The following is a 127,193-nucleotide window of genomic DNA, read 5'->3' as shown; positions in this document are numbered from 1 at the left end:
CCGCCGGCCCACACTGGGCCGCCGTGCTTCTGTGGCACGGTTTTGGACCCCGATGGTCACTCGAGGGTGTAGCAGGCATGCCCGTGCTGACTCACCTGACTGCTGGAATCGTACAAGGAGTTTCAGTGCTCTAGTGGGGTAGTAACCACGTGGGCTTGTGATCCTTGGTGGGTCCCTAGTGGCATTGCTGACATCTGTGCTGCCGTATGGCATCTGCTATTGTTCTGCAGCAACCTAGACTAAAGTTAGCAGCATTTATTTACCTGTGCTGCACCCTGAAGTCCTGAGGATAAAGTATCATGGGGTGGCAGGGGGCAGGGAGGAAGGTGCTTCTTTGCTTGTAGATACCAACAAACCTCCACTCTGTCTTAATTCCCAGCCATGGCCTGGTGAGCACAGAGGATCGTCAGGAAGGGGCAAATTCCAGAAGAGTACCCCAGCTTCTAACATAGAGACATGAAGGACTGGAAGCATCTTTCTGGGTTATTCCTGTCTCCTGCTACTGCAAGTACATAAACAAGAGTCCACCCACCCAATCTGTAAATGTCACTGTACCAAATCTGGAGAAACACTAGAGGAAGAAGCATGCATTACCTTCTGAGTCTACCTACACCTCTGACCAGCAAAGTACATGGCAAGGAAAAATGATAGAAAATGGCAGCTTCCTTGAGCTACAGTACAAGCAGAGTGTGTCCATTAGGATTGAATGGGAAATATGGCAAAAAATAATGGCTTACAATTTCAACAGATAATTTTCTAATAACAAAGAGTGGAATTTTGAGCTTCTGCTCTTAAGGTAGCTTCCTTTGCTTTGAAGTATGAGCTTGACAACACACAATGCAAAGCAACCATGATTCCTTTCAGTGTAAAATATGCACATGCACAAATGCACATTAGCCATGTCATTGCACTGGAAAACATATTAACTTCCTTTTAAAAGAAGTACTTTCTGTAAATGGTGTAACATCTATGAGTTCAAAAAGTAAGGGCTATTTTCCATTCAACCCAGTCTTTTCTAGTAATTCTGTATACATGCAGTGTAATATAAGCTCTTACATCTTCCCAGACAACATAGTTTCTTTCTTAATCCTCTCTGTAGGGGTTTCTAGACACCAATTACTACAGCCCTCTTTCCTCTTACCCCTGTCACAGCCTGATTCTGAAAAAAAATGAGGAGGTATTTCAGGTACTGAGCTCCTCTCAGCATCTGGCCCTTACACAGTTCAGTAGTAAATTTTTGCAAGTATGTTTTCCTTTTTTTTCTTCTTTTTACTACCAAGAAGAACATCTGGCCCATAGAAAGAAGTGAGGCTTTACCACAGAACTGGGGGCAGGAAAAAGGATCACTAGCTACTTTACTCGATAGCTGCAGAAACAGTGCCTCCCCTTCATAGTAATGGAATGTTCCCCCCAAACCTCCTCCTCCTTGTGGAATGAGAGCCAAGAATAAAGAGCTATAGCTCTGAATGGGGAAGTTTGGGCAAAATTCCTGGGCTACAAGCGCACACACACACACACACACACACACACACGCACCAGCCAAACCCACGGCTTCAAATCTCATTGGCTGGAAGGAGAGATAATGGTGAATCCTGCACGGGGATTAACTTTAAGGCAGTGTTTAAATGTTCTCTCTTTGCTGCTGCTGCAGGTTTTTGCAGTGAGTACATTTATATGCTTTAAAATGTTTCCACATTTTGAAATCTTCATCTGCTAGGCACGTTGTCACATCTTGCCACACAAACCAGTAAACAATCAAACATAAAGCCCCAAACCTTCTCCAAAATGTAAACATTCACAGTCCAGATATGACAGAAAGAAGAAACAAAAACTTTCAATCCCAAACTAGCATATATTGATAGATCAGATGCTACTTCCCTCCGGAAGTCAATAACAAAAATCTTATGTATGACAAAACCAGTACAGCTTATGCAACTCAGTGTTGTTTGAGATAGACAAGTACGTGCCCCAACGTACATAGGCAGGCATTCATTTTATAGATACAAAATTCCACATAATAAAGTGAGACACAAATATGCAGACACATGTACAGATATCTCGTAGTATCTAGAACAAAAGAAGGTGTACTTCTTAAAACAATGCATGGAACAGCAAAGCATAATCCATCTCATAAACCTCTCTGTGCAGAACATGTTGGGTCTTGAAGAGAAAAGACATGGAATTTGCAGGGTAGACCACACAAACCAAAGAGAAAAAACCGAGAATAGCTGAGGAGGATAAAAGAGGAGGGGTGGGACTGAGACAAGGGGAATAGAATTTCAAAGGAAAAAAAAAAAAAGGGTGAGAGAGTGAGAGAGAGAGAGAAAGAGAGAGAGAGAGAGTGAAGTGGGAGACAAGGGCACAGAAAACAAGATATGCACAGTGGAACCATGAAAAACACACAGGGAAAAGAAAGAGAAGCAAGGAAGAGAGGGAGGAGCTGAGAATAGCAAACAGCAGTCAGAGGAAAGAGTAAGAAGGGAACTAACTATTCATATATGAGAGGACATATTTGACAATCCGTTCTGAAGCAGAATTGTTTTCAATGAGTAAGTTCTGCTTCAGGAAGATTTTTTCATGGGCAAATTTATTCCCCCAGAAATCTAGCACATATTCCTTCCCAGATTTCTTAAAAAACAAACAAACAAACAAACAAACAAACAAAAACAACGAAAAGCCCACAGATGAGGTATAATAGGTGTAAATCAGAATCCTATTATTATACCCTTCTGGATATCATATCATATATGATGGCCTTCTTTTTTTCTGCTGGTTTATTTGATGAAGTATGAGTGTATTTTCTTCCTAACATATGAAAAAAGCCCAACGTAGAAAGAAGAGAAACTTAGGGAGAATTAATAAGAGATAATTGAATAGAATTTGGGGAAGCTCAAAAGTGTACAAGGACTAAAGAGCAGCACAGGACAAGGTAAAAGACCGGATCCTACAGCTTCACAGTCCCTCTACACTGGCTCTTGGTAGTCATTAGCATCCAGTCCTGTATTTGTTTGTTTATTTTTTAATCTTTATCACAGCTAATGAGATTTTCTGCAAGCTCAAAGAGGCTTCTTGTGGGTTTCAGCTCTTCCTTGAAAGAAGCAGCATGTTTCTGCTTACAGAACAGACTGTTCTCCACTTTGTTCCTCCTCTGCCATCTTTTACTCAGAGCAGTAAGTTTCCTGAGCTTTAATCGAAACAAATCTAAACCAGAGAGGGAAAAAACAATCTATTAGCTGAATATGCACCCACCTGTATTTTTGATGACCACTGTTGTTAAGTATGTGTATCATTCTCCAGGTTGATTAAACAACTAGAGCAGTATCTGTCCATGGGAGCCTACACTCTAAATGTTATTGTGTCTAACTATTTTCTATCGATCTATCAGTTTGCTGGTCTGTCTATATAATCCAGCTATTTTGTCATATGCATCACACAGACTGATCACTGCAGAAGCCCAGGCATTTAAGCTCTAGCTCAGGAATTTGAGGAAACTGTGGGAGGAAAGCAGCTGCCTGGGAATCTACACCTAGTTTTACAAAATACCCAGTTCCATGCTGGGACTGGGCACTTCGGGTATATTTAGTCAATTCTGTGCAGACCTGCAGTCCAACTGGGTGTGTTCAATACCAACTGCTGGCTGAATGCCCCGAGCTAGTGAATTAATTCAAAGCTTACTGGGACATCTGATACTGCAGGGATTCTTCAGTTGAAAAGGGGCAAAGAATAAAACCCGTGAGCCCCACAGTTATGGGTAAGTGACAGAAAGATGTATATTTGTATTGCGCATGCCTTTACTGAAGCCTTAAAATTCAAAGGAAGCATGAATGTAAAGGTCCCTCTCTTACAAACACCATTTATTCCTGCTTAAACTGCTCAGTCTCCTCCTTAAAGGCTCTTCAGGCACTCACTCTTTAACAAGAATTATAACTTTGATTTTATCTGCCAAAGCTTCTCTCTACTCCATCAAGCACTTGAGACTAGACTTTTCTACCTATACATGCATTTTGATCCATATTCCAAATTCCACGCACGTCCCACATTTTTTTCTTTGGGAAGTGTGTTGTGTTCCTGATACTTGAACAATGCTTGAGATTTCTGATTTCTGATGGATTTCTGAATAACAGAAGTTACAAAAGCTTGCTAGAATAACAGACAAAGCATACTGCGCTTTTGTCAGTATTGTCTGTTTGACTCAGAAGGAAGGGGATGTGAACTCAGAAGGAAGGGGATGTGAGATAAATTGCAATTTTGCCAATGTTTGCCACTTCAGTAAGAACAAATTGGAAGTATTTTGTACTTAGAGTAGATCTGTGCTTAGATTTAGATGATTGTTGCTAATCTGAAGGATGACTTCAGAAATTTGCCTAAGGGTTCAAAAAGCTCCTTTTCTTTATTGCATATTTATGCTCAAGCAGAGCAAATAGACCAACAGCTATGTAGATGTGAGGGACAATTACTTTTCCTGAATGTTTTGGGATTTATACTGCCACTTGTAAACGACCCTTTTAGAAAGGTTTCATAACACACGACATTTTCTTGGAAGCCCAGTAGAAAACATAGATAGTAGTTTACTGCATGGAGGAGGGTAGAGAGGAAAAGGTGCATCCAAAGTGAAACACTTTTGAGAAGATGACTGTAGAATTGAGCTGGGACTTTGTGTTGATGGCTTTGAAGAGGCTCTGTAAGATAACATAAGGCTACTGACTTTATGTTTCTTTTTGGTTCCAGTGCTGGATAGAGCTGTTTGGACCACTCTGTATCACAGTACATGGCATCTGAGTCTGCTCAAGGTTACAGTAAGGAATCAGATAAATGACTGTAGTTCCAGTTTAGCTCCTAGCTGAAAAATGTCTATGAAGGGAGAATTAAAAATTCAGCTTGGATTGGATTAATAATTTTTCTTTTGTTTCTGGGAGAAAAAGGAAAGGGGAAGTATTAAACTTAACAATTCATTTTGTTTAGCATGAAACACTCCGTTTAGTTTATTTATTTCAGGAACTCCTGAGAGGAGGAAATGAATGGCTAGTTACATAAAGCTGCTGGACGAAAAGCTATGTGCCATGGGCAGAACTAGTCTGTAGCGTGGTAGCTTGGCTACTTGCTTGTATCTGGTCCTTGTTTTTTTCCATAGGGAACATTTAATTACTTGTAAGAGGTGGAAATATCTCAAAAGGAAATATTAAGAACATCTCCCTTCACTCATCTCACCTCCCAAACACAGACTGTCATGCTCAGGAGCCTGGTGGTGACAACATATTCATGTAGAGTTTAAAATCACTTTAGGGCAAAGTGGGAACGACTTCTAAGGATGTGATTCTATAAACATTTCAACCACACAAGAGTACAAACTTCTGTGAAAATGGACTTTTCTTTCCCCTTTCTCTGCCCCAAGCCATATGTCCTCATCATCTTAACTATGCTGGCAGCCAAGGTTTGTGCTGAGATATGCATCAGGGAACTGATCTGGCCAAAAACTAATTCAGCAAAAACATTTGGTAAAATTTGGAGCAGGTGTAGGAGACTTTAAGGAACTGCAAAGCTGCTAGAGCTGAAATACAGGTGGGAAGGGGGAGGATATGAACATTGAGTAGGGACGGGTAAGACTGCCCCTTTAAGCATTAGCTAAACTGATGCATGTTTAAAGTGGCTAGGGGTCAGTCTTCCGAGCATGAATTCTTTAATACTAAGTATCCCATAATGGGAATGAGTTTTCACTATCTTTTGCCCTTGCAGTCGGTGACTCTGAAACTATTCCCTTCCCAGCAAAAATAAAATTGGAAAAAGAAAGATAATAGATCTGAAACTATTTAAAAAATTAGAACTAAACTTAAAAATATATCCAGAAATTACTGAAATGAATTGTTCAGCAAAACTAAACACAGGGGGAAAAAAAATCATCCAAGTTTAACCACAGCATGAGAAGACTAAAAGCTCTTATGGATTATGCAGCACCTTTGTGGGAGGTGAGTAAGCATCTTGGAAGTAATGGTAGCAACAAAATATCTCCATTTGCTGTGGCTGGGGAAGGTGTTATTGTATAATCTCAGTTTTCTTTCAGTTTATCTTTCTGAGTTTTTAGTAAAGGAGTGCAGGATGTAAGCAGGGAGGACTACAATTTGTGAAAAAAATAAGAAAAAAAATTAAAGATCTTGGAGAAGTGAGAGTACTTTTGAATTGTATCTGAAGGGAATGGAGAGCCAGGAGAGGTGTTTAAGAACGGGTGGTGTTTGAGACTGGGCAATAACTTCCTGCTTACGATGAGATCTAAATACAGGGGTTCAGAGACCCTAAAGAAAACAGAATATTATTGATCAGATTGAGAATAATGTGGAGGGTCTAGCATTTCTCTAGCTCTTTCAAGAGAGCACGGATTTATAATTCACTGTGGATATAAACATCACATAAAACACAGAACCTATGAGTGCCTCTTTCATTTCAAAAACCACGTTTGTTGGGGTCAGAAAACTCCACTTTGAACTTCTGTAATACAGTAGTGTCCCTCAGTGGACAGAAGTGGTATCGTTAGGCAACAGAACATTTTGCTTAACATACAAGCATCTCAAAGCAATCAAAACATACAGGTATGAGTATCAACCTGCACTCACTTTCTGTTAATGCTTCACATGACTGCTGCTTACTAGAAGGAGAGGCCTAAAAGTACTAGGTGAAAAAAATGGTTTTAGAAATTCCATGAAAAAATAAAACTGGGAAAAACACTAACCTTCTTTACTTAACAGTACAGGTAGGTTTTTCTTCTCCTTCAGCCAACTGAACTTGGTGGAGGAAGGATTTCAAAACAGCCTACTGTGTCTCTAATGTTTCATGGTTATCCAGAAATTCCAGCTGACTATCATTAGTCGTTAATTAATGCTAGGCTTCTGTGTATATTGGAGCAATGGGTGCTCTCTGTTTAACATCAAGGTCCCAGGGACACACTCTGATGCTATAATATGGAAAATTAGGTGAGTTCGTTTTTAAGGAAGACTTTTTTTCTATGACTCAATCCTCTCTATTCAGTCATTGGGAGAAACTTCAAGCTGCCTGTCTGGGAGGTGCTTTATGTTGTCATGATGAGTGAGATGTATGTTTGCTGTGCAGATTCTACTTTGCCTCTGTCCTTAGAAAAAAAATAGTAGTGATATCTAAAGTGTGACATTGAAAAATTGATAAATTCTCTTTTTTCATATTGACAGTCTCATGCTTATGTTCCTCTCCTACTTTATGGCCACTGGATGGGTGCAAAAAGGCTCTTGAGAGTATTTAAAAGCAGAAAGCCAGGCAGGAAAACCCAACTCAAGTCTTTGCTGTGACATAAGGCTATGATTATTTGCCAGAATACAGGCATAGATTGGGGCCATTGTCAGGTTGCATTGACGTTACTGAGATGATAATCTAGTCCTTGTGCAACCAAGAGCAGGGGGAGGTCATCCCAGAAATACAGTAACTTTCAGAGGAAATCTTACGGACCTTCTTCTGCCAGGTCTATCCATGAGGTTTTGAGAAAAGACAATAGTTAGATCACATCTGCAGCTATTTAGTAGGTTCCAAGGTGCCAGACAGAAAGAACAGCTAACAAGGATGTAATCCTGCCTTTAATTTATACTTCAGCTTCCTTGTTTCCTTTATGTCTCAAAATGTTGTTGATCTGCTAATAAAAATAGAGTATAGACAAGCCCTTCCTTAGGCTTACTCATTCCCTCCTGCAAAGAAGTCAATCTGGAAGACATGGGTGAGGAGGAGCTAGCAAGGTGGTCAGAATGGTCAGAGAAAGCACAGTGTATGAAAACTGAATTTGTGCTATCAAGAAGAGAACAACTGAGCCTTGCATAATACCTAATGTGTCGTGTAAACACCCTATGGGCTGTACTTTCAACCAGTCATATGCTTAAATGAATCCTCAGTACTATAAATAGCCCACATGTCTTAACACCTTGGAGAACTCTCTCATGGACACCCACTTTGTGTGCCCAGCTCCCCCTCTGCAACCCTCTGCATGTTTGCTGGATTCTCCCATGCTGAATGGAAATCAGTAAGTAATGAGTGAATAAACTCTGTTTCATCAGTAAGAAATGAGTAAATAATTTCTGTTTCATCCCAAAGCTGCATGTGTCAACTCTCCACATATCCAAGCCATATTGATGGTCCTTGCCCTCTTAATATTTTGGTGCAAATATAGTCTTCCCTGTTGCTATAGAGGAGGAGACCCCAGATCAATTTGCTTTTACCTGGAAGGAAAGATAGTATATATTCCAGGTGCTATCCCCAGGCTATAAGCATAGCCCAAATGTTTGCCATCATGCCGTCATGGCACATTTGGCATCTGTATCCTTACCAGCAGGGATGATTGTGGCCCACTACATAGATGATATTCTCCTCATCAGCTCGTAACAAACCCTTGCAACAGAAGCATTACAACAACTTCTACAGCAACTAGAACAAAGAGAATGGGCTGTCAACCAGCAGAAGGTATAGGGACCAGCCAAAGAAATAATTTTTATAGGGGTACTTTGATCAGGAGCTGAACATAGAATTCCTTAAAAAAGTGCTATATATCATCATGTAGTTCCCTTCACCAAGTGCTAAAGAAAGCTTTCAGACTGATGGGATATTGGTGATCCTTCTTTCTGCATATCACTGCCATTCTAAAGCTCCTCTATGCCCTAGTGAAAAAGAAAGCCTCCTGGCAGTGGATAAACATTCATCAGTGAACTTTTCAATAGACAAAGGACACAATTAAAGAACATAGTTGGCTGATCCTTGTCTAGCAAGGCCTTCCATTCAAATTGGAAGTTACTGCAGTGGACAGAGTTATGTTGTGGGGCCTATGGCAGAAGCATAACTATTGCTGAGAAACGGTAGGCTTCTCATCCAAATCTTTTGGGGGAGTGGAATTCTCAATACACCCCTTTGGAATAGCAGCTTCTGGCTGTGGTATGGGCACTCCAGAACACCAAGTGGATCACTGGATCAGTCACTGTAGCAGTGCACACTCCATTACCAATTGCAGGCTGAATTCAAGAAGATGACCCCTGTAACTGTACAGGTAGCACACAAAACCATACTCTGGAAATGGAAGCATTACTTGCAACAGTGTCATAAAGCAGGTATGGCAGATCTGAGTGCCTCTCACACTATTAGGGGATGTAGATTTTTTTTTTCACTTTACCAAGCATATGTGAGAAACCTCACAGCCCAAATCCAATGGGTTACCATGCACAGAGGCACTACCATAGTTGGAACTCAAGGCTTTCAACAGAAAGCCTGGTTTACAGAATGAGTCAGCTTCATATGAATATGGAAAATGAGCATGGCATTTACAGTGTACTATCCAGCCTTGGAAGAATTAATGTATGAAAGTGGCAAGGGGCAGTCAAGTCAATGGGCAGAGCTGCGAGCAGTTGCGTTAGCCCTCACAGGCATTAAAGGAACAATCCATATTTATACTGATAGCTGGGCTATGGATAAGGGAATGTTAGTGTGGATGGCTGTATGACATCAGGACCAGTAGAATATCAATGGAAAAACATTCAGAGAAAAGATCTTTTGGAATAAATTTGGCAGCATTGCTCACAGCAAACAGTGGCAGTGTGACATGTGGATGCACATACCACAACTACCACTCTTGAAGCTCTAGCCAAACAAGAAGTAAATGCTCTTGTGACTTGTCAGACAGTAACTGTCAGAACACTTTTGGAGTGGATCTATCAGTAGTCCAACCATCCTGACACAGAACAAGCAGTATCCTGGGTTCGAGAATGGCATTCAGTTGCAACAGAAGATGACCAGAGAACAGCTAAAGCCAATTGGCCTTCAGGCATGGCGTTGCTCCAGTGTGAGGCCCCCATGCATGAGGACTAATCAAACATGAACAATATCCTGGAGAAATTTGGTAAATTGATTACATAGGCCAATTGCCCAAGATCTGAAGGTGGGCCTATGTGCTAACAGCTGTTGAAACCTGTTCCAAACTCTGGTTCACTTATCCAACAAAAGTCGTTAATCAGTATACCACCATTAAGGGACTGGAATGTTTGATGTTTCACTATGGAGATATGTAACAGATTCAAAGCGACCAATGCACTCATTTCACTGGAGACATAATAAATGCTCGGGCATGAGAGAAGGGGATTGAGCGGATTTATCATATTATCTGTCACCCACAGGCCACTGGTTTGATCAAAGAGATGAATGATCTTTTAAAGGATCATTTGAGGAAATTATCTCCCAGCTGAGCCTGCAAAGATGGGGAGGTAGTTTAGATACAGAAGTACAAATGTGGAACCACTGGCAGCTGTGTGAGTCCCACTCTGCACAGTTTAAGGGAGAGACCACCATAAAACCTTCAGTAATCAGAGTGTACTTGTGCCACCTGAATGCACAGCCCTCTGTGAGAAACTGTGTTGAGTGTAGGGCTAAAACTTTATTATCCTTTTGATAACACCACTCTACAACTCAGTTCCCAACATTTAGTGGATACTGCAATAGCTGTTGTGCTGCCAAATGGGAGCTATGGTCAACTGGAATCCCAGGACCAGCTTTCTGAACAGGGAGTGGCAGTACACTGTGTGGTGGTGAATGCAGGCTGTTAAAGTAATATACAGGTCATTCTCTAATCATGGGCTCACGTCTGTGGCTTCATACAAGGGGGCCAAATTGCTCAGCTTATTTGTGAGTGAATTCTAATTCCCACTGCAACAACTGGACTGGAATCTGACATAACCACCTCCAAGAAAGGGTATGGGAGTACAGGAAGGCCTGTATAGGTACATAAACCTAAGAAAATGCCAACAGGTGGGGATTTTATCACTGAAGGTCAGGGTGCTACTGTGTTAGTACCAACTGAAGGGAGTGATGTTCCTGTTTATATTCCTTTCCACAGGATAATCCCAAGACTATTGTGAGTGCTGCACTGGCATTAGCAGCAAGATTAGACCATGCATTGTGACCTTTGCAACCATTTTTAATGTCTCCAACTGTTGGGTGTGTGTTCCTGATCCAAAAAATATGCCCCTCCTCGCTCAGCCTTTGGGGTCTGAGGATCAGTGCAGCAAATGGAGTTCTATGGGTATCAATACCACATGATGTATGAAGCAGTATAATATTACCCGTAACTTTGGACATGACAGTTATGTAAGAGGGGTCAACCACACCTCAGTGTTGTGATTAACCGCTTCATATTGCAGCTGGCTGTTTTATGTCAACAACAGTACTACCCCTGTTGAGCATAACTTTTGTAATTATGTTATCTCCTGTCATAACTCTACCTTACCCCTGTCAGTCCTGTGGGGAAACCAGTTATTTTTAAATGTATCTGGATATAGGAATGGAACTTCTAAAATTCTATTATGGCCCAATGGGTATTGAGAAGGATATGGCCTGAACAATGATGGCTGTTCAAAGAGAGGCTTACCTACCTGGAATGGAACTTACTTTATCTGTGGACACACTACCTACCCTTGGTTGCCACCTAGCTGGGGAGGGAGTAGTTATTTAGGATGTATCCATCCTGCAATATATCACATTACTGAGCTTCATCCTCATAATTCTCCCCTCTTCCATCCCCAACATTGATATGACATTACTGAAACAGAACAATATTTTACTGTCTTTTTCCCAATATATGGTACAGCCTGAACTTTTAAGGAAATTAGACTATTATCCAGTATGCTGAAACAACTAGCCAAAGAAATAAATACTGAGCTGGTAGCAGTTAGGACAATAGTATTATAAAACCAGCTAGCTCTTGACTGTGTCTTGGCCAAGCAATGCTCTGCCCTTACAGGAGCTGAGTGCTGTGCTTACATACCTGATACCTCTGCGAATGTCTCCAATTTAATACTTTGTATCTGAGAAACCTCCAAGCTTTTACACTGACCTGATCAATGGTCATAGCTCAGCAATCTCTTCAGAGGCTGGGAAGCTAAAAGTCCTCATAATTTTTTGGCTGTTATTTTTGTTCTCATGTTGATGTAAATAAGTTATATGTGTAGTGTTAGCCTTGTGATGCTCAGAAAACCGATTTACTCTTTGTGGACATGTTATCCACACCTTAATGTGTATCTAAGCAGCACTTAGCATGCTGCGACCAATGACAGAGGGATGGAGTACAAAGGGGTCAGTCCTGAAGATATGGGTGAAGAGGAGTAGCAAAGCAGTCAGAACGATTAAGGCAAATTCAGTGTGCAGTGACATTCTATAATGCAACTTATGCCATCAAGAAGAGAACAACTGAGCCTTGCAAAAAAAACTAATGTGTCATGTAAACACCCTATGGGTTTGTTGCTAGGCCTGGCTCCGTATGACTGGTTTGTACTTACAGCTAGTCACATGCTTGCATGAATCCCCAGCACTAAAATAGCCATATGTCTTAGTGCTTTGGAGAACTCCCTCATGGACACCCGCTTTGTGTACCTGGCTCCCCTTCTGCAATGTTCTGTGTGTCCACTGGATTCTTCTGTGTTGATTGGAGTTTAAGTAAATAAATTGTTTAATCCTAAAGCTGCGTGTATCAACTCTCCATGTATCCAAGCCTTATTGATGAGTGTTGCACTCTTAACACTCATTGCACAGAAACTCCAGTACTTCTATGAACCATACACTGCAGCTCCCTACCTGCATAAAAAAAAATAATGACTTTGACATGATGTAATTAAGTAAACCACCAGTAGCTGTGGAAAAGAAACATGAAAACTGAATTCATGTTTGTGCTTGACAATGAGATTGGCACAGGCGCTTAGTTGAGGTGTTTTTTGCCTGTCTGTTCAGAGATGCTAAGGATATTTCCCGGTCATGGAGGCTAACCTGGTGCAGCTCCTGTGAAAATTTAGCTGGAAAATCAAGGGGACTGTAGGGACTGTAGCCCTATAACCACTGACTGTCAGAGTGGGTATGTTCTGCTTCAAAGTTATGGCTATTCAATTGTGCAGTCTCTTCATCCAGAACAGCTTTGTTCTCTAATTTTTGCCTGTATAGTATTTCTGAGACTCTGCAGTTATCGGTGCATTTTGAAAGTAAACTTTGAACCAATAGCTGCAGATAACTCTGCAGTTATTGATGCATTTTGTCTTCATTGTTTCCTGTAGCCTCTTATAAGAATGGGAGACTAACAAAAGCAGAAGAAGCCTCTTGCACCAGAAATGTGCCTTGTGGAGCCTATCACTCTATTTTGTAACTCATTTGCTGGCTTCTACCCAGTTACAGTCCTGCGAACAGCTCCTGAAAGGCATGTTAATATGTTGATTTTGTCAGTCAGTTCTAAATATCCTTTAAAGATCAGGGGATTTGTGCATGTAAAAAATGTATGGTACAGTTGTTTCCTCCTTATAAGTGATTTTGTGACTTCATGGAAAGGAATGGAGTAGAGATCCTGTCTGTGCCTAAAACAGACAGGGAAGAGGATAGCTCTCTTCCAGTAGAAGATGAGTAGTTAATATGGACTACTCAGAGTGAGATGCTGCCTTCTGGTTTCACAGTCAACAAGATCAGCATTTATATAGTTGAAAGACTTGCTGTCTGTAACTGCAATAGTTTACATCCTTGATTAAGCATTCTCTGGCTCACAGCTAGAGGAAAAAAATAGCTGCAGGAAAAGTCTGCAGCTTCATACAAATGCAAGACTGTTCTTGAGATGAATATGGAAACTTAGAAACCTAGTGGGAGGACAAAGACCAAGCTGACATGGCATCTTAGACCTATTTAACTCTGTACTGTAACTACTTAGCAGTGGCCCCCAGAGTCCAAGCAGGAGTTCCATAACAGGATAAATCCTCTTTAATTTAAGAAATAGTCAGAGGCTCCTTAGGCAGGCATTATGTGGGTTCTGGGCTAGCAAGTAGGGCATACTTTTTTTTTTTCTTTTTTGTCTTTTCTTTTTTTTTTCTTTTTTTTTTTTTTTTTTTTTTCAGGCCTCACCCAAAGATAAGCAGGGGAACAGTCATGCTGACAACTAGATATGAGACTTGCTTTGGCAGCGTTAGAGGTAACAGTGGAATGATCAAAGAAAATTTTAATGGCCTCTCTGCATGGTGAAGCATTCTATATTAGAGGAAAAATTCTATCCTGTAGAGGGATTTTCCAGCTCAAGAGCAAGATAGAAAGCTGACAAGGTCAAAACCGTGTTTCCACAATCAGTGCAAGCTGATGGGCTAATAGATAGACAGTCCCTAACCTGATGGGCTAATAAACACTCACTTTGTTCAATCTGCACTGACAGAAACTCCGTGTTGCACACAGTCCTGGCCTCTTCCTCTCAGCTCTGGCACATTTTGCCTCAGACATACTGCATCTGCATTATCATGTTACCTGGTGGTATTCTGTAAGTCTGCTCTAAGTGACTACTCATTCAGCACTGATGTTGGAGCACACTTTGGGATGTGAACCCCTGCCAGGAGTGCTTGAGAAAAAAATCAGCACGGCCTCGCTCTTTATCACCATCTGGTGCTCTCTAGTAACTATTCTGGATGACCGTGCCCACAGTTACAAGGAGAGTCAACATGATGGACCAGCAATTTTCTCTTGCTTGAACCATATCCAAAGCTAGCTCCTCCAGAAGATAATTCTTGAGTTAAGCTGGAAACCAGAGTGCTGGAAAGGGCTCCTGGCCTACTAACCAGTGGCAAGCCTATCAGGCCTATGGAGTATTTGAGTGCTCTCCCTTGGAAGTTTGCCCTATATTGTTTTCCACCTGGTCAGTTCTTTGTATACCTTAGCAGCCAGCCCTCAGCCTCAGCATTAGCTGGCAGACTACAGAAGCTGTGATCTTTGATGGGGTCATTGTCTGCAAGGTCATATACTATTGGCTTAGGGCCACAATTAGTACGGTAGCTTCACTGAAGAATTCTGACCAGAGAGACTTCTCTTAACATTTCTAGACCTCTGGGGAGTCATTTCCTTGTGGGACTCTGTTAGCCTATCTCTTACTTCACATTAGATATCTAGTTTCAGAGTGTTCACAGGTGTACCTGCTGCCTTGTGTGGCTTCTGGATGACTGCAGGGCACCGAGAGGCTCTGAGAGCATTGGTTTTTGTGGCCTTACCATGAGGCCTTGCCATTTGACCATGAGTTGTGTAAGTAAGGAAAGAAAAGCTATTTTGTTCTCAGGATAGTAAACTGGTTTTGCCTTTTTCTGTAAATAAACCAGACTTATATCTTGCCTCCTACCTAAGTTTCCAGGGGAAAGGCCTTAATCCTAAACAATCTTTCTTTGGATTCTACAAGTCAATTTCTTCTCTCTCCCTGCTCCTTTATCTCAAAAGGTGGTCTGTGTCAATCTCCTTACCTTATATTGATATTAACTCTGGGATAGTCTATTCAGTCTATTCACTGACCTTCTGTTATTCCCTTGATCTAAAGTGCTTTTCTGTAAACTGCTGAAACTCAGATTTTCCTGGGCTTTGAGATATGACTGTGCAAACCAAAACAGTAATTACATTGAATAAATCATGTAAAAGGAGAGGCAGTTACTATCTGGAGAGAGACTGATGAATGACTGCTAAAGAAATTACAACTCTGCCCTGTCAGTTCAACGATTTGGTATCCTAGATGAAAGTTCTTATGCTAAAAAAGTAATGAAACATGAAGAATTTACTTTCAGAGTACATCTATCTATTCCCTGAGAAGATGCAACATAACTTACAAAAGGAACATGCCAGGAGATCTGGACCAATTTGATACCCAGTTTCTCAGCAGTTCTCTGATAAAATGATTCCGTGGGAGATTAAGGCTGAAAAGAACAATACAGGAAAATAAAAAGAATTTTTGATTTATCGGAAAGTGGGAAGCAGAATGGAGGGAGGTGTAGGAAAAAGCAGGAATAGAGAGAGAGTCTAGTACAAGAAGGGAAAGTAAGAGACACAACATGATTAAATAACAAATACATAGGAATGAGTTAGTGGAGACTGGAAAAAGGAAGAAATAAAAGCAAGGCAACTGACAGAACATCTGGCTTCAAAGTACCTAATACCTCTTGTCTGAGACCAGCACTGCTGCAGGAGAGGAAAATGCTGACGTAGTTGTTGCTGTTCTTCCTTAAAGCTGCTGAGTATAAGAACAGAAATGACCTGTCAGGACCAAGAGATTCTCTTCTTTATTTTTCTCTTTCCTTCTTTCTTAATGATATGGGCATTTTCAGAACTTCTGCCTGCCTCCACCCTTCATTGTTTAGCCCCAGGGATCATCAGTTCAATACTGCTTCTTCAAAAGGTATAGTAGCAAGGCTTAATATACCTTAATATACCTGATACCAGCAGCTGGCCATGAAGAAGCTTTCTAAGCTCTAGTGGTTTGCATTGCACCAGGTAGCGTAACTGCCTCGGACAAACATTTCATAGCCAGCTGTCAGAAAAATAAGTTCACACTGAGCACAAAGAGCCTCATCACTAATGGCACAGAGGGTGTGTTATTGTGCTTGGAGCTTCATACTGAGCCAAAGGGAGGCAGCTCTTGCACAAAAGCTACCCCTAACCCAGCTGAGCAGAGATCAAGTTTCAGCCAGAACTTCCCCTGCTCACTGAGGATAAAGGGCCCCAGAATACTTCCTGATAAATGCAGGAACCTCTTGCTAATCCCAGATGCTGAATGGAAAAGGAATCCTTCATTACACAAGTCTTCTCAAAAGTTTTATTTCAGATCATAAAGACAACTACTGTAACGTTCCAAAGAAATTCTGAATTATTCAAAACACTTTCTACTGATTTTGCCGGTATCTTTCTTGACTGTGATCATTTTTATCACAATTTTACGTTGAAAAATGGAGTTCTATAGAAAATATCAAACTTTCCCCTCCCTGAGAAAGTACTATAAGGTCTGCAGTGTCAGGAATGTATGGACTGCAGTTCATCTACTGAACTCTAAAGAATGCTGGTCAGGGAGAGAACTCTGCAGAAACGTAAGCCCCCAAGTGTGCTCGTACCCTAGGGAAATATAGAGTGTCATTTGGTCAACCACAGTTCAGGATCAGTTTAATTATGTGTGGAAGAGACAAATCCTTTTCATTATCTTGCTCATATTTACACAATGAGATTTTAATAATAAATAGGAGACAGGTTGTTCCTACATTCTTATTTGGATCACTCATTTGATATTTCCTTGAAACACTGAGTATATACTCAGCCCTGATGGGGCCGCATCTGGAGTACTGTGTCCAGTTCTGCCAAGAGAGACATGCAGCTACTGAAGAGAGGCCAGCATGGGGCTACAAAGAAGGTTAGGGGTCTAGAGTTTCTCTCTTATGAGGAAAGGCTGCAAGAGCTGGGCCTGTTGAGCCTAGAGAAGATTGAAAGGGGATCTTATTAATGTATACAAATATCTAAAGGGAGGGTGTCAAGAGGATGGGGCCGGACTCTCTTCAGTGGTGCCAGGCAACTGGACAAGAGACAACAGGCATAAACTGAAACACAGAAAGTTCCACCTGAATATGAGGAAGAACTACTTTACTGTGAGAGTGAGAGAGCACTGGACCAGGTTGCCCAGAGAGCTTGTGGGATCTCCTTCTCTGGAGATATTAAAGACCCATTTGGACATGATCCTGTCTAACATGCTCTAGGTGACCCTGCTTGAGCAGGGGAGTTGGACTGGATGATGTCCAGAGGCCCCTTCCAACCTCAATCATTCTGTTATTCTGTGAAAATGAGCTGGCAGTCATCTGGGGGGTTTTGCACATGGGTGTCAGAAAGCAATCTCTATTGTTAAATATATGTATCACCATGTGATAAAATGATCATTTCAGACTGATAGTTTTAGGTCTTTCTGACTTGCATGGCTTTCTTAGTTTTGCAGTAAGCTGTTGAATAGTAAATGAACATGGCAGCCATGCACTGATGGGAGTTCGCAACTGTGCTGTTTAAAACATGCTTCTTGACTTAAATGAGAATTAGGAAATATGTAGCTTTTACTTTACTAACTTCAGCAGCATCAAACATACTTTTAATCATTTTTTTGAATGTCAGGTATTGCTTGTTAGGTGAAGGACATATATCATTGGACATAAAGGACATAGTCATTGATTATGCCTATCTTGATGAGCATCAGTCCCGCAGGACAAGAAGTTCATGGCTCCTAGGTATTGTGGTATGAATGACTCAAAATGAAGGAATAGGAGAACATGATTTGTTGTTATTTTGTTTTTCCAAATTGAAGGAGGCCTGTAGTATAATTTCTCTCATATAGTATATATGTTTGAAAGAACAGAAAGTAGAATTTTTAGGAAGCGGTCATGTAGTTCACCAGATCAGCTTAGAGAGTGAGGAAGAGCGAAGACTTTCTCTTGTTCTTAGGCACTTACAAGAGAAGAAAAAGTAGTCATTTAAAGATCTAATAATGGGTAAAATTTTTAAAGGCTGCTTTATTTGGAGACATAACTACATTCTGGTCACAACTGTGAAGTTTGCATGTCTTAGTGCGATAAAATTGTGTAACTGATGTAACTGTATTTTCTGTGTCACAGAAAATACATTTGTAAATGATGAGTTTTACTTGAGAGGAAAAGTAAGGAGGAGAAGAAAAGAGGTATAAGGGAGAGAGGAAGTCAGCTAGAAAGGAATGTTATATGGGAAGCATATATTGGAGTATATGAAGGACTAGCAGAAGGACATTACCACTGGCGTGGAGAGAGAGAAAGTCTGAAATAGAATTTTATTTCTGATTTGACTATTATATAGCATTATCTCAGCCCAAGAAAGGCAATCTGTATGAGATCAGTGATGCCGCAGTGAATGAAGATGCCTAGATAACCATTGCTGCTCCTGTTCCTAGTGACATTCTCACTAAATTCATAGGCAGAAACAAGCTACCAAACTTTTCTCTTTTTCTGATTTTTCCCCTCCTTACACCTCCATTTATCTCTTTCTTTCTTTTACGGAAGTACCCCTTCATCAGAAGAGGTATGGAGGCAATCGTGCATGTGCTGGAGCAAGCAAGGAGTTTAGGGAGTTCAGATATATGTTTCAGTACCAGGTAGCAAAAGCAATATAACCTTACACTGAGCATAAAACCACCTCATCAGAAAAAATATGGGGGCACATTATTATGCCTGAAGTCTCAGTATGACCAAGCACATGCAGTCCCAGCACAAAAAAATCTCCTTTGCTCCTGACTCTGAGGAGCTGAACAGAGACTGTTTCAGCTGATAGTCCATTTTTTTGCCCCCTCACCCTTCCAGAATTATGTTCCCTAGGATACAGAACCTCAATACGTAATCCTATTATATGGATAATTTAAAGGCTCAGCTGTTAAGAAACATTTTATTTACTTCAGAAATCCATCTCTCTTCATGAAGGGCTTTCTTGGAAGCTGAGATGATTTCAGTACACAGCTAAAGAAAGACTCTTTTTTGCAGAATCAGCAGCACAGACCAGTCTTCTCTCTCTCTCTTTCTTCTCTCTCTTATCCAAGACTTTCTTCCCCTTTAAGAGATGATTCTGATATCTTATAATTCCTCTAACTGTTAAAAACCAAATTTAATTACAGAGAAACAGTTAAAACTGAAGTGAAACACTATGGTTCTGTTTCTGAAACACATGTTCTTGGAAGCTAATATACACAGCAGAATTTTACAGTTGTTACTGCCAGAGAAATATGACCTTATTCCATATACAGGCTGAAGTGATCTTGTAGTAAAAAGGCCTACACACGCCACTGTGAACTTGCAATCTTGTAATTATAACTGTGTCATTTTATTATCTGTGATGTAGTTGGTGAACCGGGGGAGGGGGATAGATTGTTCCTCTGCTCTTCTAGAGGGCATGCTATTTGTAACTTCTGTGAAGTGTCAGAGGTATCACTTGGTGAGGCTGATTATTATTGTTCAGCCTTTTAGACTAACCTGGCAGGAAAAAGACCAGGAAATTGGCAATTACGTAGGCACATGGACTAAGAACAAGAAAGAATATCTGATGTTTCTTAAATGGAGAATATGGAAATGTATAGATAGTGTCTGAGCAGTGCCAATCTTATCATGCAAGTAATTGAAAATGCAGTTTCATGTTAGAACTCACTGGGCTTTAGAGCAGATATCACTAGAGGGAGAAGTTTTCATTTCCTTCCAACTCTAGTTGCAGATTCTCACCTTTTCTTGCCTCACATCTAGGGGGCCAGTGGCTGACCTAAATTAGCTTAATGCTCACACAGAAAATGAAAAATTTTGGTGTGTGGTTATGCATGTTAGTTTTCCATGGTCAAAATGCTATTCTGACTCATTATAAAGCCACATAACATTCAAACATGTTCCAGTGCAGTAGTATATTGCTAGAGGAAGAGCAAGACTATCCTGTCCAGCTGCTGTACTAGGTTTGACTAGAAGTAGCTATAACATTAAACTGCAACTTTAGATTCATCTGTGAACAGATAACAAGGCATTTAAAACTCATCCTCAGTATGACATCATTATGTCAATTCCAGGGTAGCAGAATACACAGAATTTCCAAATTTGAAAAAGTAATTTTTATTTTTAAATGTTATTGCATAACCTAACAGTATCTATATAAAGATTTATCTGCACAAACATAAAGTAGCGCAGAGGAATAATGACAGGCAGCAGAATCTCAATAATCTAATCAGAAAAATGGAGCACTCTGATCTGGCTCCTCTGGGGCTATCATACAAGGGAGATCAGCTCCAAAGTCCAGGTGTAAAACCTGTTCAGATGAGTAAATGGGAGAGGCTGTTGGAATCACCTTACTGACCGAAAGGTGCCTGATCAGCACGGACTACCCTGTCTTCCCATTAATCTCCATTTCTAGCTGTGGGTGAGGGTTCTCTGTTCTGTGCACAAGTGTATGTATGGAGGTCCAAATGCCAACAACTGGAGTGGGATCAGAAGTTATAGGGCCCATTTGTCTGGGGTCCAGAAACCAAAGAGACCAGAGTGTGTGCATATTGTGTGGGTGAATATGTCAGTGTGTGATCACCAGTGAATATCAAACCAGACTATCTGTGAGTAGAAAAATTACTTTGTGAGCCAACTGTCAAAGCGGCCGTAAGTCTGGGCCAGATACGGGAGAGACTAAAGTTGGTTAGACAGAAAGGGGCACAGGGTCAAGGTCTGTTAGTGCTCTCTGTTTGTACAAGAGTTCCCATCTATGCTAAATTTATGTGGCTGGCTGCATATATTTGTATGTATGTATTGTATAGGTGCATTTGCCTGTATTTATTGGAAATATACACTCAGACTCACTATTAGCTGGACGTGGGGACATAGACCTGTGGTAGCTTTGCCTCTCTTGAACTACCTGACTCAGCAAATCCTAACAGGTACCTATGTAAATACCTGCAGGGATCTATTAATTTATTTTGCACTGAGATCTCAGCTACGTAAAAATAATTTCATGTCATGGCCTTGTAATATATGAAACTACAGTTAATATACTGTGTAATTCTGATGGATGAAAATTATTATAATGAAGTGTGATTATATAATCTCCTGAACTCCAAAGAACTTTTAAATTTTTACTTGCAATACTGTGGCAAGAAGATGCAATTGTAGTCAGAACAACATAAAAAGATATAACAAGCCAAGCTTATCCCTTTTCCCAGCTCAGTTTTTATAACAAAACTTTACCTCTCCTTGCATAACCGTATTTCTGATTTCAGAAAAAGGCATTGAAAACACCCTTTGATTTGAAAGAAAATCACTAAAGCCCATGGTACATAAAGTAAAAATCTGTAATGGCTAAAGCAGGAAGACTGTCTCATCTTACCTTTTTGGCAGTGCCTGTCAGGTGTAGATCTCACGCCATATAGCCGCAGGTCACAATTCTGCCCGCTTTTTGTGTAATGACTTTATTTACAGAAAGAACATTAGTGAAATCAATAGATTTGCATGCAAGACTGATGATGAATAGGTCACTAATGCAGATAAACAATGCAACTATGTTCTAAAATACATGAAAATTACATGATAGTCTCTGTTATGTAGGAACAGAAAAAAAAAAAAAAAACACTTCGAGACTACGCAGCAACAGAGAGTGAAAGACAGAGAGACCAAACCTATTATTTGAGCTGTGAAGGTGCCTTAAAGTGAATGAGAGTCAGGCAGTGATAGTAGTGATTTGGACTTTGACTATCTGGCATTATTCCTGGAATACAATTTTACTTCGTAAGATATAAAGTGATAAAAAAATGTATAATTTTGATATATGTAAGTATATCTTTTACTTTTATATTAAAATAATATGTATCTTATTTGTGTTTATACATGTGTGTTTGTATGTATATATGCATCACATCCACACAGAATTAAGGAAAGTATAAAATTATAGTCATTTTAAAAAATATAATCACCATTAGTTAGCAAACTCTCTATATACTACTCTGACTCGCTCGTGAGAACTACTCCAGGCTTAGAAAGCTGCACTTCTCCTCTCCTGTCAGTATGTGCCACTCTTGTGCCATTAACTCCTCTGCTTAAAACTTTTTTTCCAGTTTGATAGCCTGACTGAAGCATCTTTGTGAGGGGAGCCTGAGGTAAAATGTAGAACTCAAGACACTGCTGCCAACAGCAAGTTTCCACGAAAATTCTCCTATGTTCATTTTTCAGACCAGGTTATTGCTAAGATCCCTAGAGATATCTGAAACACTTTAACTGCCTATTCAAAATGGCTCATAGGAATGCACCATATGTCTTTGTCGAAGAACAGCATCTTTTGCTTGAGGAAAGTGTGAGAACAGTAGGTAGGATATTATTTCCCTATCTAGCTTCATGGTTTGGGTTTCTCTGTGCTTCAATCTTTAGAGCAGATATATCTTCTAAGGGCTATTGGGATATTTGCAACTCGCTGTCAGTGCCTCTGTTTTCAAGGATTAATGGGAGTAAAAACATGCTTGTAACAAAACAGTCTACAAGAGGTGGTTATTTTAAATAGGTGATTTTCTAATTCTTGTGCCAAGATGTAATGCTATAGGCAGAGGCCAAGTCTGAAAACACTTTTATTACTCCAGTACTCTTTTATTATCCAAAACATAGATTCATCCTGCTTTAAGGTTTCCATGCGTTTATATTGCCACCACAGGCAGAAAGCTGCTTTCTTCTTTTTGCAGCAAGGCTTATTTAAGAACACTCTGCTTAAGAGAAACTTCCCTGTGTAAAAATCTTCCTAAGGGATTTGTTCTGTCAGGTGGGAATCACAGCTTTTCAGCTTGGAGGACAGAGAGTACTCAGAGCCCAAAGTCAGGCAGTGATCATGCTTTGTGGCAGATGTTTAATGCCCTCACCAGCCTAATGTCCTCCTGTGCCAGGAGTCAGATAATAAATATATTTGGTGGCTCTTGTATACAGAAGATAATAATTTGATCTTCCTTTTAGCCTTGTATTGCCAAACTACTTGGGTGTAAAGTGCTCCACTCTCAAAAGGCAAATAAACTGCTTTCCCACGTCACTTGCTTTTCTCAGGATCACAGAGTAGCTGAGGTTGGAAGGGACCTGTGGCTCAAAAGGCCCAGCTCTCACAGCCTTTCCTCATAGGGATGATGCTGCAGTCCTCTAATCATCTTTGAGGCCCTATGCTGGCGTCTCTCCAGTAGCTCCATGCTTCTCTTGTGCTGGGGAGCCCAGAACTGAACACAATATTCCAGATGTGGCCTCGCCAGGGCTGAGTAGAGGGCAGGATCACCTCCCTCGACCTCCTGGCAACACTCTGCCTAATGCACCCTAGGACACTATTGGCCTTCTTGCTACAAGGGCACATTGCTGGCTCATGGTCAACTTGTTGTCCACCAGCACTCCCGCGTCCTTCTCCACAGACCTGCTCTCCAGCAGGTCAGCCCCCAGCCTGTACTGGTGCATAGAGTTAGTTCTCCCTAGGTGCAGGAACCTGCACTTGTCCCTGTTGAACTTCGTGCAGTTCCTCTCTGCCCAACTCTCCAGCCTGTCCAGATCTCTCTGAAGGGCAAAACAGCCTTCTGATGCATCAGCCACTCCTCCCGGCTTGGTATCATCAGCAAACTTGCTGAGGAGGCACTCTGTCCCTTCATCCAGGTCATTGATGAATAAGTTGAACAGGACGGGACCTGGTACTGACCCCTGGGGGACACAGTAGGCTGGAGGCCTTCAACTAGATTGCGTCACTGATCACAACCCCCTGAGCTCTGTCTTTCAGCCAGTTCTCAATCCATCTCACTGTTCATTCATCTAGCTTGCACTTCCTGAGCTTACCTAGGAGAATGTTACATGAGATATTGTCAAAAGCCTTGCTGAAGTCAAGGGAGACAGCATCCACTGCTGTCCCCTCCTCCACCCACCCAGTCATTCTATCACAGAAGGCCATCAGATTGCTTAGGCCTGGTTTCCCTTGGTGAATCCATGCTGGCTATTCCTGATCCCCTTCTTTTCCTCCATATGCTTGGAGATGACATCCAGGATGAGCTGCTCCATTGTCTTTCCAAGGATGGAGGTGAGGCTGACTGGCCTGTATTTTCCTGGGTCCTCCTTCTTGCCCTTTTGGAAGACTGGAGTGTCTTCCACTTTCCAGCATTCCTGTGTTCCTCCCAAGTGTCCTGTCTCCTCTTCCACCTTCTATGTACTTTCTTCTTCTGTTGGAGTTTTACCAGGAGCTTCTTGCTCATCCAGTGCAGGTCTGCTTTCCCCTTTGCTGGACTTCTTTCTCCTTGGGATGCACTGGTCTTGAGCTTGGAAAAAGTGATGCTTGAACACTAACCAGCTCTCTCGGACTTCTAGGGCGCTAAACCATGGGATTTCTCCAAGTAGCTCCCTGAAGAGGCCAAAGTCATGCAAGCTATCCCACCATATCCCACCATATCCCTCCATTGCTCTTTAACTGCAATGAGCTCATGGCCCTGTGACTGCACACAGATCTCCAGTTCTTCCTGTTTATTTCCCATGCTATGTGCATTGGTGTACAAGTATTTCAGAGAGGTAGCTGTGCATATAGTTTTCTCAGGAGGAATACAAGAGGATACCCCATAGCCTAATGTCTTATATGCACTTCCCTGGCTATATGGACCTGCTGGAGGCCTCCTGGCTTGAGCCTTGTCTTGTTGACTACCCTGTTTTAGTAACTCTCCTCTTCCCCCATCCTTCCTAGTTTACAGCCCTCTTTACGAGGCTGGCCAACCTGTTGGCAAAGACACTCATGCACTGCTTAGCAAGGTGGATCCCATCTCTCCCCATCAGTTGCTGATCTTCAAATAGGGTTGCATGATCATAGAAACCAAAACCCTGTTGCCGATATCAGCAGCACAGCCAGCTGTTAGTCTGAAAAATCTACTCCATCTCCCATCCTTCCCCCTCATTAGCAAGATAGAGGAGAAGGCTCCTAGACCCTTGTTCACCATCCTCAAATTCCGAAATTCTGTTTGATGATTTTCAGTTTGCCCTTGGTATTATTAGCACTCATGTGAAAGAGTTGTAGAAGGTAGTAGTCTGACATGTAGACAAGCCTTGGAAGTCTTTCGATGACATCTTGCATATAAGCCCCTGGCAGGCAGCAAACCTTCCTAGAAAAGAGCTCAGGTCGGCAGATAGGTGCCTCCATCCCCTGCAGCACCGAGTTACTGACAACAATCACTGGTCACTTCTTCTGACTGTTCCTGCAAGGCACAGGATGTGTTGGCTTGTTGCTTCCCTTGAAGCCATGCACAGCTTCTCCTCATCCTGCAGGGCACTAAACTGGTTCTGCAAGTGCTAGTCTTCAGGAGGAGTAGGAGCCTTTCTCCTCCTACAAGTGATCAGTTTCTTCTTTGCCTTCTTCTACAGTGTTGTGATGTACTGTTTCATTTGGCACAGAGCGCTCCAGCAACTTCTCTGCTGCAGAGGACTGGGACTCCTTGAGCAGTACAGCATTAGATTTAATATTAGTATCAGATGTTAATACAGTATTAGATTGATTCCTTCTCTCTGTGGAGGAGCTCTTGCATTGTTTATCCTAGATATCTTGTGGTGTTCCTCTTTCAAAGTCCTCAAGTTCTTTTTGACCTTCAGCTCAGCCCTAATACAAACATTGCCCCAGAAAACATCCAGATTTTGAAGACAGAAACTAGAGGGATAAACAAGAAGAATGTTAATGTAGTTGTATTTACTATATGATATCTATCAGATGAAATAGACTCATCATGAAGAGTCTTATATCTCTCACATACTAAGACCCACCATTGTCTTTTCAGGAGCCTAGGCCTTCAGGAGCCTAAAGCACCATCATTATCCCAAGTGGTATCATTGATGAAGTGAGATTAGTTATAGCATGAGGTACTCTTCAATGTAAGAATTCCATGGCATCTATAACAAATTGTTCTGAATTCTATCAAAGCAAGAAGCATCAAACAAAATTTTGGCAACAAAATACAAAGATCACTAGTGTGATAATCTGTTTTTTTATGAAATAAATAATAAGAATCATCTGTTTCCAACAAGTCGGAGGCTTTTGGGAAGATTTAAAGAAAGGATGTAAAGCATGACTGTTAGATAATTGCAGATAGAGCCTCTACATTTTGAGATTATTCTTATCTCACTCTGAACTATGTCAAATTATAATGTAGGTGCTGTAGGGCAAAGAAGTATCTATTAAATAAATTAAATAAAATATTAAGCACAACTTTCACTCTGTTTTACTAAACAAGCATGATAATCTTTCTGGACTTCCAGGAAAAATTTCAAACTTATTATCAGGCAGCATTTCTTCATTGAGAAAAGACCTATTGGATTATAAGAACATCCTCTGGGTAAAAGGTGAAAGAACATTTATCTGAGCCATTTATATGCCAACAGATTGGTCAGGGAGCAGCTTTACAGAAAATGACCTGGAGGACCTGGTGCTCAGCATCTGAACAGGGGTAAGCAGTAAGTCCTTTCAGCAATGAAAGTTAACGACGTTTTGGGATGCATTAGCAAGAATGTAGTTAGCAAGATGAACCACTTGTGAGACTGTATATGGAATACTATCTTCAATTTCCATACTTCTCTGCCTAAGCCAAGACAAGAGTCTTAGAGGAGCACAGTGAATGAACAACAAGAAAAAGCTTCAGCAAAGGAAATTCTGACTAGGTATGAGGAAAAAATACCTTCCCTAAGGCCAGTTCAACACTGGAACAGGTGTTCGGGGAGGCTGTCAAGTCTCTGCTCTTAAAGATATGAAGCAGCCTGGGAAAGGCCCTGTGCAGCTTGATCTGGTGTTGGAGTTAGCTCTATTTAGAGCAGGAATTTGGATCTAGAGACCTGCAGAAGTTCCTTCCCATCTAAATTTTCTGTGAGTCTTTGATTCTTTTTCACCTTCCTTTGTTGTTTTGAGAGATATAGAAATTTTCTTTTTTCAAAGCAGGTCAGCAATCTACAAAAACCCACAAGTCTTTAGTTTCTTGTGTGTGGCACAACAGAAGCAGCAGCTGCACATGCAAAAACCATCTGCAGACTTCAAAAACAAGAAGATTGTGTGATAACATGAGACAAAAAAACCCACTAGCTTTTGTAAGGCACATATGTGTCACTGCTTCTGTCCAACTATGATACAGAAGGCAGATAGCTGCTCCCCATACCTCATCCTGGGCAGCTATGGTAAGAGAAGCTGGTAAGTTCTCAGAATGTTTTTTTGAGTAAATGTCAAACCACATCCTGTTTTGGCTAAACTCAACTGTTGTTCTTGTAAAGAGATATTTGCAAGCATATTTAGGCATGTCATCTACCCTGCTCTTGAGGTACCATTTTCTGCTGAGACCTTCAGAGATATTTCACATTTTTGTTGCAGACTTTGGCCAGAGATACACCTCACTCTGTGCCTTTTATTCCTTCTTCCTTGCTATTCCATTCCTTAAGTGTCATGCTTGCAGTGCTCCACCAGTGCTCCTGTATCTTGGCCTGCACTATTTCAACCTATGTTTAGTATATATCTCTAAATAAAAGGTATGCTTCTGCTGTCTTCATTTATTACTGAGCAAGCTATCTCTGAATCATCAATTGTTTAATTTGGACCGCAAAGTATTAGTTTAGTGGAATACAAAAATGATGAATGATCTCCAGAAACACTCTCCAGGATTATTAATACCCTGGCTTAACTGTCTGTATTTTGCAGGAATCCCCTTGATATGTATTTCCCTTTTAAGGTTGGCAGCTACAACTCTTCTCAGTTGTTACCTTAATATCTCCTATTACTCTCCCCTGCCTTCCATTAAAAAATTATGGATTTGAATGACCTCTTTCTAAGTAAAAACAATCTCATATCCTTGAGCAGTATCTCCTTTTATTTTTCTACTCTCCCTATTCTTTCCTATGGGTCCATAGCATAACAGTGGGTAGTACAATACCCACTATTTGGTTTGCATAGTACTACCTAGCCGGGGCCATACTACTTTATATGTTCGCAAGTCCAAATACTCTTCAGAAAGGGGAGTGGACAATCATGCCTATCTTTTGAATATAGTGCTTGCTTATTTTCATAATTTGTTGCATTGTCTGCCAAATTCAAGAGTATAAGGAGCTCTTGGATAATCCTTTTATTTTTTTATATTCGCAGAATATTGTGTGTTGCAATGGTGCAGGAAGGGCAAATTTTAGTTTGACTTTCTCCTTGGCCAGAAATAGATAACTAAATGAGCTAGAGCATTACATTTCCTATATCAAAAGAGGAAGATAGAAGCAGAAATTGATGCACAAGGCTCACATGATATACTATGGAGACTTCCTTTTATAATGTCTAAGTAATGTAAACACATCAAGAAAACCTGGGTTTGAGTGCCAGGTTTTCAGCTCTAGAAGCACAGACGTACTTAATTTTCATATTAGCAGGAAGTAGCACTAGGTGTTTTAACCCAGTGCTGTCCAACAAGTGGAGACCACCTTTGTTCACTTATATATTCTCCCAAAAGCTAATTCAGATCATTTAGTTCTTGGAGAACTGAAGGAGACAGGGTAATATTTGTGTCAGGCTATCATGACTAATAAAGGAAAACACAGAGAACCCTATAAAGGAAGGAATTTTATTAAGAAGTAATTTTAAAAACAAGCAAATGTGGTTTCCCACATTGGTCAGAAAAAAAGGCTGGTTTCTGAAGCAAGTCAGGACTTGTGTTCAAAGATTTGAAGCTTTCCACTTGCAGCATATCTCTGTCCTCTTCTTCAGGCCTGATCTTTCAGGGCAAAGCGTGTCTAGTACATTTTCTAAAGACAGAAAGACAGAAGGAAAAAAAAAAAAAAAAAAAAAAACAGCAGCTGAGAATGAGCCACAGAGAAATACTGAGGTCCATGTAATGATCATTATGTATGTGAATCTGAGTGAGAGATGAAAGGGAATGGTCTAGTTTTCCACAGATCAGTCTGCCAAGATTTCAATCCTTATTAGAGATGAAGGACTTAGATTCATTTGCAACAAAAACATTAAAACAATTTAGAACACATATAGCTGGAGAAAAGAAGATTACTTCTTTTGTGTTTCAATTAAAACGTTGAGGAAGGAAGGTAGGAAGAGATGGAGGGAGGGAAACTAGAAGGGAAGAGAGAGAAGGAAGAAGGAAGGAAGGAAAGAAAAGGAAGCAATAGAAAGATTTTACTTTTTTTCCCCTTACATTACTATAAATCAAGAGTAACTTAATTTTAATCAATGGGAGTCACCAGGGCAGAAAATGAGTGACAGTGCATCTGTAAGGCTAATGATGTTTATTCCTTGAATGGCTATTGATGAAGAGACGGATGTAATAAAAGTATGTCTTTTCCATTTTGAATGTCTCAGATTCCTATACCTACAATATACTAGCTTCAACAGTGGGATTCAGTACTGCTTACTCAGCTGACATGTCTGTAGAATGAATTTTTTTTTAATTCAGTCAGTCACACCTCAAAAGAAATGAACTCAACCCCACATTGAGGCCTCATAGTTTAAAGAAACCCAAACAACTCCAAAATTAGATCAGAAGATAATAAATGTTTTTGATAAATGAATAAATTGTTCCCTTTTTTTGAGTTACAGCCTTTTTTACTGTTCTCCTTCGCTTCTCTTTGTCTTTCTTAATTTTCTCTGTATTCTCCCTTCTCTTTTCCCCACCTTTCTTTAAAGAAACTATACTTTTCTGTGATATTTCATTCCTTGTCTTGTGTACTTTCTCCCTGGTATTTTTTCTCTCCTTCTTTTTGTCTAAAGCCCTTGTCTTCATCCTCACCATCTTACTCTCTTTGAAATGATGAAACACCCAACGTAATTATTAGAGGAGTTGGTTTGTATAAACATTAACGGAAGACTTCATCTTCTCCACAGTGGTCTCCAGTACAGAATGAGTTAGCAAAGCTATACAGAACAGAAGAAGAACTCTGTTCCTCACCTTGGACCTGAGTATCAGCCCAATCACAAACATTCCATACAAAATGCTCTTGAAAATGAGCATGATGTACACAATCTTCCCAGCTATAACACTTCTCTGATAGTTTTCTGAAAAGTAAGGAAGAAAACAATAAAGAAAAACTTACAAAGAAAAAAGCCGTTTCTTTAGCAAACTTATCCTAAACAAGGAGATTTTTTTCATCCTGCTGATTAGAACAACTAGTGCAATGGTAATATATGAAATGCATCAGTCTCATGGAATGTTTTTTGAGAGTAGGCAGAAGCTGGATGTTCACACCATTTGTGTATCCAACTAGCACATGCATAGGTCCACATTATACAGACCTATACCTGTGCACACAGCCATGGATAGTTGTGCCTGCTAGCAAAATCCCGTATAGGACACCAACACAATTGCACAAAAAACACATCTCTCTTCACATACATGTACACATGGATTAAAAAACTCATTGATTTTAAGGGAGGAAAAGTTCAGTGGTCTAACTTACCTTTGTGTATAATACAACCTGAAAACAGAAAGAAAGAAATAGGAGTTATTATCTAAGCCCACATATTTATCTGCTCCTCTTTTAAACAGCTCTGTTTGTGCAATCAATGTGGGAATGAGAATTTCATGGCTCTTAGCCCATTTGGAGAAGAACATGACTGGATTCCTACACTTGCTTTCATTTTCCAGGGACTGACAGATCTAAGTTAAGTCTAGCAGGTTGGCAAGAAATGTGCCTTCAGTTCTGACTGCTTGCTCTACAGATATCAACCTTCAGATAATGACTTTCCCCTCCTACACCCAAATATATTCATTTTGTTTACTCACCCACATCGCCAGAGATGAATTTGTGTATGGATTCCAGTGTCTCATTGTTAAAGAATGTTGCAACACACTCAAAACGATTCAAAGGGTTGAACCATTCCTGGGCTGAGATCCTCAGTCGGCTGGTCAATGAGTATGTACTCCCATTCCACGTGGAAGACTCATCTGTCCCCACCCCTTCTGTTCTCTGAGCACCATTCACCTTCCAGACTAGATTGAGGTAGTCAGGATAGAAACCAGAGGCAAGGCATACTAGTGTGGCCTTGCTCTTCTGTTGGATCTCTTGCTTTGATGGGGAAAAAATGGCCACAGCTGGTGGTATGATTTCATCATTCTCCCCTGGAATAGAAACCAATGTGACCCAGAGCCTCCATTATTTCCTTTACCTTCTTAAATCCAAATATCAGATCATATTTTTATTTGTACAAATAGATATAGGGGAAACTGGATGTTAAATATTGAGATTCAATGTTTAATGTTTAAATATTGAGACTTTTAGCACTGAGTGTGCAGGATCATGATTTTTAGTGTAAAAGACAATTACGTCTATATTATATTCTAAATATAGTACTGTAAATAGCATGTTCTAAATATGTTATTCTATAATTGTCATTTGCATTGAAACCAATAGGTTATGTATACAGAATCTGGCTCCAGGTTTAACATAAAAAGATGCAATTACAAAAATGTTTTGTTCCTGGATACTTACCAGTTAGACAAGCTAATTAAAGCTAAAGTGCTGATTTAAAAAATAATAATTAAATTATCTATTTTTTTGTCCTAAGCTAGACAATGAGCAGTGGATAAACTGATTCCATATATTGTCCCCTATTATATCTCTGTCCCTCTCTGCATGTCTGTCTCCTCAGGACCAGAACATTTCAGAATTTTCTGAAATATCTTGGCTCATTTCACCTTAGAAACAAATCCTTCACTAGCTGAATCCTACTTTCTAGCCCTCAAGCAATCCTGCTTATTATTCTGCAGTTTTGAAAAGAAAAAGAAACATGTAAAGAAGCAAACTGCCCCCCCCCAAACCAAAATCTTTAACCTACAACATTTTTGAAAAGAAATAAGAATGAATATGTTTTGTTGTCTAGCAAAGAAATATTGTAGGTCATGTTTTCTCACCTAGGTCAGTCAGTTTATTTCCTGGGCTAAAAATCCTGCTTACACCAAATACAGAAAACATAATGCAGTATTAAAATTCCTCCTTCTATCTGTTGAGCAAAATTTGGACTTCAAATGGGAGGCATTCATTGATTAATGCCACTTCCATTCTGATTTAAGATATTAGGAATTTTTTGGAGAGAAATAGTTGGACTAGATCCTTGATGTCTTTTCCTGGTACCAAAAACCCAACGAAATACCAGTTCATTTGACTATTAAAAAAAGCACCTGGGAATTCAAAATTCTGTTTCTTGTGCCAGCATCATGAGAGTTGTCAACACCATCATTTCCACTAAAACTATCTATTTTTTCTGTGCATAAAACCATGACAAAGTGGAAAAGATTGGTCAGCAGAAAAAAAATAAGATTAAATGCTAGATAATAATTATTGTAGATCTACTTGCCTATGCCCCAAAACGAATGCTTGAGTGGTTCTTGTGTACAAAGATTTTCCCTGCTACAGAATCTTTCCATGATATGGAGTCTTTAATTCACATTCTTCACCTTTTTATTTTCTTATGCCCTTCTTAAATATGAATAGACAGACATTATGGTAGACAGCTTAGAGACGTCATGGTAAAAATGACTTTTTATGACTCCAACCAGTGCAGTCAGAAACCAAATAGAAATTAAAAAAAATGGGCAGTGTAATCTTGATTTACTTGAAGTTAGTGGAAGATTTGTCACTCATTTTAATGAAACTAGCATTTTACCTTTTATAAAAAAATATTATTTTCATTTCCTGTTGTGTAGTTGAGAGTCAATACAAGTAAATGAGGCTGCCTGCATCTAATTTGATAAAAATCACATTTTGCCAGTTTTTCTGTGATTAGACAGGTTAAGTTACTTCTCTTTTCCTTAAACTAATACCCAGATCCTCCTTTGTGAAATGCTTAATGCTGCCAATAAGGGAATACATAGATCATATCATACGATCTACAGTTTTGAATTGTTTTTCTTCAGCAGTATATTGCTTTTGATCAGAGCCAGAGCATAATGGGTTCATTCTTTCATGCAGAAATGCACTTTTTTTGGCACTACTATTCCCTTTTGCGGTTCCCTTTACCAGTTCTTAAATGTGCCATATTGCCTGGCTTTTTTCTCTCTATCTTCTCTCAGTGAATCCCAGTGACGATCACGGAATTTTACTGATTTATGTCCCACCAAAAATTACCTTTCTTTTTATTTTAGAATCTTAAAGAAAATCTCTGATGTTTACTGTATTTCCTTCTTTCTTACCCAGCACTGTTAGTCGTGTCCCTCCTCCAAAATGTAGCTTGTCTGTTCCAGAACACACTATTTTAATGCCTCTCCAAAACTGCCATCTCCAAATTTCTCCCCCATTCACTTTATTTGCACTCCACCATAACCACTGTGTAGGTCTATGCGGGAGCACAAGACTGCTCAGGATTGTTTTGGTAGGCTTGATGAATGCAGCCATTTTCACCAAGTGTCCTTATAGGTTATATTTAACTTAATGTGTTCCAGACAGAACTGGAATTATTTTTATATTCGATTCTGCTGTGCAGTGCTGTGCTGTGTCTACTCTAGCTGTATAGAGTATGAACAATGAAGCATCTTATGTTTTACTGGGCAGATGATTCTTCATCCTTCATCTACATCCACAGACTTCCCTCTATATTTACCAGTCCTGCACTCCCAGAATCTTGCCTTTTGCACAACTTAACACATTCCTGTCATGATTACCACTTACCCAGAACTTCTACTTCTGTTCCTTCTCCAAAATACAGGATATTGGCAGAGCAAAACCTCACAATGCAACAACAAAACTACTCCTGTTCTGTGCTTCTCTACAATGATAACCATGCTAATCCTTCAAAAACCTTTATTTTTTTCTTTTTTAGAATAGTGGTTCAAGGTATGCTGAAAAGAAAGTGTATCAGTCTATTGAGATGATATTTGGACGTTATATAGTATACCTTGTTTTCTAATAATGGTTTGGATTACAGCGTACTAATTACCCCCATGTCTTTGTCTTCTGTAAAGCACTTCATTATCTGTTGCTGTACTTCAGCTTCACTATGCTCACACAGTCCTAATTCATCTGTCTTCTTTTTTCATGGACACACTTTCCATTTGGATATAACAGCAGTGGGTGTTTGTAGGAATAAAGGGGAAAAGAGTTTGTCAGGCATAGGGCTCATTTGTAGTGGAGCACAGTCAGTAGACTTAGTGAACACTAGGTAGAGCCTCTAGGACTTTTTCATTGCAGAGGTATTACACATTCTCTTACCTGACTTTAGGTCTCTTCTTTGCTTTTCTCTCACCCTTTTACCTCCCTCTATTTTCCTCCATTAATTTTACTTGCTTGCCAGCTTTCTCCATAGTTTTATTAATTTAGCAAATTAACACCAATTTGACCATTTCTTTGAAACTCTCAAAAGCAAAAATGGCCTAATACTGTGGTCTTTCACTATTATCAGTGCAAATGTGGCAAAAATTAGTTATAAACAGTGTGACTGCAATTGTGAGATTGATTACTGCCCTCATTGGTGCATAGATTAATTTAAATGTGGCTGGGCTAAAACAGATAATAGTGATTTAAAAAGAAATAGCTATAAAATTCTCCTAAGTAGGATTTCTGAGTTTCCTTTGTTTTGTTTCAAACACACTTCGTAAACAAAATTTTCTTGTAACAGTCAGCCTGATTCTTCTTCCAAATGTCAGCAACTCTCTGTAAGCATAACTAATTTCTCTGTGCTAAAACCTAGGGGTAACAGTCCAGATGGCTGTGGTTGTTAATCTGCATAGTCTAAGTCTGTGTAAAGGAGAAATCAACTCAAATTTCCTTCCTTAAAGGGAAGCAAATGCTAAGACTCGTTGTGAATTACAGAGGGACATTATATTGTTTAGCAGAAGACATATAAAATGTTCACATCTTGGAAATCTGAAACACATAAAAGCATTTTAATAAAAAGCAGTTTCTCAGAAAACAGTTCTTCTTCCATGATTGGAACAGCCATGAGATTACCTAAGTAACAGCTAAATTAGAACACCAGTCTGATTGCTCACTGCGTTATTTTCTTCTGTTTGAAGTGTTTTTAAGAGATGGAGGAAATGACAAGCACAGAGCAGCAAAAAATATTCCCTTTTATGGGCTCTATACCCATCTATCCCTCAGAATTGATATATTTTTAACATAACGATAATTATGATAATGATATTATCATTAAAAATTATAATAATAATTATGATAATGACATTAAGAAAGATATGACAGATTCTCCTTAAATTTATTGACATATTTTTTTTTCAAATAAGCAAATGCATTAACTGAGAAGTGACTTCAAATCTATTCACTGAATCAATTAATTTTTCTTACCTACTGCAGAGAGCTTCGTGCCCTGAGCAGACTTAACTCCAGAGTACAAACACACTGATAAAAACAGCAGCTACAACCACCACCCCACCCTTGAATACTGCATCTTGTTTTGGTGAAAATCAGCCCATTTTTCGCTTGCAGATATATGAGGATTTGACTGGATGATAGATACAAGAAATGGAAGAAAGCTTCTCCTTCCTACCAGTCACATAGGCTAATCCAATGGATTATATTCTAAGGCTTTACTCCTTACTGTTTTTGCTAAACTGTTTTAAAGTGGGAATGGAAAAATGTCAGAGCAGCTGTGTTAGTTACACTGAAAAGTTCTGCTAGACCTACATTATTTCTCTAATATTCGTGAAGAGTGAATGTGGAAGGAAAATTGTAAGATTAATGAAAGCATGTAGTGCTTACTTTCCTAAAATACTCTCTTATCTCCATCAGTTTTAAGTTCAGGGATCACAGATTGAATAGTCCTTTACAGTCTTGTCCTACATTAACTTGTCTGATCTCACTCTGACTCTAGAGATTTGTAGTTTCCAAATATACTTAGTAATAGAGACTTCTTTTCCTCCTTTGTGTCATTAGACATGGATTTAGTGATTGCTTTTACCTGCCGTTAGTTAAGATAATAAATCATTTAACCTGTTTCCCAAGTCAACCCCTTAGCACTTTCTTACGGTTGTGTCAGCATTTTATTCTCTAATTAATATTATCTTTGGTAAGAAACAAAATACCCAGGAAAACTTACCTAGTACTGTCAGCCGGGTGCCCTGTCCAAAGCTCAGTGGTGAATTTACACAGTGCTTTGAAGAAGTACCAGAATCATCTATCACTAGAAGCTATCAAGTGCACATAAAATGTGGATGTTATCAGGATATATCATTCCTTACATTAGATCATATACAGAGAGGACCTCTATACTCTTATCTACATTAGAAAATACTGTGCTTATGTAGAAGTATATGCTGAAAGAGCTGAAATATTGCTTCAGGAGAAATGACTAGTAAATCTTCCTGCCTATCTAGCAAGTAACTTTTTCCATCTCTATCTCAGTTCCACTTCTTAGTCTTATTCTCCAAGTTCAGTCTGAACTTACTCTTATTCTCTTAGCTTAATCTTATTCTTGAAGTTCAGTGAGATACCTTTTTTAAATAAATGCAGAAGCAGTAAATATATCCTCATTCTGTCATCATTGAATTGTACTAATGAACAGCTGAGTTGTTTAAACTCACTCAACCACCTAACTTACACCTTTTTCCTCTGACTTCCCTCCTGCTCATTTTTATGTAACTCTAATTTTCTCTTACAAAAATTCTATTGCTGTTTATTTGTTAGAAGTGTAGGATTTTTTTTCCACTTACCTATTACTGTTACTTGGGTTCCAGGACCAAACTCCTGCTTATACATCACAATGCTACAAAGACTATCTCAAAATATGCACCTCCCCATAACAGAAAGGGGAGGGAGGAATATGAAAATTCTATGTGAAAAAGCCAAGGAGAAGATGTATCTTCCAGGAAGACAGTCCCAGGGATTTTAACTGATGCTGGCAGGAGACAGTGGAGGAGATGTTGACAGTGCTATCAAATAGGCCATGGATTTGGGTGCCCCAAAAGAAGTGCTATAATTTTTTTTTTTTTTTTTTGTGAGAAACTGGAAATTGACCCAGACGTAGTATTAAGAAGCAGTCTGTTGGGCATAATATTAAAAAGATAATGTGGGAGTGGGAGGGTAGACAGTAGATCCATTGGTAGCTTCCTTCCAGAATTTTCTTACTTGATGTAAACTTTCTTTGATAAAGAAGAGTGTTTTTCATAAACTTGTAAAAATTACTCTTTTTTTTCATGATGATATTGTATTCATTTATCCTGAACCCTCAGCCAGACAGAATCTTCCAGGGCCTCATGTAGGAGCAGAAAGGCATTACATGGACCAATGTGGTTCCCATGTGGCCACTCATTAATGACCACAAATATACTGATTTCTCTACAGAGGATACCTTTCTGCTTGACTAAAAATGCTCCCATGTGAAAATGGGCAAGAACGATGATTTTGATAGATGACAAAATGATTTTTCACATGGGTGGCTATCAGTTAGAGTCTGAGTATCAGGAGGGAAGGAGTCTTTATGCCTTGTTCATCTGTTCTTGCTGGGTATACTCCTCAGGGGCTTCAGAATTTGTTCATTACCTCAAGGAGGTTTTTGTAAAGGCTTCCCAAAGGAATGCATTACTGTGCTGCCCCCCTGTTCCCACAATGGTTGAGCTTGATACAAAAACAATACTTTCCTCAGCTCCACACACAGTGGCCCAAAAAGAACTTGAGAAAATGCAGGAGTCTGTGCTTATATTGACTGAACTACAGAAAATGGATAGCCTTAGCTGGAGTGATCATACCACAGAGACACCTGGGGAGACAGAGATGCTTTTGTATGTCTGTGTGCAGAGTTGTACTGTTACGTCTCTTCTTCCATCCACTACACTCAGTAACCCAATCTTGTATTTATATCTGGTGACAAACAGGAAGGGTACATGGCTATGACAGGCTGGAAATTAGAGAGACAGACATAAGTATGAATGCATCATATAGATATTAAATATTAATAGGAAGCTAAATAGCATGAGTGGATAACAAAGGTCAGTGCAGACTTGCTGTCATGGGGGAATTTAGAGGTGAGGTAGCCACGAGAACAAAATGCCATCATGCAGTGACATATAATCTAAAATACATTTACTAAGTGAGATAGATATAGAGGATGGATAACAATTCCTATTCTGAGACTTCTATTCTGTTATGTGCATACCCTCACATACATATACATTCTCACAGCCATCCACATTCTTGACAGAAAACACACCAATCAAGGTCTCTTGTTCATCTGTGGCCAGCACCATGGTCTTGAGGAAACACTCACTCCAATTGGTCCTGGTACCTGAGTCCAGGTTAATGGCCTGGCTTTTATGCATAGTGGTTCTACTTTTGGCTCAGTCTTCTGCAGAGTGTTGGATATCCATGAATGTATTTGCCTTGAGGAGCGCTTGTCTTAACTATTCACTGTTTTGTAAATTAAATTGGTGACATAATTCACCAGCAACCTTCCTAGTCATTTCAGAACAGCTGATCTCTTTCACTTTGTCCATATGTGAAGCCAATTCACATTTGTTGCCTGAATTCTGATCACTTTTTAGCTTCCCACTCTTCAAGTGTTACAAGGATGTAAATTTTTTAACAGTTCATAGAAGTAGTCTCGAGCTCTTTGTTAAGCATCTCCCATAACAGTTATCTGTGCTTTGTTTTCCAGTACATACTGGAAATATTTAATGAGTAAAAATCTGATAGATGTGTGAGAGCACCCATAGGCCTTAATGGCCCTGAACACCCTTTACCTGAGATCCACACCCACACACTCTGCCATAGGACCAGCATCTCCATTTCAGCTTTAGTTCAGGGCCTCCAATTCTTGCCTGAGCTATGTTTTAGGCATACCTATCTCTGCTCTTGTCTCTGGTCCTGTCTCCTGAATAGACCTTTGACATATGTTGTAGGTAGCTTGTCTTCTGAATGGACCCGTCATACATATATTCTACCTTGTCTTCAGATGTGTCTTTGGCCCTGTCTCTTGCGTAGACTCTGGACCCATCTTGCAGCCTCGTTTCAAATCCAGTTTCTGGCCTCATCTTCTTTTGTTCCTGACTCAACTTTATGGACAGACCTTAGACCTAGTTCATCGTTTGTCTTGCTTGGCACTGTTGAGGGACTCTGTTGCCAGCACCCTACCTTGCTTGCTGTGTTCAGATCCTGTGGGAGTGTGGTCACCCTTGGTTCCTGGCTCATCTTCGCTGCTGGCCCTTGCTGCTCCATGACAGTTTCTCAGCAGAATATGTACAGCAAATAAGGCCCAGACGTATTAATACAGTAGCTCCCCACAGTGTCTCCAGGCAGAAGAAAAAATAGAAGCCAGACCTACAGAACGATGACGACCTCCAGCAAGGAATAGTGGTTTGCAATACTTGGATACAAGAACAAGCAATAGAGTGTGGGACAAGTGAGGTTGTACAGTACAAGAGAACAGTAATTTAGCTGAGACAAGCATAGTATGAATTAAGGTCTGGAAACTGAAGTCAAATATGTCTAGACTGAATTAAGGAAGAACTATTCGAAAGTGGAGGTGATCTACTGAAAATTAAAATTAAATAGATGAAATGTTTTGGTGTGTGATAGACAGGATATCAAAATGATAATTTTGTGGTCCTTTTTGGCCTTAGCATTGACTGGTATATGAGCTCATGAAAATGGTAGCTTGGAAATTAGTTTCCAAATTGGTTTTGTTACAGGTCTTGAGTTGTTCATGCCGCCTGCTGGCAGCCTGAGCTCTGGACATGGTTTATGTAAAGCAAGAAAAGAGAACATTTGCCCAGTTTATTTTTTTTATTATACTACAATGGCTGGAGAGAACAAAGGAGATGTATATAAGAGTATGTCATACATCCTCTGGATCTTCTATGTTCTATGCTGGTTGGATCTTCTTCAACATTGCAAAAACCGATCTAACCGATCTGGAACCGATATAGTTTCAGATACATGAGTCTGGACACATTTCTTATCAGCATGAAGGTATCACAAGATTGCAATGGACAAATCTCTGGACTTTTGGAAGCATGAATAGACCTTCTTTCCTTTGTTTTCAAACTCCCCTCCGCAATAGCTCTGATCTTTTGCTTCCAGTCTTCTTCCCAGGGTTTCATTTTGATGGTATTTATTCCTCCTAGTTGAGCTTTTGTTTTCACAGCCTTCCTGCCTCTCTTGCATGATAACATCATCACACTTCCTCATCTAGTGCTGAATGCAGTAGAACACGGCATTTATCCTCTAGCAATATAAAACCACTACTATGCTCCTAATCATATATCAAAGTGGTCTGGGCAAAGGCACAGTAAAACATCCCCTAGAGTCTGCTGATCAGGCACAGGGCATGGCTAGATAAGCACACTAATCAGGCACCTGTTTACACACAACTAGCCCCTTTTATCCCTTTATTTTCCCTTCCCAAAATAAGACTCTTGGGAAGTCTTATTCCTTCCCAAACCACTTAGATCCCTCCCTTTCCTTGTCTTTGGTTCTTCCCCTAACCATTCCATAATAAGTTTTGTACAATTCCAAAATACTTTTCTCCTGTATCCTATAATGTGTTCCATACCTCTGTAATCATTAACTTCCCTCATTTGGTAAGGTGATCTGGACAGTGGAGCTGATCTTCCTTTGTGACAGCTCTGAGAGAAGATGGATCAAGGCTATCAATTCTAACACATTCTTTGATGGGGTCCTCCTGCCTAGCATTGTCCTTCTGCATTCGTTTGTGTGTGTGAAGAAGAGCATTAAGAAAATATAACATTTTCTCACATAGCCTAACAAATTTCTAAATTCATAAGAAAATTGGGGGAAATGCAGAGCTAATCAACATGTGCAGTTGTACTAGCCCTCATGTTCCTAGTACTCCATACCACATACTTCTACCAGATATTGTTAAAATCCATTCCATTCTCTGTAGTGCCTAGGGCAAAGCTGTATTTTTTCTTTAGTTAATGGTATTTTTTTTCCTTCTGTAATAGCTAATATGTCTCCTTGCCCCTCCTTCTGCTTCAGAGTTTTTGTGAGAGGCTAGTGAACTTGCTAATCCAAATGAACGGTTTTAGACAAACATCTTTATGAGTCAGCATCCGAACCTGCCCCAGTAGAACCAATAGGAAGATGTAGCCCATTTTCTGGAGTGCTAAAAGTGAACAACCAGATATAACCAGATAAAACATTAATTTTGAGTATTTGAGTATTTAGTATTTGATGCGAAATAGATGAGCACAAGGGAGGCAATGTCAGCATAAACATTTGCGTATCCATACTGCATGACCCTTCTATCATACTCACAGCAGATTCAATGGTCTTCTAATGACTGTCAGTGAATGTTTCTTGCATTCCTCACAGTAGTACAGTTTCCTGGAAATCATGGTGTGGGACACTATTGCTACAAAGATCTCAGAGAAAAACCTCACAAACTCATGCTTATTGAATGGAAAGAAGTTAAAACTTTATTCTTAATTCTAGAAGCGGATTCCTCAGTCTCTGAACAGTAAGAAGGTATTTCATTTTGAAGCTGTGAAAGAGACAATGTTGTTTAGGCAAAAGCCACTAGTGATTACAACAAAGGGTATAGAGCAGAAGTAAACAGAGAACCACCAAAAATAATATACAGAAGATTTTAACAGTTGTCTTCTGACAACTTAACAGATCTTGACATAAAACAGTTAGAACACTGATAAATCTTGTCTATTATTTCTTAGATTATTATGTTTATTTTGCTTGTCTGTTTATTCTGTTTTGTTTCATTTTCATTTAGGCTGGTGGCAAGTTATATAGAGAATAAATGAAGAATCTTCTCCATCACTTCAGCAGGAACACAGCAAATTCTATTTTTTAATTTTCAATAGATAAGAATCTATGCATCTGTCTAACTGTTTTATGTCATGAGACCATTAAGAGAAATGAGAATGTTATAGCTCAACACTTCTGCCCATATATTTGTCCTGAGAAAGTTTCTGAATCTGTGCATAATATTTACTGAGCTGATAATTTTGCACCTAGCTTTTCATAGATGTTTGTGGCCCAGGAAAGTATAACCTTCCTCCTTCCAGTATCCTTGAAAAAGGGTACAAAAACCCCTTGAATATATTTGACATTGTGTTCATATTGCCGCTCAACTTTGAGAAGTCACTTTTCAAATACAATTCCGAATCCTACGTTTAAAAGAAGCAAGTGCTGAGGCTTCTGTGGCTTTTTCTGGGAAGATCTTACAGCTATATGAGAAAGCTCCTGATAAAAATATTCCATGGTAATTAGTTAATCTTCTCCCCTGTGTTCAAATTTATCCCATCCATTATAAGTATCACCTCAGAAACCCTGCTCATTCCTTTCACTGATGATGTGTCCCCTTTTGAATGTTTTTAGAAAAGTATGATATTTCTGATATTTCCCTTCTTTACTTTCTGAAGAAATTGTTATTAATTCTTCTAATCTTTTCCCATGTGTTTAACAAGTATTTTCAAAAGGAATTGTGTTGCTGGGTAATAATAATTTTGTTCTAACTCTGGAAAAACAATAATAGAAAGCTCATCCTTTGTGACGTTTCAGATTAGCCTAAGTCCTGCAAAATATATGGAGAACAAATGCACAGCTGAGGGTAAATTTTGTCTGTCCCCACTGATCCATGAACTAGTGAATAAATTCAAAATGGAAGTGGCATAATAGCCTACCTTGGCTCTCCATGTCAGAGTGCTCACCAAAAGTGCATAGAGCAAAGCTTTGATGCAGTGTGTCATGTAAGTGAGCTTCAGAGAATTTCCATATTGCAGGTAGGACACTGCACATTAAACATCATTTTTGTCTTGAATAATAATATTGAAAGGAAATACGGTTCTAAGACAGATTCAATCAAATAAGAATTCTTCAGTAGACAATTTAACAATTTACCACACTTTACTGAAAAACTGTTAGTCATGTGAATACCCATCAGAAACTCAAATTAAGTTGAGTCAGAAGATATTAATTGTTTTTGTTCGTTATTTTCAATGGCTTTCTGAATGTTGCTGGTACCTCAGGGCAGTTTTATATAGGCCAGAATAATACGGTATCTAGCCTTTTAATCTTAGAGCTTTTTCACCATTAAAGAGTTGCAGTATAATTGAGAGACCACCCTGATCTTAATTCTACCTTTGAATACCTGCAGCATTAAAGAAGCTGGTAAAAGATGAAAAAATACACACTTACAAATATGTAGAGGATTTAAACATAGTTTTAAATATTGATATCTTCACAGTTTGAAGGAGAGATGTGAAGTGTAATAGAAAGTATTCTCAAGTTGGTAATATAAAATATAAGAATTCTAAATTTTGATTCTTGACATCCTAATCACTTGTCTAGGTATGAATTTTTTCTTTCATGGCTGAGTTTTTTGCGAGTAAAGAGGTAGACAAGCAGCTTCCCACTAGATGGCAGTGTTACGGACTGGAGGAGATACAGAACGCAAATAAGTCCCTATAGGAAGATTTCAAAGTTCCTTTGGTTGTTTCAAAAGATAAAGACAAAGAAGAGTTCAAACATACTTAGGCACATAATACAAATACAACCCCTGTCGCTTGGAAGTATTTTTTTGAATTTTGTTTTTTTTCTCATCTGATACAAATACCTTTTTGATCTGATAGTATATGCTATTCATTTAATAGAAAGAAATTTAACAAATACCTCATACATTCTATACTTACTGTTAGTAGAACTGGAGTTTAAATACACATAGATATTTGACTGGGAGTTAGACACACATACCTTCAGTGAGTGCACAACCTGAAAGACAAAAATGAGAATTACCTTTATCTTTAGAATTAATAGAACAGGAACTTCGCATGTTTTAATTTACAACATATTGCCTGATTTATTTTATTGTACTGGTAGTGACTTCAGAAAATTTCTTAGCTAAAATCTGAAGAAATCTTTGAAAAATTTTCTCATTCTATGGATGTATAATGTTGATAACATAGATATACAAGACTGGGGAAAAGATACAAGCATATATTTACACATTTACAAATGTATGTGTGCTGTGACCACAGTCATGTAAAGAAATAAATTGACGTGTTTCACATCATAACCTGCATCCTTTTGTATTCTATTGTCTTTTAAGTGATCTTTAGTTTGTATAGCATAGTGATACTCAGTTTTCACTCACCAGCATTGCTGGAGATGAATTTGTGTATGGATTCCAGTGTCTCATTGTTAAAGAATGTTGCAACACACTCAAAACGATTCAAAGGGTTGAACCATTCCCGGGCTGAGATCCTCAGTCGGCTGGTCAATGAGTATGTACTCCCATTCCACGTGGAAGACTCATCTGTCCCCACCCCTTCTGTTCTCTGAGCACCGTTCACCTTCCAGACTAGATTGAGGTAGTCAGGATAGAAACCAGAGGCAAGGCATACTAGTGTGGCCTTGCTCTTCTGTTGGATCTCTTGCTTTGATGGGGAAAAAATGGCCACAGCTGGTGGTATGATTTCATCATTCTCCCCTGGAATAGAAACCAACGTGGCCCAGAGCCTCCATTACCTTCCTCAACTAGGAACCCCCTATTATATTCATACCTGTTTGTTCTGTGTGATCCCTGATATAGCTGGCCTTTTAACAAATGGCCATTTTCTATATTAATATCTATTAGTTAGATATACACAAGGAATCTGCAAACTTTTGTTTTCACTCACTACACAGAAATATAAAAGACCTGGCTACAGAAATGCATTATTGTTCAAAATATTGGTGGTGTCTCTCTCAAAAGAATAAGGAAGCTAAGAAGAAGCTGAACAAACTAATAAGCAGTGAAGCATCCACTGGTGCTCTTATTTGTGATTTTGCACTAATAAAAAAAAATCCTTTTTATAAGGCACAAGCATCTTCAACTGACTGTGACACATTTGTGGAGATTTAATAAAAGAAAATACAGTGTTCAAAATCATATTGCCATGTGACACCTTAGTTGTAGCATCATCTAAGAAATGACTTGAGAGCAAGGAGCTAATTTTTCTCACTCTTTGAAGTGAAACTTTAGGTAGGTGCTCTGAACATGCCTTGGGCAATTTCTACTTTAAATTTTAACTTGTCATCCTTTTCCAGACTATGATACCTCTCCCTATGTTATTTATTATTTGGATTATTTTACACATTAGAAACCCTTGTCTTAGACTACCAATTTGTTCAAAATAATGCAAGATTCTATACACTCACAAAGCAAAAAAGTTCATTTTCTCAAAGTATCTTACTTACATGTAAGATAAAAGGCAACAGATGTATACAGTTAAAAAGGCTATATAAGGAAACAATGAGATACTAATGGAAAGTAGGTAGTGACCTTCAAAAGGCAGGATATTCTTTCCATTTTTTTGTCCAATTTATTACTAAATTACAGAGTTCCTCTGGTTTACTAGTCCGTCATGATAAACACACCAGGACTACAGAGTGCACATGGAAACAGAAATTCAGAGAGATGAACTGTAGAATCAGATAGACAAAGAGAAAATTATTTTACTATTTTTTGTGAAGGCAGTATGGATTATGGGTGCTATTCTTGCTCACTCCCTCTTTTCTAGACTGGGAATATATGAATTAGCAGAAATTTGTAACTCACATTGATCTTGATCCTTAACCCCTGGTGTTAGCTTTCAGCTGTTAACATTAATCATGTTTGTCAGTGTTTATTCTATAAAGAACTTTGAGGCCCTGCTGTGAAAACATGTGAGCTCATACAGCCCTCAGAAAGAGGTAACTAGATAGCACTGGAGGAAACTAGTTAGAAAGTTTTGCACTGCTCTGTTTTTTCCCAGGTGAACATGAACAGAGTTTGATCACATCTACTGTTCCCTTCTTGTACTTGGTTTTGTGATTGTTTTAATCTTACAAGTCTGTCTGGTGTAAGTTCATTGGCTCATAGCTACAATGGTTGATGAGTGAACATGGAAATAGTTAAGGGCAAAATAGAATACTGAGAGATTTAACTGACTAAAAGAAAAAAGAAGATAAAGAGGAAGGCAGGAGAAAAAGGCAGACAGAACAACAAAAATACTGAAAAGATGAACAAAGCCAGAAAAAGAGCATGCTTGAAATGGAACAGGGAAACTGTTACAAGTAAGAACCAAGGCAACCGTAAAAAATATATCAGCATAATAGTCCATTCTGTTCTGAGCTCACACTAGTCCTGGCAGACATAGGCACAATGCTTAATCATTCTTATGCATAAGTTCATGCATGCCCTTTTGCACATTCTTCCAACATCCAAGAGAAAAAGTGTAACAGTTACTCCATTACCATCATGGCAAGTTAGATTTCATAGTTTCTTCTTATTTTTCACTTCTATTCTCACTTGAAAATCATCTATGTAAAAGCTACGTATCACTAATGAAAAGGAAATTTTCAAATATCCTTCAGGTTGAGCACTTTGATAAATCGCAACTGCTTACCTTTAACTCTGAGCACAGTGCCAACTCCAAAGATAAGGGGTCAAGTGAAAACACACAGCTGTACACCTCCAGACTAAAACCCACAGTATCCTTATGCTGTTTTGTCAGCAATCAAGTTCCCCAAAGTGGGAATGTGTGTGTAGGGGCGGGGTGGGAGCAGGCCCTAGTGTGTATTTCTGCAGTTTGCTGTCAAATTTGGAAGTGGCAGAAAGGAAAGATTGTTTTCTGCTGTAATTCCAAAACACTTAATATAGCAACCTTTTGATATAGGGGAAGATAACTCCCTTCCAGGGAGGGGAGAAGAGAGAAAAAAAGGAAAAAGAATAAAGGAGAAAAGTACACTGAGAGAAAGAGAATACAGATGTTTTGAGAATCAGAAACAGTGAGAAAGAATGCTGGATGGACCTTGGGTCCCACAGCAACTTTGGGCAGCCTGCCTATCACCTAAAGAGAGGGGAGCAAAATACGAGCGAGACTGCTCTTTCCCAGCATGGTCCAGCATCCACAAGAATCCTTTCTTGGAACTGTGAATCTAGTCCTGCCTCTGAAATACCGCTCCTGGTTGTTAAACAGTGAGGCAGGAGGCCCAGACTTGCAGACTTGCAGAGAAGGATATTTCCTTCCCAACCTCTGTAATGTTTTCCTGGACACCAAAGAGACGGAGTTGTTTCTTCCTTTCTCCCATCATGAGGTTCCCAGTCAAGGAAGACAGAGTATAAGCCAAAAGACACAAGGATCTTAAAAAAAAAAGTGCCTGCAAACCCTGCACTTCCATAGCAACCCATCTGTAACATTCTTTCTAATAAAAAATCAAAAGCATCAGTTCTGTCTTTATGACTGGGTAAAAAATGCTAATTAATCTGTTACTAACTGAAAATGCTATTTTCCCCTAAAACAATATCACATAAACCTCAGAGATCTGACTTCTCTCTCACTTAGACTGTGAGTTTTGTCCCACTGCTGAAGTACAGCCTTTCACTATTCACACTATTTTGGGGCTTCAGGAAAATCTCCACTTTTAGTCCTCTGAGCCAACCCTGTGGACCAATCCTCTGCTCTTGTAGTACCAGCAAAAGGAGAAATACAAAGGGCATTAATTTAGAGTCCCCTAAAAAAAAGGGAAAGGTATATAAGGGACCACTATCATACCTGTGTGTCTGACCAGAAATACCCAGAAATACCATTTCCAGAGCCCAGAAATACTGCTTCCAGAGCCCTTTTGCTTAGGTGAGCTTTTTTTGGAGCTTTTACCATTTCTTTAGAGGAGATTTATGTAGATAAATTATTAGAAAATATTTCTCATATGCAGACAGAGTAATTTTCTTTGCTGATTTTCAGCTGAACAGCCTCATTTCCTTAGACTATTTCAACTTCATGAATATACTCTTGTAAAATAGGTGTCTTTTTTAGTCCCTAAGTATCCTTCCCATTGTCCTTCTCTGAATGGAAATCTTTGCTTTTATTCTTTTTGTTCTCTTAGCTATTCTCTTTGCTATGATTATTCTACTTAGCTGCACAACTGACTATGATCAATGAGTAGTCAGTGTCTTAATATTCATCAGGTCAGGCACCTTGAAGTCATATGCCATCTCAAAAACATGCTGATCACTGCTGAATATTACAAGGGTCTCAATTTTTGCTGTAGGGACTGACTTCTATCATCTGTAAGCATTTTACTTTCCAGTGGGAAGGTCAGATACAACAGTCTGAGACACCAATTCTTCTGACCCCAGGGACAATATAATGAGAAGTTTAGATCACTATCATTTATCAGGGTCTTAGAAACAGACAAAACAGCCTGTTTTGTGGAAACTTTTTGTGGTGTGGATGAGACAGAGAACAACTAGGAATTAAAGAGCTGCATACAACTGTATTACTTATGATAAAGCTGAGTATTTATTGTTTTTGCTTTTGTTTTGACAATTAAAGAGAAAATTTGGTATGAATATTTGTCTTCCTCAGTTATCCGATAAAATGTGCTTTAGTTTTCCCTTAGAAGATCCAAAATAATTTTAGTTATAGATTCCTGATTTTGTCTTCTAGACCTCACCAAAGTATGATCGTAATTCAATCCTTTCCAGGCAGAGAGCTCTTCAGTGACTTTTCCTTTATTACCTGCAGGCCCAGAAGAACTAGAATTATGGGGAATGGTTATACTTTTGGAGAACATTTTTTTTCACATGTTGATTTATTAAGAAGCTATATTTATGATTTGCACATGTTTTTCAATCCACTCCTCATTCTCATGATTTTTATGGACAGCTCTTTATTCACAGAAAATGCATTCATTCAGTTCTCCGAAGAGCAGTAGTCTTACTGAGAGTAGCCAACTTACTCTATTCTCCGAAGTAGACTAGATTATTGGCATATCAGAAAAACACCAGTTTAATAGTGAAAGAGGGGATAAGGTTAAAAATAAGCTCGCTAAAGAGAAGATATCGGTTTCAAGTTGTTTAAAAGAGAAAACAGAAATTTCTTACCCATTACTGTAAGTTTTGTGCCATTGACAAAAGTCACCTTGTTGTTCACAGTGACAGTGTTGTAAAATAAGCAAAGAAAAGGGATGCAGTGCAGGTGACCTTAGTGAGCAGAAGCTTAATCAATGTTTACCATATCTGGAATCCCAAAGATGTCCTCAATCTCTGTCTGGAGGGCTTTTGCAGCAAACCAGCTTGAATTCCCACTGTATAATCTTTAGAATTTGTAAGAGCAGTTTTCAGAATTTATTGATAATTATTTTTATTGTCTATGTTTCACCTCAAGTTGTTTCACAAACATTCTCTAATCTCCAGGTTTTCCCATTGATACCACCTGCTATTCCAGTTTTGCAAAAGTTGCAACCATATAGAGGTACTGAAATTGGTAGAGGCTGTCAGTATCTAGAAATATAATTCCTTTATAACTCGAATTTCCTGACTCTCAGTCTTGTACTCTAAACATTAGGAAACCTTCCTTTCTTTAACTTTATGGTTAAATAATCAAATATTACTTGCTTTCTAGCTGTCATGGTCACCTGCTTTGTTCATATGGCTGATTCACCTTTGTGGTACTGAATTAAAATACTCATCTGTTTTTCCTTCACTGCCAGCTCAGCCCTTTTGAATACTAATGTAGAACCTAATTTGATTCAGTGATAGAAAAATAATTCACATAAGGAGATCCAGATGAGTTGGTCAGATGGTCTCAAACAAATCCTTGATATCTATTAGGAAGAAATACAGTAAGACAGTGTGGACAAAGATCAGAGAGAAATCATAGAACCATAGAATCATAGAATCAGTAAGGTTGGAAGGGACCTCTGGAGATCGTCTAGTCCAACCTCCCCACTCAGCAGGGTCACCTAGGGCATGTTAGACAGGGTTGCACCCAGGCGGGCTTTGAATATCTCCAGAGAAGGAGACCCCACAAGCTCTCTGGGCAACCTGGTCCAGTGCTCTCTCACTCTCACAGTGAAGAAATTCCCCCTCACGTGCAGGCGGAACTTGCTGTTGTTCAGTTTTTGCCCATTGCCTCTTGTCCTGATGCACGGGACGACTGGAAAGAGTTTGTCCCCATCCCCTTGACACCCTCCCTTCAGGTACTTACACACATTGATAAGATCCCCCCTCAGTCTTCTCTTCCCCAGGCTCAACAGGCTCAGCTCTCGCAGCCGTTCCTCATAGGGCACGTGCTCCAGCCCTCTGATCATCTTTGTAGCCCTATGCTGGACTCTCTGCACTAGCTACATGGCTCTCTTGGGAGCCCAGAACTGGACGTAGCACTCGAGATGAGGCCTCCCCAGGGCTGAGTAGAGAGCCAGAATCACCTCCCTGATTGCTATCAGATTGGTTAAGCCGGACTTCCCCTTGCTGAATCCATGCTGACTACTCCTGATCACCTTCTTTTCCTCCATATATCTGGAGATGACATCCAGAAGGAGCTGTTCCATCACCTTTCCGGGGATGGAGGTGAGGCTGACTGGCCTATAGTTGCCTGGGTCCTCCTTCTTGCCCTTTTGGAAGACTGAAGTGACATTGGCTTTCTTCCAGTCCTCAGGCACCTCTCCAGTTCTCCATGACCTTTCAAAGATGATGGAGAGCGGCTTGGCAACAGCATCTGCCAGCTCCCTCAGTACCTGTGGGGGCCTCCCATCTGGGCTCATGGATTTGTGGATGTCTAGCCTGGCCAGAAGGTCTCTTATCCTATTCTCCTCAATCAAAGGTAAGTCATCCTTTCTCCCTCATGTCCAGGCTGCAGGATTCATGAGGGCTGCCCTTAACAGTGAAGACTGAAGCAAAGAAGGCATTCAGTAATTCTGCCTTCTCTGTATCCCTTGTCACCAGGGACCCTGTCCCATTCAGTAGCGGGCCCACATTTTCCGCAGTCCTCCTCTTGCTGCTGATGTATTTGAAGAAGCCCTTCCTATTGTCCTTGACATCCCTTGCCAGACTCAATTCCAAATGGGCCTTAGCCTTCCTCACAGCATCTCTACATACTCTGACTGCATTCCCATAATTCTCCCAAGTAGCCTGTCCCCTCTTCCACATTCTGTGTACTTTCTTCTTCTGCCTGAATTTGGCCAAGAGCTCCTTGCTCACCCATGCAGGTCTCCTGCCCCTTTTGCTGCACTTCTTACTCATAGGGATGCACCACTCTTGAGCTTGCAGGAAGTGATGTTTGAATATTAGCCAGCTCTCCTGGACCCCCCTTCCTTCTAGGGCCTTAACCTATGAGACTCCACTAATTAGGTCTCTGAAGAGCCCAAAGTCTGCTCTCCTGAAGTCCAGGGTTGCAATCCTGCTTGTTGCCCTAGTTCTTTCCTGCTGGATCCTGAACTCCACTATCTTGCAGTCACTGCAGCCAAGGCTGCTCCCAACCTTCACATCTCTAACCAGTCCCTCTCTATTGGTAAGGACAAGGTCCAGCAGGACACCCTTCCTTCCTGCTCCACCATTTGTGACAGGAAGTTATCATCAATGCATTGCAGGAGCCTCCTGGACTGTTTGTGCCTTGCTGCGTAGTCCCTCTAACAGATGTCAGGGTGGCTGAAGTCCCGCACGAGAACCAGGGCCTGTGATCGTGAGGCTACTTCCAGCTGTCTATAGAAGGTCTCAATGACTTTCTCTTCCTGGTCAGGTGGCCTGTAGTAGACACCCACAACAGTGTCCCCCATGCTAGCCTGCCCTTTGATCTTTACTCATAAGCTCTCAACTGCCTCCTCCTCCTCCACCCCTAGGCAGAGCTCAATGCATTCCAGTTGCTCTCTCACATAAGAGCAACTCCACCACCTCGCCTTCCTGGCCTGTCTCTCCTAAAAAGCACATATCCATCCATGGTACGATAGTCAGCCCATGGACACTAGAGGCTTATTTAAGAAAGAAAAGCCCAAAACTATTTTACACTGAAGCTACTATTGCCTCTTTCTTGATAGCTGATGCAGAAAGCAGCATTCTGACAGGTACTTGCTACATTTCAGAATGCTTTCTATAATCGTTTTGCCATGCTAATGAAGAATTATTTTTGATTCTTTAGCAAAATATTATTACAATAGAAAAATATTGACTGTCTGCTTCATATGCTCCAACAGATTTTAGGTGCATCTCCAGTGAACCTGTTTTTTTGAAAATTACTTCAAGGTCATCCCAGAATCTCCTGCTTTGTTTTCCAGAGAGGATAGGCTTCCACTTCTCAGATGATGGAAGGTAACAGAAGTGATTCCCATGACTGTAAGTCTGCCAAGAGAAAACAAGATAGAGAATCACCATAATGCTGCAGAGAGCTCTGCATCTGCCTTAACACTCTCCCACAGTGCTTAAACGCATAGAGCTTTTTTGTAAAGGCGTTCTGGGGGAATGCATCACGGTGAGTCCCCTGTCCCCACAATGATGCAACCTCATACAAAAAAAACCAATCTAATGCATAGCTCTGCCCTCCCATTTTGTCACACAGCCACTGTGAAAGGTTGCTTGGAGACCACAGGCCACTTCCTTCCTCTGCCATTGCTGGAGGAAGTGCTGTAAGTTTCTGTACGATAATCTGATTATTTCTTGGTGTATCTATTTTCCATGAATTTATAGTCTCAATATGAGTTTTTTTCTATAGATAAAAAGGGAGTGATATTTGTTTTTAATTGTATTAGCTGCTTTTATATGCAGTTATATTTTACTTGGTAACTTCATGGTAGTGTTAATGCTGTTTTCCTTCCCACTCTTTTTCCTTCTGCTCCAGGGATGATAAGCAGCCAGAGCTCAAGCCTGAAGTAGCTGATTTGCACCAAGGGAGATTTGCTTACAGCAGAATGCAGCTTGTTTTCCATCCTTACCTGATCATGAATATCTTCTTTGGTCTGTTTTGCACCTGTCACGGATACTCCGAAAGGGAGGCAGGTAGGATGCTGAGCTCTTAAAATTGTATCCCTCTGTCTGCCCTTTTTACAGGAAGCAGAAAGACAAGCTTCTCCCAGGTGCCCTGACTATTACTGTGGCACTGACTATTACTCATCTAGGCATAATAGTGCACATTCATTATATAAATTGTCTAAAGGGTGGGAGGGCTAGGGGTGACAGGTTATTGGATACTTTATTTACTGTATTTATCTACAAATAGCTGTTTCATGAAAAACTCTTTGAAGAGAGGCAATATACGCAATCCTATATACCATAAGTAAATGCAGATACAGAACTTCATCCTTCCCCATAGATTTGTCTACAGAACAGTTATGTTGTAACCCCCAAGAAGGAAAGATTCGTGCCAATAAGACTGTGGACACTAGCACACACTGAGTCAATGCAGGGAAGGACAGGCACCAATCCAGTTTAGATATGGGGTACAGTTCTAGTTTTGTACTAGTCCGTTCTTCTCAAATAAAAGTTTAGTGCATAGTCGGCAACATGAATGAGTACCTGCAGTAGAAATGCTGTTCATAATGATCTCGAATGGCTTCACTTCAATCTGTTTCAATTAAAAAAAAAGTTATGAATGCAGGCTATAATCCTTTGAAATAAGGTAACTCTCCTAGTAGGAAAAAAACACAAACTATTTTCTCCTGTTTTCAAATATCACAGAAGGATCTGTAAGTTTTGACATGTTCTGTTGAGCTGGGAACAGCTGTTAGGGCCTCAGGGAAGTGAATGAGAAAGCCAGATGAAGCTTTAAAGTTTAAGATAGGACTGCAGAAGGCCATTGAAGTGTCACTTACAAGCCCTCTTATCTATGGTGTCTTTCATTAAGGATGATGCTCCACTGAAAAATCATATGTCCTCCTCTGTTTCTATTTAATTTTGAAGGGGTGTTTCTGGGTGACGCCAACAACTCCTTAAATGTTACTTTCATGAAGTAATCTCTCAGAAACGCCAGCAGAGTGCAGTCTTGACACGTTTTGTTGTGCATCTATAGCCAGGCAACAGGAAAGCCCTTACAGGTCAGAAATTCAAGACAGTGAGAGGGAGTGAAGAAGGAAACACAGTTCCTTATTTTTTTTGTTCCTGCCTCTTACAAGACATTTAAAGATATTTAAAACTTCAGTGAACAAGGTAAGGCAACCATGTGGAACTGAGAGACATTTAAAGTAATCTTTCCTAAAAATGGTAGTAATTCAGTGGGGGAAAAGTCACAGGAAAATAATGATGTCATCAATTATATCAGTCCCTGGCTTCTTCTCTAGAGTTTACAAAGGAAACAGCCGGAGAGGAATAGGCAAAAACACAGAGAAGCTCTGAGATTTACAGGTTTGTTTTAGAGCCATTTGCCCATGAACACTTAGAATTATGCAGCAGCTCCTTTTCAGGGCCTATAGTTAAATATAGGAAGAGAGCGAACTCATACTTCTTAGCTGGGTAAGGGAATAGTTTTCTCATTCCAAGACTGACAAGCTTGACTTCGACAAGATTATCTCTCTTGTTATCTCTACCAGTTCTGCCCAGATCTCAGGAAGCCTGAGATCTCACAGAAAAGGGGCGAGGGAGGCGGGATGCGGCGGAAGAGTTGTTCTAATTCAGTCTGAGACCATAAGGAGAGATGTAACAGTGAGGAAAGGGGTGAGGTCTCCTGTCTGCCCTGGCTTTGGATAGCAACGCCACGAAAGACAGCATCAAGTGAAGACTGGCTTTCCATCTCCTGTTCCAGTGGGGGAAGAATGACCATTGCAGCACAGAGGAGGCACCGCCAGCCCATTTCCAGAGCTAGGTATATGTGCTAGTACTTCAGGCCCGGTCTAGGACTGTGGCTAGGTCACTGGTGACTGTGTATAGTTCCCATCAGTTGGCTCGTCACTCTTGGTGGGTTTAGGGCATCTCGTGCCAGTTTCTTCCGGGTGCCTGTGCTGGTGCACCAAGTGTCCTTGGGGCCACCTGCTTGCAGGCAATTCTTCCTACACAAATCTTTCCTTCCTCAGGCTTGCCATCCCAGACCGCTTGCCCAGCCAGTCCTACGCTCATTCTTTCACCCTTCTCGAGCCCGAGCAGCCCGTTCTCGCTCTCCTTCTACTCCCTACTCCAGTTCTCTGTGCTTCTCTGGTGCCTCTTGCCCTTCCTCATCCATTGCATTTTGCCATGCCAGCTGCAGTGGCTCCCACAGCCAACCTCCTCCGCAGCCTCCTCTGACCTTGCCACCTCATCATCCTTGTGAGAACCTTGCACTTTCCCCAGTGCCTCCCTGGCCTCCCTTTTCCCCCCCAAACATTCCATCCTGCCTGGTGTCTCACAGCACCGGGGGAGTGTCTGGGTTTGGAGACTTTCAAATTGCCGAGCAGCAGCCCAGTTTACACAGGCTTGCTTGGGGGGCGCAAACCCTTCCTGGGGAGGTCTTTCTGGTCCCTCTCTACAGATCATGTGCTAACGTAGGTAATGTAAAGCCTTGTAAACTGAGGGTGGGTGCCTGCTCTGAAGGCAAGGGCTGGGAGACAGATTGGAAAGTTTGTGACGTGACAAGACAGCACATTTCCCTTCCAGCCTGCTCCCAGCAATATAATTGCGTGCAGCTGATCTTCTGGTTTACTCTGACTTTTCCCTTCTCAGAAGGTGCAGTGTGGCTTATGCTTGCATGCATCTGGCATGCCCCTGGTCACTTACCTCCGTTTCCACCTCACTGCCATGGCCTTCCCAGTCTTGCCCTGCTCCGTGCAGCTGTTCTCATTGGCCTCTCCAACCCATTCCTCCTCATCCTCTAGGGGATATTCCTGTTTTCGGTGCACAGGAGGGGACCAAGCTGGGGCCAAGCCTGGCTGGGGCTCTTCTAGCAGTGACTCTGAGGGCTCTCTGCAGAGCTGTATGGCATAGACCAGCCGTTACAGTGGGCATGACTGGCATTGCATCAATGGTCTCAGGAGATCAATCCTCTTTCTACTGTGGGGGTGAGGAGGGAGGGAGCACTTGAATCAGGAGAAAGATCTTGGCAATGTCAGCAGGCAGAGCAGGCTATAGAAAGATGCAGGAGAGAACCCCTCCGTGCCCCCCACCCCCTCCGGCACCGTGCCTGTGCCAAGTCCCCTTTCGTATTGCTACCGGGTCCCTTCTTCCGCACCTGATGTACAGGCTGCTGTGGATCTGAGCAGGGGTAGGAAGGAGCCAACCTGAGGCACCGGCATAACGACCAACAAGCTGTCTCTTGGCGAAAGAGCACCCATGCTAAACATCCCTGGAAAGGTGATGGAACACCTCATTCTGGATGTCATCTGCAAGCATATGGAGGCAAAGGAGGGGATCAGGAGTAGTCAGCGTGGATTCAGCAAGGGGAAATCCTGCTGAACCAATCTGACAGCCTTCTATGATGGAATGACGGGCTGGGTAGATGAGGGGAGAGCAGTGGACGTTGTGTACTGTGGCTTCATCAAGGCTTTTGACACCGTCTCCCATAACATCCTCCTCGATAAGCTCAGGAAGTGTGGGTTAGATGAGTGGTCAGTGAGGTGGGTTGAGAACTGGCTGAAAGGCGGAGCCCCAAGGGTTGTCGTCAGTGGCGTGGGGTCTAGTTGGAGGCCTGTGGCTAGTGTAGTTCCCCAGGGCTCCGTACTGGGTCCCGTCCTGTTCAACTTGTTCATCAGTGACCTGGACGAAGGGACAGAGTGCCTCCTCAGCAAATTTGCTGATGATACCAAGCTGGGAGGAGTGGCTGACACACTGGAGGGCTGTGCTGCCATTCAGAGAGACCTGGACAGGCGGGAGAGCTGGGCGGAGAGGAACCTCCTGAGGTTCAACCAGGGCAAGTGCAGAGTCCTGCGCGTAGGGAAAAATAACCCTAGGTACCAGTACAAGCTGGGGGCGTGACCTGCTGGAAAGCAGCTCTGCAGAGAAGGACCCGGGAGTGCTGGCGGATGATGAGTTGACCATGAGCCAGCAATGCGCCCTTGTTGCCAAGAAAGCCAACGGTATCCTGGGGTGCATTAGGAGGAGTGTTGCCAGGAGGTCGAGGGAGGTGATCCTGCTGCTCTACTCAGCCCTGGGGAGGCCTCATGTCGGGTGCTGCGTCCAGTTCTGGGCTCCCCAGTACAAGAGAGCCATGGAGCTAGTGCAGAGAGTCCAGTGTAGGGCTACAAAGATGATCAGAGGGCTGGAGCACGTGCCCTATGAGGAACGGCTGCGAGAGCTGGGCCTGTTGAGCCTGGGGAGGTGAAGACTGAGGGGGGATCTTATCAATGTGTGTAAGTACCTGAAGGGAGGGTGTCAAGGGGATGGGGACAAACTCTTTCCAGTCGTCCCGTGCATCAGGACAAGAGGCAATGGGCAAAAACTGAACAACAGCAAGTTCCGCCTGCACGTGAGGGGGAATTTCTTCACTGTGAGAGTGAGAGAGCACTGGACCAGGTTGCCCAGAGAGCTTGTGGGGTCTCCTTCTCTGGAGATATTCAAAGCCCGCCTGGGTGCAACCCTGTCTAACATGCCCTAGGTGACCCTGCTTGAGCAGGGGGGTTGGACTAGACGATCTCCGGAGGTCCCTTCCAACCCTACCGATTCTATGATTATGTGATTTCCCACCCACTTAAGAGTGATGTGCGATTAGGTCATTACATCAGGGAAGCCATGCTAGACCAAAGCAAGAAATGTAACTCGTATCGCAGACAAGCATTTTGATGACATAGGTGCGCCGTTCAGTGGTGGGCCTGTGTATTTCACAGAATGGCCATGGCACGTTGCAGGTCCTGCCTTTTGTGCTGCTAGGCACCCAGGCACGCTGTAAGCTACCCCTCCCAAACTGGGACAAGAGCAAAGAGTCATGAAAAAATAAAGCCCAAAGAAAACAAGAAAAACAGCCCCAGGATGGAAAGACACGCGTGACCAAGTCAAATGTGTCATGAGAACTGTGGGATTTGACAAAGGTCTGGGAGGCGAGGAGGCACTGCTTCATCTGCCTGGGGACCTGAGGACCCGGAAAGAGAGAGCTTTATAGGCAGGGCAGCTTTCAGGATGGGTGTCAGTGTCACTCCAACCTTCTGCTCATATTTCTCTCCTCCGCCCAACTTCCAGCACCTTGAGATGTGGCTATCCGTTTGCTCCAGTCCAGCTCCATCTGCTCTCACTGTTCTTCTGCAGAGGCTAAAAGGAGACCCTAACACACAGGAGGAAGGGAAGGCACAGGAAGAATGAGCGTAAAGGCTGCATGGAGCCCCACTCATGCGTAGTGAGCTTCACCTCCCAAGACAAAGAGCTGTAAGTCATAAGAAAGAAATTACCAGCCCAGATGAAATGTAAAAAGGCTGTCTCGCACCTCGGCCTTCCACCCCATCAGCCTGGGAAGAGATCTCAGGTCAGTTCCCGTTGCAAGGGGTCCCAAGAATGGTTGTGAGCCTGTGAGAGCCTTACACTGGGGAAGCCCCAGCTTCTCTCGTCATTCGTGGTCTAAGAATCTGCCAAAAGGCTTGCGTTTGCTAAAGCTAGGTTTTATTAGGAAAAACGAGCAAACAGACCAGCCACCCAGTTCACCTTGCACGTGATCTTAGATATGCAGGAAGAGATGGGCTAAACAGAACCTTTAAAATCAGAACTCCCCCGCCTGCTGTGTCCTTGCAGGGCCCTTCCTGTAAGGATAGGAAGTCCTTTCTGTGTGGTCCAGGCACTTGCTGGAGATTCCCAGGAGGCTGTCTGTTTCCCACCACCGCGGGGGCTGGGCTGTATATCTGCTTCTGGCTGCAGGTAGGACCACTGTTCCTTTCCTGAGTTTCCTCCCCCTCCCCCACCACTACCATGGTGAGTGTTATTGCCTCGCTGCCTCCTGCCCTCAGCCCTCTGGGTGTCCCTGCCTCGCTCCCAAGTGCAGGTACTCTCAAAGAAGGCCTAACTTTCCTTCCTCCCCAAAAGAGAACCTGCCCAAACCCAGAATGGCAGCAGGCCAAACACAGAGAGGCAAACAGCCCCCTTCCCCTCCTGCCACCCTTGCTTACCCCATCCCTCCTTTCCTAGGCGATCTTGCCTTGGTGCTTTACACTGCTGAGGGGTGCCTGACCTTTCCCCCACCTGCTTGCCATTGTTTTCCTTCCCCTAGCAGCTGTTGTGTGTCAGTTGCAGGTGCTGGTGGGCAGGGTCCTGCTGTGTGAGGGGCCTCCTGCTTCAGCTGTCCCCGAGGAAGTGAAGGGGAGGCTGAGGGTCATGGGCCGCAAGTGGTGCTGGGCTCTGCTTGCTCTTCCACCGCCCACCGTAGCTGAGTGAGCACCGTCAAAGCTCCCTTTCTCAGGAAGAGGGCCAGGAGTAAAGAGAAGGAAGAGTCCAGCTCAGAGGACCTCCTAGATGGTGGCGCGCTGCCCTGTCCCCTTGCCTGCCAGGCCTGCAGCTCGAGGGCGCAGCTCCCCGTGCACATACCTAACCCGGAACAGGCAGGGGGGAAAGGCTGAGGCTGGTGTAAGGGCTGCAGGGAGCCCCACCTGTGTAGAGTGAGCTTCAGCCCCCGAAGGAAATATCTGACAGGCTCTCAAGTGTGTTTTTATTTGTGCTATGATCTTCTTGAGAGGAGAGTGATGGGGCAGGAGGGCAGCGGCCAAGGAGCCGAGTGGTCATCAACGCATCAGTAGGCTGCTATGGTTTCTTGGATCCAGTCAACGTAATTGCAGACCTTGGTGTAGACACCAGGGTAGCCTTTCAGAGCACACCCAATTCCCCATGACACGATTCCCTGGAGTGTCCCGTCGCACACAACTGGGCCACCCGAGTCACCCTGTAAGGAAAAAGTTAGAAGTGTGAGCTGATTTAAAAGCAGAATCTCACCCGGAAAGGTCTTGGCCTGTTACAAAGAAGCCAGGGAGCACTGAGGGAGGTGGCGCAGGCCCTGGTATGAGAGCACAGAGAGGTACCACCCCTCATCTGCTGATCCTCTCCCGCAGCGCCACAGTTTACCGCTACTGCACTCTGTGCTCAACCAGGTGTGGCTGCACCTGCTGGTTTTGCGTGAAGCCCACCCTGTGTCCAAATGCCACTGGAAGGACACTGTGTTGGAACTGCACACTTGGAGCTGAGAAAGCGTAAGCACTCTGACGAGCTCTGGTGTATGCCACAGAGCCTGAGGCACCCAAAGTGTCCAAGCCAGAGCTGCGCCCAGACGTCGGCTCTTACCTGGCATGAGTCTTTCCCACCCTCCAGGAAGCCTACACACATCATGTTGCTGGAGATCTGGCCTGGGTAAGCATCTTGGCACTCTTGGTGACTCAGGACTGGAGCTTGCAGGCACTGGAGAATCTCAGGGAACTTGGCTGCCGGGAGAGCAGTGAAAATTAGGTTTCATCTTGGGACTCAGTCCTGCCTGTGAGCAGGAAGCCCTGCAGCCCTGTATGTGCGAGAGCCATCCAGCAAATCAGGGTAAAGTAAATGCTTGGCCCGCATGAGGAAATGCGAAGCGCATTGTGCAGCAGGACGCACGGGCAGGGCAGTGTGAGGAACTTGGGGCTAGAGCAAGAGAAGGCTGCAGAGCAGGGGTGAAATGTCTGTGGGTCTCAGGAACCTGGTGGCCGAGCAGGAGAAGCGTGGCCACCTACCCGCAACGTGCACTGATACTCACAGCCACTGCTCAGTGTGTTTCCCCATCCCGAAATCAGGCACTTGGTGCCCGCGTTGACACAGGCGCGGGGCAGAGCTATGGGCTGAACATCGACGCTGTAGGCCACTGGGGATGCCAGCTTGATCAACATAATGTCGTTGTTAAGGCTTCTTGAATTGTATTTAGGGTGGCGAATGATTGCTGCAGAATTCCTGACCACTTCACTGTCTTCCTGCACATCAATGTTGTACTCTCCCAGCCTCACCTGTATATAGCTGCAGATTACCAGCAGAGAAGAGCAGCAGTTAGCACGCAGTAGAATGGCTTGGTGTCACAAAGGGGGCCGGCAGAAAGCTGGGTAGAGAGTGAGGGGGTGCTGCCCAAGTCAAAGGCTCATGGTGTGTCACACAGGGCTCTAGGAACTTCGTGATTTCAATGAAAGACAGAGACTAGAAAGCCTTGCCAGATGGGCATTGCGTCCAGTACATCCCCGGGTGGCTGCAGTGGCAACGGTGTGAGCATACAAGGGTCACACCAGACGCCTAGAACAATGCTTAAGGAGGAGAGCTTAGGTTCCTCATTGCGGGGGAGCAGGATCCTGAAGCTGCATGCTCTCTGCTTGGAAGTATGCCCTAAAAACAGAGAGGAATACATCCGGGGGAAAGTCTAGGGGAGTGAAAAGGAACAAAAGAGAAGAGGAGGTGCTATTGGTGAGCTGGTATGAGGACACAGACACGCCGGTGTGCAGAGAAAGGTGTGCTAGGGTGCACTGCAAAGGATGCCGAGGATGCAGGAACACTGGGAAGATCATCTAAGACAGTGGGACTGAGGGCAGTGTGCCTCCCTTGGTTTCAGGTGCACCGGGCATGCCCTGCCACCCTGTCTTGTCTTTCTTTGCTCAATGCCGTAGTTGCAAATCTGGTGGGTTTGCAAGGTTTGACTAGAATCCACCGAGATACCCAGGACAGTGTGTACTTACGACTTGTAGCAGTGAGCAGCTGACACGACCCACTGACTGTTGATGAGGGAACCTCCACAGAAGTGATACCCAGCGTTCAGGGACACCTGGTAGGGCACCGAATGTTCTGGGCAGTTGTAGCCTCCCACAATCTTGTCGTCGTCGGCATCGCCTGGGACAGCAACTGGGGGAAAGAGAATTGGTTTTCACAGCACTGGGTCTGAATCCATTCTCTTGCAGTGTAGCGGCAGGCAATGAGCTGCAGAGCAGTTAGCAAGGGCCAAAGGAGTTTGGAGCACCAGAAGTCGGTCTTCACAGCCTCTCCTGGAGTGTCCTCCTGGGTTCTTTCGCATTGTTCTGAGGCGCGAGTCTTTGACGGTTGCTGCCTGCGTCAGGAAAAGAGCAGAAGCACAGGGGCTGCCAAAGAACTTCACAAATGAAATGGGTGCAAGCTTCCTGTGTATTCCTTCCATGGCACCGCTGGCATGGGATGTGACAGCTGTGTTGTGGCGAAAGGCCGTGGTGTACATCTGTGTAGGGTGAGGACTGGAAAAGGGCAAATGCAGTTGAGAGTGTCAGCAGAACTTGAAATTTATTGTCCCTTTAGGAGGCTGGGAGTCCAAGTCTCTGACACGGGTGGCAATAGGATAAGAGTGGAGTGTCGAGCCATTGGGGAAAGAGAAATGCAGGCAGAGAAGACAAGGCAAGAGTGAGGTGTAGCGAGAGCTGGCGGATCCGACGCTTTGCAGAACTCACCAGCTGCTCCCAGGCAGGAGAGAATCAGCAAGACCTTCATGGCGCCTCTGTCACCCAGCTCCGTGAGATGTACGAGGACTGGCTCTGGCAAGGGCACTGCTTTATACTCCTGGAGAGCCTTATCTTTGCCAGCCCAGGGTCTCTGCAGCTTTCCCCTTCCCAGGATCAGGCGTCAGCCTGGACAAATTTAGTTCCTTTATCTGGATACAGTGATGACACAGCTGACTGCAGCACCTGAGCTGGGAAAGTCTATTTCTAGAAATGCAAGGTGCCATTGCCCATCCCCTGACAGAGCTGCCCTGCTGCACCCGTCCCTCGCTTCACCAGCCCTTCTCCTTGTTGTACCCTTGGAGCTGCCAGCATTCCACTGCAGCGTCACCGCACTGAATGAGAGAGTTGTTTGCCACCGGAGACAGAGTTTACTTCTGAAAAGAGCCTGAAAAATCTTGCAGTGGGTCAGTGGCGTGTTCGCCAGCGCGGAACAGAAGAAGGTAATTGCACTCCACGGAAGGCTTTCTTGTCTTCGGAAGAGGGGCGGGGGAGGCGGGATGGGGCGGGAGAGTTGTTCTAATTCAGTCTGAGACCATAAGGAGAGATGTAACAGTGAGGAAAGTGGTGAGGTCTCCTGTCTGCCCTGGCTTTGGATAGCAACGCCACGAAAGACAGCATCAAGTGAAGACTGGCTTTCCATCTCCTGTTCCAGTGGGGGAAGAATGACCATTGCAGCACAGAGGAGGCACCGCCAGCCCATTTCCAGAGCTAGGTATATGTGCTAGTACTTCAGGCCCGGTCTAGGACTGTGGCTAGGTCACTGGTGACTGTGTATAGTTCCCATCAGTTGGCTCGTCACTCTTGGTGGGTTTAGGGCATCTCGTGCCAGTTTCTTCCGGGTGCCTGTGCTGGTGCACCAAGTGTCCTTGGGGCCACCTGCTTGCAGGCAATTCTTCCTACACAAATCTTTCCTTCCTCAGGCTTGCCATCCCGGACCGCTTGCCCAGCCAGTCCTACGCTCATTCTTTCACCCTTCTCGAGCCCGAGCAGCCCGTTCCCGCTCTCCTTCTACTCCCTACTCTAGTTCTCTGTGCTTCTCTGGTGCCTCTTGCCCTTCCTCATCCATTGCATTTTGCCATGCCAGCTGCAGTGGCTCCCACAGCCAACCTCCTCCGCAGCCTCCTCTGACCTTGCCACCTCATCATCCTTGTGAGAACCTTGCACTTTCCCCAGTGCCTCCCTGGCCTCCCTTTCCCCCCCCAAACATTCCATCCTGCCTGGTGTCTCACAGCACCGGGGGAGTGTCTGGGTTTGGAGACTTTCAAATTGCCGAGCAGCAGCCCAGTTTACACAGGCTTGCTTGGGGGGCGCAAACCCTTCCCGGGGAGGTCTTTCTGGTCCCTCTCTACAGATCATGTGCTAACGTAGGTAATGTAAAGCCTTGTAAACTGAGGGTGGGTGCCTGCTCTGAAGGCAAGGGCTGGGAGACAGATTGGAAAGTTTGTGACATGACAAGACGGCACATTTCCCTTCCAGCCTGCTCCCAGCAATATAATTGCGTGCAGCTGATCTTCTAGTTTCCTCTGACTTTCCCTTCTCAGAAGGTGCAGTGTGGCTTGTGCTTGCGTGCATCTGGCATGCCCCTGGTCACTTACCTCCGTTTCCACCTCACTGCCATGGCCTTCCCAGTCCTGCCCTGCTCCGTGCAGCTGTTCTCATTGGCCTCTCCAACCCATTCCTCCTCATCCTCTAGGGGATATTCCTGTTTTCGGTGCACAGGAGGGGACCAAGCTGGGGCCAAGCCTGGCTGGGGCTCTTCTAGCAGTGACTCTGAGGGCTCTCTGCAGAGCTGTATGGCATAGACCAGCCGTTACAGTGGGCATGACTGGCATTGCATCAATGGTCTCAGGAGATCAATCCTCTTTCTACGGTGGGGGTGAGGAGGGAGGGGGCACTTGAATCAGGAGAAAGATCTTGGCAATGTCAGCAGGCAGAGCAGGCTATAGAAAGATGCAGGAGAGAACCCCTCCGTGCCCCCCACCCCCTCCGGCACCGTGCCTGTGCCAAGTCCCCTTTCGTATTGCTACCGGGTCCCTTCTTCCGCACCTGATGTACAGGCTGCTGTGGATCTGAGCAGGGGTAGGAAGGAGCCAACCTGAGGCACCGGCATAACGACCAACAAGCTGTCTCTTGGCGAAAGAGCACCCATGCTAAACATCCCTGGAAAGGTGATGGAACACCTCATTCTGGATGTCATCTGCAAGCATATGGAGGCAAAGGAGGGGATCAGGAGTAGTCAGCGTGGATTCAGCAAGGGGAAATCCTGCTGAACCAATCTGACAGCCTTCTATGATGGAATGACGGGCTGGGTAGATGAGGGGAGAGCAGTGGACGTTGTGTACTGTGGCTTCATCAAGGCTTTTGACACCGTCTCCCATAACATCCTCCTCGATAAGCTCAGGAAGTGTGGGTTAGATGAGTGGTCAGTGAGGTGGGTTGAGAACTGGCTGAAAGGCGGAGCCCCAAGGGTTGTCGTCAGTGGCGTGGGGTCTAGTTGGAGGCCTGTGGCTAGTGTAGTTCCCCAGGGCTCCGTACTGGGTCCCGTCCTGTTCAACTTGTTCATCAGTGACCTGGACGAAGGGACAGAGTGCCTCCTCAGCAAATTTGCTGATGATACCAAGCTGGGAGGAGTGGCTGACACACTGGAGGGCTGTGCTGCCATTCAGAGAGACCTGGACAGGCGGGAGAGCTGGGCGGAGAGGAACCTCCTGAGGTTCAACCAGGGCAAGTGCAGAGTCCTGCGCGTAGGGAAAAATAACCCTAGGCACCAGTACAAGCTGGGGGCGTGACCTGCTGGAAAGCAGCTCTGCAGAGAAGGACCCGGGAGTGCTGGCGGATGATGAGTTGACCATGAGCCAGCAATGCGCCCTTGTTGCCAAGAAAGCCAACGGTATCCTGGGGTGCATTAGGAGGAGTGTTGCCAGGAGGTCGAGGGAGGTGATCCTGCCGCTCTACTCAGCCCTGGGGAGGCCTCATGTCGGGTGCTGCGTCCAGTTCTGGGCTCCCCAGTACAAGAGAGCCATGGAGCTAGTGCAGAGAGTCCAGCATAGGGCTACAAAGATGATCAGAGGGCTGGAGCACGTGCCCTATGAGGAACGGCTGCGAGAGCTGGGCCTGTTGAGCCTGGGGAGGTGAAGACTGAGGGGGGATCTTATCAATGTGTGTAAGTACCTGAAGGGAGGGTGTCAAGGGGATGGGGACAAACTCTTTCCAGTCGTCCCGTGCATCAGGACAAGAGGCAATGGGCAAAAACTGAACGACAGCAAGTTCCGCCTGCACGTGAGGGGGGGAATTTCTTCACTGTGAGAGTGAGAGAGCACTGGACCAGGTTGCCCAGAGAGCTTGTGGGGTCTCCTTCTCTGGAGATATTCAAAGCCCGCCTGGGTGCAACCCTGTCTAACATGCCCTAGGTGACCCTGCTTGAGCAGGGGGGTTGGACTAGACGATCTCCGGAGGTCCCTTCCAACCCTACCGATTCTATGATTCTGTGATTTCCCACCCACTTAAGAGTGATGTGTGATTAGGGGAACCCATGCTAAACCAAAGCAAGAAATGTAACATATCGCAGACAAGCATTTTGATGACGTAGGTGTGCCGTTGAGTGGTGGGCCTGTGTATTTCACAGAATGGCCATGGCATGTTGCAGGTCCTGCCTTTTGTGCTGCTAGGCACCCAGGCACGCTGTAAGCTACCCCTTCCAAACTGAGACAAGAGCAAAGAGTCATGAAAAAATAAAGCCCAAAGAAAACAAGAAAAACAGCCCCAGGATGGAAAGACACGCGTGACCAAGTCAAATGTGTCATGAGAACTGTGGGATTTGACAAAGGTCTGGGAGGCGAGGAGGCACTGCTTCATCTGCCTGGGGACCTGAGGACCCGGAAAGAGAGAGCTTTATAGGCAGGGCAGCTTTCAGGATGGGTGTCAGTGTCACTCCAACCTTCTGCTCGTATTTCTCTCCTCCGCCCAACTTCCAGCACCTTGAGATGTGGCTATCCGTTTGCTCCAGTCCAGCTCCATCTGCTCTCACTGTTCTTCTGCAGAGGCTAAAAGGAGACCCTAACACACAGGAGGAAAGGAAGGCACAGGAAGAACGAGCGTAAAGGCTGCATGGAGCCCCACTCATGCGTAGTGAGCTTCACCTCCCAAAACAAAGAGCTGTAAGTCATAAGAAAGAAATTACCAGCCCAGATGAAATGTAAAAAGGCTGTCTCGCACCTCGGCCTTCCACCCCATCAGCCTGGGAAGAGATCTCAGGTCAGTTCCCGTTGCAAGGGGTCCCAAGAATGGTTGTGAGCCTGTGAGAGCCTTACACTGGGGAAGCCCCAGCTCTCTCGTCATTCGTGGTCTAAGAATCTGCCAAAAGGCTTGCGTTTGCTAAAGCTAGGTTTTATTAGGAAAAACGAGCAAACAGACCAGCCACCCAGTTCACCTTGCACGTGATCTTAGATATGCAGGAAGAGATGGGCTAAACAGAACCTTTAAAATCAGAACTCCCCCGCCTGCTGTGTCCTTGCAGGGCCCTTCCTGTAAGGATAGGAAGTCCTTTCTGTGTGGTCCAGGCACTTGCTGGAGATTCCCAGGAGGCTGTCTGTTTCCCACCACCGCGGGGGCTGGGCTGTATATCTGCTTCTGGCTGCAGGTAGGACCACTGTTCCTTTCCTGAGTTTCCTCCCCCTCCCCCACCACTACCATGGTGAGTGTTATTGCCTCGCTGCCTCCTGCCCTCAGCCCTCTGGGTGTCCCTGCCTCGCTCCCAAGTGCAGGTACTCTCAAAGAAGGCCTAACTTTCCTTCCTCCCCAAAAGAGAACCTGCCCAAACCCAGAATGGCAGCAGGCCAAACACAGAGAGGCAAACAGCCCCCTTCCCCTCCTGCCACCCTTGCTTACCCCATCCCTCCTTTCCTAGGCGATCTTGCCTTGGTGCTTTACACTGCTGAGGGGTGCCTGACCTTTCCCCCACCTGCTTGCCATTGTTTTCCTTCCCCTAGCAGCTGTTGTGTGTCAGTTGCAGGTGCTGGTGGGCAGGGTCCTGCTGTGTGAGGGGCCTCCTGCTTCAGCTGTCCCCGAGGAAGTGAAGGGGAGGCTGAGGGTCATGGGCCGCAAGTGGTGCTGGGCTCTGCTTGCTCTTCCACCGCCCACCGTAGCTGAGTGAGCACCGTCAAAGCTCCCTTTCTCAGGAGGAGGGCCAGGAGTAAAGAGAAGGAAGAGTCCAGCTCAGAGGACCTCCTAGATGGTGGCGCGCTGCCCTGTCCCCTTGCCTGCCAGGCCTGCAGCTCGAGGGCGCAGCTCCCCGTGCACATACCTAACCCGGAACAGGCAGGGGGGAAAGGTTGAGGCTGGTGTAAGGGCTGCAGGGAGCCCCACCTGTGTAGAGTGAGCTTCAGCCCCCGAAGGAAATATCTGACAGGCTCTCAAGTGTGTTTTTATTTGTGCTATGATCTTCTTGAGAGGAGAGTGATGGGGCAGGAGGGCAGCGGCCAAGGAGCCGAGTGGTCATCAACGCATCAGTAGACTGCTATGGTTTCTTGGATCCAGTCAACGTAATTGCAGACCTTGGTGTAGACACCAGGGTAGCCTTTCAGAGCACACCCAATTCCCCATGACACGATTCCCTGGAGTGTCCCGTCGCACACAACTGGGCCACCCGAGTCACCCTGTAAGGAAAAAGTTAGAAGTGTGAGCTGATTTAAAAGCAGAATCTCACCCGGAAAGGTCTTGGCCTGTTACAAAGAAGCCAGGGAGCAGTGAGGGAGGTGGCGCAGGCCCTGGTATGAGAGCACAGAGAGGTACCACCCCTCATCTGCTGATCCTCTCCCGCAGCGCCACAGTTTACCGCTACTGCACTCTGTGCTCAACCAGGTGTGGCTGCACCTGCTGGTTTTGCGTGAAGCCCACCCTGTGTCCAAATGCCACTGGAAGGACACTGTGTTGGAACTGCACACTTGGAGCTGAGAAAGCGTAAGCACTCTGACGAGCTCTGGTGTATGCCACAGAGCCTGAGGCACCCAAAGTGTCCAAGCCAGAGCTGCGCCCAGACGTCGGCTCTTACCTGGCATGAGTCTTTCCCACCCTCCAGGAAGCCTACACACATCATGTTGCTGGAGATCTGGCCTGGGTAAGCATCTTGGCACTCTTGGTGACTCAGGACTGGAGCTTGCAGGCACTGGAGAATCTCAGGGAACTTGGCTGCCGGGAGAGCAGTGAAAATTAGGTTTCATCTTGGGACTCAGTCCTGCCTGTGAGCAGGAAGCCCTGCAGCCCTGTATGTGCGAGAGCCATCCAGCAAATCAGGGTAAAGTAAATGCTTGGCCCGCATGAGGAAATGCGAAGCGCATTGTGCAGCAGGACGCACGGGCAGGGCAGCGTGAGGAACTCGGGGCTAGAGCAAGAGAAGGCTGCAGAGCAGGGGTGAAATGTCTGTGGGTCTCAGGAACCTGGTGACCGAGCAGGAGAAGCGTGGCCACCTACCCGCAACGTGCACTGATACTCACAGCCACTGCTCAGTGTGTTTCCCCATCCCGAAATCAGGCACTTGGTGCCCGCGTTGACACAGGCGCGGGGCAGAGCTATGGGCTGAACATCGACGCTGTAGGCCACTGGGGATGCCAGCTTGATCAACATAATGTCGTTGTTAAGGCTTCTTGAACTGTATTTAGGGTGGCGAATGATTGCTGCAGAATTCCTGACCACTTCACTGTCTTCCTGCACATCAATGTTGTACTCTCCCAGCCTCACCTGTATATAGCTGCAGATTACCAGCAGAGAAGAGCAGCAGTTAGCACGCAGTAGAATGGCTTGGTGTCACAAAGGGGGCCGGCAGAAAGCTGGGTAGAGAGTGAGGGGGTGCTGCCCAAGTCAAAGGCTCATGGTGTGTCACACAGGGCTCTAGGAACTTCGTGATTTCAATGAAAGACAGAGACTAGAAAGCCTTGCCAGATGGGCATTGCGTCCAGTGCATCCCCGGGTGGCTGCAGTGGCAACGGTGTGAGCATACAAGGGTCACACCAGACGCCTAGAACAATGCTTAAGGAGGAGAGCTTAGGTTCCTCATTGCGGGGGAGCAGGATCCTGAAGCTGCATGCTCTCTGCTTGGAAGTATGCCCTAAAAAGAGAGAGGAATACATCCGGGGGAAAGTCTAGGGGAGTGAAAAGGAACAAAAGAGAAGAGGAGGTGCTATTGGTGAGCTGGTATGGGGACACAGACACGCCGGTGTGCAGAGAAAGGTGTGCTAGGGTGCACTGCAAAGGATGCCGAGGATGCAGGAACACTGGGAAGATCATCTAAGACAGTGGGACTGAGGGCAGTGTGCCTCCCTTGGTTTCAGGTGCACCGGGCATGCCCTGCCACCCTGTCTTGTCTTTCTTTGCTCAATGCCGTAGTTGCAAATCTGGTGGGTTTGCAAGGTTTGACTAGAATCCACCGAGATACCCAGGACAGTGTGTACTTACAACTTGTAGCAGTGAGCAGCTGACACGACCCACTGACTGTTGATGAGGGAACCTCCACAGAAGTGATACCCAGCGTTCAGGGACACCTGGTAGGGCACCGAATGTTCTGGGCAGTTGTAGCCTCCCACAATCTTGTCGTCATCGGCATCGCCTGGGACAGCAACTGGGGGAAAGAGAATTGGTTTTCACAGCACTGGGTCTGAATCCATTCTCTTGCAGTGTAGCGGCAGGCAATGAGCTGCAGAGCAGTTAGCAAGGGCCAAAGGAGTTTGGAGCACCAGAAGTCGGTCTTCACAGCCTCTCCTGGAGTGTCCTCCTGGGTTCTTTCGCATTGTTCTGAGGCGCGAGTCTTTGACGGTTGCTGCCTGCGTCAGGAAAAGAGCAGAAGCACAGGGGCTGCCAAAGAACTTCACAAATGAAATGGGTGCAAGCTTCCTGTGTATTCCTTCCATGGCACCGCTGGCATGGGATGTGACAGCTGTGTTGTGGCGAAAGGCCGTGGTGTACATCTGTGTAGGGTGAGGACTGGAAAAGGGCAAATGCAGTTGAGAGTGTCAGCAGAACTTGAAATTTATTGTCCCTTTAGGAGGCTGGGAGTCCAAGTCTCTGACACGGGTGGCAATAGGATAAGAGTGGAGTGTCGAGCCATTGGGGAAAGAGAAATGCAGGCAGAGAAGACAAGGCAAGAGTGAGGTGTAGCGAGAGCTGGCGGATCCGACGCTTTGCAGAACTCACCAGCTGCTCCCAGGCAGGAGAGAATCAGCAAGACCTTCATGGCGCCTCTGTCACCCAGCTCCGTGAGATGTACGAGGACTGGCTCTGGCAAGGGCACTGCTTTATACTCCTGGAGAGCCTTATCTTTGCCAGCCCAGGGTCTCTGCAGCTTTCCCCTTCCCAGGATCAGGCGTCAGCCTGGACAAATTTAGTTCCTTTATCTGGATACAGTGATGACACAGCTGACTGCAGCACCTGAGCTGGGAAAGTCTATTTCTAGAAATGCAAGGTGCCATTGCCCATCCCCTGACAGAGCTGCCCTGCTGCACCCGTCCCTCGCTTCACCAGCCCTTCTCCTTGTTGTACCCTTGGAGCTGCCAGCATTCCACTGCAGCGTCACCGCACTGAATGAGAGAGTTGTTTGCCACCGGAGACAGAGTTTACTTCTGAAAAGAGCCTGAAAAATCTTGCAGTGGGTCAGTGGCGTGTTCGCCAGCGCGGAACAGAAGAAGGTAATTGCACTCCACGGAAGGCTTTCTTGTCTTCGGAAGAGGGGCGGGGGAGGCGGGATGGGGCGGGAGAGTTGTTCTAATTCAGTCTGAGACCATAAGGAGAGATGTAACAGTGAGGAAAGGGGTGAGGTCTCCTGTCTGCCCTGGCTTTGGATAGCAACGCCACGAAAGACAGCATCAAGTGAAGACTGGCTTTCCATCTCCTGTTCCAGTGGGGGAAGAATGACCATTGCAGCACAGAGGAGGCACCGCCAGCCCATTTCCAGAGCTAGGTATATGTGCTAGTACTTCAGGCCCGGTCTAGGACTGTGGCTAGGTCACTGGTGACTGTGTATAGTTCCCATCAGTTGGCTCGTCACTCTTGGTGGGTTTAGGGCATCTCGTGCCAGTTTCTTCCGGGTGCCTGTGCTGGTGCACCAAGTGTCCTTGGGGCCACCTGCTTGCAGGCAATTCTTCCTACACAAATCTTTCCTTCCTCAGGCTTGCCATCCCGGACCGCTTGCCCAGCCAGTCCTACGCTCATTCTTTCACCCTTCTCGAGCCCGAGCAGCCCGTTCCCGCTCTCCTTCTACTCCCTACTCTAGTTCTCTGTGCTTCTCTGGTGCCTCTTGCCCTTCCTCATCCATTGCATTTTGCCATGCCAGCTGCAGTGGCTCCCACAGCCAACCTCCTCCGCAGCCTCCTCTGACCTTGCCACCTCATCATCCTTGTGAGAACCTTGCACTTTCCCCAGTGCCTCCCTGGCCTCCCTTTCCCCCCCCAAACATTCCATCCTGCCTGGTGTCTCACAGCACCGGGGGAGTGTCTGGGTTTGGAGACTTTCAAATTGCCGAGCAGCAGCCCAGTTTACACAGGCTTGCTTGGGGGGCGCAAACCCTTCCTGGGGAGGTCTTTCTGGTCCCTCTCTACAGATCATGTGCTAACGTAGGTAATGTAAAGCCTTGTAAACTGAGGGTGGGTGCCTGCTCTGAAGGCAAGGGCTGGGAGACAGATTGGAAAGTTTGTGACGTGACAAGACGGCACATTTCCCTTCCAGCCTGCTCCCAGCAATATAATTGCGTGCAGCTGATCTTCTAGTTTCCTCTGACTTTCCCTTCTCAGAAGGTGCAGTGTGGCTTGTGCTTGCGTGCATCTGGCATGCCCCTGGTCACTTACCTCCGTTTCCACCTCACTGCCATGGCCTTCCCAGTCCTGCCCTGCTCCGTGCAGCTGTTCTCATTGGCCTCTCCAACCCATTCCTCCTCATCCTCTAGGGGATATTCCTGTTTTCGGTGCACAGGAGGGGACCAAGCTGGGGCCAAGCCTGGCTGGGGCTCTTCTAGCAGTGACTCTGAGGGCTCTCTGCAGAGCTGTATGGCATAGACCAGCCGTTACAGTGGGCATGACTGGCATTGCATCAATGGTCTCAGGAGATCAATCCTCTTTCTACGGTGGGGGTGAGGAGGGAGGGGGCACTTGAATCAGGAGAAAGATCTTGGCAATGTCAGCAGGCAGAGCAGGCTATAGAAAGATGCAGGAGAGAACCCCTCCGTGCCCCCCACCCCCTCCGGCACCGTGCCTGTGCCAAGTCCCCTTTCGTATTGCTACCGGGTCCCTTCTTCCGCACCTGATGTACAGGCTGCTGTGGATCTGAGCAGGGGTAGGAAGGAGCCAACCTGAGGCACCGGCATAACGACCAACAAGCTGTCTCTTGGCGAAAGAGCACCCATGCTAAACATCCCTGGAAAGGTGATGGAACACCTCATTCTGGATGTCATCTGCAAGCATATGGAGGCAAAGGAGGGGATCAGGAGTAGTCAGCGTGGATTCAGCAAGGGGAAATCCTGCTGAACCAATCTGACAGCCTTCTATGATGGAATGACGGGCTGGGTAGATGAGGGGAGAGCAGTGGACGTTGTGTACTGTGGCTTCATCAAGGCTTTTGACACCGTCTCCCATAACATCCTCCTCGATAAGCTCAGGAAGTGTGGGTTAGATGAGTGGTCAGTGAGGTGGGTTGAGAACTGGCTGAAAGGCGGAGCCCCAAGGGTTGTCGTCAGTGGCGTGGGGTCTAGTTGGAGGCCTGTGGCTAGTGTAGTTCCCCAGGGCTCCGTACTGGGTCCCGTCCTGTTCAACTTGTTCATCAGTGACCTGGACGAAGGGACAGAGTGCCTCCTCAGCAAATTTGCTGATGATACCAAGCTGGGAGGAGTGGCTGACACACCGGAGGGCTGTGCTGCCATTCAGAGAGACCTGGACAGGCGGGAGAGCTGGGCGGAGAGGAACCTCCTGAGGTTCAACCAGGGCAAGTGCAGAGTCCTGCGCGTAGGGAAAAATAACCCTAGGCACCAGTACAAGCTGGGGGCGTGACCTGCTGGAAAGCAGCTCTGCAGAGAAGGACCCGGGAGTGCTGGCGGATGATGAGTTGACCATGAGCCAGCAATGCGCCCTTGTTGCCAAGAAAGCCAACGGTATCCTGGGGTGCATTAGGAGGAGTGTTGCCAGGAGGTCGAGGGAGGTGATCCTGCCGCTCTACTCAGCCCTGGGGAGGCCTCATGTCGGGTGCTGCGTCCAGTTCTGGGCTCCCCAGTACAAGAGAGCCATGGAGCTAGTGCAGAGAGTCCAGCATAGGGCTACAAAGATGATCAGAGGGCTGGAGCACGTGCCCTATGAGGAACGGCTGCGAGAGCTGGGCCTGTTGAGCCTGGGGAGGTGAAGACTGAGGGGGGATCTTATCAATGTGTGTAAGTACCTGAAGGGAGGGTGTCAAGGGGATGGGGACAAACTCTTTCCAGTCGTCCCGTGCATCAGGACAAGAGGCAATGGGCAAAAACTGAACGACAGCAAGTTCCGCCTGCACGTGAGGGGGGGAATTTCTTCACTGTGAGAGTGAGAGAGCACTGGACCAGGTTGCCCAGAGAGCTTGTGGGGTCTCCTTCTCTGGAGATATTCAAAGCCCGCCTGGGTGCAACCCTGTCTAACATGCCCTAGGTGACCCTGCTTGAGCAGGGGGGTTGGACTAGACGATCTCCGGAGGTCCCTTCCAACCCTACCGATTCTATGATTCTGTGATTTCCCACCCACTTAAGAGTGATGTGCGATTAGGTCATTACATCAGGGAACCCATGCTAGACCAAAGCAAGAAATGTAACACGTATCGCAGACAAGCATTTTGATGACGTAGGTGTGCCGTTGAGTGGTGGGCCTGTGTATTTCACAGAATGGCCATGGCACGTTGCAGGTCCTGCCTTTTGTGCTGCTAGGCACCCAGGCACGCTGTAAGCTACCCCTCCCAAACTGGGACAAGAGCAAAGAGTCATGAAAAAATAAAGCCCAAAGAAAACAAGAAAAACAGCCCCAGGATGGAAAGACACGCGTGACCAAGTCAAATGTGTCATGAGAACTGTGGGATTTGACAAAGGTCTGGGAGGCGAGGAGGCACTGCTTCATCTGCCTGGGGACCTGAGGACCCGGAAAGAGAGAGCTTTATAGGTAGGGCAGCTTTCAGGATGGGTGTCAGTGTCACTCCAACCTTCTGCTCATATTTCTCTCCTCCGCCCAACTTCCAGCACCTTGAGATGTGGCTATCCGTTTGCTCCAGTCCAGCTCCATCTGCTCTCACTGTTCTTCTGCAGAGGCTAAAAGGAGACCCTAACACACAGGAGGAAGGGAAGGCACAGGAAGAACGAGCGTAAAGGCTGCATGGAGCCCCACTCATGCGTAGTGAGCTTCACCTCCCAAAACAAAGAGCTGTAAGTCATAAGAAAGAAATTACCAGCCCAGATGAAATGTAAAAAGGCTGTCTCGCACCTCGGCCTTCCACCCCATCAGCCTGGGAAGAGATCTCAGGTCAGTTCCCATTGCAAGGGGTCCCAAGAATGGTTGTGAGCCTGTGAGAGCCTTACACTGGGGAAGCCCCAGCTTCTCTCGTCATTCGTGGTCTAAGAATCTGCCAAAAGGCTTGCGTTTGCTAAAGCTAGGTTTTATTAGGAAAAACGAGCAAACAGACCAGCCACCCAGTTCACCTTGCACGTGATCTTAGATATGCAGGAAGAGATGGGCTAAACAGAACCTTTAAAATCAGAACTCCCCCGCCTGCTGTGTCCTTGCAGGGCCCTTCCTGTAAGGATAGGAAGTCCTTTCTGTGTGGTCCAGGCACTTGCTGGAGATTCCCAGGAGGCTGTCTGTTTCCCACCACCGCGGGGGCTGGGCTGTATATCTGCTTCTGGCTGCAGGTAGGACCACTGTTCCTTTCCTGAGTTTCCTCCCCCTCCCCCACCACTACCATGGTGAGTGTTATTGCCTCGCTGCCTCCTGCCCTCAGCCCTCTGGGTGTCCCTGCCTCGCTCCCAAGTGCAGGTACTCTCAAAGAAGGCCTAACTTTCCTTCCTCCCCAAAAGAGAACCTGCCCAAACCCAGAATGGCAGCAGGCCAAACACAGAGAGGCAAACAGCCCCCTTCCCCTCCTGCCACCCTTGCTTACCCCATCCCTCCTTTCCTAGGCGATCTTGCCTTGGTGCTTTACACTGCTGAGGGGTGCCTGACCTTTCCCCCACCTGCTTGCCATTGTTTTCCTTCCCCTAGCAGCTGTTGTGTGTCAGTTGCAGGTGCTGGTGGGCAGGGTCCTGCTGTGTGAGGGGCCTCCTGCTTCAGCTGTCCCCGAGGAAGTGAAGGGGAGGCTGAGGGTCATGGGCCGCAAGTGGTGCTGGGCTCTGCTTGCTCTTCCACCGCCCACCGTAGCTGAGTGAGCACCGTCAAAGCTCCCTTTCTCAGGAAGAGGGCCAGGAGTAAAGAGAAGGAAGAGTCCAGCTCAGAGGACCTCCTAGATGGTGGCGCGCTGCCCTGTCCCCTTGCCTGCCAGGCCTGCAGCTCGAGGGCGCAGCTCCCCGTGCACATACCTAACCCGGAACAGGCAGGGGGGAAAGGCTGAGGCTGGTGTAAGGGCTGCAGGGAGCCCCACCTGTGTAGAGTGAGCTTCAGCCCCCGAAGGAAATATCTGACAGGCTCTCAAGTGTGTTTTTATTTGTGCTATGATCTTCTTGAGAGGAGAGTGATGGGGCAGGAGGGCAGCGGCCAAGGAGCCGAGTGGTCATCAACGCATCAGTAGGCTGCTATGGTTTCTTGGATCCAGTCAACGTAATTGCAGACCTTGGTGTAGACACCAGGGTAGCCTTTCAGAGCACACCCAATTCCCCATGACACGATTCCCTGGAGTGTCCCGTCGCACACAACTGGGCCACCCGAGTCACCCTGTAAGGAAAAAGTTAGAAGTGTGAGCTGATTTAAAAGCAGAATCTCACCCGGAAAGGTCTTGGCCTGTTACAAAGAAGCCAGGGAGCACTGAGGGAGGTGGCGCAGGCCCTGGTATGAGAGCACAGAGAGGTACCACCCCTCATCTGCTGATCCTCTCCCGCAGCGCCACAGTTTACCGCTACTGCACTCTGTGCTCAACCAGGTGTGGCTGCACCTGCTGGTTTTGCGTGAAGCCCACCCTGTGTCCAAATGCCACTGGAAGGACACTGTGTTGGAACTGCACACTTGGAGCTGAGAAAGCGTAAGCACTCTGACGAGCTCTGGTGTATGCCACAGAGCCTGAGGCACCCAAAGTGTCCAAGCCAGAGCTGCGCCCAGACGTCGGCTCTTACCTGGCATGAGTCTTTCCCACCCTCCAGGAAGCCTACACACATCATGTTGCTGGAGATCTGGCCTGGGTAAGCATCTTGGCACTCTTGGTGACTCAGGACTGGAGCTTGCAGGCACTGGAGAATCTCAGGGAACTTGGCTGCCGGGAGAGCAGTGAAAATTAGGTTTCATCTTGGGACTCAGTCCTGCCTGTGAGCAGGAAGCCCTGCAGCCCTGTATGTGCGAGAGCCATCCAGCAAATCAGGGTAAAGTAAATGCTTGGCCCGCATGAGGAAATGCGAAGCGCATTGTGCAGCAGGACGCACGGGCAGGGCAGTGTGAGGAACTTGGGGCTAGAGCAAGAGAAGGCTGCAGAGCAGGGGTGAAATGTCTGTGGGTCTCAGGAACCTGGTGACCGAGCAGGAGAAGCGTGGCCACCTACCCGCAACGTGCACTGATACTCACAGCCACTGCTCAGTGTGTTTCCCCATCCCGAAATCAGGCACTTGGTGCCCGCGTTGACACAGGCGCGGGGCAGAGCTATGGGCTGAACATCGACGCTGTAGGCCACTGGGGATGCCAGCTTGATCAACATAATGTCGTTGTTAAGGCTTCTTGAATTGTATTTAGGGTGGCGAATGATTGCTGCAGAATTCCTGACCACTTCACTGTCTTCCTGCACATCAATGTTGTACTCTCCCAGCCTCACCTGTATATAGCTGCAGATTACCAGCAGAGAAGAGCAGCAGTTAGCACGCAGTAGAATGGCTTGGTGTCACAAAGGGGGCCGGCAGAAAGCTGGGTAGAGAGTGAGGGGGTGCTGCCCAAGTCAAAGGCTCATGGTGTGTCACACAGGGCTCTAGGAACTTCGTGATTTCAATGAAAGACAGAGACTAGAAAGCCTTGCCAGATGGGCATTGCGTCCAGTACATCCCCGGGTGGCTGCAGTGGCAACGGTGTGAGCATACAAGGGTCACACCAGACGCCTAGAACAATGCTTAAGGAGGAGAGCTTAGGTTCCTCATTGCGGGGGAGCAGGATCCTGAAGCTGCACACTCTCTGCATGGAAGTATGCCCTAAAAACAGAGAGGAATACATCCGGGGGAAAGTCTAGGGGAGTGAAAAGGAACAAAAGAGAAGAGGAGGTGCTATTGGTGAGCTGGTATGAGGACACAGACACGCCGGTGTGCAGAGAAAGGTGTGCTAGGGTGCACTGCAAAGGATGCCGAGGATGCAGGAACACTGGGAAGATCATCTAAGACAGTGGGACTGAGGGCAGTGTGCCTCCCTTGGTTTCAGGTGCACCGGGCATGCCCTGCCACCCTGTCTTGTCTTTCTTTGCTCAATGCCGTAGTTGCAAATCTGGTGGGTTTGCAAGGTTTGACTAGAATCCACCGAGATACCCAGGACAGTGTGTACTTACAACTTGTAGCAGTGAGCAGCTGACACGACCCACTGACTGTTGATGAGGGAACCTCCACAGAAGTGATACCCAGCGTTCAGGGACACCTGGTAGGGCACCGAATGTTCTGGGCAGTTGTAGCCTCCCACAATCTTGTCGTCGTCGGCATCGCCTGGGACAGCAACTGGGGGAAAGAGAATTGGTTTTCACAGCACTGGGTCTGAATCCATTCTCTTGCAGTGTAGCGGCAGGCAATGAGCTGCAGAGCAGTTAGCAAGGGCCAAAGGAGTTTGGAGCACCAGAAGTCGGTCTTCACAGCCTCTCCTGGAGTGTCCTCCTGGGTTCTTTCGCATTGTTCTGAGGCGCGAGTCTTTGATGGTTGCTGCCTGCGTCAGGAAAAGAGCAGAAGCACAGGGGCTGCCAAAGAACTTCACAAATGAAATGGGTGCAAGCTTCCTGTGTATTCCTTCCATGGCACCGCTGGCATGGGATGTGACAGCTGTGTTGTGGCGAAAGGCCGTGGTGTACATCTGTGTAGGGTGAGGACTGGAAAAGGGCAAATGCAGTTGAGAGTGTCAGCAGAACTTGAAATTTATTGTCCCTTTAGGAGGCTGGGAGTCCAAGTCTCTGACACGGGTGGCAATAGGATAAGAGTGGAGTGTCGAGCCATTGGGGAAAGAGAAATGCAGGCAGAGAAGACAAGGCAAGAGTGAGGTGTAGCGAGAGCTGGAGGATCCGACGCTTTGCAGAACTCACCAGCTGCTCCCAGGCAGGAGAGAATCAGCAAGACCTTCATGGCGCCTCTGTCACCCAGCTCCGTGAGATGTACGAGGACTGGCTCTGGCAAGGGCACTGCTTTATACTCCTGGAGAGCCTTATCTTTGCCAGCCCAGGGTCTCTGCAGCTTTCCCCTTCCCAGGATCAGGCGTCAGCCTGGACAAATTTAGTTCCTTTATCTGGATACAGTGATGACACAGCTGACTGCAGCACCTGAGCTGGGAAAGTCTATTTCTAGAAATGCAAGGTGCCATTGCCCATCCCCTGACAGAGCTGCCCTGCTGCACCCGTCCCTCGCTTCACCAGCCCTTCTCCTTGTTGTACCCTTGGAGCTGCCAGCATTCCACTGCAGCGTCACCGCACTGAATGAGAGAGTTGTTTGCAACCGGAGACAGAGTTTACTTCTGAAAAGAGCCTGAAAAATCTTGCAGTGGGTCAGTGGCGTGTTCGCCAGCGCGGAACAGAAGAAGGTAATTGCACTCCACGGAAGGCTTTCTTGTCTTCGGAAGAGGGGCGGGGGAGGCGGGATGGGGCGGGAGAGTTGTTCTAATTCAGTCTGAGACCATAAGGAGAGATGTAACAGTGAGGAAAGTGGTGAGGTCTCCTGTCTGCCCTGGCTTTGGATAGCAACGCCACGAAAGACAGCATCAAGTGAAGACTGGCTTTCCATCTCCTGTTCCAGTGGGGGAAGAATGACCATTGCAGCACAGAGGAGGCACCGCCAGCCCATTTCCAGAGCTAGGTATATGTGCTAGTACTTCAGGCCCGGTCTAGGACTGTGGCTAGGTCACTGGTGACTGTGTATAGTTCCCATCAGTTGGCTCGTCACTCTTGGTGGGTTTAGGGCATCTCGTGCCAGTTTCTTCCGGGTGCCTGTGCTGGTGCACCAAGTGTCCTTGGGGCCACCTGCTTGCAGGCAATTCTTCCTACACAAATCTTTCCTTCCTCAGGCTTGCCATCCCGGACCGCTTGCCCAGCCAGTCCTACGCTCATTCTTTCACCCTTCTCGAGCCCGAGCAGCCCGTTCCCGCTCTCCTTCTACTCCCTACTCCAGTTCTCTGTGCTTCTCTGGTGCCTCTTGCCCTTCCTCATCCATTGCATTTTGCCATGCCAGCCGCAGTGGCTCCCACAGCCAACCTCCTCCGCAGCCTCCTCTGACCTTGCTGCCTCATCATCCTTGTGAGAACCTTGCACTTTCCCCAGTGCCTCCCTGGCCTCCCTTTCCCCCCCCAAACATTCCATCCTGCCTGGTGTCTCACAGCACCGGGGGAGTGTCTGGGTTTGGAGACTTTCAAATTGCCGAGCAGCAGCCCAGTTTACACAGGCTTGCTTGGGGGGCGCAAACCCTTCCCGGGGAGGTCTTTCTGGTCCCTCTCTACAGATCATGTGCTAACGTAGGTAATGTAAAGCCTTGTAAACTGAGGGTGGGTGCCTGCTCTGAAGGCAAGGGCTGGGAGACAGATTGGAAAGTTTGTGACGTGACAAGACGGCACATTTCCCTTCCAGCCTGCTCCCAGCAATATAATTGCGTGCAGCTGATCTTCTAGTTTCCTCTGACTTTCCCTTCTCAGAAGGTGCAGTGTGGCTTGTGCTTGTGTGCATCTGGCATGCCCCTGGTCACTTACCTCCGTTTCCACCTCACTGCCATGGCCTTCCCAGTCCTGCCCTGCTCCGTGCAGCTGTTCTCATTGGCCTCTCCAACCCATTCCTCCTCATCCTCTAGGGGATATTCCTGTTTTCGGTGCACAGGAGGGGACCAAGCTGGGGCCAAGCCTGGCTGGGGCTCTTCTAGCAGTGACTCTGAGGGCTCTCTGCAGAGCTGTATGGCATAGACCAGCCGTTACAGTGGGCATGACTGGCATTGCATCAATGGTCTCAGGAGATCAATCCTCTTTCTACGGTGGGGGTGAGGAGGGAGGGGGCACTTGAATCAGGAGAAAGATATTGGCAATGTCAGCAGGCAGAGCAGGCTATAGAAAGATGCAGGAGAGAGCCCCTCCGTGCTCCCTTCCCTTCCCCATCACCGTGCCTGTGCCAAGTCCCCTTTTGTATTGCTACCGGGTCCCTTCTTCCACACCTGATGTACAGGCTGCTGTGGATCTGAGCAGGGGTAGGAAGGAGGCACCGGCATAACGACGAACAAGCTGTCTCTTGGCGAAAGAGCACCCATGCTAAACATCCCTGGAAAGGTGATGGAACACCTCATTCTGGATGTCATCTGCAAGCATATGGAGGCAAAGGAGGGGATCAGGAGTAGTCAGTGTGGATTCAGCAAGGGGAAATCCTGCTGAACCAATCTGACAGCCTTCTGTGATGGAATGACGGGCTGGGTAGATGAGGGGAGAGCAGTGGACGTTGTGTACTGTGGCTTCATCAAGGCTTTTGACACCGTCTCCCATAACATCCTCCTCGATAAGCTCAGGAAGTGTGGGTTAGATGAGTGGTCAGTGAGGTGGGTTGAGAACTGGCTGAAAGGCGGAGCCCCAAGGGTTGTCGTCAGTGGCGTGGGGTCTAGTTGGAGGCCTGTGGCTAGTGTAGTTCCCCAGGGCTCCGTACTGGGTCCCGTCCTGTTCAACTTGTTCATCAGTGACCTGGACGAAGGGACAGAGTGCCTCCTCAGCAAATTTGCTGATGATACCAAGCTGGGAGGAGTGGCTGATACACTGGAGGGCTGTGCTGCCGTTCAGAGAGACCTGGACAGGCGGGAGAGCTGGGCGGAGAGGAACCTCCTGAGGTTCAACCAGGGCAAGTGCAGAGTCCTGCACGTAGGGAAAAATAACCCTAGGCACCAGTACAAGCTGGGGGCGTGACCTGCTGGAAAGCAGCTCTGCAGAGAAGGACCCGGGAGTGCTGGCGGATGATGAGTTGACCATGAGCCAGCAATGCGCCCTTGTTGGCAAGAAAGCCAACGGTATCCTGGGGTGCATTAGGAGGAGTGTTGCCAGGAGGTCGAGGGAGGTGATCCTGCCGCTCTACTCAGCCCTGGGGAGGCCTCATGTCGGGTGCTGCATCCAGTTCTGGGCTCCCCAGTACAAGAGAGCCATGGAGCTAGTGCAGAGAGTCCAGCATAGGGCTACAAAGATGATCAGAGGGCTGGAGCACGTGCCCTATGAGGAACGGCTGCGAGAGCTGGGCCTGTTGAGCCTGGGGAGGTGAAGACTGAGGGGGGATCTTATCAATGTGTGTAAGTACCTGAAGGGAGGGTGTCAAGGGGATGGGGACAAACTCTTTCCAGTCGTCCCGTGCATCAGGACAAGAGGCAATGGGCAAAAACTGAACGACAGCAAGTTCCGCCTGCACGTGAGGGGGGGAATTTCTTCACTGTGAGAGTGAGAGAGCACTGGACCAGGTTGCCCAGAGAGCTTGTGGGGTCTCCTTCTCTGGAGATATTCAAAGCCCGCCTGGGTGCAACCCTGTCTAACATGCCCTAGGTGACCCTGCTTGAGCAGGGGGGTTGGACTAGACGATCTCCGGAGGTCCCTTCCAACCCTACCGATTCTATGATTATGTGATTTCCCACCCACTTAAGAGTGATGTGCGATTAGGTCATTACATCAGGGAACCCATGCTAGACCAAAGCAAGAAATGTAACACGTATCGCAGACAAGCATTTTGATGACGTAGGTGTGCCGTTGAGTGGTGGGCCTGTGTATTTCACAGAATGGCCATGGCACGTTGCAGGTCCTGCCTTTTGTGCTGCTAGGCACCCAGGCACGCTGTAAGCTACCCCTCCCAAACTGGGACAAGAGCAAAGAGTCATGAAAAAATAAAGCCCAAAGAAAACAAGAAAAACAGCCCCAGGATGGAAAGACACGCGTGACCAAGTCAAATGTGTCATGAGAACTGTGGGATTTGACAAAGGTCTGGGAGGCGAGGAGGCACTGCTTCATCTGCCTGGGGACCTGAGGACCCGGAAAGAGAGAGCTTTATAGGTAGGGCAGCTTTCAGGATGGGTGTCAGTGTCACTCCAACCTTCTGCTCATATTTCTCTCCTCCGCCCAACTTCCAGCACCTTGAGATGTGGCTATCCGTTTGCTCCAGTCCAGCTCCATCTGCTCTCACTGTTCTTCTGCAGAGGCTAAAAGGAGACCCTAACACACAGGAGGAAGGGAAGGCACAGGAAGAATGAGCGTAAAGGCTGCATGGAGCCCCACTCATGCATAGTGAGCTTCACTTCCCAAAACAAATAGCTGTAAGTCATAAGAAAAATATATCCAGACAAGATGCTGGCCCCCTGCTTCAGTTGTGGGGGAGCGGAATCCTTAAGCTGCTCGCTGTCTACATGGAGGTATGCCCTAAAGAGACAAGAGTCCAAATGTATATATGATTGTGTTTGTTTCTTTCCTTGCTAGCACTCTGAATGTTGTATACCTTTTTATTTTCATCATCCTGCTTTAGTAATCTTAATATTCTATCTTCCAAATAATAAGAAGTAATATTACTGAGGTCTTTTATTGACCGCTTTTTATTGACTCCGGTTTTATTCACCTCCCCTGTTTGCCTAAGGTTCTTGGCCTGTACGTATTTGTAGCATATGTATTTTCTGTCTGTGAACCTCATGTTACTGTACTTTTTCTGAGCCTAAGGCCAAGTTTCTAGGTCATGTCGGAATTCAGAGCTGTGGAAATCTCAGTATTTTTCATAGTGAATGCTCCTTCTCACTTTAATCCCTCTCTCTCTCTCTCTTTTTTTTTTTAGGAGGTTAACAAAAGCTGCTGAGTAACTACAGCTCCTTCCCAGTCATGAATTTCCCTAAGAGAACCTGGGTGGAAGTGAAAGAAAATACATTCGGTATTATATAGAAATGTTTTTTTATGGCCTCCAGTGTCATGGTCTCCAGAAACACTTTGACATTTGTCATATGACAAGTAGGGCTTTTGCCCATGTCCAGGAAGGTTTTGTTAGGGGAAATTATTCCTTGCTTGTGTTCAGGCGAGGTTAAACCCTGTGCTAGGTTGTATTACAGTTTCAGTGGCTTGTCAAAGAATTGTAGATAATATAAATGATTTTTAAATGTAATTTCATAACATTTTCATTTTTCTTTGAAATTTTTGTAATGATTTTGAAGCCAATAGTGCTTTTAGCATATTACTTTGAGCTAGTACATTTGAACTAATTTAATATATTTTTATATTCTTCTATAGTTTTGTTTCAGATTATCCAATCTATTTTAAGCACATATTCCTTGATAACCTATTCTTTATTTTTCATGGAAATCTTATCTGGCTTTTTATCATTATTCCACTTCAGCTGAACTCATTGACATTTTTTCCTTTCACCTTAATGCTAGGATGTGACTTGCTGAGATACTTCCAGTTCCATAAGTCAATGATGTTTAGATGAATGTCCTAAAAACAACTGTAGGTGCCTTGTGCATGGAGACACAACTGCATTTATAGTTTGAGTGTCGTCTGTCTTGTCTAAACTGTTAAAAACATGTTCTTCCAATAGTAATCAGACTTTAGCTCTTGGAAGGAGAGAATATTTAGAGACTTGATGGGAAATGAAAAACAGCATGGAGACTCTGAGAGTTAATTCTGAAAATTATACTGTGTAAAAAGTCTTAGAGCCAGTGAAGTTATTTCAGTGCTACTCTGCTGCACATGCTACTATATTCAGATGTATTACAATTTTTTACTCATTCCAAGATGAAGTTTTTTATTCAGAGTAGTTTCTCTGTTTTGGGAAATAAAAAATGAATGCAAATTTTGTATAGTAGATGCAACATATGGCCTCTAGTGTATCTCTTGGGAATTGCACTTTGAATTTCTGGTTTAAAGGGAACAGAAAAACATACAGAGACAAAAATGAAAAACAAAATGAAACTTTTTACCTATAGGATACATATCTCCTTACTTGTTTTTTTTTGTTAGACTTTAACAACTTCTGTAAGTTATTGCCTTCTAGGAACTAGTTAGATGGACAGCCTTTTTGTTTTCAGTTCAAAAATTTATTTCTTTCAGTCTGAGTTAGTTGCTTCTAAGATCAAAGAAGAAGCAAAGGAATACAAGAAAATAATAAGGTTAGGACAAATACAGTGCAGCTTCCCAGTTCAGATCCTGACTTACTGAATATTTCCAGAATTTGGCTGGAAACTAAACTTTTAAGGCACAACCTTTAAAACCCATGAAAAGAAGAAAAAGGAAGATCTCCTTCACAGCCTAAGGAGTTACTAAACTAGATAAATAAAGCTGTGCCTTAGGAGAAAAAGAGATACAAAATGTCTGCCAGCATTCTGTCTCTGTGTAAATTATGTGTTTTGGAGTAAGAAATAAAAAATCCACAAGGGAGTCAAATTCAACACTATTACAGTGTGAGAAAAGCTCTTGTTCTGCTTACTTACCATGGGATTGGATAACATCTGTTAATTCTAATAATTCTAATAATTTATGTCAAGCTTAATCGCATTTTTTTTCCATTTTCCACAAAAAAAACTCTAATCCTTGTTTGTTTCTCAAGTTAAAAGATACTTGTAAGAAATCTGTGCACTGATACCAGTTTTAAGCCCAAGACAATTAATCCAGTGCTTTGGAAGGTTCTCTGGCTTAGACACATCCTTCATAATGAAGAAAAAAATTCCTTCTGGACAGTGCTACTGTGTGCACCAATTCTACAGGATTCTTCAAAAAATTGAACAAAAAATGGAGTAGAAAGATTATTCCTATTTAGTTCTCATACCATTTCAACATCCTCAAGCATGACTTTGGTCAACAGTCATTAGAGAGTAGCCCATGTCTCTCAGGAACTAATATGGTGAAGTTGGCAGCTGCTAGGAAAATGTTCATCAAATCCTCAAACTTTAGCAAGCTCAGCATCGTGACAGAAACCATCCTTCATAGAAGAATTCATTATTTGTATTCACAGTAGTCTATATATTATTTTATTAAGATACTTCTGTGACAAAAATCAGTATCTATAGACTATTCCAAAATTAAAACAAAACAAAACAAAACAAAACATCATGCGGTCTTAGATTGATATGATCATTAAGATTAGATGAGAGAAATACCTTCCAAGAAAAATGGTGAGCATTCCACATTTGAACAAGTTAAGTTGGGGAAGGACAGAACAGTACGTGTACTCCCTTATTCAAATTATTTTTGAATAATTGAGAAAACATTGCATTCTGTATAAAAAGAAGAAACATATTACTCAGGAGAAGAAATTTGTCAAAATAGACATGGCACTGAGGGTTTTTTTTTCCAAAATAAATGTATAGTATGCAAAAATCTGTTATTTACAATATTTAGTTTAAAGTAAAAATATACATTCTTCAATGCAGAGATATCATCAATGCAGAGAAATCTCAAGGGGATCTTCAAACTTTCGATTGTGTGTTTTTTTTCTGGAGAAAATCTTGGGCTAGAGATAATACCATCTCAGACAGAATATTTCCAGCAGTTCAGACTTCCAGTACACCAGTGTGTGCTTGAAGATGTGTAAGGATCATGAAATGCATGCTTTGTCACTTTTGTTAATGTGGCTCATGAGTATATTTTTACTTTTATTTTTGAAATTTTTAATTAAGAAAGTGTGCTCAGTTATATCCTAAAGAAAATAGTGAACAGTGACATAAACACTCCCAAATACCCAACCACACACTGACCATATGACTAAACATTCCTCTAGAGGAAGCTCCCTGAAAGATGTACCTGGGAAACTGTAGCGACTGCTTGCTAGGGCTTGTTAACTTTACGTACCAGTGCTACTATCCTGCTAAGGCTGTTACTGATGCTGCCGTCTATACCGTTTTGCTCAATTAACTGGACGTACTGGGCTTGTTTAGTTATCCTGGAATAGTAAAATGAACAGAGAAGTGTTCCTAGGTCCTGATTTTAACTTTCCTCAGCCCTCACTGGTATTGGTATTGTAGCCTTCTATGAAACAGTTGTCTAAGTTCCCAAAGGGCTGCATAGCTGTCTCTCAGAAAAGAAAATAGAAAAAGAGAGTCTGAGTAAATTAAGAAGGATAGAGGAAGCAGAGAATATCAGAAAAAGGAAAAAATGAAAAAGAAGCCAAATATGAGAGGAAATGGAGAAAGAAGAGAAGAGTGGAACATGATGAAACAAATGTCATTTGCCTAGAGTTTTGTGCTTGGCTCTCTCAGATGCTTTGTTGCTGAGATTTCTCTTAGCAAATAGATGCCTGAGTCATTGAGATAGGCACAATATGTTTTTCTCAGGAAGAATTCCTCTAGGATCACATGCAATGTATTTGAGTGCCCATACAAAGGCATGAAAACCTCATATCAGCCTGGGATTACAAGAAGAGAGATGACCTTCTGTGTCACTGTGTTCTATGTGTGTCTGTTGAGATACAAAGGGCAGTGTGTGTTAACCTGACCCTCCCCTTAACTGAGGGGAGGTGCTGGAAGGAGCCAGATTTCTTCACCCTCATACAGTTACCAGGCATGTCTCTTTTCCCTGCTGTGGGTTAGAGAGTTCAGCACTCTTTCCCTCTTTAACTGAGGGAAGGACATGATCCCCTGCAACTTGCAATGTCTCAGTGCTGCCAGTGAACTGACATTTCCCCATGGCAATTGTCACTTAGGGAAGTTTGTGCCATTGTCAGCATGCTAAACTCTGCTGTGCCCTTTGCTTCAAGCACAAGAAATGGTTTGGGCCAGTGTTATCATTTTTCTTTCCAGCACCAGCTTTGTGTCACTGATCCACTCGCATCAGTAGGTTGCTCCACTACCTGGAACTTCTTCAGCTTTTACAGTGGTTAGAAATGCTGCAAGTAATTGCAGCTGTCCTTGGGAATCTGCAGGTTGTAGCTTCTCCAGAGGGACAATAGCTTTTCAAGTTGAAGGTCCCTGACAATCTCTCATTCACCTGTGACAGATCAATAAACCCCTACAATGGAAGAGCTCAGAGGAGATGGTGAGGTAACCATGAAGCACAGGAAAAATGTAGGATGTGACTCATAAACCATAGCTATTGCCCAAAGAAACTGACTTTATCTCAACACAAAAGGGACCAGAAGATGACTTTTGTTTTAGATAAGCAGCTGTATCTGTCGAGTGGATCAACTAGTGTAAATGTTCCTTCCTGAGTTTATCAAAAGATTGTGAATATTTCCCTGAGTTAGCCTGACCAGCATTGAGAAAGTGTGTATGTGGCTCAGCCCAACACAGAGTATAACATTTGAACAACCACCAAAAGAATTTTGAAGACACCAATGGGCGTGAGCTATCTACAACCCATTCATTTCTTCCCAGCAACTGGGGATGCCCAGCGTCACGATGGTGAATCTATTATAGAGACTGGTAGTGGGGATCACACTAGTATTGTGATTGAACTGTATACTGCAATTGCTACCTTTTGCTAAGTATATGCACTTGTGTTATGATTTCAGTATATTTCTGTACCCCTCTGCTAAATCAATAATCCTGTGTAATATAAAATACCTTCAAAGTAAACTTTTATATTAAACGTTACACTCTGTGTGTGTGGACTATCTAAAAGAAGCTGGTCAGAGAGTACTGGACTCTGATATCACCCCTGGAAATACCTCTGTCTCATAACTCACCACCCTACTTTGTGAAAAAAGAGAAAAGATTGGATCTTGTAATGGCATGGCATGAAGAAAATCATAGATGAACCCATACTCACCCAGATTGGTCCTACAGGGACCCGTGACCTCACCTGTGCAAGCAGTGACCTGTTGGCTATTCCCCAGAGATAGTGGAAGCAGAATATCCCCAGCTATCAGAGTATTTGTGCTGTATGTTCAAGATGTGGGCAACTTCTCAGGGCTTTGGTGTGGGGAAAGCTGTGATAGGCCTCCTATTTCCTCATATTGTTTTCCTGCCCAAAATTTGAAGCATTTCTAATCTCACTCAACATTATATCTTCATCAGTGCAACTGTCTTGAACAAGACGCTGGTAGGGCAAAACAAATTCTACAATTATGTTATCTGAATATGGGATTTCTACCAACAAGATTCCTGTAATGCTTCTCATTTCCCATAACATTTTCAGCTGTTACTTGTGATGTTACCTTTCCTGTATGGTGGCAATCCACAGCTTGGATGTTCTTCTCTGTTACTTCTGTAAAACTTATGCCTTAGCAATACCATGCCCCATTTACTATTCTCTTTCCAGGAGGTCCTTCTATTCAATTAGTACTGATTTTTGTTACCAAATGCTCTTTTCCCCTATTTTACTTTTCAGCCCTCCAACACTGACTTAGAAACATTCATAAGCTTTGCTCTTGCTTCATTGTTAGATACTGCATGTGTTAGTCAAATGGCATTGCAGCATGGGGGAAAAGTATACATGGCTCAGTCCAACACAGAGTATACAACCTAAGCAACTAATACAAGAAATTTAAAGAGAGCTAGTAAATTTCCCTATTAAATGCAATTGTGCTTTTTTTTTTTTTTTTTTTTTTTGTCTGGCTATTTTAGAGGTACATTGAAAATTAGCTACACTACATGCTCCCAAGCAAGTGTTCCAGCATTTTTGTCAGCTTTCCCCAGCTTTTGGCCCAAGTACTAGTTTACACCTGTTCTGTTCTTAAGTGCCAGCAGCTTTTTCTTCCTTGTATTTCTTCCTCTTACTGCAGAAGGCTGGCAATTTCCCAACATATGTAAATCTATTCTACTGTCCTCTCATCTATGCTCAGACTCTGAATCTCTGCCTGCCTTTTGAGCCTCTTACATGAAACAGGCAGTATGTCAAAGAAGGTCCTGGTCTTCAATGTCCTTTCTTGTGGAATGAATTTAGCCTTCAGAATGTCACTATTAAGCTTTCATATGTCACTCGCAACAGCATGGACCTTGCCAGGTTCTCCTCAGCACATCAAAGAAGTACTCTATCCAGACACTACATGAAGTCCTCTACTGTAATATCAACCAAGTAAGATACTGAATTGTCCTCTCAGGTATCAAAAAAGAAAGAAGTGAGAATAAAAGTAGACAGAGAAGGAGAGAGAGAGGAAAAGGAGACTGAGTAAGTGGGAAGAAGAAGAATAGGAGAAGAGAATGAAGAGGACAGGCAAGAGGAACTAACTTTGAGTGAGGAGAGGTGGATGGAAAAGGCAAGGGAGAAATGGAAAGGATAAGAAGAAAGGGACTCCTGTGCCAAACATAGGGTTGAATGAGGAGAAGGGAAATTCCTTTTGTTCACAGTGAGATTTGTTCTCAGCTTCCTCAGCATCTGAGTCCATGTGTATCTTAGCATGGTAATATGTGCCAGAGTCATTAGCTGAGACAAAATTTATTGAAAAGGACAAATGATAGCCTCTACTTCCATTGCTCTTGAAGTGATTGTGGAATTTCTCCTCAAAATCTGCCTTTTCACCTTCTTCTGAAAACCCTACCAGCTGTAACATGGTGCCCTTTCTTGGAGCCTGCTTATACCATGACATGTAGGCATGTGTGATTCCTGTCTGCAAACAGATCAGAGTCACAGCTCCTCCCTCTTTGATGAATGCATCTGGAGACTGTTAAAGGTCCCTTGCTGGTAGAGAAAAAGACAGAAAAGAGAGAGAGAGAAAAAAAGAGACTAAGCAGGAGTTGAAATGATTTGGGGAGGGGGTGAAAAAGACATGAAATCTAGAATGGGTAAAGGATGGGATGGGATGGGATGGGATGGGATGGGATGGGATGGATGTCAAAATTATGGGCCAGTTTCTCATCTGCCTATAAAAGACCCAACAGAAAAAGCTGGCAGAAATCATATCTGTATCAGAAATATTTCAGAGGATGATGAAATTAGAAAAAAACCCAAAAAGTCATATTTGGAAATCTGCCTAAATTACAGTCTAGGAACGTAACTTTTTAAATTTCCAATCTTCTCCCTAGGAAGGCTTACAGAATGGAACACTGCCCACAGCAGCTGAGCAGCTGCAGAGGAACTGATGCAGCTGCTCAAGGGGGAGGGAAGTTCACTTACCCATGGGAGCCAGGATGGTCAAAAAGACCCAGTGGAGGAGGATGAGGAAAGGCTGTATCCTTCTAGGAATCCACTGAGGCAGTAGCACAGACCTCCCAGACACAGAGATGTGTAAGGAGGAAGTGCTGAGGGGGGAAGAGAGAATCATAATGGGGATGGGCAAGGAAGTGAGAGAGCCTGAACTGTAAGAATGCACTTGGCTGTCCAGGAACTGTGCTAAATAACACTCTTGCACAGTAGTGAGTGGTACAAACCCTGAACAGTTGGCTTTATATGTGTGTTTATGTGCATGTGTGTGTGTGTGTATGATAACAAGAACATGGTGGACCTGTGTGGGAGCCTGAGTTTGAGGCAGGGCAGAAGGATGCTGAGGGTTTCCCCTTCTCCCTTTTGCATTGACATAGAAATGCAAAAATAAGACATACAAAGAAAGGAGAAACAGATAAGGGATTTTGTTTTTGCCTCTCTGTTTTATATCTGACTGTCCTTTCTAGATCCCCTGAAACTCACAGGCTCCTGGCCCCACAAATTTTAGTGTGAGATGTCTGTTCATTCCACTGCTGCTCATCATGTTGCCCCAGATTCAGAGCAAGCTGCTGACATAATGATCCTGATGTGCACTGTAGATTGACAGAGAAGAAATCTGTAAATGTTCATCTCTTCTCCAAAGAGAGACCTGAAGGAGAGGAAAAAGACTGCCCTTGTTTCTGCACATTGCAGGTGAGAAGTAGGGGTTATTTCTGCTATTTGAGAGACACTCAGGAGAGATGAAGTTTCTCCTCTTCCAAGCTCCTGACCCAGTAACTGTTCATCCTTCATGACCCAGTGGCCAGGACACCAGAGACAGTGGGCTGTATGTATTAGGCTACTGGATGGGAGGTTTCCCAATCCCTTAGGTGAGTGCTATAGATCAGAGTATTCCTTTTTGCCCAAGTCCTAACATTTGTCCCACTGAAAAGCGCTAAGTAGTTGGAGACTGTTTCTTGAAATGATGGTTGTGCTGGAAGATAAGATGGTTGGAGGAGAGAACATGACATTGGACTTAGGGAAATTATACTTGAGGATGGTAAGCAGGACCTCAGCCTGTGGGTCCAGGAGGGAAAGTGGTTTATCCTATCCTGGATACCTTGTTCATGCAGAATGTTCCCAATGACAGGGATGGTGGCTGTCAGGGCATGGCAGGCAGCTTCTCAGAAAAGGTCTGTCAGTGGAAGCTCCATCTCAAATCAATGGGCACCCCAAACCTGAGGGCTTGCAGGGGCACACTCTTGGAAAACCTCCCCTAAAAGGCAGAGGAGAAACATTGTTGATAAGCAGCCCCTCAGTCATAGGGATCAGCAAGCACATGCTGCTCTCTAGGTGGTCCAGGAGCTGACATCAGTAGCAAAGCAGGAAGTGGCAGTGACCTCACCACAAGGAGGCAGAAAGTTGATTCAGCAACTCAGAGTCAAGATCAAGTGCAGAGACAGTGGTCAGGATGAGTCTTAGCATAACAATCAGTCAACAAATCCACAGTGACAAGTCAAGTAGGAGGCCAATACAGAAGGTCAGGTCAGCAGGTCTGGATCAGAGTCAGAAATGAAGAGATATGAAACTAGGTGCAGACATAGCTTCTACACAGCTCTGATGTAGTACAGGGGGGGCCCAAAGTGAGAGCCTCATCTTAAAAGCAGCTCTCAAAGGACGGAGGAGCAGGCAATTGCTTCAAGCTTGCTTTACAGTATGTCTTGTTAGAGAAGGAGCTGATCTTGGACTCAGCCAACTAATCTTCTAGAAGGGCCCTGACACAGCACCAAGACACTGCCTAAGGCCACAGCTGGAGTGTGATAAGATCTCCCATACAAGACAGATGAGGGTGAAAAAGTTGATAGCAGTGCGCATGCCCATCCCCATGTTTTTCACCAGTACAGCCACACTGCATTCAGGAATGTTATTCAGGCCCTTTGGATCAAACCTTTGCAGTCCACAACCCACAACCAGCTGGAATATCTGCACTGAGCATTGATCAGAGCCAGCCTCACTAGCTGCTCCAGCCCCTTTATCTTTTCCAGCTCTTGCCTAGGGGGCATGAACTAAAAGCACTTCAGCTCCTCTCCAGTAGGCTCAGAGCTGCAAAATAAGACTATACAGATGATGGGGCCTTCACTGTGCCCTGGAGTTGTCATTTGATGTTCTCATGGGAGGGTGATTAGGGCAAATATAGGAGAGGCAGCAATTCAGGGCATTCAGGGCAGCAAGAAGGGGAAGTGCTTTAATGCACTCATTTCTGCCTGCCCTGTGAGATACCTTAATAAGGTCATGTAGAATGGCCATCCTGGATGCAGTGAGTACTCATCACTATATAAAATGTGGGAAGAAAACTTCTAGGTTGAGCACATGAAACAATTAACTGCAGCTGACTTCTCTGTTGGGGAAGTTTTACTGTGGACATGACCTCTGATTGAGTGGAGCATCAGTTCAAGTTTCTCAGGGCACAGAGTGCACCAGTCTGCTTTCTGCAGAACTCCACATCACAACATAGTTATTTCTATAAGAGATGGCTGTGCAGCCTCTTTGCTGTGGTCAGCTTAGACGAAGGAGGCCTTGTAGGACAGAGTCAGGGAGGAAGATATGGAGCTGTGTGGAACTCCTGGCCTGGGACACTGCAGTTTGCTACCGCCTCAGCCATGAGCCTGGAACTAGTTACCCAAGTTCAGCTAAGGAATAAGAAGGAGATTTGCTTCAGTCTTGTGGTTTTATAGAGCTAGTACAAGAGGACTTCAGGGCAAACCTATGGTTTGACTGGAGTTCTATTGTTCTCAAGAAGGAGACACTGGGATGGACAAGGAAATCTGTGACCTGGAGAAGAAGGAAAGGGCTATGTGAGTTATGCAACTCCCTGCTTGCCTTTTGCAGAGAAAGCGAGTTAGTATAACAGGCTGAAATGGTGAAGAAATGGAAGGGGAGCAGGGAAACAGGAAGGGAACAGGCATGAGAGAGGACAGAGAAGAGAAGGAAGAGAAGTGGGATAGAAAAGCCAAGCAGAAACTGAGTAGTCTGTGGATGGCAGAGAAATGAGAGGGAGTGAGTACAAGAAGAGAAGAGGCTCAGAAGATGATCTAGAGATGGAAAGCACAAGGAAAGAAAATAGAGAGCAAGCAGAAAACAGACAGAACAAATCATCACTACCCGTGAAAGGACAGAGCATGAGTACAAGAGGAGAAAGCAGTAGCACTGCAAAATACAGGGCTGTGTGCTGGAGGCAGGTCCCCTGTTTGCATGGAGAATTTTGTGTCATGCTGCTCCAGCTGTTGAGTCACTGTGCATCTTGTTTAGCGCAGAAATATGTGCCTGAGTCATTGACTAGGGCATGATCTATCTCCATAGATAAGCGGCTGCCTTTAGTTCCACTGCTCTTCAAGTGGTCTCTGAATTCCCCCTCAATCTTTGCCTTCCCACCTTCTATTGAGTATATAACCAGCTGCAGCCTCGCATCATTCTCCACAGGCAGCTTGTACCAGTACATGTTGGGGTATGAAGTTCTCTCTTGGGAACAGTCCAGAGCAAGAGAGTCTCCCGCTCGGACAACTGTGTCTGGGGATTGCTGAATGGCCCATGCTGGAAAGAAAAAGGAAGAGATGTGAGGAGGACAGGAGTGAAATTGGTTGAAGGGGACATGAGAACACATGCTTCAAGTATGGGATGAGATGAGAATGTCAGCCAAGATATCAGACAGTGTCCCATGTCCCTGAGAGAGATGTGTAGACAAAAACACAAGTGTCAAATAGGACAGGAAATTTATTTTGAAAAATAATGACTTTGATGCTCTTGTTGGAAGCATTAAATTAGTTAGAGAAAAGGAATCTGTAGAGATCTCTGAGAAATAAGGCAAGGACAATCTTGTAACCTCATTCATTTCTGATCCTCTCCCCAGGAACCCTTGGGGAATGGAGCACTGCCCTCAGTGGGGTATGCAGCTCTTCAGATCCAGCCTGTCAGCTCTCTGTGACAGGCAAGAAGCATTCCTGGCAGTTTGTGTCCTTTCCAGAAAGACTACTGTGCTATGCACAGGAGAAGAAATCAATAGCCACCACAAGAGGTTGAGGGATTCCTGCCCACCTCGTTCATTGCCCATCCTCACACCAGGAAGCCTTGGGGAATGGAGCACTGTCAACAACTGGGCGTGCAGCTGGGTCAGCAGCAGTGGAAACGCGGCAGGAGCTGAGGGGCGCATAGAGTTCGCTTTTCCATGGGGGCCAGCATGGCCACCAAGAACCAGCAGGGAACCATGGGGAAAAATCCCACGTGGAAAGGAAATGCTGGAGGAGGAAGAGACACTCTAGCGATGGGCAGGGCAGCCAGAGAGCGTGAGATGTGAGAACAGGTTGCCTGACTGTCAACACTGGGGAAGGACACACGCAGTCACAGGAAGTATAAACCGTGCACAGATGTGGGGGTGGGGGTTGCACACACCGGAATATGCTGAGGTAGTACAGGATCCTGAATGTGTGTAAGGCAGAGGGATGCTGAGGGTTCCCCTTCTCTTTTCCAAATCTCTTGGGAGGCAGACAAATGAGGAACTGTTATGAAGGACACACATCGGTCCCTTGCATTTTCCCATGCGTTTTCCCTCTCTGTGCCATGGTGAGCACCTTGTCTTTTCTCCGGCTGTGTAAGGTCTGCAGAGCAAAACAGCACCTACAGCTTCAAACTGCTCTGCTGCAGGGAGCAGTGGATGCCATCACAGTTAGTTTCTCTTACTCTCTGTGGCAGATCTAGGGGCATTCCTGAAGCCCCCAAAGGAAAGCAAGGCAGAGTCCAGACTGCGCTGTTTCTCTGAAGGGAGTGGGAGGAGCTCTGCCTTGCCCCACACTATCCCTACCTATACCAGCTCTCATCCTGGGACCAGGAAGGGTAGGACACACTCAGCAGGCCAGGACTCCCTTTCGTGCCTTGTGTCCCTTGCCCTGTCTACTCCGCAGAGGTTGCAGGGATGGAAGGAAGGAGGGAAGAAAGCAAGGAAGGGAAGTAGAAGAGTGTGGACCAAAGGGGCAGACATGAGGGAGAGGCCGTGTCGGGAGTCAGGGCCTGGGTGTCCTCTCCTTCTGCCTTTCTGCTGTCAGGCAGTAGCCCAGTTCCTTTGGAGATGGCTCCTCCCTGGGACCTGGTGCTTTCCTGGGGGACATTGGGTGTCTCAGCTGGGTGATGCCTCTGGGCAAAGGCTTTTCCCTGGGACTGAGACCACTGGTGGTCTCCTTGCTGCCTCCGCCCTGTGAAACCCCCCATCCAAGGTTTCACGGTAACAAGAAAGCCCGGTAACAAACGACAGACATGAAGGAGGCATCATGCAGAGCCCTTCTGGCAGCATCTTTCTCTCCCCATAGGAGCTGCTGTGCCCTACCCCTGCAGCTCAGCTCAGACACAGGGAAGAGGAAGGGAGTAGAAGTGGGCCCTACCACGGCTGGTGTCTCTTGTGTTGCTCCCCTTTTCATGCTAGGCAGGAAAAGACTGTTAGGTTGTCCCCCAAGCCAGTGTTTCTCAGAGGAAGGAGGTTGCTGGAGAGGCATGAGGAGGAGAGAATGCAGACACTAGGCGGGAAAATCTGGAGGAAGAGGTTTGGACTGTGGCACTGTGCAGTCCACTTGCATGCCAGGCAGCATCTCCCTTTCCCAACTGCCAGAGCATGAGTTGGAACACCCATGAGCATGCCTATCCCACCCACTCCATGAAGGATTTCTCCACTTCTGTCCCTGGTGGACCATGGAAGCCTGCCTGAGCATGAGCTTCCCTGGGGACTTTCAGTCTCTTCTGGCAGCCAGAAGGATGGCACGAGAGACAAAGAAGAGGAGACGATTCAGAGCACCGTGGCTTTGCCCTAGACCTTTTCTTCATCCTCTCCCTCCTGCCATTCCCTGTGCCTTTCGTCTGCTGCTACATCAGTCACCGGCATCTCCTTGTTCCTGTCCTGTGCCCTGCCACTACCCTCCTCCTCCCCTCCTCCCACGAAGAAGCAGAGGGCCATGGGCTTGCCCTGGAGCAGACTAGGCTCAACTGCATGATACGCTCTGTGTCCTGCAACATCTCCCATTTGGTTAGGTTCATGCCGACCTGGAGCACATCTGGCAGGTTTCTGCCCTCTGCTTTGCCCCTCCTTTCAAGGCCTCCCTTTACCGCATCATCCCCTGCTCCTCCTCCAGCATCACCCCAAAAGCCTTGGACAGCTGCATTCCCATGCTGCAGAGCAAGCTCCAGGCCCTAAATTCCCAATGTTTCCCGACCTACACTCTCCACGCCAGAAGAAGTGATGAGGATGATGTGTCTTCAGTTTGATCCGCTTTGGCCCCTTCCTCCAGGTTCCACGCGGTGCCTTTGCTGAGACCTCAGCTATGTTCTCTTCCCCTGCTGCCCTTCTCCCAAGTCTCCTGGCACCTCCTGACTTGGGGAACAAGCCTACCCAGCCAGCCAGGGACTTCTTTGCCAGCATTCTTAGCCTCAAAGTCCTCAGCTTCCATGTTTCACATTCATGGTAGAAGGGTGTGGGTTGGTGGGCCTGCTCAGGCCTGCCTTGGTGGAGAAGGCTGTGCCCCCATCTTCAGGGAACTGGCTTGCGCACACCTTGGCCAGCTTCCACAGGGCTTTGCACACCTCCGGATCCAATGTGCATGAAGTTCCAAGCAGCTTTGGGTTCGACCTTCAGGAAGGTGTGCCAACTCTGAGTCTCAACACTTGGTGCAACCTCCAGTGAGGCTGCAGCCAGCATAGAGCCACAGTTTTGGCTTAGGGCTCCAGTCAACTTTGGGTCCAACTTTAAAGACACTCCAAGCTGCTCTTAGCAGAAATTCCAGATGACTCTGGGTTCCAGATTTGGGTCTGACTGCCATGAGACACCAGCCATTTTCAGTCCTGAGTCTGGAGTCAGCCTACCTGGGGATGTGCTTAAATCTGTGCCCAGCTTCCATGGGGCTCTGTCTAACCTGGGCTTACATTTTTGGCATGAAGCTCCAACCAAACCAGTGTGCCACCTCTGGGTCCCACACGGCTCCAGACAATTCCGAGGTTGCCTCCCCCTCCAGGTTTGTGACCTTAGTGAGTCCTTAGTGCCCAAGACATACCTTCACTGTGCTTTGCCAGGCTGCCACCTCCACAACATTCCCAACCAGTTCAAACATAGAAATTGCAGAGCCGGTCCCCGCAGTGCCCCCTCCAAGCTGCCATGTTCTCGATGGTTGCTGTTTGTGCCTTTCATTTCCCATCAGTGGTTCTCTGCAAACCCAGAGCCACATGGCTGCAGGCTGAAGCTAGTGGAGTGCTCCACCCAGAGAAGGAAGAGGCCTGACTTTGTCTTAGGGGATGAGAACTGGGGAGGGGCGGACAGAAGTGGGTAGTGTGCTGAGAAGCGAGAATCCCTGCTTGAGCCATGGCTGTGTCAGGGGTGTGAAGGAAGACCCTTCAGATGTGGATTCCATCCACCCTTATCTTTGCATAGTGCCTGGGAGAAGTGGCCCCCCCAGGCTTGAGATGTCCTAGTTCTGGGAGGGCATGGGGTCTGTGGATTAGAGCAAACGGTAGCAGCTTGGATGGCTTGGAGGGCAGCATGCTCTGGGAATTAGAGCAGGGCATGCCTGGATGTCTGGGTCGCCTGAGGAGAAGGGACAAGGCTTGCTGGAGGCAAGCTGTGGCCTCCAGCAAGGGGGAGCAGCCTAGATGCCTAGGTTTTCCAGGCAGACGTGGAAATCTGAGGGAGCCTGGAGGAAGCCCCTGAAGAGCCTGCATGCCTGGAAAGCTTCTCTGAGAGCGAGCCGAGAGAAAGGCCTTTTTGGGGAAAGGGCTAGAGGGCTTTTGATTAAGCACTGGTGCAGAGGTGGCAGGTGAACAAACAGCCCCCTGGGCTGAGGGGGTTATGTCAGGGGGGAGAGTTGGCAACCCAGGGGCTAATAGCTAACCAGGGACAACTGCTGGGGAATGGCATGGAGGAGGGCCATTGAATGCGGAGGTCTTTTGGAGCATCCCAGTGGGGTGCCAGGTGCCCCACAGCTGGGACTGAAATTCCTCCTCCTCGCACTGTGGGGGAGCTGCGTGCAGATCGGAGATGTGAGGGGACTTGTGACAGGGACACGGAAGGGGGGAGAGTGACGTTCTTGCCCCAAGGTCCATTCAGCAGTTCCGAGTGCTGCCCCGTGGCCAAAATCTTCATTGCACCAGCTCAAGGATGCTTTCCCCTTGGCAGGGTTTATCCGTGGGGCTGCACCCTCCTCCCAGAGCATTATGTGCGGATGCTGTCCACAGCTGGCCTAGAGTCAGGTGGATTTCTTCTCCCATGTCAAAGATGTATGGGGCTGGGCATGGGGATTGGACAATGGCTGCAACATCTGGATTCACTCTGACTCTGAGCATGGCGCAGACACTCTTGCAGTGCAGAAAGGGAGGAGGAACACTGAGAAGTGCAATGCCTGGGATCTGTTCTTGGCTGGACTGCCAAGGAGGGATGGCATTCCCAGCCCTTCTGGGGTCTCTCATCTTTGGCACTACAGCTGCTGGAGGCGAGGGTGATGGACTCGTGCAAGAGGCTCTGTCTGAGTGGGCATCTATGAGTTCCTCAAGACACCCCCACACACTTAGAAGACAGACACAATTACCACAGAAACAAGACTTTTATTTTCTAACACAAGGGGCTTTAGTCCCTCCCTCTCAGGACCCAGGCATCTGGGCTCCTCCCCCATTCCCACATTTCAGTTTTGCCAGGCCCTTTGCTCTCCCCAGAATGGAAAGAGGACAGTAGCATTCAAGTGTTCACCCCCTCTGTACCACGCTGCCCTCCCTTCCCATGCCCGGCCAGCCTGCAAGTTGGGCATCACACCCCAGAGCCTACCAAAGGGGCACACATGCTCCCCCTGTCCAGAGCTAGGCATGTTCTCCTCCGCCTTCCCCTAGTGAGGATGTTTCCAGTGAGAAGGATTCTCTTGCCCTCTCCTTCCCTGCTGTCCCTTAGCTGGGGTCCCTGTGATTCCTGCTTTCCAGAAAAAGGAACCTCACTCCAAGTTGTTGATGGTCTTTGCGTGCCCCGATGCACCCCCTGATGCGGACTCACCTGAGGGAAACATTTTCATGGAAACCATGAGTGGGTGAGGAACAGGGGGCATGGACTGTTGGACACACATGCAAATGCACACAAACACGTACCCACACTCACATGCACCCTCACCCCCCACACCTGCTGAGCCAATGCCAAGTGCCCCGAACATCAGGCAAGGGCCGTGCTCAGGTCAGGCTGTTCATTGTGGGTGGAGGGGAGGGGCCCAGCACAGCCACATGTTCCAAGCTGCACTTCCCATCAGCCCTACACTGAGCCAGCCATGGAGGGGAGACTCTGGGTCCTGTGCCTGCTTTTCCTCTACCTTCTCCTTCTCCTCTGCTCAGAGGGGACAGATCCTGATGCAGTAAGGGAACGTGGGAAGCCCTGAGAACGATAATGTGCACATGGGCAAGCCTATGTCCTGCCTTGTAGCCTCATGGCTTGGGAATGGTGTCATGGCCCTATGGGCATCTCGCCTCCTAGTCCCACTCCACCTGCAACCAGCAATGGAGGCAAGAGCACAGGCACTCTGGCTCCCAGCCTCAGCCCAGCTCCCGCTACTCTTCTCCCACCTTGGAGGGTCATCAGCATCTCCCTTTCACCTGCAGGCAGCCGGGAGGAGGCCCAGAAACTGTTGGTTCTGCTGTTTCTGCTGTGAGAAGCACCGCTGGGGCTGTGGGCTCTGCTGTGAGAAGGGGGCTGTCTCCAACACTTCTCCATAGTTCCCCGTCTGACAGCCCAGCTCCCTGCTGCCTCAGAGGCTCTGACCTAGCTATGGTCTCTCCTCTGGGAGTCACAAAGGGGACTGGAGGTTTCTAAGCAAGACAATAAAGCTGGCAGTCTTACTAAGCTCCCAGGGGAGTGAATCTGTGGCTGGCTCTAACCACTAGCCCCTGCTGCCAAGGGGAGGGGCAGAATACCCAGCTTCTCTCTCCAGCCTTGTGGAAGTGGCAAGGCGCTGGGAGCTAAACCAGAGGAGGTTGGAGTGGCTGGTTTCCCTGCCACATCTGCGAGGAGAGGCGGTGGGTTTGGGAGCCTGGACTGCTGGGTTCTTCTGCCAGCTTTGAGAGGAGAGAGGGAGCTTGAGGCTTGGGGGGAGGGACAGGGTAGGGCTCAGCACTCTCACAGGTGCCCTAGCCCCATGCCTGACTGCCTGAGGGACTTCCATTTGGCCCTGGGATGGGGCAGTCCTGAGCATGGAACAGAAAGTCTCTCATGCTCTGGTGCTCCTTGGTTCATGGCTTGGCCAGGATCCCAGCAGCTCTCGCCATGCCTGGCAGCGGCTGTGGCACAGGACTGCTTGACCCTACACCCTGTCCTTTAGGAAGACCTTGTTCTGGTCTCACCAAGTTTCCCCATGTGCACCAGTGGGGACAGCAGACCCAGGAGAGAAATCCTTCCGAGGGGGACCCACAGCAGGCCTCTGGGAGGAGCCTCAGTGAGGACTGTAGAAGAAAAGGAAACAAGGTTGGGGCAGAAGGGAGTAGTGGAGAGAGATTAGGAGGCAGTGATAAGCCAAGGCGGGGACTGGCAGTACCAAGAAACCATGGGCCTGGTAGGGGTATGAGGGCTTGGCTTGGGTAGGGCTGAGGTGGCAGGATCTGGCAGTGCCCTATAAATCCATCACCAGGCTCAGCAACCTGCACAGCCTCTGCCTGAAGGACACAGGCAGCTCAGTGTAAAGGGAGAGCAATGGCGGGACAGATCTGCATTACAGTCCTGGCTGCTTGCCTCCTGGTGCCAGGATGCATCGCGGCGCCCCCTCAGGTAAGGGAAACTTTTCTTTAGGGCACCACAGAGCCTGGGCAGAGACAGAGGGCAGGGAAGCGAGGAGCAGAGGGGCAACCGGCGACCAAGGGCGAGGGGGAAGAGGGGCCTGTCTCACACAATGTCTAAGCAGAGGGGAATGGGTTCTGACGGCGACTCAGCCAAGGGCTCTGCAGGACTGAGCCAAGCGTGTCCTTTCAGAATGCTGGCAGCTTTGACAACAGTAGTGCAGACCATGAGAGCTTCAACAGCAACAGGCTGAGTAGCAGTGGGCTCCCTGTGCACATGGCTTCCAATAGCCTTGGCTCAAGGGGAAAAGAGGTCCCTGAAAAAAGGGGGAGCAGCAACTGCAGGGAGGGGAGGCTATAAGGCTGGGATGGGACCACTGGTGGGAACTTGAGAAGGTTCCCATGGGTGGAGGCAAAAGTCACAGTTCCACAGCCACCAGGGAGCTGAGCAAAAAACATGTGCCAAAAGAGATCATTCTACCTGAAAAGGACTCTTGGACCAAGGCAGTTGCATGGGGAGACTAGATCTCTGAGTAACTCTTGGCTTTTCTGTGCCCCTTTGCAGAACAAGCTGCACAGCAGAGGGGGAAGAGCCAGCTCTTTTGTGCTCTGGGAAAGGCTGGCATCAGAGTTGTCCTGAGCATGTTGCTCAGGTCCTGGGCCAGGGCAGTTTGGGAAGTGTGCGCAGATGCAGAAACACCCCCTAGTCCCAGGCCCTCACTCCTCTGGCAAAGAACTTGTGCCTCTGCCCCAGCAGGATTTCCCCATCTCAACTTCTGCCCACTGCCTTCCAGTCCTTTTCTGGGCGCCTCTGAGAGGGTCTGCCTCTAACCTCTCTCCTGCTCCCTTTGGGGAGGGGGAGGCTGCAGCTGACCCTGCTTTGCCTTCTTGGCTCCTGACTGGACACACCCAGGACCTGCTACCACTCCCCACCTGACCCCTGCTCCAGCCCCAGTGTCTCTAAAGCCTCTGCCGGATGTCTCCCTTTTCCTGGGGGCAAAAAGTGGCTCCACTGCACAACGGTGGCTTCTGTGGTGTAGGAATTGATTGCATTGCCAGGCTGGTGCTGGAGGCAGGTCCCCTGTTTGCATGGAGAACTTTGTGTCATGCTGCTCCAGCTGTTGAGTCACTGTGCATCTTGCTTAGCGCAGAAATATGTGCCTGAGTCATTGACTAGGGCATGATCTATCTCCATAGATAAGCGGCTGCCTTTAGTTCCACTGCTCTGGAAGTGGTTTCTGAATTCCCCATCAATATCTGCCTTGCCACCTTCCACTGAGTGTATAACAAGCTGCAGCCTCGCATCATTCTCCACAGGCAGCTTGTACCAGTACATGTTGGGGTATGAAGTCCTCTCTTGGGAACAGTTCAGAGTCAGAGAGTCTCCCGCTCGGACAACTGCGTCTGGGGATTGCTGAATGGCCCATGCTGGAAAGAAAAAGGAAGAGATGTGAGGAGGACAGGAGTGAAATTGGTTGAAGGGGACATGAGAACACAGGCTTCAAGTATGGGATGAGATGAGAATGTCAGCCAAGATATCAGACAGTGTCCCATGTCCCTGAGAGAGATGTGTAGACAAAAACACAAGTGTCAAATAGGACAGGAAATTTATTTTGAAAAATAATGACTTTGATGCTCTTGTTGGAAGCATTAAATTAGTTAGAGAAAAGGAATCTGTAGAGATCTCTGAGAAATAAGGCAAGGACAATCTTGTAACCTCATTCATTTCTGATCCTCTCCCCAGGAACCCTTGGGGAATGGAGCACTGCCCTCAGTGGGGTATGCAGCTGGGGCAACTGCAGAGGAACGGATGCAGCTGCTCACCAGGGAGGGAAGCTCACTTACCTATGGAGGCCAAGACGATCAAAAGGAACCACTGGGGACCCATGAGGAAAGGCTGCATCCTCCCAGAAGCCCGCCAAGGCAGCAGCACAGGTCTCCCAGGCATAGAGACATGTGAGGAGGAAATGCTCAGGGAGGAGGAGATAAAACACAACAGGGCTGGGCAGGGCAATGAGAGACCAGCTGACTGTGGGGGAAAGACTTCCTCTGTCCTTGTGAAGGAGCAGCCTGGGGAAAGCAGAGGCATGAGTGGGAGGAGAAAGCCTGTGTGGCCAAACACCCAGACCCAAAGGACCCCTTTCTTCAGGGAGAGTATGGACTGAATTAGCACAGAAGGCAAACGGTGTGGGAAGGGTGGTGGCAAATAGTGGAGGGAAAGTAGGGAGACTAGGTGGAGAAAGAGGCTGGAAAAGTGGTAGCAGGGAAAAGAAGCAGTATGAGAGAGAGAGGAGGGGCTTGAAGATTGGCAAAAGTGCTAAGCAAAAACAAGACACCAAGAGGTGAAAAGGTACACCTGAGGTGCTGTTCACTTGAGAAAGTGGGAAGAAGAAAATAAGAAGTTAGCAGGGATAACCTGCTGAGAAGAAAGGCTGATTTTGAGGCACAGAGAATAGACGAGAATGTGGAAAATTCAAGTCCAGGTGTGCATGTGGGAGAAGGAAGGTACTTCTGTGAACGGGAAATTTGTGCCTAGCTCTCTCAGCAGCTGAGTCACTGTGTCTCACTTTCAGCACAGTAATATGTGCCAGAATCATTGAGGGAAACAGGATCGATTGATAGAGAGAGACCTTCAGCTTGTATCCCGCTGCTCTTGAAACGGACACCACTGAAATCCTTCTCAATCTCTACCTTGACATCTTTGAGTGCAAAAATAACCAATTCAAGCTTGGACTCCACCACCATAGGCAGTTTGTACCAGTACGTCTGATAATGTGAAGTCTCCGTTTCAGAACAGCTCAGGCTGACAGACTGCCGCACTCTGCTGACTGTGTCAGGGGACTGTTTGAGGGCACACCCTGAAAAGAGAACGGAGCAAGAGGAGAAATGATATGCAAAACCTGAGATGCACAGTGATTGGGTTGGGATAGGAAGGGAGGCTGACTTACCCAGGGGGGCGAGGATGATCACAGGGACCCAGTGGGGAAGCATGAGGAAAAAGGCTGTGTCCTTCCAGGGCCCTGCCTGTGGCAGCAGCACAAAGCCTGCCAGGCTGCAGTCGAAGCTGAACCCTGAGTCCCTGGTGCAAGAGAGCTGTGAGTGAGTATAGGAGTGTGAGAGAGGGAGAGAAAGGTGTCAAGTGGGGATGGGGAGAGCAGTGGGGTGGTGGAGGTGGGGAGGAGCGACTGGCTGGAGGGCAGTGAGTGGAAAGTGACGGTGACAGGCAGTTGCAGAGGACATGATCCCAATATGGCCCTTGCTCACGGCTTTATTTGAGTGTGTGTGTGTGTGTGTGTGAGTCATTCCTTGGAAGGGAAGGAAGAGCTACAGATGGCCGCACACAGCACTGCAACCTTGGATCCGTAGGCACATTCCACTCACCTGCACCCTCCCTCTGAGACTCTGACATGTGGCGGATGGTGCTCAGAGTGCGGCTCCTTCCCTCACCCCCAGTCTCTGTGTGGTGCTGTGGGCCCAGCACTACACGCCAGTGGAAGGTAGGTCCACAAAAGAGACCAAGGGCACAGGTGTTCTGGCCACTCAGGGCTGTCATGGGTTTTGGAGTGAAGATGTTCTCCTATGCTTTTAGCAGAAGAGCATCACAATGCCCTCTCCTTGCACCCCTCTGCTGCAGGTACAAGTATAACCCATGGCTTTCCATTCCCCCTGCATCTCCCCAGGAGATTCAGGAATGATCCTGCATCCCTCAGAGGAAAAGGGGCAAAAGATCCGAGCGGAGGGCCCCAGATGTGCTGGAAAAAGGATGAACCCTCCCACCTCTGTTTCCCTACCAGTGTGGGACTGGCGCTCTCCTGTCCAATATCCTCCCCTTCCTATGTCACAGCTCGTGCCTGTGACCCCAGGGGCCCAGGACACAGAGCAGGCCAACAGGGGTTTTCAACACGTGTCCACTGCTCTGCTCATGTGAAAAGTCTCCCTGAATTTCTCTCCCTGGAACCACAAATATCCTCTCAAGTAGAGAGGCCATGCTGAACACTCAACACCTTTCAGCACTGGCTGCAAGACCATTCCAGGCAGGATCCTGCTGAAAAATGCTTTCATAGGAATGGCAATTTCCCCTGGTTCCCAGTAACGCTCTCCACCTCTGTGTGTGGGACCTCTGTTGTAGGATGTCCCACCAAAAGACCCTGGCGAGAGTTGTCCCAAACCTACCTGTGTTGGGCATGTTATTGGAGCCCTTGCCTGGCCTGGCAGCTCTCCAGGCCTCAATGTTTGGGTGTGCTGAAGTTGCCTCTGATCTCTTCTCTTTCAAAAGTGCCTTCCTCACAGAGGAGAGGATTTGCTGGCAGTGGTAGAGGTGAGCACTGCCCCAAGATGGCCAGGATAACACTAAGACCTGAGATTCTTCAGAAATCCAGTGGTGTAATAGAGTCAGAGCAGGATGTTCTCTGTGCGAACAGCTGGGCATGCTCGGTAAGGTCCGCAGTGACTTCAAGGCAAATCAGAGCTGCCTTCAGGGAAGACAGGAGAGCTCTGGCTCCATCTCAGCCTCAGCCCCTCTGCACTCCCAGGAATTGCCTTGGAAAGGAGGGGCAGGACAGCAGGCAGGGGAGTGGGGAGCACCAGGTGTCAAGTGCGCGGGGCTCCTTGTGTCCCACGTGTGTGCTTAGAAACAAAGCACAAGAACTAGAGAGGAAGCAGAGGGAAGCCGTTGTGCTCAGCCAGGAAGGCAAGCAGGGCAGACAGCACAGCTGGCAACTGCCAGGCAACTGTCAGGCAGCTGTCCTGCATCTGTGAGAACTGCTGCCACAGGGCTTTGCAGCTCCTGCCTGTGTTTTTGGTGGAGCCCGCGCGCAAGGTTTCAGGGGTGCAAACTGTGCTTTGCACCAGAGCTGTTTGCATTCCCACTGCTACAGCGCCACAACACCTGCTTCGGGTGGTCATGTGCTTCTGCTTCCTGACAAGGGCACAGGCTGTGAACCTGCCTTTGGGAGTGATGAGGTGGTGGGAGCACCCACTCCAGAGATGCACTGCGAGCCTTTGCAGAGTGGGCCGCCTGCTCCCCTGGGTCTATTACTTCTGTGACAGCTGCTACAATACACTGTGGTCCCTGCTTCTGTGGGGAGATGTTGCTGCAGGGGTGTGGGATGGCTGTGAGTGTGGTGTGAGTGTCACTGTGCTGAGACAGGAAGAACAGGCTCTTCCACACCTGCTCCCCAGAAGCACTGGTGGTGGTACTTGTCAGGAGCTCCCTGGATGGCTGAGAGCCAACAGGTGAACTGGAGGAAAGCACTGCTCTCACTGCTCCCCTCCTTTGTCTCTGCTGGCAGAGCAGATGAGCCAAGGTGTACAGAGCTTGGGAGCCCATGCACATCCTGGGAGAAGGCTGTGTGTTCACTCAGCAGTGTCCCTACACTCTAGGCTCTGTAAGTCCATCTTGTGCCCTGCCTGCCTGACAGGCAAGAGTCAGTACGTTTGGAAGTAAGTGGCACTGGGGGGAGGGAGGGGGCAGGAGCATGGTGGGGAAAGGGAAAGGAAAAAGCAAGGTGGGATGGCTTGTGTGAGACAAGTAGAGAACCGTGCTGCAAGACAGGCTGGAGAAGAGGGGTAGAGGAATGGAAGAGAAGAACTTGTGTGTTGGGGGGAGCAATGAAAGGGGCTAAAAGAGGCATGGAGGAAGGACTAGGAAAAAAAAGACAATGTGGGCACGAAAGGAAAGGATGTGTGAGGCAGAGGGGAAGGAAAAAAGGGTCCGGAGGTGCAAACTCACAAAGCAGGAGGATGAGAGCAAGGCAAGGGGAGCTAGTGAGGGAAAGATAAGAGGGAGTTTTCCCTGGCTGCTGCAGGTCTTGTTGTCCCAAAATCTGGGTTGTGTTACCCGGTGTGCAAGTGCCCAATAGACACACAGGGTCGAGATTTGTTTATTTCATTTCTGTGCAGAGATGGGTGCTAGGTGGTAAAACACAAAGCTAGCACACCTTCTCCCCCTCTCATTCTTGATTTATACACAGTTTTCAGGGAGTATTTTATACAAATCTTTCTTTTGGTTACAATTTCATTACCTCAGGTAATCGCTCTATGCTTGTGCTTTCACTTTCTTGTTAATTAGCATAGGAAGCGAAGAAGAGGCAGTAACAACGTTATCATGTCATTTCCATCTCATTATTCATTTAGGGGTGTGAAATTTAATATGTTAATAAGCCTTAATGAACCTAAGGTCACTTCTGGGTTATTCTGCTGTTTTTGTCTTACCTACCCCTCGCAATCTTCAAAGCGCTGTGGTTTCATCAAGGTTATTTAGCTGGAGCTGGTTATCCTTTGCAGTACTGTTTTTCTCTCCCCCTTGTCCTTGAGTCTCGTTAACTATTTGCAAGGTTTTTCTCACAGTATTTCTCTAACAGGAGGAGGCTGGTAGGTTCCCAAATGGGAAGACTGGTTTTGTGCTTGGCATTTTCAGCAGTTCAGTCACTGTGCATCTTGCTCGGCACAATAGTAAGTGCCAGAGTCATTCAGCAAGGCAGCATCTATTGACAGAGACAGACCCTCTGCTTGTATCCCACTGCTCTTGAAGCGACCATCACTGAAATCCTTTCCAAACTCCGTTTTGCCCATTTGCAGTGCATAGACCACCAGCTGCAGCCTGCTGTCTGTCCCCTCTGCCTGTTTATACCAGTACATCAAGTAGTGATCTGTCTTCATGTGGGAACAGCTCAGGGTGACAGACTGCCCCACTCTGATGATTGTGTCAGGGGACTGTTCCAGAGTGCGGCCTGGAAAGCAAAAGCAGAAGCAGTGAAGAGATGGTGGGAAAGGGGTTAAAGAAGGGAGCTGAGGAAGCATGCTTCCCATCTTCATTCACACCTGCCCAGGAAGGCTTGGGGAATGCAGCAGTGCCCACAACTGGATATGCAGCTGGTGCAGGTGGAGTGGAACTGCTGAAGCTGCTCAAAGGGGAAGGAGGCTCACTTACCCAGGGGGGCCAGGATGGCCACAAGGACCCACTGGGGAAGCATGAGGAGCATGAGGAAAAAGCTGTGTCTTTCCAGGGCCCTGCCTGTGGCAGCAGCACAAAGCCTGCCAGGCTGCAGTCCAAGCTGCACCTGGAGTCCCTGGTGCAAGAGAGCTGTGAGTGAGTATGGGAGTGTGAGAGAGGGAGAGAGAAAGGCATCCTGTGGGGGTGGGGAGAGCTGAGGGGAGTGTGAAGTGGGAGGAGAGTTCAGCTGGCTTGTTCTGTTACCCTACCAATGCTGGGCTGGGCTCTCCTGTGCAGTAAATGAGGAGGAAGGCAGGAGACTTCTGTGCAGAGAGAGGCTTGTGCTCAGCTCCCTCAGCAGCCCTGTCACTCTGTTTCACTCTCAGCACAGTAATATGTGCCTGAATCATTCAGGGAAGCATGATCTACCAAGAGGGTGAGCCTGTCTCCTTGTATCTCGCTGCTCTTGAAATGGCTTTGGAGTTCCTCCTCAATAATTACTTTACTGCCTACAACTGCAGAAACCACCAGCATCAGCCTGGAATCCTTCCCCAAAGGCAGCTTGTACCAGTACATCACTGTGTTGGAGGATTTCTTCTCCGAGCAGCTCAGATTCACAGGCTGTCCTTGTCGTATGACCGTGTGTGTGGACTGTTTCAGAGCCAAGCCTGGAAGGGAAAAGGAGAAGTGCTGAGGAGAAGGGGGAGAGATGTCTTGATGGGGACGTATTCAGGCAGAAAGTGGAACAGAGCGTGAGCTGGGACAAAATGGAAAAGCAAGTAGGAGAGAGGGTGGTGCAGTAGAGGAGAAGGTGAGAAGGAACAAGGCAACCCTGGCAGCACCAGACGGGGTAGGTCAGCTCTTCAGATCCAGCCTGTCAGCTCTCTGGGACAGGCAGGAAGCATTCCTGGCAGTTTGTGTCCTTTCCGGAAAGACTTCTGTGCTGTGCACAGGAGAAGAAATCCACAGCCACTGCAGGAGGTTGAGGGATTCCTGCCCACCTCGTTCATTGCCCATCCTCACGCCAGGAAGCCTTGGGGAACGGAGCACCGTCAACAACTGGGCGCGCAGCTGGGTCAGCAGCAGTGGAAACGCGGCAGGAGCTGAGGGGCGCATAGAGTTCACCTACCCGTAGGGGCCAGCATGGCCACCAAGAACCAGCAGGGAACCATGGGGAAAAATCCCATGTGGAAGGGAAATGCTGGAGGAGGAAGAGACACTCTAGCGATGGGCAGGGCAGCCAGAGAGCATGAGATGTGAGAACAGGTTGCCTGACTGTCAAACTGGGGAAATACACACGCAGTCACAGGAAGTATAAACCATGCACAGATGTGGGGGTGGGGGTTGCACACACCGGAATATGCTGAGGTAGTACAGGATCCTGAATGTGTGTAAGGCAGAGGGATGCTGAGGGTTCCCCTTCTCTTTTCCAAATCTCTTGGGAGGCAGACAAATGAGGAACTGTTATGAAGGACACACATCGGTCCCTTGCATTTTCCCATGCGTTTTCCCTCTCTGTGCCATGGTGAGCACCTTGTCTTTTCTCCGGCTGTGTAAGGTCTGCAGAGCAAAACAGCACCTACAGCTTCAAACTGCTCTGCTGCAGGGAGCAGTGGATGCCATCACAGTTAGTTTCTCTCACTCTCTGCGGCAGAACTAGGGGCATTCCTGAAGCCCCCAAAGGAAAGCAAGGCAGAGTCCAGACTGCGCTGTTTCTCTGAAGGGAGTGGGAGGAGCTCTGCCTTGCCCCACACTATCCCTACCTATACCAGCTCTCATCCTGGGACCAGGAAGGGTAGGACACTCAGCAGGCCAGGACTCCCTTTCGTGCCTCGTGTCCCTTGCCCTGTCTACTCCGCAGAGGTTGCAGGGATGGAAGGAAGGAGGGAAGGAAGCAAGGAAGGTAAGTAGAAGAGTGTGGACCAAAGGGGCAGACATGAGGGAGAGGCCGTGTCGGGAGTCAGGGCCTGGGTGTCCTCTCCTGCCTTTCTGCTGTCAGGCAGTAGCCCAGTTCCTTTGGAGATGGCTCCTCCCTGGGACCTGGTGCTTTCCTGGGGGACATTGGGTGTCTCAGCTGGGTGATGCCTCTGGGCAAAGGCTTTTCCCTGGGACTGAGACCACTGGTGGTCTCCTTGCTGCCTCCGCCCTGTGAAACCCCCCATCCAAGGTGGGTTTCCTTTCTTGCAGGACAAGGCTTGGCCCTCAGCGGGAAGAGCTGGGATGGAGCCCGTGAGACCATGAGGGTCTCAAAGCAGCTCTAGGGTGCATTCCCTCCTCTTTTACTGGGAGACTCCCTACTGCTCTGCCCACAGGCCTGGGGGATTCATGCTGCCTCCATTCTCTGCACAGCACCCTCAAGTGTCCGTGTTCAGAAGGACAGGCGCATGGCCTCTTGTGAACGGGTGAAAACTCTGCATAGGCTAGATACCTGGGGAACTAAATGAGCACAGGCATGAAGATCTGGGAAACGGGCAAGGGCGAAAAAAAGCCCGGTAACAAACGACAGACATGAAGGAGGCATCATGCAGAGCCCTTCTGGCAGCATCTTTCTCTCCCCATAGGAGCTGCTGTGCCCTACCCCTGCAGCTCAGCTCAGACACAGGGAAGAGGAAGGGAGTAGAAGTGGGCCCTACCACGGCTGGTGTCTCTTGTGTTGCTCCCCTTTTCATGCTAGGCAGGAAAAGACTGTTAGGTTGTCCCCCAAGCCGGTGTTTCTCGGAGGAAGGAGGTTGCTGGAGAGGCATGAGGAGGAGAGAATGCAGACACTAGGCGGGAAAATCTGGAGGAAGAGGTTTGGACTGTGGCACTGTGCAGTCCACTTGCATGCCAGGCAGCATCTCCCTTTCCCAACTGCCAGAGCATGAGTTGGAACACCCATGAGCATGCCTATCCCACCCACTCCATGAAGGATTTCTCCACTTCTGTCCCTGGTGGACCATGGAAGCCTGCCTGAGCATGAGCTTCCCTGGGGACTTTCAGTCTCTTCTGGCAGCCAGAAGGATGGCACGAGAGACAAAGAAGAGGAGACGATTCAGAGCACCTTGGCTTTGCCCTAGACCTTTTCTTCATCCTCTCCCTCCTGCCATTCCCTGTGCCTTTCGTCTGCTGCTACATCAGTCACCGGCATCTCCTTGTTCCTGTCCTGTGCCCTGCCACTACCCTCCTCCTCCCCTCCTCCCACAAAGAAGCAGAGGGCCATGGGCTTGCCCTGGAGTAGACTAGGCTCAACTGCATGATACGCTCTGTGTCCTGCAACATCTCCCATTTGGTTAGGTTCATGCCGACCTGGAGCACATCTGGCAGGTTTCTGCCCTCTGCTTTGCCCCTCCTTTCAAGGCCTCCCTTTACCGCATCATCCCCTGCTCCTCCTCCAGCATCACCCCAAAAGCCTTGGACAGCTGCATTCCCATGCTGCAGAGCAAGCTCCAGGCCCTAAATTCCCAGTGTTTCCCGACCTACACTCTCCACGGCAGAAGAAGTGATGAGGATGATGTGTCTTCAGTCTGATCTGCCTTGGCCCCTTCCTCTAGGTTCCACGCGGTGCCTTTGCTGAGACCTCAGCTATGTTCTCTTCCCCTGCTGCCCTTCTCCCAAGTCTCCTGGCACCTCCTGACTTGGGGAACAAGCCTACCCAGCCAGCCAGGGACTTCTTTGCCAGCATTCTTAGCCTCAAAGTCCTCAGCTTCCATGTTTCACATTCATGGCAGAAGGGTGTGGGTTGGTGGGCCTGCTCAGGCCTGCCTTGGTGGAGAAGGCTGTGCCCCCATCTTCAGGGAACTGGCTTGCGCATACCTTGGCCAGCTTCCACAGGGCTTTGCATACCTCCGGATCCAGTGTGCATGAAGTTCCAAGCAGCTTTGGGTTCGACCTTCAGGAAGGTGTGCCGACTCTGAGTCTCAACACTTGGTGCAACCTCCAGTGAGGCTGCAGCCAGCATAGAGCCACAGTTTTGGCTTAGGGCTCCAGTCAACTTTGGGTCCAACTTTAAAGACACTCCAAGCTGCTCTTAGCAGAAATTCCAGATGACTCTGGGTTCCAGATTTGGGTCTGACTGCCATGAGACACCAGCCATTTTCAGTCCTGAGTCTGGAGTCAACCTACCTGGGGATGTGCTTAAATCTGTGCCCAGCTTCCATGGGGCTCTGTCTAACCTGGGCTTACATTTTTGGCATGAAGCTCCAACCAAACCAGTGTGCCACCTCTGGGTCCCACACGGCTCCAGACAATTCCTAGGTTGCCTCCCCCTCCAGGTTTGTGACCTTAGTGAGTCCTTAGTGCCCAAGACATACCTTCACTGTGCTTTGCCAGGCTGCCACCTCCACAACATTCCCAACCAGTTCAAACATAGAAATTGCAGAGCCGGTCCCCGCAGTGCCCCCTCCAAGCTGCCATGTTCTCGATGGTTGCTGTTCATGGCTTTCATTTCCCATCAGTGGTTCTCTGCAAACCCAGAGCCACATGGCTGCAGGCTGAAGCTAGTGGAGTGCTCCACCCAGAGAAGGAAGAGGCCTGACTGGCCTCCCCCAGGCTTGAGATGTCGTAGTTCAGGGAGGGCATGGGGTCTGTGGATTAGCGCGAAGGGTAGCAGCCTGGATGGCTTATTTTTGTTGGAGGGCAGTGTGCTCTGAGAGCGAGCAGAGAGAAAGGCCTTTTTGGGGAAAGGGCTAGAAGGCTTTTGATTAAGCACTGGTGCAGAGGTGGCAGGTGAACAAACAGCCCCCTGGGCTGAGGGGGTTATGTCAGGGGGGAGTGTTGGCAACCCAGGGGCTAATAGCTAACCAGGGACAACTGCTGGGGAATGGCATGGGGGAGGGCCATTGAATGCAGAGGTCTTTTGGAGCATCCCAGTGGGGTGCCAGGTGCCCCACAGCTGGGACTGAAATTCCTCCTCCTCGCACTGTGGGGGAGCTGCGTGCAGATCGGAGATGTGAGGGGACTTGTGACAGGGACACAGAAGGGGGGAGAGTGACATTCTTGCCCCAAGGTCCATTCAGCAGTTCCGAGTGCCGCCCCGTGGCCGAAATCTTCATTGCACCGGCTCAAGGACGCATTCCCCCTTGTCAGGGTTTATCCGTGGGGCTGCACCCTCCTCCCGGAGCATTACGTGCGGATGCTGTCCACAGCTGGCCTAGAGTCAGGTGGATTCCTTCTCTCACGTCAAAGATGTATGGGGCTGGGCATGGGGAGTGGACAATGGCTGCAACATCTGGATTCACTCTGACTCTGAGCATGGCGCAGACACTCTTGCAGTGCAGAAAGGGAGGAGGAACACTGAGAAGTGCAATGCCTGGGATCTGTTCTTGGCTGGACTGCCAAGGAGGGATGGCATTCCCAGCCCTTCTGGGGTCTCTCATCTTTGGCACTACAGCTGCTGGAGGCGAGGGTGATGGACTCGTGCAAGAGGCTCTGTCTGAGTGGGCATCTATGAGTTCCTCAAGACACCCCCACACACTTAGAAGACAGACACAATTACCACAGAAACAAGACTTTTATTTTCTAACACAAGGGGCTTTAGTCCCTCCCTCTCAGGACCCAGGCATCTGGGCTCCTCCCCCATTCCCACATTTCAGTTTTGCCAGGCCCTTTGCTCTCCCCAGAATGGAAAGAGGACAGTAGCATTCAAGTGTTCACCCCCTCTGTACCACGCTGCCCTCCCTTCCCATGCCCGGCCAGCCTGCAAGTTGGGCATCACACCCCAGAGCCTACCAAAGGGGCACACATGCTCCCCCTGTCCAGAGCTAGGCATGTTCTCCTCCGCCTTCCCCTAGTGAGGATGTTTCCAGTGAGAAGGATTCTCTTGCCCTCTCCTTCCCTGCTGTCCCTTAGCAAGGGTCTCTGTGATTCCTGCTTTCCAGAAAAATGAACCTCACTCCAAGTTGTTGATGGTCTTTGCGTGCCCCTGATGAACCCTTGATGAGGACTCACGTGAGGGAAACATTTTAATGGAAATCATGAGTGGGTGAGGAGCAGGGGGCATGGACTGTTGGACACACTTGCAGATGCACACACCCACGTACCCGCACTCACATGCACCCTCACCCCCACACCTGCTGAGCCAATGCCAAGTGCCCCGAACATCAGGCAAGGGCCATGCTCAGGTCAGGCTGTTGCCTGTGGGTGGAGGGGAGGGGCCCAGCAGAGCCACATGTTCCAAATTGCACTTCCCATCAGCCCTACACTGAGCCAGCCATGGAGGGGAGACTCTGGGTCCTGTGCCTGCTCTTCCTCTACCTTCTCCTTCTCCTCTGCTCAGAGGGGACAGATCCTGATGCGGTAAGGGAACGTGGGAAGCCCTGAGAACGATAATGTGCACATGGGCAAGCCTATGTCCTGCCTTGTAGCCTCATGGCTTGGGAATGGTGTCATGGCCCTATGGGCATCTCGCCTCCTAGTCCCACTCCACCTGCAACCAGCAATGGAGGCAAGAGCACAGGCACTCTGGCTCCCAGCCTCAGCCCAGCTCCCGCTACTCTTCTCCCACCTTGGAGGGTCATCAGCATCTCCCTTTCACCTGCAGGCAGCCGGGAGGAGGCCCAGAAACTGTTGGTTCTGCTGTGAGAAGCACCGCTGGGGCTGTGGGCTCTGCTGTGAGAAGGGGGCTGTCTCCAACACTTCTCCATAGTTCCCCGTCTGACAGCCCAGCTCCCTGCTGCCTCAGAGGCTCTGACCTAGCTATGGTCTCTCCTCTGGGAGTCACAAAGGGGACTGGAGGTTTCTAAGCAAGACAATAAAGCTGGCAGTCTTACTAAGCTCCCAGGGGAGTGAATCTGTGGCTGGCTCTAACCACTAGCCCCTGCTGCCAAGGGGAGGGGCAGAATACCCAGCTTCTCTCTCCAGCCTTGTGGAAGTGGCAAGGCGCTGGGAGCTAAACCAGAGGAGGTTGGAGTGGCTGGTTTCCCTGCCACATCTGCGAGGAGAGGCGGTGGGTTTGGGAGCCTGGACTGCTGGGTTCTTCTGCCAGCTTTGAGAGGAGAGAGGGAGCTTGAGGCTTGGGGGGAGGGACAGGGTAGGGCTCAGCACTCTCACAGGTGCCCTAGCCCCATGCCTGACTGCCTGAGGGACTTCCATTTGGCCCTGGGATGGGGCAGTCCTGAGCATGGAACAGAAAGTCTCTCATGCTCTGGTGCTCCTTGGTTCATGGCTTGGCCAGGATCCCAGCAGCTCTCGCCATGCCTGGCAGCGGCTGTGGCACAGGACTGCTTGACCCTACACCCTGTCCTTTAGGAAGACCTTGCTCTGGTCTCACCAAGTTTCCCCATGTGCACCAGTGGGGACAGCAGACCCAGGAGAGAAATCCTTCCGAGGGGGACCCTCAGCAGGCCTCTGGGAGGAGCCTCAGTGAGGACTGTAGAAGAAAAGGAAACAAGGTTGGGGCAGAAGGGAGCAGTGGAGAGAGATTATGTTGCATTCATAAGCCAAGGCGAGGACTGGCAGTACCAAGAAACCATGGGCCTGGTAGGGGTATGAGGGCTTGGCTTGGGTAGGGCTGAGGTGGCAGGATCTGGCAGTGCCCTATAAATCCATCACCAGGCTCAGCAACCTGCGCAGCCTCTGCCTGAAGGACACAGGCAGCTCAGTGTAAAGGGAGAGCAATGGCGGGATAGATCTGCATTACAGTCCTGGCTGCTTGCCTCCTGGTGCCAGGATGCATGGCGGCACCCGCTCAGGTAAGGGAAATTTTTCCTTAGGGCACCACAGAGCCTGGGCAGAGACAGAGGGCAGGGAAGCAAGGAGCAGAGGGGCAACCGGCGACCAAGGGCGAGGGGGAAGAGGGGCCTGTCTCACACAATGTCTAAGCAGAGGGGAATGGGTTCTGAGGGTGACTCAACCAAGGGCTCTGCAGGACTGAGCCAAGCGTGTCCTTTCAGAATGCTGGCAGCTTTGACAACAGTAGTGCAGACCATGAGAGCTTCAACAGCAACAGGCTGAGTAGCAGTGGGCTCCCTGTGCACATGGCTTCCAATAGCCTTGGCTCAAGGGGAAAAGAGGTCCCTGAAAAAAGGGGGAGCAGCAACTGCAGGGAGGGGAGGCTATAAGGCTGGGATGGGACCACTGGTGGGAACTTGAGAAGGTTCCCATGGGTGGAGGCAAAAGTCACAGTTCCACAGCCACCAGGGAGCTGAGCAAAAAACATGTGCCAAAAGTGATCATTCTACCTGAAAAGGACTCTTGGACCAAGGCAGTTACATGGGGAGACTAGATCTCTGAGTAACTCTTGGCTTTTCTGTGCCCCTTTGCAGAACAAGCTGCACAGCAGAGGGGGGAAGAGCCAGCTCTTTTGTGCTCTGGGAAAGGCTGGCATCAGAGTTGTCCTGAGCATGTTGCTCAGGTCCTGGGCCAGGGCAGTTTGGGAAGTGTGTGCAGATGCAGAAACACCCCCTAGTCCCAGGCCCTCACTCCTCTGGCAAAGAACTTGTGCCTCTGCCCCAGCAGGATTTCCCCATCTCAACTTCTGCCCACTGCCTTCCAGTCCTTTTCTGGGCGCCTCTGAGAGGGTCTGCCTCTAACCTCTCTCCTGCTCCCTTTGGGGAGGGGGAGGCTGCAGCTGACCCTGCTTTGCCTTCTTGGCTCCTGACTGGACACACCCAGGACCTGCTACCACTCCCCACCTGACCCCTGCTCCAGCCCCAGTGTCTCTAAAGCCTCTGCTGGATGTCTCCCTTTTCCTGGGGGCACAAAATGGCTCCACTGCACAACGGTGGCTTCTGTGGTGTAGGAACTGATTGCATTGCCAGGCTGGTGCTGGAGGCAGGTCCCCTGTTTGCATGGAGAACTTTGTGTCATGCTGCTCCAGCTGTTGAGTCACTGTGCATCTTGCTTAGCGCAGAAATATGTGCCTGAGTCATTGACTAGGGCATGATCTATCTCCATAGATAAGCGGCTGCCTTTAGTTCCACTGCTCTGGAAGTGGTTTCTGAATTCCCCATCAATATCTGCCTTGCCACCTTCTATTGAGTGTATAACAAGCTGCAGCCTCGCATCATTCTCCACAGGCAGCTTGTACCAGTACATGTTGGGGTATGAAGTCCTCTCTTGGGAACAGTTCAGAGTCAGAGAGTCTCCCGCTCGGACAACTGCGTCTGGGGATTGCTGAATGGCCCATGCTGGAAAGAAAAAGGAAGAGATGTGAGGAGGACAGGAATGAAATTGGTTGAAGGGGACATGAGAACACATGCTTCAAGTATGGGATGAGATGAGAATGTCAGCCAAGGTATCAGACAGTGTCCCATGTCCCTGAGAGAAATGTGTAGACAAAAACACAAGTGTCAAATAGGACAAGAAATTTATTTTGAAAAATAATGACTTTGATGCTCTTGTTGGAAGCATTAAATTAGTTAGAGAAAAGGAGTCTGTAGAGATCTCTGAGAAATAAGGCAAGGACAATCTTGTAACCTCATTCATTTCTGATCCTCTCCCCAGGAACCCTTGGGGAATGGAGCACTGCCCTCAGTGGGGTATGCAGCTGGGGCAACTGCAGAGGAACGGACGCAGCTGCTCACCAGGGAGGGAAGCTCACTTACCTATGGAGGCCAAGACGATCAAAAGGAACCACTGGGGACCCATGAGGAAAAGCTGCATCCTCCCAGAAGCCCGCCGAGGCAGCAGCACAGGTCTCCCAGGCATAGAGACATGTGAGGAGGAAATGCTCAGGGAGGAGGAGATAAAACACAACAGGGCTGGGCAGGGCAATGAGAGACCAGTTGACTGTGGGGGAAAGACTTCCTCTGTCCTTGTGAAGGAGCAGCCTGGGGAAAGCAGAGGCATGAGTGGGAGGAGAAAGCCTGTGTGGCCAAACACCCAGACCCAAAGGACCCCTTTCTTCAGGGAGAGTATGGACTGAATTAGCACAGAAGGCAAACGGTGTGGGAAGGGTGGTGGCAAATAGTGGAGGGAAAGTAGGGAGACTAGGTGGAGAAAGAGGCTGGAAAAGTGGTAGCAGGGAAAAGAAGCAGTATGAGAGAGAGAGAGAAGGGGCTTGAAGATTGGCAAAAGCACTAAGCAAAAACAAGACACCAAGAGGTGAAAAGGTACACCTGAGGTGCTGTTCACTTGAGAAAGTGGGAAGAAGAAAATAAGAAGTTAGCAGGGATAACCTGCTGAGAAGAAAGGCTGATTTTGAGGCACAGAGAATAGACGAGAATGTGGAAAATTCAAGTCCAGGTGTGCATGTGGGAGAAGGAAGGTACTTCTGTGAACGGGAAATTTGTGCCTAGCTCTCTCAGCAGCTGAGTCACTGTGTCTCACTTTCAGCACAGTAATATGTGCCAGAATCATTGAGGGAAACAGGATCTATTGATAGAGAGAGACCTTCAGCTTGTATCCCGCTGCTCTTGAAACGGCCATCACTGAAATCCTTCTCAATCTCTACCTTGACATCTTTGAGTGCAAAAATAACCAATTCAAGCTTGGACTCCACTTCCATAGGCAGTTTGTACCAGTACATCTGATAATGTGAAGTCTCCATTTCAGAACAGCTCAGGCTGACAGACTGCCCCACTCTGCTGACTGTGTCAGGAGACTGTTTGAGGGCACACCCTGAAAAGAGAACAGAGCAAGAGGAGAAATGATATGCAAAATCTGGGATGCACAGTGACTGGATTGGGATAGGGAGGGAGGCTGACTTACCCAGGGGGGCGAGGATGATCACAGGGACCCAGTGGGGAAGCATGAGGAAAAAGGCTGTGTCCTTCCAGGGTCCTGCCTGTGGCAGCAGCACAAAGCCTGCCAGGCTGCAGTCGAAGCTGCACCCTGAGTCCCTGGTTCAAGAGAGCTGTGTGTGAGTATGGGAGTGTTAGAGAGGGAGAGAGAAAGGCGTTCTGTGGGGGTGGTGAGGAGAGTTCAGCTGGCTTGTTCTGTTTCCCTACCAGTGCTGGGCTGGGCTCTCCTGTGCAATAAATACCATCTCACTGCCCTTCTTATTTCACAGCCCCTACCTGTGTCCCTGGGGGACTGGAACAGAGAGCCTGCCAGGTTCCTCCTTTTGTCAGGTGCCCCCGGCTCTATCTGATGCACACAGGCTGCGGGCATGGGAGGTTGCTGCCTGCGGAGCAGGGCCCTTATGCAGCTAGGCTGGGCAATACACGTTGCAGCTGAGAAGGGTCTGGGCTTGCTGTGGCCATTGAAAGGTCCCCATTTGCCACAAGTTCCTTGGTGAGTGTGGGTGGCAGGGCAGTGTGGTGCCAGCGTGCACTTTGGGAGGGAGACTATGAGGCAGGTGAGTGAGTCCTTGGTCTGTCCGCACTCCCACCCGGGTGGTCACCTGTTTCCGTGCAGGAAATGTCCCAGACCAGTGGAGTGGCCACTAAAGGAGACTACAGTAGGGTGAGGTATACACGGCAGTGTACGTGCACAGAGCTCCCTCCCACCCTCAACTCAAGCTGTTGAGCAGAGGAGAGGCGCTGAAGTCCACAATAGGAAATACCCGGAGAAAAGACCAAGGGAAGCCTGTGACACACTTCCTGCTTCCACAGAAGTGCCTGCAAATGCATTTTCTGGATGCAAAGCACCTTCCAGGACAGTACATAGGATGTTGGTCTGTGGGTGTTGCTGTGCTGTGTGCCCATGATGTTCTGCTGTTGTAGTTCAGCTGCTTCCCAGATCTCCCAGCATCACCTAAGAGCCACTCAGACACTTGGGGATCAACCTCTGGCTGCTTTAGCCAGGAACACTGGGTCCAAGCCTCAGGGCACCCTGAATGCTCTCTATGAACCATTTGGAGTGCTCACCGTCATGAGTCTCTAAGGTTGAGATCTGGTCTTCCTGCCACATGCAATTTTTTGGTGGCACCAGCACAGCACAGATCAGAGTGGGGAGCTGTAGCTGTGGAGGAGGCTTCTGAGACCGTGGAGGAGGCTTCTGTGGCTGTGGAGGTGACATGCTCTGTGGGGGAAAGACAGGAGTAAGCTGGAGCAAGCAGGAGGGGCAGGGCCGTGTGGCCAGACTCCCAGACCCAAATGCCCCCTTTCCGTAGGGAGAGTATGGAGAGAATTAGGCCAGAAGGCAAAAGGCATGTGAAGGGAGGTGGCCAATATGGCAGGGAAGGGGAGGAGGGGTGGTGAAAGGAAGTGAAGAAAGAGGCTGGAAAGTCAAGAGGGGCTGGAGGTAAGTGAGAGGACATGCGTGGAGTGGAGCAGCTGGAAGAGAAACATAAGGAAGAAGGGCAGGAGAAAGGGAGGCGGAGAGGTGGGGAAGGGTTGAGGAAAGTGGATATGATGTGACTGAGAGTAAAAGGAGGAGGAGGCAAGGAGTGCTGGCAAGGGAGGAGAGAGGCTGGACAACTCAGAGAGCCTGAAAAGAGGAGGAAGGGAAGGCTAGGAAGCAGAGGAGGTAATGAGTAGAAAGGGCCTGTCCTGCCTTGTGCAGCAGGGATGAGGAGGAAGGCAGGAGCCTTCTGTGCAGAGAGAGGTTTGTGCTCAGCTCCCTCAGCAGCCCCATCACTGTGTTTCACTCTCAGCACAGTAGTATGTGCCTGAATCATTCAGGGAGACATGATCTACCAAGAGGGTGAGCCTGTCTCCTTGTATCTCGCTGCTCTTGAAATGGCTTTGGAGTTCCTCCTCAATAATTGCTTTACTGCCTACAACTGCAGAAACCACCAGCATCAGCCTGGAATCCTTCCCCAAAGGCAGCTTGTACCAGTACATCGCTGTGTTGGAGGACTTCTTCTCCGAGCAGCTCAGATTCACGGGCTGTCCTTGCCGTATGATGATATGTGTGGACTGTTTCAGAGCCAAGCCTGGAAGGGAAAAGAAGTGTTGAGGAGAAGGGGGAGAGATGTCTTGATGGGGACGTATTCAGGCAGAAAGTGGAACAGGGCATGAGCTGGGACAAAATGGAAAAGCAAGTAGGAGAGAGGGTGGTGCAGTAGAGGAGAAGGTGAGAAGGAACAAGGCAAGCCTGGCAGCACCAGAAAGGGTAGGTCAGCTCTTCAGATCCAGCCTGTCAGCTCTCTGTGACAGGCAAGAAGCATTCCTGGCAGTTTGTGTCCTTTCCGGAAAGACTTCCGTGCTGTGCACAGGAGAAGAAATCCACAGCCACTGCAGGAGGTTGAGGGATTCCTGCCCATCTCGTTCATTGCCCATCCTCACGCCAGGAAGCCTTGGGGAATGGAGCACTGTCAACAACTGGGCGTGCAGCTGGGTCAGCAGCAGTGGAAACGTGGCAGGAGCTGAGGGGCGCATAGAGTTCACCTACCCGTAGGGGCCAGCATGGCCACCAAGAACCAGCAGGGAACCATGGGGAAAAGTCCCATGTGGAAGGGAAATGCTGGAGGAGGAAGAGACACTCTAGCGATGGGCAGGGCAGCCAGAGAGCGTGAGATGTGAGAACAGGTTGCCTGACTGTCAACACTGGGGAAATACACACGCAGTCACAGGAAGTATAAACCGTGCACAGATGTGGGGGTGGGGGTTGCACACACCGGAATATGCTGAGGTAGTACAGGATCCTGAATGTGTGTAAGGCAGAGGGATGCTGAGGGTTCCCCTTCTCTTTTCCAAATCTCTTGGGAGGCAGACAAATGAGGAACTGTTATGAAGGACACACATCGGTCCCTTGCATTTTCCCATGCGTTTTCCCTCTCTGTGCCATGGTGAGCACCTTGTCTTTTCTCCGGCTGTGTAAGGTCTGCAGAGCAAAACAGCACCTACAGCTTCAAACTGCTCTGCTGCAGGGAGCAGTGGATGCCATCACAGTTAGTTTCTCTTACTCTCTGCGGCAGAACTAGGGACATTCCTGAAGCCCCCAAAGGAAAGCAAGGCAGAGTCCAGACTGCGCTGTTTCTCTGAAGGGAGTGGGAGGAGCTCTGCCTTGCCCCACACTATCCCTACCTATACCAGCTCTCATCCTGGGACCAGGAAGGGTAGGACACTCAGCAGGCCAGGACTCCCTTTCGTGCCTCGTGTCCCTTGCCCTGTCTACTCCGCAGAGGTTGCAGGGATGGAAGGAAGGAGGGAAGGAAGCAAGGAAGGTAAGTAGAAGAGTGTGGACCAAAGGGGCAGACATGAGGGAGAGGCCGTGTCGGGAGTCAGGGCCTGGGTGTCCTCTCCTGCCTTTCTGCTGTCAGGCAGTAGCCCAGTTCCTTTGGAGATGGCTCCTCCCTGGGACCTGGTGCTTTCCTGGGGGACATTGGGTGTCTCAGCTGGGTGATGCCTCTGGGCAAAGGCTTTTCCCTGGGACTGAGACCACTGGTGGTCTCCTTGCTGCCTCCGCCCTGTGAAACCCCCCATCCAAGGTGGGTTTCCTTTCTTGCAGGACAAGGCTTGGCCCTCAGCGGGAAGAGCTGGGATGGAGCCCGTGAGACCATGAGGGTCTCAAAGCAGCTCTAGGGTGCATTCCCTCCTCTTTTACTGGGAGACTCCCTACTGCTCTGCCCACAGGCCTGGGGGATTCATGCTGCCTCCATTCTCTGCACAGCACCCTCAAGTGTCCGTGTTCAGAAGGACAGGCGCATGGCCTCTTGTGAACGGGTGAAAACTCTGCATAGGCTAGATACCTGGGGAACTAAATGAGCACAGGCATGAAGATCTGGGAAACGGGCAAGGGCGAAAAAAAGCCCGGTAACAAATGACAGACATGAAGGAGGCATCATGCAGAGCCCTTCTGGCAGCATCTTTCTCTCCCCATAGGAGCTGCTGTGCCCTACCCCTGCAGCTCAGCTCAGACACAGGGAAGAGGAAGGGAGTAGAAGTGGGCCCTACCACGGCTGGTGTCTCTTGTGTTGCTCCCCTTTTCATGCTAGGCAGGAAAAGACTGTTAGGTTGTCCCCCAAGCCAGTGTTTCTCGGAGGAAGGAGGTTGCTGGAGAGGCATGAGGAGGAGAGAATGCAGACACTAGGCGGGAAAATCTGGAGGAAGAGGTTTGGACTGTGGCACTGTGCAGTCCACTTGCATGCCAGGCAGCATCTCCCTTTCCCAACTACCAGAGCATGAGTTGGAACACCCATGAGCATGCCTATCCCACCCACTCCATGAAGGATTTCTCCACTTCTGTCCCTGGTGGACCATGGAAGCCTGCCTGAGCATGAGCTTCCCTGGGGACTTTCAGTCTCTTCTGGCAGCCAGAAGGATGGCACGAGAGACAAAGAAGAGGAGACGATTCAGAGCACCTTGGCTTTGCCCTAGACCTTTTCTTCATCCTCTCCCTCCTGCCATTCCCTGTGCCTTTCGTCTGCTGCTACATCAGTCACCGGCATCTCCTTGTTCCTGTCCTGTGCCCTGCCACTACCCTCCTCCTCCCCTCCTCCCACAAAGAAGCAGAGGGCCATGGGCTTGCCCTGGAGTAGACTAGGCTCAACTGCATGATACGCTCTGTGTCCTGCAACATCTCCCATTTGGTTAGGTTCATGCCGACCTGGAGCACATCTGGCAGGTTTCTGCCCTCTGCTTTGCCCCTCCTTTCAAGGCCTCCCTTTACCGCATCATCCCCTGCTCCTCCTCCAGCATCACCCCAAAAGCCTTGGACAGCTGCATTCCCATGCTGCAGAGCAAGCTCCAGGCCCTAAATTCCCAGTGTTTCCCGACCTACACTCTCCACGGCAGAAGAAGTGATGAGGATGATGTGTCTTCAGTCTGATCTGCCTTGGCCCCTTCCTCCAGGTTCCACGCGGTGCCTTTGCTGAGACCTCAGCTATGTTCTCTTCCCCTGCTGCCCTTCTCCCAAGTCTCCTGGCACCTCCTGACTTGGGGAACAAGCCTACCCAGCCAGCCAGGGACTTCTTTGCCAGCATTCTTAGCCTCAAAGTCCTCAGCTTCCATGTTTCACATTCATGGCAGAAGGGTGTGGGTTGGTGGGCCTGCTCAGGCCTGCCTTGGTGGAGAAGGCTGTGCCCCCATCTTCAGGGAACTGGCTTGCGCACACCTTGGCCAGCTTCCACAGGGCTTTGCATACCTCCGGATCCAGTGTGCATGAAGTTCCAAGCAGCTTTGGGTTCGACCTTCAGGAAGGTGTGCCGACTCTGAGTCTCAACACTTGGTGCAACCTCCAGTGAGGCTGCAGCCAGCATAGAGCCACAGTTTTGGCTTAGGGCTCCAGTCAACTTTGGGTCCAACTTTAAAGACACTCCAAGCTGCTCTTAGCAGAAATTCCAGATGACTCTGGGTTCCAGATTTGGGTCTGACTGCCATGAGACACCAGCCATTTTCAGTCCTGAGTCTGGAGTCAACCTACCTGGGGATGTGCTTAAATCTGTGCCCAGCTTCCATGGGGCTCTGTCTAACCTGGGCTTACATTTTTGGCATGAAGCTCCAACCAAACCAGTGTGCCACCTCTGGGTCCCACACGGCTCCAGACAATTCCTAGGTTGCCTCCCCCTCCAGGTTTGTGACCTTAGTGAGTCCTTAGTGCCCAAGACATACCTTCACTGTGCTTTGCCAGGCTGCCACCTCCACAACATTCCCAACCAGTTCAAACATAGAAATTGCAGAGCCGGTCCCCGCAGTGCCCCCTCCAAGCTGCCATGTTCTCGATGGTTGCTGTTCATGGCTTTCATTTCCCATCAGTGGTTCTCTGCAAACCCAGAGCCACATGGCTGCAGGCTGAAGCTAGTGGAGTGCTCCACCCAGAGAAGGAAGAGGCCTGACTGGCCTCCCCCAGGCTTGAGATGTCGTAGTTCAGGGAGGGCATGGGGTCTGTGGATTAGCGCGAAGGGTAGCAGCCTGGATGGCTTATTTTTGTTGGAGGGCAGTGTGCTCTGAGAGCGAGCAGAGAGAAAGGCCTTTTTGGGGAAAGGGCTAGAAGGCTTTTGATTAAGCACTGGTGCAGAGGTGGCAGGTGAACAAACAGCCCCCTGGGCTGAGGGGGTTATGTCAGGGGGGAGTGTTGGCAACCCAGGGGCTAATAGCTAACCAGGGACAACTGCTGGGGAATGGCATGGGGGAGGGCCATTGAATGCAGAGGTCTTTTGGAGCATCCCAGTGGGGTGCCAGGTGCCCCACAGCTGGGACTGAAATTCCTCCTCCTCGCACTGTGGGGGAGCTGCGTGCAGATCGGAGATGTGAGGGGACTTGTGACAGGGACACAGAAGGGGGGAGAGTGACATTCTTGCCCCAAGGTCCATTCAGCAGTTCCGAGTGCCGCCCCGTGGCCGAAATCTTCATTGCACCGGCTCAAGGACGCATTCCCCCTTGTCAGGGTTTATCCGTGGGGCTGCACCCTCCTCCCGGAGCATTACGTGCGGATGCTGTCCACAGCTGGCCTAGAGTCAGGTGGATTCCTTCTCTCACGTCAAAGATGTATGGGGCTGGGCATGGGGAGTGGACAATGGCTGCAACATCTGGATTCACTCTGACTCTGAGCATGGCGCAGACACTCTTGCAGTGCAGAAAGGGAGGAGGAACACTGAGAAGTGCAATGCCTGGGATCTGTTCTTGGCTGGACTGCCAAGGAGGGATGGCATTCCCAGCCCTTCTGGGGTCTCTCATCTTTGGCACTACAGCTGCTGGAGGCGAGGGTGATGGACTCGTGCAAGAGGCTCTGTCTGAGTGGGCATCTATGAGTTCCTCAAGACACCCCCACACACTTAGAAGACAGACACAATTACCACAGAAACAAGACTTTTATTTTCTAACACAAGGGGCTTTAGTCCCTCCCTCTCAGGACCCAGGCATCTGGGCTCCTCCCCCATTCCCACATTTCAGTTTTGCCAGGCCCTTTGCTCTCCCCAGAATGGAAAGAGGACAGTAGCATTCAAGTGTTCACCCCCTCTGTACCACGCTGCCCTCCCTTCCCATGCCCGGCCAGCCTGCAAGTTGGGCATCACACCCCAGAGCCTACCAAAGGGGCACACATGCTCCCCCTGTCCAGAGCTAGGCATGTTCTCCTCCGCCTTCCCCTAGTGAGGATGTTTCCAGTGAGAAGGATTCTCTTGCCCTCTCCTTCCCTGCTGTCCCTTAGCAAGGGTCTCTGTGATTCCTGCTTTCCAGAAAAATGAACCTCACTCCAAGTTGTTGATGGTCTTTGCGTGCCCCTGATGAACCCTTGATGAGGACTCACGTGAGGGAAACATTTTAATGGAAATCATGAGTGGGTGAGGAGCAGGGGGCATGGACTGTTGGACACACTTGCAGATGCACACACCCACGTACCCGCACTCACATGCACCCTCACCCCCACACCTGCTGAGCCAATGCCAAGTGCCCCGAACATCAGGCAAGGGCCATGCTCAGGTCAGGCTGTTGCCTGTGGGTGGAGGGGAGGGGCCCAGCAGAGCCACATGTTCCAAATTGCACTTCCCATCAGCCCTACACTGAGCCAGCCATGGAGGGGAGACTCTGGGTCCTGTGCCTGCTCTTCCTCTACCTTCTCCTTCTCCTCTGCTCAGAGGGGACAGATCCTGATGCGGTAAGGGAACGTGGGAAGCCCTGAGAACGATAATGTGCACATGGGCAAGCCTATGTCCTGCCTTGTAGCCTCATGGCTTGGGAATGGTGTCATGGCCCTATGGGCATCTCGCCTCCTAGTCCCACTCCACCTGCAACCAGCAATGGAGGCAAGAGCACAGGCACTCTGGCTCCCAGCCTCAGCCCAGCTCCCGCTACTCTTCTCCCACCTTGGAGGGTCATCAGCATCTCCCTTTCACCTGCAGGCAGCCGGGAGGAGGCCCAGAAACTGTTGGTTCTGCTGTGAGAAGCACCGCTGGGGCTGTGGGCTCTGCTGTGAGAAGGGGGCTGTCTCCAACACTTCTCCATAGTTCCCCGTCTGACAGCCCAGCTCCCTGCTGCCTCAGAGGCTCTG

At 47.2% G+C, this 127,193-nt stretch overlaps 3 protein-coding genes and 1 gene segment (V, D, J or C); all 4 read right to left on the bottom strand.

Moving 5' to 3' along the window:
• Nucleotides 1–28,911: 28,911 nt before the first annotated feature.
• On the bottom strand, nucleotides 28,912–109,633 carry LOC134150152 (T cell receptor beta constant 2-like). The segment is given in 7 exon segments: nucleotides 28,912–29,096; nucleotides 30,251–30,357; nucleotides 30,759–30,776; nucleotides 31,085–31,420; nucleotides 36,346–36,396; nucleotides 102,662–102,955; nucleotides 109,591–109,633. Coding segments are annotated over 7 exon segments (861 nt in total).
• On the bottom strand, nucleotides 59,615–62,334 carry LOC134150169 (trypsin II-P29). 2 transcript variants are annotated; one of them, XM_062593815.1, is made up of 5 exons: nucleotides 62,295–62,334; nucleotides 61,560–61,722; nucleotides 60,602–60,855; nucleotides 60,160–60,296; nucleotides 59,615–59,764 (listed from the first exon to the last, which is right to left on the bottom strand). In XM_062593815.1, the coding sequence occupies exons 1-5, from the start codon at nucleotides 62,332–62,334 to the stop codon at nucleotides 59,615–59,617; spliced, it is 744 nt and encodes a 247-aa protein (XP_062449799.1). The 2 variants fall into 2 exon arrangements, with proteins under 2 accessions (XP_062449799.1, XP_062449809.1); XM_062593825.1 differs by having other exon boundaries at nucleotides 61,560–61,710.
• Nucleotides 67,850–70,569, bottom strand: LOC134150166 (trypsin II-P29-like). 2 transcript variants are annotated; one of them, XM_062593790.1, is made up of 5 exons: nucleotides 70,530–70,569; nucleotides 69,795–69,957; nucleotides 68,837–69,090; nucleotides 68,395–68,531; nucleotides 67,850–67,999 (listed from the first exon to the last, which is right to left on the bottom strand). In XM_062593790.1, the coding sequence occupies exons 1-5, from the start codon at nucleotides 70,567–70,569 to the stop codon at nucleotides 67,850–67,852; spliced, it is 744 nt and encodes a 247-aa protein (XP_062449774.1). The 2 variants fall into 2 exon arrangements, with proteins under 2 accessions (XP_062449774.1, XP_062449784.1); XM_062593800.1 differs by having other exon boundaries at nucleotides 69,795–69,945.
• LOC134150160 (trypsin II-P29-like) lies at nucleotides 76,100–78,819 on the bottom strand. Of its 2 annotated transcripts, none has more exons than XM_062593765.1 (5): nucleotides 78,780–78,819; nucleotides 78,045–78,207; nucleotides 77,087–77,340; nucleotides 76,645–76,781; nucleotides 76,100–76,249 (listed from the first exon to the last, which is right to left on the bottom strand). In XM_062593765.1, the coding sequence occupies exons 1-5, from the start codon at nucleotides 78,817–78,819 to the stop codon at nucleotides 76,100–76,102; spliced, it is 744 nt and encodes a 247-aa protein (XP_062449749.1). The 2 variants fall into 2 exon arrangements, with proteins under 2 accessions (XP_062449749.1, XP_062449758.1); XM_062593774.1 differs by having other exon boundaries at nucleotides 78,045–78,195.
• Nucleotides 109,634–127,193: the final 17,560 nt, after the last annotated feature.

This window comes from Rhea pennata, chromosome 1 (assembly GCF_028389875.1).
Source record: "Rhea pennata isolate bPtePen1 chromosome 1, bPtePen1.pri, whole genome shotgun sequence".
NCBI classification, from domain to species: Eukaryota; Metazoa; Chordata; class Aves; order Rheiformes; family Rheidae; genus Rhea; species Rhea pennata.
The sequence above is the reverse complement of the archived record's forward strand: the minus strand, read 5'-3'. Positions and strand labels throughout refer to the sequence as shown.

Coding starts and splice junctions, on each gene's coding strand:
- LOC134150169 (XM_062593815.1), bottom strand. CDS start 62,334: ATGAAGGTCTTGCTGATTCTCTCCTGCCTGGGAGCAGCTG. Junction 60,297..60,601: donor AAACACACTGAGCAGTGGCT/GTGAGTATCAGT, acceptor CTCTCCCGGCAG/CCAAGTTCCCTGAGATTCTC. Junction 59,765..60,159: donor GTGGGAAAGACTCATGCCAG/GTAAGAGCCGAC, acceptor TTTTCCTTACAG/GGTGACTCGGGTGGCCCAGT.
- LOC134150166 (XM_062593790.1), bottom strand. CDS start 70,569: ATGAAGGTCTTGCTGATTCTCTCCTGCCTGGGAGCAGCTG. Junction 69,958..70,529: donor CTCCTGCCTGGGAGCAGCTG/GTGAGTTCTGCA, acceptor TCTTTCCCCCAG/TTGCTGTCCCAGGCGATGCC. Junction 68,532..68,836: donor AAACACACTGAGCAGTGGCT/GTGAGTATCAGT, acceptor CTCTCCCGGCAG/CCAAGTTCCCTGAGATTCTC.
- LOC134150160 (XM_062593765.1), bottom strand. CDS start 78,819: ATGAAGGTCTTGCTGATTCTCTCCTGCCTGGGAGCAGCTG. Junction 78,208..78,779: donor CTCCTGCCTGGGAGCAGCTG/GTGAGTTCTGCA, acceptor TCTTTCCCCCAG/TTGCTGTCCCAGGCGATGCC. Junction 77,341..78,044: donor GCTGCTCACTGCTACAAGTT/GTAAGTACACAC, acceptor GGTAATCTGCAG/CTATATACAGGTGAGGCTGG.